Source organism: Anas acuta, chromosome Z (assembly GCF_963932015.1).
Source record: "Anas acuta chromosome Z, bAnaAcu1.1, whole genome shotgun sequence".
Taxonomy (NCBI): domain Eukaryota; kingdom Metazoa; phylum Chordata; class Aves; order Anseriformes; family Anatidae; genus Anas; species Anas acuta.
In genome coordinates this window covers 25,098,952-25,220,372 of record NC_089017.1, presented here as the reverse complement: position 1 = coordinate 25,220,372, position 121,421 = coordinate 25,098,952, and the positions used below count along the sequence as shown (strand labels likewise).

The 121,421-nt window shown below is 38.3% G+C and overlaps 2 protein-coding genes across 6 annotated transcripts; one reads left to right on the top strand and one right to left on the bottom strand.

Annotated features, from left to right (window-relative positions):
• The first annotated feature begins 5,260 nt into the window (after window positions 1-5,260).
• Window positions 5,261-8,013, top strand: LOC137848414 (relaxin-3-like). Its single transcript, XM_068667522.1, has 2 exons — window positions 5,261-5,586; window positions 7,324-8,013. Exons 1-2 carry the CDS (start codon window positions 5,361-5,363, stop codon window positions 7,689-7,691), a joined length of 594 nt encoding a protein of 197 aa, XP_068523623.1. The 5' UTR covers window positions 5,261-5,360; the 3' UTR covers window positions 7,692-8,013.
• A 16,116-nt stretch (window positions 8,014-24,129) lies between these two features.
• On the bottom strand, window positions 24,130-114,307 carry JAK2 (Janus kinase 2). Of its 5 annotated transcripts, none has more exons than XM_068666079.1 (25): window positions 114,166-114,307; window positions 74,349-74,493; window positions 71,089-71,339; window positions 60,969-61,092; window positions 60,071-60,188; window positions 59,422-59,567; window positions 57,839-58,160; window positions 55,654-55,773; window positions 52,834-52,991; window positions 51,285-51,396; window positions 49,505-49,691; window positions 48,661-48,788; window positions 48,043-48,177; window positions 46,462-46,549; window positions 44,304-44,431; window positions 43,333-43,471; window positions 41,991-42,142; window positions 41,233-41,383; window positions 40,425-40,561; window positions 38,449-38,638; window positions 37,562-37,686; window positions 31,816-31,988; window positions 30,738-30,855; window positions 28,842-28,955; window positions 24,130-26,994 (listed from the first exon to the last, which is right to left on the bottom strand). In XM_068666079.1, exons 3-25 carry the CDS (start codon window positions 71,306-71,308, stop codon window positions 26,887-26,889), a joined length of 3,393 nt encoding a protein of 1,130 aa, XP_068522180.1. In that variant the 5' UTR covers window positions 71,309-71,339; window positions 74,349-74,493; window positions 114,166-114,307; the 3' UTR covers window positions 24,130-26,886. The 5 variants fall into 5 exon arrangements, with proteins under 5 accessions (XP_068522180.1, XP_068522183.1, XP_068522182.1 ...); XM_068666082.1 differs by lacking the exon at window positions 114,166-114,307 and adding an exon at window positions 113,831-113,971; XM_068666081.1 differs by lacking the exon at window positions 114,166-114,307 and adding an exon at window positions 113,548-113,704.
• Between the last annotated feature and the right edge of the window lie 7,114 nt (window positions 114,308-121,421).

Genomic DNA, 121,421 nt, shown 5'->3' with positions numbered 1-121,421 from the left:
GTGTTCTGCCAGTCAGTGTATTTCTGTACACTCTGAAAAAGCAGCCCAAGACCACCTCACATTTTCTGCCTATCCTATAATACAATCTCTCACCACAAAAAGATGTCCTAACTTGCTGCTATAATCTGTTCTATTCTTGGTACGTAAGCATCCCTGCTTACTTATTTTTATTTAGGTAGCATATCTTCTGCTACCTTTCCTCCAAGGGTTGAAGTAGGCCTAGCTTTAATTCTGGAGATGTTCAAACAAGCTTTTATGTTTTGATCTCTATCATCTCTTGATGCTCTTTCTTCCAAGAAAGAAAAAACAATTACACAGTTTGCTTTGGTATTTGTATGTCTCCAACAGTGCATTTTACCTTCTAATCCTATGAAAGACATTCTACGGGAGAGCAGTTTTAATAGTCCATATTGTAGTTTTACTTACAAGTGTTAGAAAATTAGGAAATATCCTAATCCTACCCACTGAGAATTATAAATTAGCATCTGTGTGTTTGTGATAGATTGCTGGCTATGGTGTTTGATCAAAAAGCAGTGTTAAATGAAGCAAACAGGGTAAGCAAAATAATGACCAAGACAGCAGTTTTAAGAGGGAGTCAGAAAGCTACTTATTACTCCATCCCAGCTAAATTTGATTTATTTATTTTTTCTCCCCAGGATTAAACTTAAGATCATTGCAAGATCCCCCCCTCTCCACACACGCAAAAGTAAGATAAGGCAAGTTTCATGCAGTGTTATCCAGTCAGTATCAGTGAAAGTTACTAAATTTATAGGGGAAAAGGTTGAACATGCTCTAAGCAGGACAGTCTAATGCCAAACCCAGAAATGCATTTAAATGGGCTACATAGAACATGCCAAAGACTGTCAAGATGTTAATGGTTTAGCCACCTTTCTTTCCTGCTGTTAGCTTTGTTCTGGTTTTGTTTGTTTGTTGTTTTCTAGGTAAATTATGCCTTTGTTTTGAAGATTCTCGTTCTGTGGCACTGAATATTTATTTTACTGCCAGTGCACTAATGGAAATGCTTGTGTATGCCAAACCCAGCTGTATCTGTCACATAGCTATCCAGCTATAGAGTGGCTGAACTGTGTAATTCTCTTCAGAGAATAACGAAGGAAAGTAGAGAAGCTTACCTTTGACAGAACCTACTTCGGGGAAATAGATGTTTACAGCACAAGTTGCCCATAATCATCATATCAGTTGTATTCAGAAGCAAATACATAAAACATAAAATATCCTGATCCATTCTGTCATGGGTGCTCAGCTGGCTTCAGCTCTAAGACTTCCTTTAATATATCACAGCAACTGCCTTTGTTTTCAAGAATCATTGGGGGAAGAGAAGGAGAATAACTGCAGGGAGAACTTGTTCTAACCCGAGAGCTACTCTTATCACCATAATCCTGTTGTCGTTCCGGGCCATAATGTCTGATAGCCATGAAACCTGAATCAATGTCACTCAGAACAGGATTTTTCAGGGAAAGTGAGAGGTAAGTCATGATTAGGTTGTCAAAATTAAACTATTTATGTTCTTGTTATGGATATGTCTCATTTAGAATCCAAGGAAGTGCATGCTACTTGTGAGCCACAACTGCTCGTCCCACACTTCTGTTGTTAACCTGATTTTGATAGGACACATGAGTACTGCTGAGAAAGAAGTAAAGCTAAAGTTGCTGAGAAAGAGGTAAAGGGGGTTCAGTTTGCTTAGATGAATGACTTATCCTTTCCAAACCTTCTGTTACAATAGGGAAAGATGGTTCTTACAAGCCCCTTCCTAAGTGTTTTGAGGTTATTTGGTGACTATGACTGCATCTCTCTGCTCTTAAAAGTAGTGGGGTGGAAAGCACTTATGTGGACAATATATGAGCAAGATAAGTTCTGCATTATTCTGGAGTCATTTAATCAGTCTTGGAATGTATAATCTAAAACTCTTGGGTTTCTTCATTTTTGAGCTATTAGCTTCCTTAAAGGTGAACTGCTGTTTTCTAAAACCCAGTCGTTTTATGATGAAGCCCTACGTAGATACCTGGATAACACTGACACGTAATCACCAGTCGCATGCATGAAGTGGCATTTCTCATTTGTTACAGAATTCTGTCTGGTACTAAGCAATCTTAAGAAATATTTAAAGATCATGTTTGAGCAACTTCCAAAACCTAAGTATTTCTTGCAGCAGTGGACTCCATGAATTTGAAGTGAAGTCTCTGAAAAGATACCAATGAAATCTATACATTTTTGTCCTAAGTCTGACCCTCTGTGTAGGTTGTCTGATATTCATCAGGGGAATAAACGTTTTGTTCAGAGTATTAAAGGTTATCAAGGTACTGTCAAAGGGTATAACTTTTATTTAGTCACCTGTTTTCATCATTCACACTACCCTCTGCACAATTTGATTGCTATTGGCCAACAGATTTAAAATCTAGTACAAGAGAGAGAAATGGTACGATTACCTTATTTTAGGAAATAGAAAATGAAAAAATACATGTACTTGCATCGAGGCAGGACCTATCTTGCAAGACCCTGTAGATCACATGTGGAATTTCATTTCTTTGCTATGCCATTGTCTGTTCTTCATTATAATTCAGACAGTAAGAAGGTGGATAGTTACTTCATATTGGTTGAGTTACTATGTAAATATTCAAATTAGTTTTTCTCTTCTGTGTGTATTAGTTTGAACAGAGGTAGTTTTTCTAGCTATGATAAACAGCTAAACCAGCTTAGCCTCTGACTTGATTTAAATTCATGGCAAATCACTGAAGGATTGCCAGTTAGACTTTTCTGTATAAAATCCTGTATGATTTAAAGTTATATGACTTACCTAGTAAGTTTCTTTATAACCTACTATTCAAATCACAATAGATCTAGTCAAAAGCCCCAGATGCACAGGCAATGTTATTAAAATATGGCTGGAGGAAAAATACTGAGTAGTACACCCTACTGGTGAAACAGCACCAAGCGTAGTGACATTAAGCAATGTCAAACTACTGCCGGCTCATTCAGATATGATTCTTTATCAAACTCATTAAATCACTGACTTGTGTTGCAGTCTTTAATCCTAGTAAAAGAGAATTTGTATCCTGTGCTTTTCAACAAGGAGTGATGAAGAGTGCTGCAGTGTGAGCTCCCCCCGAGGAATTATGGATGTCTCAAAAAGACATACCCTCCGAGGCCTCTTTGACAACTCATGCTCTATCACCTACCAACAAGCACAACAGGAAACATAGACAGTATTCTTTTGCATTTGGTAGCCTTGAAGGAGAAACGTGTGAGGTCAGAAAACTTGTTTTGAACTTTTTGTTTTCCAGTCTTTGGAGTGGTTGCTTTTAGCAGCTGCAGTCAGAGCGTACATGCTTCAGACAGTTGCGAAAATTAGGTTCTTGTGAAAAAAAAAAAAAAAAATGAAGATAGCCATCCTAAACCCTGCCTTTGATAAGGGAGAGTTAGATGTGGTATCACAATAGCAGATGTTCTGGTTAAATTTGAAACTAGAACACGTGGAGACTCAGAGGCTTTACAGCTAGGTTGACCAACCAGTGTGATAGTACCTGCCTCAAAATTCCCCAGGCAAAAACTGAGAAAGACACATCCTAGATTTTACTGCCTTTAAAGACCGAATCCAATGTAGGGTATGGGCATCAGGGTATAAAATAAATTGTATTAGTTTACAGATTAAATAAGTCACCGTGGTCAGTCACTGCCTAACTCAGGAGATACCTTCCTTAATTGCCCTGAAAGTGCGCTTGTAGATGATGACAGCTCTCCAGCCACACTAACTAAATTCAGTTCCCCTGCCTAAAGGCTTCTTGCAGTCCAGAAGTAAGTTCACCTAATGTGATGTATATATTCAGGAAAAGTCTACTACACCAACAAGATCAAGCTGCTGCTTTCTTTAAAAATGCATGCTGTGATTACCCCTCTCCAACTTGTATGTAACAGAATAGCAATTAAGACTTTAACCAAAAGATAAACAGATGGAGGTTTAGCCCTTGGGAAATTTCAGAGTGTCAGCTTCCACTCCTGAGGACTGCATCCTAGTAACAGCCTAGATAACAGTTTGTGTCTGCTGTTGAAGGTACACTGGTCCAAAATGTTTCAGACTTGACCAAAAAGAAAGTCCAAATATACACAACGTTGTAGCTTCCATACTTCAGAAATCCAGCTGGGTGTAAACCACAGAAGTCCTCCTTGAAAATGTAGTTGAGTCTGTGTCTTCTCTTCCAGTGCAAGTGAATCATTCACCTTTATAGGCTAGTCTGTGGACATGTTTTAGAGGTGCTTTCCTTCTAGATTGAGTTTTGAGGCTTTTCTATATACAAACAGTTCTCAAGGAACAAAAAGCATAGCCCTCACACAAAAAGATCCACAGAACACTGCCTTACTCTATTATTTTACAGATGAAGTTTTTCTGTTTTTCCATAGAATTGCTGTTTAGAAAAGTGGATGGCAGCTATTTCTTGTCCAGTTGTGCTGGGAGAAAAACAAACAAACAAACAAACAAACAAAAAAAAAAACAAATAAAAACTTTACTTTCACGGGGAGTGTAGCCTACGAGGTGAGTCCAAGAAACCCTTATCAGCAAGAGGCTGCAGGGGCCTGATGGTGGAACACACGGACCCAGAGCTTCAAAGCCCTGGGAGGCTGCTATCAGAGCTGAGGTGGCCCTGAAGCTGGGCTGCCCACGGCCACGTCTGAGCCTCGCCTTGAGAATGACAAACTCGGGAGGAATTCGGGCTCTCCAATCCCACCTCAAGAGTCCAGTGCTTAAATGGTTCCGAGGAGCTGCCTGTGTTTTACTTTACTTCCTTTAACATCTTTGCAAAGGTGTATCTAGTCAGACATTGGGACGGGTTGCCCAGGGAGGTGGTGGAGTCACCGTCCCTTGGGGTGTCAAGGAGAGGCTGGACGTGGTGCTTGGGGACACGGCTCAGTGGGTGACACTGGTGGTAGGGGGACGGTTGGACCAGATGATCCTGGAGGGCTTTCCCAGCCGCCAGGATCGTGTGGCTCCGCGCTCTGTGCTTCACCCACAGCGTTCAGGACTTTCACCCAGACGGGGCGAGCTCGCCCCCTCCTTCACGCCTCCCCGCCGCTCCCCGAGGGCCCAGAGCACGGAGCGGGGCCGGAGGCCAATTTCAGCCGCGGGGGACTCTCCGTCAGCGGCGGGGGCGACCGGGGCGGGGTAGGAGCTCGCCCCGGCCCGAGCCTGGTCGGCGGGGCCGGTGTCGAGGCGGTGACTCAGCGCCGCCCTCAGCCCATAAAAAGGCGGGAGGCGGCCGAGGAGCGGCGGTGGCGGCGGCGGCGGCGGCGGCGAGGGTCGGGCTCGAGGCCGCGAGGGGCCGGCGGTTGTGCGGCCGTCGGGGGCCGCCATGGGGGCCAAGCTGCGAGTGGTGTGCGCCGCGGCGGCGCTGCTGCTGTGCTGCGCCCCGCCGGGGCAGCCGGCGGCACGGGGCGCGCTGCTGTCGGCGGGCGACGGCGACGGCTACGGGGTGAAGCTGTGCGGCCGCGAGTTCATCCGCGCCGTCATCTTCACCTGCGGCGGGTCCCGCTGGAAGCGCCTCTCCCTGCTGGCCGCGGAGCCGGCGCCCGCCGGCGGTGAGTGCCCGGGGGCGAGGGGAGAGGAGAGGAGAGGAGAGGGCTCGGGGCGCCCCGACGCCGCCGGGGAGCTCCCCGCCGGCTCCCGTCGGGTTTTCCCCTCTGTCAGGGAGCGCAGAGCGGTGCTGCTGAGCTTTCCGGGCTGGGCTGTGGGGTTACGGGATCGGGACTTTTATCTCTCTCTTTTTTTTTTTTTTTTTTTTTCTTTTCTTTCTGCTCGGTTTGCGACGGGCGCGGTGAGGAGCGGGGGGTCCCGCGCTTGGCGCTGCGGGCTGCGGTCTGAATGAACGCAAACCCTGCCGCCTCTAGGGTCGGCGGGGAAGTTTCTGGCGGGTGAAATACCCCTGAGGGTTTCCTGTCACAGGTACTAAGGCAAAAACATTAAGAAAGGGTAAGCAGGTATTTCTTCTGCTTGCAAAATACTAATACGCAATCCGAGGCACTGGGTCTCACTTATACTGATGTTTCAAAAAGTGGAAATAACACTTTTAAGCAGGAAGGAAGATGGAATTACGGCTAGTACTTGCAAAGAAAGAGCTTTCTTTCTTCCTTCGGCATACCATTAATGAAGTAACCTTTTACTTATGCTGTAAATGGAGCCTGTATTTTGGGTTTATTTTACCTTTTTCTGTAACAAATGGAGTAATAATATGTAACTTGTTATAATTCCAAAGGGAAGACCTCATGAGCAGCCACCAAAGTTCACAGGAAACTTTTTCTTTCTATGCTTGAGCAGTAGCTTCTAAGAGCATCTTCTAAGAGTCACTAAGGAGACCCCGCCGTGCTCTGTACTGTCCAACTGGAAGTCTTTCCCTGCCCCAAGTGACTACTGATTCGTAGTAACTGTTTGACTAGAAAAGTAGCTACATCTATTTATTTTATTTTATTTATTTATTTATTTACAAGTCAATTGGCTATACTAAAGTAAATCTAATGTTCACTCGATGTTCTCATGTTCCGAAACAAAAATACAAAACCAAATTAACAGCATGCAGACCACATGGCAAACACCTATTTCAGATTTTTTTTTTTAACTTAAGAGCTAAAAAAGCTGCTTTTCCTCACGTCAGCTGAAGTATGCAGTGCCACTCACCTTGCAGAAGCAAAAACAAGAGAAACTGTGAGGTGAATGGAAGTAGTGCTGGATTTTTGAGAAGTCTGGGGTCAGTGAGACCAAGTGTGTTTCTAAGTAAATTCTGCAAGTCTTGAGAAATCAGTGGCAAATATCAGCTGAAATAGCTGTAGAAAAATGCCATCTACAAGAGTATACACAAAATATTTGCTTGCTGAGTCTAATACTCAGTCCTTCTCCCTCCATTTGTTCTTCTTATGGTACTGGCTTCTGTAACTGTGCATGGGAAAGGAGTGATCTAATCTAATTTGTGAATTGCATGACACAGTTTTATGCAGTCTCTGGATATATCACTTTACAATTTTCTTTACAGAATGACTGACACATCTCCATACGTAACAGTGCAGCTGTAATAGGACGTGGATGCGTCAGTGACAGTTGTCACAGCATAGTTCCCATGTCTAATAGACAGCCTTCAAAACAAGGCTTGCCCTAGAAGTAATCTATAAGTAAATCATGAGCGGAAGCTCTGCAGCTGATTTCTCTCCTAAATAAAAATGCTTTGCTTATTGCCAGCCGAATAGGCTTTTTATTGATGATTTTTAGAACTGTGTGCTCTTTGTGATATTCCTAAAGTCTTAACTTTAAGTCTTTTCTTTAAATAGATTCCTCTCAAGCAGAAAGCAACAAACTTCTGGGAAACTTCAAGTTGCAATCAGTTTTGGGTCCTGAATTGGAACAGATGCAGAGAAGCAGCCCATTTCTTGGATGGGAGATACTGAAGGACTTGTATAGTTTAAATGACTATAATGAGTATGAGCCTGTGGCAGATGACTTCAAAGAACTTCTTCAACAGGTGGAAGAAGCTGCTCAGAAGGACAGGGGAGGAAAAGGAATTGCAAATCCTGTGGGATCAAACAGTTATCCTTGGGCCAGATATCCCAGAAGAAAACGTGAATCTCTGGGTTTGGCAGGAATGTGTTGTAAATGGGGCTGTACGAAAGCTGAAATTAGTACTATATGCAGAGTTTAAAACCCTCTCTGCACTTATGCATGAAATCTATGTTAGTTGCAGTGCTACTTGGTTGAATACTGTATGGAGGAATAAAACTCTTACTGTATTTTATTTTGTCTGTAATTGCCAGTCAATACTGCTGGTTTTCTTTAAAAAAAAATCCTCAAGTGTAACTGTAATGACTTTGTTTTGCTGCAGTAACTTTTAATCTATATTTTTTTAAAAAGTCTTTACAATTCATTTTAATGTCTAGCCTTTACTCTTATATTACAAATGTAATATATCTTTGTAACATGTAAGGAAAAAATTAAGTGTTTAATTAAAATGTAATTATACTAAGTGTTACAGAGTTATTCTTTCTCTGACAGAAGGAACACCCAGTGATATTCTTGAGATGAGATTCATGCTACAGAGCTGTACAAAAAGGACATTTTGCATGAAACTCCACTAAACACCGACTCAGCTTGCTGATTATTTTAAACACACTTTCCCGCTTCCCTTACAATTGTAGAATTGCTTTATGCAATACTTTTCTGCATTCTTACCTCAATAGAATACTTGCAGCCTAAATATTTCTTCATCTTCATAGAAAAACCTAATGAATTAGGAGCTGAAGTATTAACCCTTATGTTAATTCTTATTTACCTTTCTCATTTTTGTCTGCTATTGCTTAGTGAGACTGTTGGATGTGCTTCAAATAACTCATGTTATGTAGACACTTTCCCATGTCTTCCTACACTATGCTGTTCTACACTACTTCAGGCATGTTCCTAAATTGGTAACAGCTACTGCTCCTAAAAACAGCTACTTTAATCTTTGCAGTTTGCAAACTTTTGTCTTTCACTAACTTATCAGCTCTGATAAATAGCATTTCTAGCTATGTTGATGCCATTAGGTTTCTGATTTATTTTTTATTTTTTTTTGTTACCTTAATGATGCTCATGGTAACTTCTCTTTTGTAGCAGTTTACTCAGTATAATTCATAGCTTGGACTACACAATCCTTACCTTCGGCTGATGGTGCTTCATTCTTCAAGTTGTTTTTTAAAAAGTGTTCTTTGAACAAAATACTGCTTAACGAGATTGTAGCCTCACTTCTTTATCCATTTTCCTAAGGTACTGTTATTCCAGCACTTAGGCATCTATTGATCCTTTTTATTATTTTTTTCAAACCATGTCAATCTTAGTAAAGACTGCGCAGAATGTGCATTCACTGCAAATGTTACCCTCCAGCTGGAAAGCATCAGCTCTTTAGTCATAGGGATAATGCTGAGCAAGAACTGAGATATCTTCTCCCACGCCTCTGTTTTAGTGAATGTAAGATGCTTGTCAGTCTGAGGGGGGAAGGTAGCTGTGTAAAGTTCCGCTGTAGTATTTTTTGCAACAGCCTAGATAAGCTTCTGTAGCTTATCTTCCAGCTTCCACAAATAATTTTGGTGCTAGAGATTCCCTAGTTTAGGTAAGGATTTCCTAGAAGAATACAGGAGGAGTTTGAGGGGAAGCATTCCTTATTTTTGAGCAGGATCAAGGGCTTTGGGAGTTGTTTGTTTGTTTACTAAGGTAGAAGCTAAGCAGTACACAGAATCCCTGATAAAAGGGAAAATGTGAGAATGTCATGACTGAACATGAAAATTAGCCTGTATGCTTTTCTCATTTTGCCAGAAAACCTTCTGCCTAACTTTCAAAAAGAAATATGGGGAAAGGGGAATATGCTGCTTGTTCTACTCTACTCTGTTTCCACAGATCAGTCCAGGTACACTGCTTGTAGCCCAGCCATGACAGGTATCAAATAAGTTGAATTAAGTTGAAATTCAGTCCATATTTTTCAGTAAAGTAGTAGCTGTGTATACATGTGAATACTCAAAGGTTTTCTGTTTGTTTTAATGAAAATGTAGTCCTGAAAGACGTCTGTGTGGTAAGTCATATCTCATAGAGGCTTCTTTACAGTCTAGCCGAAGGTGACCATTACGTGTCACTCAATTGCAACAGGAATAGCCATGCAGTAGGATGCCATCTGCTGCTGATTGTACGACTTGGTGTCCAAACAGAAAAACATTAAAGTTTTTTTTAAGAACAGAAGCAAATCTGTCACATAAAATGACATGTCTGACCAGCCACACAGGGGAAATTATCATGTTTTGAAGCAGGCAGCTCATAAAATCATTACATGCTCGTATAAGATCATTATTGAGTTAGCATATTGATCCAAATGGCAAACCTGAAGGACCTTTCCTCTGCTGAAAGCTCCCCTGGGCATACTGCCATACATCTCTAGCAGCATAAATATGAGCACAGCAATTCACAGCAACACATTGTGTTTACCATCTTGGCTGTTCAAAAACACACTTCTTGAAAAGAAATCAGCTTTTTTTTTTTTTTTTCCCTCTTTTTCACATTTCACTCAGTGAGCAATTAGCTATAGAAAACACCATTGTCTTAGCATCTCACTGCTTACAGAAATTGCAGTCCCATTGATGTGGTCTTAGCTCACAGGAAGTGGCCAATTTCTGGGTAAACTATTAACAAGTGTGAGCCAGCTTCTGAAGAGTTATTTTGAGTTTTTGAGTAAAAAATGATACATTACCATGTTGTCATATTAGCACTATCTGTGTCTGCAAGAGTTTATTCTTCTGGGGGAGTTCAGGATTTTATTTTTTTTTCACTGTGGGTAAAGTCTGAATCAGGTCTGATTATGAACTCATTAGAAACCTGTCCACATGAGGATAACCTGTAGCAGTATAAACAACAGGTTTTCCAGCTCTATTCCCTGTTTTCACCTTTTTCAAAATCTGCCAGAATTCTTTGTGTAAATTCTGAAATAATGAGAAGAAATACGGACTGTGATATATCTAGAGTCAAGTACATTAGATAATAAGTCTGATGACACCCTGAAACAGAATTTAGTTATCCACAAATTTTCAGTGTGAAAGTTAGAGTTTGGGTGATGGTTGAATGGGAGTTTTCAGAACTGCAGTTTCTCATACCAAGAAACTCCCAATGTCCTGTTTAGGAGCTTTAATCTCTTTTTAGCTTTGTGATTTGTCCAAAGATTGCATTCCATGTCTGTGACAAAGAGGGGCTTTGTGCCTGTCTCTCAATTCCTAGATGGTACCTGCTCACCAGACAGCCTTGGACATAATTTCATTTTTGATGTCACTGAATTAAAGGGACACAACTAAAGACTTTACTAGCATCAAGATGTGCATCAAGATGTTTCTGAAAAGATGTTTTCTGACACATGCACTGCTTAACTGTGCTGCAGATAACTATCGTAACAAGTCCTAGAGACCTGGAAGACAGCAGTTCCTTCTACATCTAGTCCTACTTGATCTTCTGCTTACTTCACCCAATCTTTAATAAAACATACAGAAAATTCTAGTCTTATGAGTTACTGGAGTATTTCTACAAGCTGAAGAAGTCAGAAACAGCCCTCAGGTTAGCACACAGTTTCTGAAAAACTTTCTGAGACTACAGTCTCTCCTCCTCAGCAAATAGCAAAGACAAAACAAAAAATGCAAACTCCTTTGCTCCTCAGCAGAATGTGGGTAGATTTGTACCCACTCTGCTGCTCTACAGCCACTCACCATTGTCAGCAAATAGCTGTAAGAAGCTCTTTTTCTCATTTGTGCCACAAGTTGCCATCATATGCTGAATGACTTTTCCATCACACAGCTCTTCCATATCCTGGGAACAAACACGGGTGCTGTTGTCTCTTTTCTATGGATTTTCACTCCAACAGAGTTTACTTCACTGTTACACCCACCCACTTTGCAGTCAAGTCTTGGTATCAAATACTGTTCCTCCACAGTGTGCTTGTCCAGGACTATTTTCTGACCAGGACTTCTAAGAAGGAAAGCAAATTTGGTACTCTGCAAATTCTTTGTTTCCTCCACCGAACCTCCTTTGCATCTGTATTTTTCCTGTACTTGATATGCAATACTTAAATCCCTTCAGCTGCAGCCTTCTCTCATGTTTTAACCTTGAAATGCTTAAAGCCAAATCTGTACCCATGAGCTGTCAAGGAGTTCCACTCTTAACACAGCTGCACAAGGTAGCAAATATAACATAGAGAAACTCAGAAGAGATACAAAAAATGGCTTCCAGCCTTTTTACTTCAAAAAATAGTGAGAGCTGTCCTTCCAAATGGGCCAAAAGAACAGCCCCCAGCAGGATGTGTACCTTCTCAGGATTATGCTGCTTGTCCCAAGACTTTCCAGGTACTTGAAGTTTCTGTGAAATCTCAGCTGATCAGTGATGGATCCTTTCTGGCACCAAGGAGTGCCTCTTCAGGAATTGTTTTGTCCTGATGAGCTGAAAGCCAAGTACAGTAAGATGACGGTTTCTGCCTCCGCACCTGAGTTGAATCACACTGGTTTCAGCTCTCCAGTTACTGCTCTTCACTGGATTATTTAATACTAACATGAAGTTGTTCCCTGCGTCAGCAACCTGGTGTAAAGCACTTGCCTATGACTGTGCTTCTGGCACAGCAGAAATCTTTGGGCTCAGTGCCAACCAATCTTGGCATCAGAGGCCATCACTGAAGTGTTTCTTTGTCTCTGTGGTTTTACGTCTTTTGGCCCTGTGACAAGAGATGAAATTGCTTCTAAACCAGGGTGTTTCCCATGCAACAGCACACATGTGTCACCATGTGACAGCACACATTTCACCCCCACCCTTTTTCGTTTGAGATCACAACACTGGGCTGAAAGTTCCAATGCAGTGCCAGGTTGACCCCTGATGTCTCGTGCCCTCTCTGCAGGGCTCCTGAGGGACTGAGACTTCAGTAGTCAGGTCTAACTTTCTGTGCTGCCAAAATGTGATATTTTGGTATATAACTTTTCCAGTAACATAGGAACAGGCTGCTGTGTTCTACCATGTGTGTAGGCCAATTTAGCTGACCGAGTAGACAATCTTCCAGAACTTCTTAAGGTGTGTAGCAGTGTTGATGAACTTAGAAGAAATTTGGATACTTTTCACTGTTTGCCAGTTTTCACAGAATCACAGAATGGTTGAGGTTTACAAGGGACTTCTGGAGATCGTCTAGTCCAACTTCCCTGCTCAAGCAGGGTTCCCTGTAGCACATTATCCAGGATTGTGTCCAGATGACTTTTGAATATCTCCAGAGCAGTGGACTCCACAGCCTCTCTGGACAACCTGTTCCTGTGCTCAGTCACCCTCACAGTAAAGAAGTTTTTCCTCGTGTTCAGACAGAGCATTCTGTATTTCATTTTGTGCCCATTGCCTCTTCTCCTATCACAGGGGACCACTAAGAAGAGTCGGACTCCATGCTCTTGACATCTTCCCTTCAGACACGTATACACATTGACAAGATTTCCCTCTGAGTGTTCTCCAGGCTAAACATGCCCAGCTCCCAAAACCTTCCCTCATATGAGAGACGCTCCAGTCCCTTGGAGCTCCAGTTCCCTCAGGGCCTTCTGCTGCACTCTCCAGTAGCTCTATGACCTTCTTGTACTGGGGGACCCCAAATCAAACACACAGCATTCCTGCTGTGGCCACACTAGAGGTGAGTAGAGGGACAGGATCACCTGCTGGCAACACTCTTCCTAACGCACCCCAGGACAGCATTGGTCTTTTTGGTCACAAGGGCACATTGCTGGCTTATGGTTAACTTGTTGTTCACCAAGACACCCGGGTCCTTCTCCGCAGAGCTACATTTCATCAGGTCAGCCCCTAGCCTGTACTGGTGCATGGAGTCATTCTTCCCCAGGTGAAGGACCCCGCACTTGCCTTTGTTGAATTTCAAGAGGTTCCTCTCTGCCCAGCTCTCCAGCCTGTCGAGATCCTTCTGAATGGCAGCACAGCACTTTGGGTGCTACTCCTTACAGTTTTGTATCATAGGCAAACTTGCCGAGGAGGCACTCTGTCCCTTCATCCAAGTCATAGACGAATTAATTTAAACAATACTAGCTCCAGTGTGGACCCCTGGGGGACACAGACAGCTACAGGCCTCCAACTGGGCTCTGTGACCCTGATCAGAACCCTCTGGGACCTAGCATTCAGCCAGTTCTCAATCCACCTCACTGTCCACTTACCTAGTCCACACATCTTGAACTTGCCTATGAGGATATCATGGGAGACAGCGTCAAAAGTCTTGCTGAAGTCCAGGTAGACAACATCCACTGTTCTCCCCTAATCTATCCAGATGATTGTTCCCATAATAGAAGGCAATCTGCTTAGTTAAGCATGACTTCTCTTTGGTGAATCCATGTGACTACTCCTGACCATCTTTTTGTCTTCCACATGCTTAGAGGTGGCCTCCAGTATAAGCTGTTCCATCACCTTTCCAGGGATGAAGGTGAAGCTGGCTGGCCTGTAGTTCCCTGAGTTCTCCTTGTCCTTTTGAAGACTGGTGAGACATCTGCTTTCTTCCAGTCCTCAGGAACCTCTCCCATTCTCCATGATCTTTAGCAATATGATTAAGAATGGCCTAGCAACGATGTCCACCAGGACCCTCAGCTCTTGTGGGTGCAATCCTATCAGGGCCCATGGACTCGTGGATGTCAAGTTTACCTAAATGATTTCTAACCCGATCCTTCTCAACCAAGGGAAAGTCTTCCTTTCTCCAGGCAGTCTCCCTGGTCTCCAGTGTTAGGGATTCCCAAGAACTAATTGTTGCAGTGAAAACTAAAGCAAAGAAGGCATTCAGGCCTTGTAAAAGTCCTCATGTACTTCTTCCTCCTGTTCAGGTGGCCTGTGGCAACTACAGTGTTACTCTTATTAGTCTGTCCTTTAGTCTTTACCCATAAGCTCTTGATCCATTTGCTATTCACCTCAAGGCAGAGCTCCATATATTCTAGTTGTTCTCTCACAAAAAGGGCAACATCTTGTCTTCCTGACCTGGCTTTCCTAAAAAGCATTACACACATTCATCTTATGTCTCTCAGCATAGACTAATGAGACAAATAAGACTTGGGTCTGTTCCACTCTGATTGAGTGTTGCCTTAGAGAGAGGACTCTCTGTGTATTGTCTAATTAGAAGGCTCAGAAATTTAATATGACATAGGGGAAGCTTATTCTTCTGCTGGACAGCTGAAAGAAGCAAATCAGCTCTTCTTTCCCCAATGTAAGTCTAATTTTGTTTCACTTTTAACCCAGGTTTAACATTCACACATTCATCCACCTGATGTCAGCTAAGTGTTCTCTGCTTTGCTTTTGGAAACTTAAATGACTTCCTGCCCTGCACTGTAGAGTAGGTAGTTACACCTTCCTGTGTATTACCTCAGCTACCCATCTACATTGCCTTTGAGATGTGTGGAGGTATCTTCAAAGAGACACACTCATCTTGCAAAGGACTTTTCATTCATTAGCAAGTCACCCTTCAAGGTCCATACTTTCTCTTGTCAAGGATTTGTAGACTACCCTGCAGTTCCTGGGAATCTTTCCCACACTGGCATGTGGAAGCATACCTTCCATTTTCTTGCTGTCCCCCACCAACTCTCTAGCATACCATCTCTAATTCTATCTTTGTCAATGAACCTTCAAGCATACATGAGAGTTTTCTTATTGTGGCTATAAGCTTCTCAAAACTTTACTAAGGCAATGCCATCCACCTCAAAATTTGTCAGTGAGGTGGGTTTGAGCTTGCATAGGATCTCAGGACACACAGGAAGGATATATTGGAACCCAAAAATCATTATCAAGCAGCCTGCACCCATTTAGTACTCCCTGTCCAGGGTATAATGCGCATGCTACACCAATTAGCTGAGTCATCAAAGACCAAGATGTCTCAGCAAAAATCAAGAAAAAGTCAGCATAGAAATGTTCATACTGTCCATGTGAGCAACAAGGGAATCAGTGGAGATAGATTATGGGCTAAGCCACCCTAAACTGACACGATAAAAAGCAAACACACTGATAAGCATTTGGAAAATTCATAGTACATGTAACCGGACTATTTGTATGTAGCTTCCCTGGCCAGTGGGGTTACAATGCTAGAACAGAGAGGAGCAGAAAATACTTAGAGACCAGTGAGTGACTTGTTATAATTGTAAAATAGCATAGGATAGTGTAAGACGTTTAAGTTTACTAATGTTTACCAACTAAGTACAGAAAAAATAATCAATTTACTTTAAAAGAACTGTGTGGTGATCTGTATACTTCATTTAGTGGAGGCAAAAAATTACAACATAGACACTCCCTAACTGTAGGGAGATCATCAAGGGGCAAGGCTCTTCACAGTGGTCCATGGCAAGTGAGTTTTGTATCCTTATCTCAATTAACAAGTTTTGCATTGTACTTTCTCCCTACATCTTGCTGAGGATGGGGTGTGAGAGAGCAGCTGGGTGGGTTTCTGGTGACCAGCCAAGGTCAACCCATCACAATCCCCCAGGCTAAAGCCTTAAATTCCCAGATACATATCTGTGGGAATTCAAAGTGGACAAGAGAGCTTTCAGATGTTTGGAAAAGACAAATATAAGGTCCGTTTAAAAATTAGACAAAGAACTACGGAACAATCACTCTGACTGCAATATAGGGGGCAAGCAGAAACATAACAAACTGTTATACAAACAATATGCTGATATATAGAAGGTGATGAACAACCGTCATCATGGATTTGTGAGGAAAAAAATAATCTTCCAGCCCTTGTGGTTAGGTAAGTTGTCTCATATGTTAGCAGCAAAAATTTTTACACAGACTTATTTGACAATCATTGCAAGTAATCCAGGGTAACACAAGCTGAACTAAACTTTTAGGAGAAAAACACCGTCAGAGTCCCTCAGTATTGTATTCCAGCCATTTATCAAAGGTGTACTGACAAGGAAGAGAGACTACTGACAAGGAAGATCTTCTTCTAGGTCTGGTACTATTTGACATTTTTGTTAATTGACTGCAAGAAGGGAGACAATAAATATGCAGAAAGAACTAGAGAAATGCTACAGAAGAATTCACAGATGGCATTTAGAAGGAAGGGACTGGAATTATTTTAGAAGATAAAGAGTTGAGACTGGTTTTCAAAAATTAGGGAAACTATTCCCTACATTTAGAAATAATTGAAAACACAAATACAAGCAGTTTCTGGTTATAGAGAAGAATCTTGGGTTATGGATGATCACAGAATGAGATAATGATATCATATTGTTGCAAATAGAGGCAAATGTCATAGAGGGACATATAAATGAGAATTTTATCTTTAAGATATGTTAAATAATTCTTCTATTCTGAACAAGTAAGGCCTGCAGTACTGTGCCCAGTTTTGGACAATACCAACTGGCAAGGAGAAAGTCTGTGAAAGAGTAGCAAGAAATATCAAAGATGTAGGAAATGTGGCTATAATGAAGAAAGAATGTGGAAATGGCTGTTGTTTTATACAGAGAAAAAAAATGACTGAAGCAAGAATACACAGAAGTCTTCAGATATGTAAACAGTAAAGATGAAAGAAAGAAAATTCACATAAGCAGCATAGGACAAAGAGTGATGTGTTTACATTATAGAAAGGTATTTTAGAACCAGGAGCCTTTTGCAGAGTAAGGAAAAGTAATCACAGGAACAGATTTCCTGTAGAGCTTATGGGATCCTCACTGCTGAAATGTTTCTGCAGCATGCTGGAAAAGTACCTGTCAAGGAATAACTTCACTATAGCAAGAGAGGTAGGTCTGCAAAGAAACAATTAAAAAGAAAACAAGAAGAAGAAAGAGAGAAAGAGAGAAAGAGGGAAAGAAAGGAAGAAAGAGGGGAAGAAAGAAGGGAAGGAAGAAAGGAAGAAAGGAAGAAAGCAAGGAAGGAAGGAAGGAAGGAAGGAATAAGACCTCATCTCTTTAATGACAACTTCTTTATAAATACTAGAAAACAATTAGTTCAGGATACAGTCTTCATAAGTGGCTTGTGGTATGAAAAAAGGACATGATTATGATACACTCATTCAATCGCCCCATCCATTTATCTGAAATATACCTTAAAATTGAAGTGCTGCCTATGTTAGTTCATTTAAAATTCACTTAACAGTCCTCCCTTTTAATGAATTTGGTGTTCTCCCACTTTGGGAATTCTCCTTGGATTTCTGAAATTATCCACATTTTTTCCCATCTCACCCTGCTTAAGGATTCAGTTTGTAATGGGATTCCAACCTGTTTGGTTCTGTTTGGTTTTTAGTGGAGAAATTCTTTAAATCTTTGGGAAACTGTTTGTTTGTTTGTTTTGTTTTTAGTGGCTCTGAAAACATCCTGTTAAATAGCCATACCTCTCACTAACGGAATAGAGGAATTCATGTTCCTGTGTCAGATACTCTTCTGCTGAAGGCTGAAGCCAAGTTTAGACTCAGCCTTAAATTTTATTTGAGGTCTTTTGAGAGTTCTATTCAGTTGTAGGTGAAATCCTCTGTGGTTTTTGTTTGTTTGTTTGCTTGTTTTTTGATAAGTCATGTGCTTCAGATATGGAAGCTGCTGTACACAGACTCAGTATTAAGTTTGATTTACCTGTTTAATTGATAGATCAGCAATTCGGAGGAAAAGCCACTTCTAATAGTGAACTGAGAGCTTCTAATGGCATAACCAGAAAAGACCAGAGATTTGACTAGAGCTCATTCAGCTGCAGCTCAGGCAACACATTTACCATCCACATTTCTACTCTCTTCTCTACTTCTCTTGATGTAATTGTCTAACTTTAGTTGCTCTGTTGTTGAAATCAGATGTGCTAATTAACACACAAGATGGTAGTTACTAACTAGAGTTCATGTTGAGGGGAAGTTACTGCAATTTTACATGAATTGCAATATGCTTAGACTATATACTCAGCTATATTTGACTAATTAAAACAACTTATTTACTAATATTTATTTACTTAATGACATTTTACTCTGTAGAATTTGTTATAGAGATATGAAGAATAAAGTTAAAATAAGTTGTCTAAGTTTAATAAAAAAGTAGATGGTTATACTGTCAAAACAAAATCACGACTAGATACTACATTTGTAGGACTATTTTATTATTATTATTATTATTAGGAAATCAGTAATAAGACAACTTACAGAGAGAATGAAATACAGTGTTAATTCTCTCCCACCATGCAGCATTCAAATGTACACCACCAAGTTAAAATTGGTTGTATTTAACTAAAGTATATCCTGATCACACACTTGAAATTGAGCATGACTTTTATCTTTGCTGTCCTCATTTAGGTAGTCTGTAGCCCCATGTCCTCAGGGGCCCAACAGTCCCAGTACAGAAGGTTAAAGCTCCTTTAGGGCAGCTTCTTTTTTTTTTTTTTTTTTTTTTTCTCCACACCATTTTGTTCCCGTAACTGCATATTTGTCTAGACACTTGCATCATTGGATGTCCCAAAAGTCTTGTAAGGATGTCATGGAATTACCATATCAACTTCCACATAGTGTTACTAGCCTTAGCATTGTACAGTTCACAACAAGGTAATAAAACCTTTCTTAATCCCGAGAAATGAAAGCTCATACCTTGCTGACATACGAGTATTATTTATTTTGATCTTCCCCACAGATTTGAAGTTTGTTTTGTCTTGCACAGACCTTTCAATATTGGATGCCATTCTGCTAAGAGAAAAACACTGTTACAAATCAAGAGATCAAGAGTAGAGAAGCAAAAAGAAGGGAAGAGCATTTCCACATGCACATTTATTAACCTGAGCCTTCACATTCTAAATACAAGCTCCTGTTCCCGAACTTCATTCATTCATTGTTCATTCTCCAGTAATCTGCTTTCTTGGGTTAGAAGCTCAGATGTGCTTTCTTTAACTTTTGCTGCTGTTCCCCCACAATTGTCATTTAGCTCAATTAGTATTATTTGTTCATTTATCTATTTAATGATAGCATTACAAAAAAATACGTGATCTATGCCCCCTGCTCCAATAGGCACCATGGCCATGGTACAGAAGGACGCACTCCTGAGGCCTCATGGAAGTCCCCTGCAAGACGTCCCTGCAAACACCTGGCTGTCACATGGCTGCTTGGAGATTCAGGGGTCCCCATCCTGGAACTCATCCCTAGGGACATGTGTGTGCATTGCTCTGGTGGCAACAAACCGTGAATCGTGACTGCTAGGAATGCAATGTTCTCCAAAACCCCCTTGTAGTGTACGGGCCTCGTTTTAGCCAGCTGACAAAACCAGCATGTCTTCCTGAGGCAGCTCCTGGCACAGAGCACCCTGCCAGATGTGGATCCCACGCAGGGGGAGATCCCTGCCCCTCTGGCTGCTCCAGCGGCTCTTGCACAACAAGGCAATGCCAGCAAGCACTGAAGTCCTCCTTGCTCCACTCTGTGTTTCTTAAGTCCTGTAAAGTCTCAGTGTCAGAAGTACTTCAAACCACAGCTCAAACACTTCTTTGAAGAGGTTTAAGTGACACAACAGTTTATCAGCTAGATACTATCCTCTAGAAAGGAAGAATTAAACATAACTTGGTTTATGAATGATTCACGTCTCTGCTCTTACCACTTATTGCAGCATTTTCCAGATTTAATTCTTCAGGTTCTCTTGCTTTTTTACCTGTTTGCAACAGCAGCATCTGGCTTTGTGAATTGTATCCATACAATTATTATACACCAGGATTTTTCCAAGTTTTACTTCTTAGTCCAATTTTCTTGGCTTTAATATGGTAATTGTTACCTTCTAGGCTGCTATTTGCCATCAAATTCCAGTTTTCTAAAGTTAATACCATAGCACTCTATGTGCTTCACAAAAGTGTGATACCCCTCTAGTTTTACTAGAGACATGTAAATCCCCTCCCCCCCCGCGGCAAAAAAAAAAAGGGGGGGGGGGGGGCGGGAGGGGATTTACATGTCTCCAGTAAAACTTACACAGAAAGCAAAGACCAAAAACGGATCTGAACATAATGGCTCCATTACTACACAGACTTCCAGTAGTGATCTCAAGTTGTTGCAGAAATGACTATTTCACTTCTTTTTTTTTAGTCAACTTACATGAATGTGAATGTATTTTTATAAATTCACTAAAGGTTTCACATCTTTATAACACTAGAGGGAAAATTACTACCAGGAAACACAAGTGATATAGAGGTGTTTTTATAGATGCATTCTTATTTTTATTTTTAATAGAAATTGCTCACTGAGTTGAAGTTTTATGGCATGGCACCATACAGAAAATGCAACCAACCACAGATAAAACAAACAAACAAAACCACAGTTCTATGAATTTTATCAGAATTCAGTACGTGCTGTGCTATAGTATTATCTAGCTACAAGTTCTGGAATTCCTTCTATTCCTGATGCTTCCATATTCCTTAAAATAATTAGTTACCTAAAACTTCAAGCATTTTCAATTTTATCATGTTCTACTTCTATGAGCATTTCTTAGCTAATACCTTGAAATTTAATGTTTCTGCACTTCCTCCTACCTTATGTGGTGGTTTCACGCCAATGGGCAGCTCAACACCACCACCACACCATTTCTCACTCCTCCTCCTCAAAGGAAAAGGGGGAAGAATATGAAAATATCTCATGGGTTGAGATACCATCAACTACCATCACAGGCAAAACAGACTCAGCATAGGAAAATTAATACAATGTACTGCCTATTACTAACAGACTAGAACAGTGAGAAAGTACAAGCAAACTAGAAACATCTTCACTTCCACCCTCCCTCTTCTATGTCCTCCTGCCAAGTGGTGCATAGGAGCACGGAATGGACCTGTGGTCAGTCCCTCTCGCTTTGTCTCCACCACTCCTTCACATCCCTCTCTGCCCCTGCTCCACGTGGGGTCCTTCCCGAACTGAGCCTGTGGGGGCTGCCCACAGGCAGCAGCTCTCCAAGCACTGCTCCCACACAGCTCCGTACCACGGGGTCCATCCATCCCCCAGGAGCAAACTGCTCCAGCACAGGTCCCCTACAGGCAGCAGTTCCCCCAGACCTGCCGGGGGCTCCTCCACCCATGGGGGGGCTGCAGCGTGGAGATCTGCTCCATGTGGGACCCATGGGCTGCAGGGGGACAGCCTGCTCCACCAGGGGCCTCTCCACAGGCCGCAGGGGAACTGCTGCTGCCTGCTTGGAGCACCTCCTGCCCTCCTGCTGCACTGAGACCTGGGGGGCTGCAAGGGTTGTGTGCAGGTCTTGTGCTTTCCTGCCACCCTTCCTTCGATTTGCTCTCCCAGAGGTCCACCTTGGCTAGCTCCTTGGCCTGTCTCTGGCCAGCAGCAGGTCCCCTTTGGAGCCATCTAGAGCTGGCTCTGATCTGACATGAGGCAGCTGCTGAGCTCTGCTCTTAGAGGCCACCTCTGCAGCACCTCCCCAACCCCCCACCCCAGTTACCCAAACCTTGTCAAGTAAGCCCCAAAGAAGAATATTATATTTATCTCAAAGTAAAGGCAGAACATCACAGTATTTCAAGAGCATGAAGAGGAACTAAAGGCTATATTGTGCCACACTTACTATCATACAATATACAATAATCACATGAGAGCATCAGTATTTTCTTCTAACTTCTTCATTATCTAAAATTTGTTTCCTATAACAATTAAAGATCCTCAATGATCTTTGGTAGTTGTCAGGAGGAACACTGCCTACAATAACCTTTAAAACTTCATTAGGATGGTATGAGTTGGAAGTGTAACTGAACAATGCTTTACTTCCACCACAGTGTACTAGCTTAAGCATATACTTGTGTATTTATCTGCAGATTCTGTGTATTTGTGTATTTTGTGTTGTCATTGCACTTCTCCAAACGTAATTTAAAAAAAGATCTGCATCAACTCTTTCCAAGAGTAACTGTTGATAATCTTCATGTTTCCCAGGAATTCAAAATTACAGGAAAATCCTACAATAAAGACAATAAATTAATGGAATAATCTCTTGATTTGCATATTTGCATAATAGTTTACTGGTGTTAGAAATTCCGAAGAACCGTACCCTGGTACCAGTCAGTCTGTTCTTCTTGGCTTACAGACTTGCCTCTCACTAAATACTGAAAGTAAAGGGAAGTGCTTCTTCATCCCACAATAACCAGCTTAATAAGGGGTAGATCAGATCAGTCTTGTTTTTAGGGAGCACCCAACAGTCAGCTTTTTGTTTGGTACATAAAGATTCCTTACAAAAAGATAAACACTACATATGGCTAATTCTGGGAAAGTCACAAAGTTGTGTGTGCTGTATTATACCCCTTTAAACAGAGCAGTTCTCTTCAATAGCAACTTGAACACCATAAAATAATTTTAAGTATTATATAAATGAAAATCTTTGCAGGCATGCGCCTTTCATTGTATTTATTTTATTTTTACTAACCATACTCAAAAGAAATGCACAGTTTTCAGTTATTAATACACAGTTTGCTAGAAAATATCCCCTTCACGTTCTCTTCAATAAGCCATGTGCTCAAATGTTTGCAGTCCAACTACAAGTAGCACGTGTTTTTTTCTCCCTTCCCCCAAAGGGACTTTTTCTACTTTAATATAAAGTATTTTAAACCTCTTATTCAGAAAGCAAAATTCAGAAAAAAACCCTTCTTAGTCAAACATCTTTCAAAATTGCTGTCTGGCGTTGCATAACTTTATGCAGTTTCTTTTGGTATAGCAACCCTTGATTTTTTTCCAACAAGTTAGGTCTCTGTGAGTATTTTACATTTAAGGCAGACAATACACAGCTAAGAAATACATCAGCAAATATTTGTCATGATATGGCATTTTCAGTAGACATTATCAGTTTTTCATAAATCATCGTGCATTTCTTATTTCAGAAAGCTTCTTTGTTGTGTAACATCAGCCTTTTTCCAACAGTCTTCTTGTTCTTCTGAACTTCCATTCTTACTCTCAGAAGTCTGTCCTCCAGGTCATACATTCCTGAAAAGCTTGCTTTCTTTACACAAGAGTTACTTTTCTTCATACCTTATGCAGCAACATCTTTTCTCACACATATCAAGACAGTTGGCCATATCTCAACCAAATGTAAAAATCAAAAACTTGGATTTCTAAAAATAATTTTACATCTTTTTTTTTTTACAGTTATTTGTCTGTATATATAATAATAATTATCTCAACTGTGGAAGCTTTTAATCAATATCATGACTCAACAGAATTTGGGTTTCTTTTCTTGAAAATCCATTCCTCATCTGGCTTATTACATGACTGTTGCAAGGTTGTGGAATATGTTTAAAATGGATTTTGAAGCGTAGCATATTTATACCGATAGGCAACAAACCAATATTATATTAGACAATACTTGTTTGCAGAGATTTTTTAAGATACATTGTGCACTTACTGAAAAATTCTTTCACTTCAAATATAAGTGCAAAGCAGTAGTTAGGATTTTAATTCTACATCATAGCAGCAGTCATGTATACGTAAAACAGCACTTTCCTACAACAAATCACAGCATTTTGAGTAGCATATTGATTACACTGAAGTGTGACAAATGCAATGCCAACTGAAGAAAGATTCTAAAACAAAAACTGATCTGTTAATACAAAGACTATATAAAAATATGGCATTATACAACTCTACTGTAGATCTCAGAGCTTTTGAATTGCCATTTTTATGTGTTTTTTTTTTTTTTTTTTTTTTTTTAAAAAAAAGGTTACATTTGGCATTAGCAAATTCAGCAAATCACTGCATTTACATCTTCAACAGCTTTTTGAGAAAACCATGATTCTGTCTGCACCAGGACCTAAACATTGACACTGCAGGTGATCACACATCCCCTGAGACCTAAGCACTACTTGGTCCTATTCACCCAGCTGAGAATACTCATCCTGAATGATCAAGCCCTTTGCACAGACTTGTTACAATGGACTAAATATGTTCCTGACCAACAGCACACAATTATAGTGCAGTGTAAAGATATGGCTTCCTCTAAAATTATAAAGTATTTAAGTAAAAAATCCACAAAAACACTTAAAAATTATCCTTGAGTTCCACACTATATTTAAGCAATCAAATAGACTATGTAATCAGTCATACTGTAGTAGAACAAGCAAAAGACTTTTTATTCACTTGAAAAAAGAGCAGACTGGAAGATCTCTTCATTGCATTACACAAACCTCCCTGAGATTTTTACATAAATTATGTTTAGTCTATTATATATTGGAAACCAATTGGCTACTCAGTGTCATACACTGCAAATTTTACATAGTTCCTGCATATGTTATTCCAGCTAAAATGCTGTTTCAATGCTTTAAAGCTTTACCTTCTCTTGCTACCAAAAAAAAACAAAAAAAAAAACACCACATACACACAACTGAGACTAAACATTCAAAGACATTTCTTGCATGAAATTTTTAAATCATCTTGAAAGCAATGTATAGAAGTAGAGAAAACATGTTAAATTGAACAAAGCACTTTAAAATTATTTGCAGCTTGAAAACTGCTTGTGAAATTAGTTTAAAAATTATCTATGCAAGAGTTTGGTGGCAAGAAAAAAAACAAAAATTTTTATTAAATGCAATGGGCAGAAAGAGGACTGATGGTGCCCCTTCACTACTTACCAATCTCCCATATTATACAATCAGAATTTGGAACGAGTGATTGTGGGAGAGAAACATCATAGTGGTACAAAACTTTGCAATACTGGCACAATGTTAATTGAATAAGGAATTTTTACTTCTTATAAATTGAGGTACTTAAACTTATGATAAGATGGATGTATTTAAATTATAAATCTTAATGAGGCCTCAGAGTGAAGTAACTCCTCTATTTCACATATTCACTGCCATGAATTTCAGAAATGAACACTTCATTTTAAATACAAATGTGCATTTCAAGAGTTTGCCGAGTTACGTAGCTTTGATTGAGCCTCTCTCAGCAAACATCCAAGAAGAACCAGCATTGTACTTTACAACAATATCTAAGTAAAAAAAAAATATATATATTTGAATTTAAAATAAACAAAACCTGAAACCTTTACTGCTTTGAGATATGAAATTATTCCCCAAGTTTTATGCTTGGAGGCAAAAACCAAACAGTTGCCTTGTCTATAAATTTGTTAGACTTATTTCAAAATTGGAATTACACAGAGTAATCTGTTCAAGTAGTTTTGACCTCCTTCCAGTTATCAATAACTGGGATCATGTTCTTGCCCCCAGCCGACTGTGGAGCAACTGCACTTATATTTCCTCCTTCCAAATGGTCTTACATTGGGTTTTACCACAGAAAAAAAAAAATCAGATAACTTTGGGTCAATTCACTGCAAAACTGACCCAAGGTGTTTGCGACTGGCCATATCAGATATAAGGGGACATAAACATTCTTTTAGGGTACTGGAAGGAATGTATACGATGATGATCATGACATCAAAGTGAGCAACTGGGAAATGGAGGGCATTTTCTATATTTTTAATTCTGTTTTAAAAAGTTTCCGATTTATAGATACACTGAGAACTACATGAAAATTACAAAGATGGAAGGAATAAAATAAGTATTTAAAAGCAATATGTTTGGCTTTTTAATACTCAGAAACAAACTGAAGACACTACCTTGTATAAAATGGCTTCAGTTCTACTTGTTATATTACATCTTTAGATATGTTAAGGGTATCCAATATTTAATCAAGACAGGAAGAGTAAGAAAAAACAAGAATGTTTGCCTTTTCATTTTAAATTAAAATTTTCACATGGGTAAGTTTTCTGTCTGTCCAAATGAAAAACAATTTGCTCCCTTCCCCTAAGTATTTTTATACATCACACAGCCTATTCTGTCTCCTTGCATATATTGCTGACCAGCAACTGATTCAGACAGGCACAGTAGAAGTTGCCAGATTACATAACCACTTCCATTTCATTATACAGAGAAGCCATTTCTGCATCAACAATGAAAGTTATAAAAGTGTATTAACAAACACAAGCCCTTGTGCAACACACAAAACAGGGTGCCAAGTCACTACAGACTTGTAGTGAAAGGACTAGGAGTCTTTTCTGTGCATCTCCATTTCAACAAGGAAATACACTGTCTTTTCATTTCTTACTCACACCATATTTTCAGTCACCTCTTTTTTTGCACTGCCAAGTAAGGCAAATAATGGTGTTGTAGACTGACCATATATTAGATTATTTTATTTAGAAAAATAATTTCTCTCCCTATTGTGAATTTCAACATGTTCTCATAGTAACAAATATATCCTGATAAAGAAAACCAGCAGGATTCCTCAGTTTGCAGATTCGGATAGGATATTTTCCACACAGATTTTACTCCCAGGAAAGATAGATGCACAAGTGCACATATGTCAATTATACACAGCAGACCAAGTACATTTTGTTCTGCATCACAATGCATCCTCTTAAGGAGGGACAGTTTTCTTATCCACCCATGTTGTCCCTTATATGATCCACTCGTTGAGCAAGATCCCTAAAGGTGGGGCGCTGGGTAACATTGTTGTTCCAGCATTCTTTCATGATAGCATAAATCTGGAGGAGAAACAAAGAAAATCAGTATTAGGCACAGGCACTATAGTTAAGAGTTACTCTGAACTGCTCCAAGAACTTTAACATACATTTCTCCATATTCTTTTATTAAATTCTTCATTATCCTTGATATCTAATCAGAAAGAAGACAGAACAAACTGAACCTACTTCTAGTAAAAATGAATTTGAGTGAACTTTTTGAAGATATTTCTATTACAATAGGCATTTGACCACACTCTTTTCCTAAACATGTAACTGATACCTGATCCCAGAATAGGATTTCTATGCCAGCCTCTTTATCTATACATTTCTCACTAATTTAACCCAGATCATTACCAACTTCTCATACTACCAACACTTTCTCAAGTATTGCTGAGGAACTCCCTGCAAGGCTCGCAAGACAAATGTAGCTTTCAGTTCTTTTGTTTTCCGCAAATCTGGAATTCCTGCATCGACCTGAAACTAAAGCAGCTTGTATGCTACAGACATCCAGAAAATTTAAGATCTGTTATGACTACCCTCTTAGGATCAAAATGGGAAGAGCAGTTTCTGACAGAAGAGAGGAATTTCCATCTTGCTTTGATACCTTAAGTTTTGCAAAGATTCCAGTGTCTGATATTGACAGTTTCAATATAACACATTCTGTATTATCATATAAATATGACATTCAGGTTATCTGTGAAAAGCTAAGCAATTCAACAGTTGTGATTCAACAATTGTTATACTCATATGTATAATAGAAGAAAGATTACTTCAGAGACTTCTCCTTTAATTTTCTGTATAGTTCTATATACTAGTATATACTATAGTTCTATATACTGTATACTAGTTCTTCTCTGCCCCACTTGTACCGTTGTTTTTCCTCTAGATCACTTGACCCTGATCTCTCTTCTGTCTCCAGGTTTGAATGAATTATTTCAGGACTTATTGCCAAGTGTGTCTGGTTTTAAAGTGATGTAGGATTTGATCTGAGCTACAAGTTACACAAATAAAACATTCTTTCCTTACTGATTCACTTACCCAGCCCTACTAGTTTGACTCAAGCTGAAGTGCCCCCTCCTCTAAAAAGCAGAGAATTAAGACTTAGAAATATTTTTTTAAAAACACCTGGAGTATTAGCAAAATAAAAGAACACTGAATTAATGTGTGCACTGAAGATGACTTTACAGGCATATAAAATTCAGTATCTATGAAGAACCTGCATACATATCTAAAGGCCCTGACCATATAAAATCTGATTCATATAATTCATTGTGGCTACAGACTTCAGGTAGCTCCTGGATGAGAATGCTCGACAATGAATAATATACATGATAAACATGAGTTGTTTTCCTGTACTTGAGGAGGAAAGAGCAAGCGAAACTTTATCAAGATAAAGTTTTTTTTTAAATCTTGGAATTAAATGTGATTCATTAAATCTGAAGAAGCTTTTTTTTTTTTTCTGCTAAACTTTAAATGTCAAAAAATCCACTGTCCACAATTTTGAACAAGAATGTTTATATGGGACTTCTATGGATCAAATTCTATATGCTAACTTCATTGCTTTAATAAATTTACATTTTTGCAGTAGAAGCCTGAGTACTCCACTGCAGCAGTCAGCCACAATAATCCTATTTCGTATATTTAGAAGGACTACATACTAGGCTCCTGAGGGAATACAATCTAAAGAATCATAAAAGAAATGTGATTATACTCATCATGTAACTGATAAAATAACAGCACAACCATTCAGGCTGTATAAATATTTCAGTAATCCGTGCAGAAGGAAACAAGGTTTGCATTTACCATGTGCTCACCCTTACTGAGCACCTTTCAGACTATAGTAATGTATTACTATAATAATACTTCACCTCATCAGGGCATCCATCTGGTCTTGGCAGTCGTCCATTATTCTTCAAAAGCTCTATCAAATGAAATACAATCATCTGCCCTTGTTTATCATTGCCAATCATGCGCATGAATTCCTGAAACAGAAGGCCAACTATTGTAAATAATATTTGAAGGGAAAAAAAGGATGCTGAAAAATCATTACCAAAGCAAAACTCTTTATAAGAAAAACCGTAGAAATTCTATAAATAGCACAGTATATAGCAATGATAAAATTATAAATAAGTCCAGACAAATGTTAATAATCACCTTTTTTGTGTGTGTATGTGTGTAAGACAATAAGATTATATACACAAGATCTAAAGCAATAAATTAAAATCTTTAAAATATTTATCATCTGATGATGATTAAATCCTTTTAAAAGGATAAATCTTACTGCTAATTTTAAAGATCTTCCAGAAACATTAACACAAAATCTTGATGCTTTAAAAATCCTTAACAAACAGAAAACAGGCAATAACTTCCTGATGTATTAAAAAAAAGACAAACAGGATTAATCAGTAACTACAGGCCAGAAAGGATGGCATAATTAAAGCCAGCCGAAATGGACTAGATAAATATTGCTAGCCGAAATGAACATAATACTGAAAGTAGATAAAAATATTTCTCAGAATGTCAGAGATCAAAAGTAAATGAGCAAGTATTTATAATATATATATTATATAATATCTAATTATTCTGAAAATAATTTCTAAGCATAATGTAATTGAACTGTTACTCATCCAATGCTACATATATTTCTTTAATGATGCTTGATATGAAAATGCAAAATAACTGTTGGTAGAACATGAGAACAGACAATGTCAATAATACAACGAATAATTGTAAAGGTGATGAATGACTGCTTTGGCTAATTGGTACAAATGATTTTTTGTTGATGCATAACAGAGTAACCTACCCAAAAAGTTCATTTATTCAAAGCATATTCCACCTGAGCCCATGACTTACTCCATTACTTTCCATCTCACAGTCCCTTTGAAGAACTCCAGATGTCTGCAATGTTTGTTCCTACACAGGGAGTGCTGTCCTTGCTTTGAGAGTTCTTCCTTGATAGTTTAGTAATTGTATTCAATTACTTACAGGTCTGCTGAGGTCAGTGCAGCGGTCTTCCAAGTACATTTTCACCTACAATCGTTGAGCTCTCAAGACTACATTTGCCATGACTGAAACACTAGCCAACAGTGAGGACAGCTCCACTACATATATAATACTCAGCTCTCCCCTGTATTGCCTGCAGAGCATGCTAGGTATAAGTAACATCGTGAATCTCATTTCCAATTGGAGAACTGTTTTGTAGTGCAGAAGTAATATTTTTCTGTTTAGTATAAACTTGTCCTTAAAAGCATCTGTAAAGAGTCTGCAAAAATTATTCCCTTTCTTTCCTGAAATTCAAAAGATTATTAGCTTGGGTTTGAGTAACATAACAAAATAACTTTAAGAGTAACTACATTTAAAACAACTTAACGTTTAAGTAATTGTTTGGCTTAGCCTTTGATTTGGAATGGCATTAAATATACTTGTCATGTTGCAAAGAAACAGTTGCATCTGGGATCGCTCTCCATGAAGGCGAAGAAAGATGAATCTATACTTAGAGACTTTAAAATCTTTCCCAAACAGCTGGTAGTAACAGTGTGGATAAAATTTGCACAGACTATCAGGTGATTTTCCAGATCTCTTTTGCTTCCTATGTCTCGATAGTAATGTTTCTCAGCACGCTACTGCTTCTGATTGGATGTGGTCTCAAATGTGAAGGTGTTATCTGAAAAGGATCAGTAAATCTCAAGCTATTTAAGTACCGTAAAAATCTATCTTTCTGAAAATGTAAATAAACCTCCGAGAACCATTCATTATGTACTTACAGCTGGTGGGCTTTTGCTCTTTTCAATATAAGTGAAGAGTTCATATAAGACTACACCAAAACTCCACACATCTGAGGCCACAGAAAATTTGCTCTCTGTCAGAGATTCTGGAGCATACCTGCAAGACATAGTCAAAAAAAAAATTGTTCTGTGTGATTTGTTGCTTTCTAGTTTTGAATATATTTCTTTTACTAAGACCAGGATTGATTTTTCACAAGTATGTACCCTTAGTATACAGGCATTAGCACATTCCCGTTTCCTACCATTACCTTCACTAATTACTGTTAATAGTAACTAAATGGTACTGAAAAACACAAACTAGCTTACACTAACACAGCTAGTGATTACTATATCCAAGGCTGTTTTTTTTTGTTTGTTGAACAAGATTTTAATGTGAAAAGGACTGGAAAGAAAGACAATTCTAGCCAGTAAGCACCTTCCTTCACTTTCAGTAAGCTTTGACTTGTGTCCCAGGTACTTCTGAACTCTCAAAAACACCAGCTGTGATGCCATTTTATAGTATTTTATTCATCCTTTAAATATTACATTTTAATAGCATCTACAGCAGCTATATAGACAAAAATCAAAGGTATGAGATTGAATTTTCTTTCATTGTCAAGACAGAAAATGGTTTTATCACAATTATCTGTGAGACTATTTTCTAAGTACTCCTGTGTCTTCGTTATGAATACACAGAACAGAAGTATATGTTATTGTATTCTGAATGCAGTTGTATAGGTTGTACAGTTGTATAGGGTTTATATGGCAAGATTTAGTAGCAGGGGGTTGCAATGGTGGCCTCTGTGAGAGTCCAGAAGCTTTCCCATGTTAGATAAGAGCCAATTCCTAAGGCATTTTTTAAATATCGAAGTTTTTTGTTTTTTTTTTTTTCATTAAAATATGTTGAGAATACCTACACTTACACCATGTAAAGTCATATATCATGAGTGTGACCTTCACAGTGCTTTCACAACTGAGTTGGAGTTTGCACTTCATAATTCTACAATATGCAAAACAATTTGCTGAAAATACGAAGCTGAAAATGTGCCATGATTTCATATATCAAAAGGAGACTTACCAAAATATAGGGCTTTCACCAGGTTCTTTCACTTTGTAGTACTCCTTATCTTGTGGCAAGACTTTAGTCAATCCAAAATCTCCAATTTTAACTCTGTTCTCATTCTCCACTAAGATATTTCTTGTTGCTAAATCCCGGTGAATGTATCTTTTTGTACCCAGATACTCCATACCCTAAGCATAAAATTCACAGACACAAAGAAAAGAAAGTTACTTTTAGCATTAAGTGACTGCACTTCCTCTAAAAGGATAAATTAAGGACAAAGTTAAAACCAAAGACTGTTGAATATTTGTCTTCTCTAATGAGTTACTCCTCCAAATGCAGGGTCGTTACTTAACTGATGGCAGCTACATAGAGTACCTCTCAGAGCCAATAGTTTATGATTACACAGCTAGATAGCTGTTACAGCTCCAAATGCAATTTGCCAGTAATAGGTAAAAGGAAACAAAATTTGGGCTAAGCTACATAATACAGCGCATATGAAAAGTCTCCTATTTCATTACCCATTTCTATTTAATCTTCTTCCTTCGTTTTCCACATCCTGATTGCTTTATCAAACTTTATGATTCCTCAGATCTGACACCTGTTCTCTGGCTATATTTGCAGTTGCCTGGAGCCATGTCTTCTTTTACTGCTGTTGTTGATCCCTTCTTACCTATATACATTCTTATTTTTGCTATCAATAAAGTGTAGAAGAAGCCAGTGAGTGAAGTGACAACCAAGCTAAAGTATTAGAGCATTACAAAAAAGAAAATCTTGCTTACACAGCAATAAATGTTGGACAGTGCACAGTGTTAGAAGATGCTTGACTCTCACACGTGAAATAAAACACCAAGGAGGCTGTCAATTTTACAAGAAAACGTCACTCCAACTACCAAAAAGCAATAAATGATGTTGTAGTATTGCTAAACTCAAGTGTTTTGGACATCAATATTATAGATTTATTCTCTCCAAAAGATTTATCTCTCTTTTTGTTTTTTAAGTGAAAAAAATCAGAAAAACTACGAAGTTTTAACTTTTCTCAGATTCTTGTTACTGCCTAGTACCGCTAGATGGCATTGCTGTTTATATAGAACATCTCATTCCAAAATGGGGTTCAGAACTGCCCTGTTCCCCGTTAATCACCTACCTGCTGCCATCCTGAAAAATACCAAATCTAGCTTTTTTCAAAGCCAGACTCCTGAGTTTCATATACACTCAGTCAATGGAAATGCTATACTTTTTTTTTTACTTTTAGATACTGTCCTGAAAACAGTGCTAAAATGTATCTGATACTAATAAGTTTCCTGTTACAACAGGCATTTTCCAGGCTTACAGAGATGGTTACTTGAAATCATGCAAATTTTGAATGGGAATCATAATCCTGTGGCATGACAGGAGCTGAGTTTAACTACACTGTTTCAAATGCTTCCATCTTCACCATTTAAGAGCTCGCTGTGGGGCTCTCTAGTAAGGACACATGAAGTACTTTAAGCATTATGAGATGGAAAAATAAACTTATTCTTAGCTTCTTCCCCTATCAGCAAACATTTAAAAAAATGTGGGGCCAATAGAGCAAAAAAGAACATCCCAAAAATCAGATGTACTGAGGGGAAAAAAAAAAACATATAATTATATGTTGACACCAAACTTGGAGGAGTTGTGGACTCTGTTGAGGGTGGAAAGGCCTTGCAGAGGGATCTGGATAGGTTGGAGAGCTGGGCGATCGCCAACCGCATGAAGTTCAATAAGAGCAAGTGCCGGGTCCTGCACCTGGGACGGGGAAACCCTGGCTGCACGTACAGACTGGGCGATGAGACGCTGGAGAGCAGCCTAGAAGAGAGGGATCTGGGGGTCGTGGTAGACAGCAAGTTGAATATGAGCCAGCAGTGTGCCCTGGCAGCCAGGAGGGCCAACCGTGTCCTGGGGTGCATCAAGCACGGCATCGCTAGTAGGTCAAGGGAGGTGATTGTCCCGCTCTACTCTGCGCTGGTGCGGCCTCACCTCGAGTACTGTGTGCAGTTCTGGGCACCACAGTATAAAAAGGACATGAAACTGTTGGAGAGTGTCCAGAGGAGGGCTACGAAGATGGTGAAAGGCCTGGAGGGGAAGACGTACGAGGAACGGCTGAGGGCACTGGGCCTGTTCAGCCTGGAGAAGAGGAGGCTGAGGGGAGACCTCATCGCAGTCTACAACTTCCTCGTAAGGGGGTGTCGAGAGGCAGGAGACCTTTTCTCCATTAACACCAGCGACAGGACCCGCGGGAACGGGGTTAAGCTGAGGCAGGGGAAGTTTAGGCTTGATATCAGGAGGGGGTTCTTCACAGAGAGAGTGGTTGCACACTGGAACAGGCTCCCCAGGGAAGTGGTCACTGCACCGAGCCTGTCTGAATTTAAGAAGAGATTGGACTGTGCACTTAGTCACATGGTCTGAACTTTTGGGTAGACCTGTGCGGTGTCAAGAGTTGGACTTGATGATCCTTAAGGGTCCCTTCCAACTCAGGATATTCTATGAGTCTATGATTCTATATATATATATTTATATATATCTATATATATTTGTTGTTCTGTTGCCAAAATTCTTTGAAAATTTGACTGTAGAGTCCAATTGCTTGCCACCAGACAAACAGCACTACTGGCACAAGCTGCACCCAATGATAGCTGTACTGATTTACATCTACAGAAATATCACTCCTAGCAAATGCCATCTCTGAAAATCCTGCTTTTCACAGTATGAGATGTGTACAAAAAATGTCATCTGTAAGTCAGGACAATTGTCACAGATTAGTAGTAAAGAACCAGAAAGAAGCAACTACACTCAACTTAACCCTCAGGTATGAGCCATGCCTTCATTCCTCTCACATATTTGAGGCAAGAGCAACAAAGCAGAAGGAAAAAGATTTTTATACAACAAAAAAAAGTAACAAATTCACAGCAGGAAAAATAGATTTGAGATCCTGATAGTACCAAACATTGCAAAAGAAAAAAATATCTAAATAAAGGGGGAAAAGGTGTTAAGCTAAAAGAAGGAAAAGCATTCAGATTCCAGTTTTGTAATATTATGCGCTCACTACAATTTTAATATCTTGTCATAAATCATAACTTGGATATTTTTGTCAGAGTTCATTAACCAGCTTTGAAGATCCTTATTTTTTAATTCAGCATTCCAAATTAAGCACAGAACCACTAGCCCTCTAGATTTTATCAACAATGAAATTCTGCATTAGATCCTATGAAGAAAAAAATAAGCTGTTTTGAATCACAGAATCATAGAATGGCCTGGGTTGGAAGGGACCTTAAAGATCACCTAGTTCCAACCCCCCTGCCATGGGCAGGGACAGCACCCACTAGATCAGGTTGCTCAGGGCCACATTCAACCTGGTCTTGAACATCTCCAGGGATGGGGCATCCACAACCTCTCTGGGCAACCTGTTTTAAGTGCCTCACCAGCCTTTGAGCAAAAAATTTGAGGCAACAGAATACTGCAGAAACATCAGAGCCATCAATATAACCTCTGCTTTACAGATAGAACAGTGAAAAGAGGTCAAAGGAAAGCACATCCACTTTATTCTTGGGCTTTGACTCCCTTAGATGTTAGCTGCAGATGCTTCTTTAAGAGTAAAACCTTCATGTGGACTTCCCACTTTCTGGTACTGCGTGTGCCCATGCTTTGTCACATGAAAGCAGGAAGTTCTCACACTTAAGTATCTGCAGAATGCATATTCTATTTCCCTTACTCCTGGTGTCTGCTACTTAGAAAAAGTCAATCCATCTGGTTTCTGATTTTTCAGCACCATCCTGCAGACCTGCAGTATTTTGATGTTTCTCTTACATATGTATTTATAAATGCATACTTATAAGCACGTGTACACACACACAAACAAACACACCACGTTTTTCTTTATACTTTCTTGACCTTAATTCCTTTTCCAAAGTTTCCTGCCATACTCGCACTGCCTGCAAAAGCCAAAATCTACTTTTCAATCCCCCTGTCTGATGCATCTGTCTCAGAGGCCAGGGTCCCAAAAACTGTTGTCACTGTGACACTTTATTAAAAGCCTGAAGGTTTGCAAATACAAGCTTTCACAGCTTCTTCTGGGAATGAACAGTGCAGATATCTTCTGATCCCTCAGGGTCTGCTGAGATGGCTACAGAATACAACAAGTAAGCGGCTGCTGCTTTTGCCTGTTCAAAAATCCCTGATTATTCTATGAAAAATTCGGTCTCCTTCCTCCTAGGTGGTGCTGAGTTTTAGACTTTTCCAGATCTTTGCTTGAAGGAAGGTTGTTTAAGGTGATTTACCAGCACGGATACCAAGTTATTTTGTGGCAAAAATAGCAAGAGAATTTCTAATGCTTGAGACCTTTTACTAGAGAGAAACTTACTGCTTTGGACCCCTTGATAAGAGGACTTTTTGAACCCTCTTTCTGTGGGTAGTCACATGTTTAATACTTCCTCTTTGTGAGAAGACTGACACTTGCCATAGACCAAACATTTCCTGTTTTCAGCTCTGTTGCAGGCTGCTTGCCCATCTAGGAGGCTTTGCTGGAGACAACTCACCTAGCTTTATTTCAGTGAATACATGAATAAGTAGAATCAGCTGATAAAGAAGCATGCAGCATTCATCTGGACATGCTCCAGGGTCAGCAGCTAAAAGGTTTACCAAGTCAGTCCAGTTACAAGAAGGAAACTATCAAGCTGTGTTAACCAGATGAAAAGTTTGAATGCCTGGAGAAGATCTTGCTTTTTGCAGAGACTCTCCTGCCTCGTTCTTGTTAGGCCTTTTCTAGGGATAGTGCAGACAGAAAATGCCCTGAATGTGGCAGGACACAAGTTTACTATATGTGAAAATAGGTAGGGGCTACGTACCCTGAAGAATACTCACTAAATAACCTACTGTTTCCATGCTTTATGTGGAAAACTGGGAATGGAAGTTTTAAAATACTTGTTACATACCTTGGGGAAGGGGAACAGGGAGAGCAGAGTGTGCGTGGTGTGTGTGTGCATGCATGTCTATCTGCCTGCTTTGCTCTTTTCTTTCTTTATTCAAGCTGCTGAACATGCAGAGAAACCTGTAGTGTCCGTGTTTCTCATATCTCAAGCACAACAACAGAATAAATCTAGGGCAGGTATACACCCTGCTTCTGAGGAAATGAAATAGCTACAAGGGAGATCATATTTTTGCCTCCCTTTTCAGAATTTTATGAAGGATTTTCAGGGCTAATCTGTGAGACTAATTTTTACAGCTTTGGGAACATCCATGGCCTCTATTTCTTCAGACAAAAATCATATCTTTTTGCTCTAGTAGATTAATAAGGTAATAGTATTTGCATTTTAAAGAAAATGTCTTAAGCATATGCATACTGTTAATAGTGGTTTTATAGCTGAATATCTAAGTTTGAAAAATCAGTTACAGTATGTCAAGAAGTGTTTGCTTGGACAAGCATATGAACTCTTCCAAAATTCTATTCCAGCTCTCATTAGGAATAAAAGAGTTTTTAATTCTTCAGAATGAAAATATGAATTAAACAAACAGTAAAATAAATGGTAAATATTCTCCCTCAGTTAGCAGATGGATGAGTCAATACCACTGAGATACTCAGAAATTTGTAATGTTCTTGAATATATGAATATGCATTGCTATTTTGTAAGGTCTATGCTTTGCTAGCAGCCCAACACTATTATAAGGGATACATCAAAACAATTGATTTATGTACAAAATGGAGAGATATTGTTGAAAAATATTAATCATCTGAAAGCCCTCTTACTTTGCATATCTGAGATGCATACAGCAAAAGCTTCTTGTGGTCCAGTCTTTCTTTGTGTTTCTGCAGATAATCTCGTAAACTTCCATACGGTAAATACTCCATAATTAATCTCAGATTCCTACGACCTTTGATGACAACAGCAAAAAAAAACATATAATTTTTCTGTCATTTTCCAATGCAAAGTTTTGAAATAGGTGTTTACAAACAAACAAAAGTAATAGAGAAGTCTTAGTACCAAAACACACAATTTATTATATGTTCATCACTAAGCAATTTTTCATTGGTTAGTTAACTGCATTTGTTAAAGAAATGCCATTTATTTAAACATAGCAATAATGTGGATCCATATCACCTCATCAAGACTTCAGCTTCTATTGCTAAAGCAAAGCAGAAATCCCACCCATATGTGTCCTTGTTTTATATAATTCCTCTTCATCGCTGAGGTAAAACTCAGAATAGTAACTGACATCATCTGTTCTGCAATTTTACCATCTTTAAAACTTAGTCAGATTTTGAACACAAGTTTTTGTTTTTTTTTTTTTTTCTTACAGTAAGACCTTGGGCAAAAAAACATGTTTTCACTCATTTTCAACACCATGAACAATTAACTCAAATAAATCTGTTTCTGAAATTTCTTCCTGTCTCCTGTTATACAGACTGTATGAGAAGTGATATTATCCACTCTGGAACATCACATTAAGTGACAAAAAAACAACAGTTAAAAAATGGTTACATTTTCCTACTTAACCCCAAATTAATTTCTAGGAAGACTTTCATACTTTAAGATAAAGAAAATGGGTAACTTTCATAAACACTTATTTCTCTGAATTTCTCGCAGTATGCATGCTTAGGTGCATTGCTGACGGTGTATTCAGTATAGCACATACCTGCACTGTAGCACACTCCTTTGTATTTAACAATGTTATCATGCTGCAGAGATTTAAGTATTTCAATTTCTCTTTCGAAGTCCCTAAGGTGCTCTTCTGTGCTGTGTTGCAGCTTTTTCACAGCCACCACCTCTCCAGTATTATCCTGTAGGGGGTCATACCGGCACATCTCAACACTGCCAAAATTTCCCTAGATCAGAAGTAGAAGTATTTGAATTACAAATGAGTCCACACCATTCTCTTTCTTAATAAATGTTCATAATAGCCTCAGTGCTCAATGTACTAGCATTAAATAATGCAATTATGTAATAAGTTTTATGTAATACCAGACAATTATTTAAGTGAAATACCACAAACCCTACCTGAAAAAAGGTAGGAGTGCAGGATCACAGGTCACAGCTCCATAACAACTGTCTATAATAAACACGCTCTATGAAAGGAAGCAAACAGCACTGGAGGAAAGGAGGGTGACCTACATTTATTTTCTCCCCCTTCTCCACAAATTTCTATCTACAATTCCATGACACCTTCTGAGATAGCTCTTTTCCTGAACTTGCAAAACCACATCACATTAAGGCTTCTCCTGGCTGTTTTTTTGTGTTTTGTTTGCTTGTTTGTTTTAGTTTTTCCCAACCTGTTTCTCTGTTCTACTTTCTTCCTTCTCTCTGTTCAGATTTTCTTTACCTTCTTTTTTGCAGTCATTACCTACAACTCTGTTCCTCTCCCTCTGCCATTTTGTTGTTTAAAGTCAACAATCATCTGCAAATAAAAGTAGTTCTGCTACTTTGTGTTCAGACTTGTTTTCCCTAGTACTTGGAGTCCAATGAATACATATCTATCATGCCAATAGCAATACAAAAAAGCAAGAGACCATTCTGGAAAAATGATACTTTGGTAACACTGTCAGCTGCACTAAGTCATCTATCTAGGCATGCTTTCCACAGCCAGCCTGCAATGACTTGCAAAACTAGCAGTGAAATGATGACTTCTAAAGTCTAAAATGTTCAAGGTTTACGTATATCTCAAACACACTACTGAGTTCAGAGACTGTATATGTAGATATCCCAGAATATGCACGTACAAAAAAAAAAATCCCACTAGTTCTATGCCAGATTACTCTGGAACAATTTCAAATGAATCACATCTGACAAAAAACGAGTTTCAGATGCAGCTGTCCTGGTTTGGGCTGGGATAGAGTTAATTTTTTTCCTAATAGCTGATCGGGTGCTGTGTTTTGGGTTTAGGACAAGAATATTGCTGATAACATACTTATGTTTTAGTTATTCCAGAACAGTGCTTACACAGAGACAATGACTTTCTGCTTCTCATGCTGCCCTGCCAATGAGGATGCTGGGGGTGCACAAGAATGTGAGAGTGTTCATGACCACAACAGCTGGTCCCAACTGGCCAGAGGGATAGTCCATACCATATGATGTAATACTGAACAAAAACTGCAGTGGTTGGCCAGGGGTAGGGGGCTGCTGCTCAGAGACAGGCTGGACATCAGTCAGTGGGTTGTAAGCAATTGCATTGTGCATTACCTGCTTTGTGTATTATCATCATCGTTATTTTCCTTTTCTGTTCTAATAAACGGTCTTTATCAGTTTTACACACACACACACTCCAGTTGTCTCCCCCATCTCACTGCAGGGGTGTGGAGTACACAAAAAGATGTATAGTGCTTAGCTGCCTGATGAGTTAAACCACAACAACAGCTCAGCATTATTAAGAAATAATTGGAGAAATTAGCCTTTCAGTGTGACTGGATTCATTGTAGAGACCAGCCACCTTTTTCCTATCTAATTACCTTGTGAAACTGAAAAAAGAATTGAAAGGAACTTGAAAATCGTGTTGTGACTCAAATTATTACTTTCTGTAATTGAAGTGTTCAACGTCACACGTATATGGCGTCATCAGAAGATAACTGAAAAAGATGTTTCTTTTCTGGGCATTTAGAGAATTTCCAAACAACCTACCTTGCCAAGTTGCTGTAAAAACTTAAGATGTCTTTCTTCAAATTGTGTTGGGTCCCGATCTTCAAAAGCCCCAGAAAATCCAAGTGCGCCAATTCGCATATTTGGCAACATATCATTTTCTGTCAATAACTCGTAATCTGAGGGGAAGGAGGAATAAATAAAGGGAGAAGAAAGCACAGAGAAGCAGAAAAGGAGAATGAAAAATAATATTACAATGCATGTTCTACCTCTGTTAGGCATACCCTGAGCTTAGTGGAGTATTAACAATCCTCCTAATTTCTACATAGTAATTTCCAGCCATAGAGACAAAGAGCTATTACCAAACAGCCAAATACCTTCTCTTAACTCACAGTGAGTCTTGCTGTAATTTCCAAATACAATTTTTTAAAGGCCTATTGTACTTCAGTTTAACAGCTATTGTGCAGTGACCCCACAGCTGTGGAGGAGAGAAATGAAAACCTCCAAGTGCTTGTGATAACATGCATCTTTCTCTTAATAAAATAAATAATGTCTTTCTATTTTCAGAGACAAAACAGCTTCACAAGTATTTGTGGTTAGGAGATAAAAAATTTAAGATAGATACTAATCAAACCAAAAAACTGCTTTGAATAATAATGCTAACTTTTAATGTATTCTCTCAGAGCAACCTAAACAGTAGTAATATAATATTGCTAACTTATGTGTTTGCTTTCCAAAGAGGTTGTAGATTAACATCCCAAAACTGAACACACTATGTGAAAGTGAAACAACAGAAATCAGGGTTCTTTTTGTCTAGTGTATTCTTGTTGTATCACAGACTTGGACTCACCTGGAGTGAACAAACTATTCAAGTCACGTATAATTGCTCTAAATGAAGGCCTGAAATCTGGCTCATAATCCATACAGTTGTTTATAAGGTTTGCTAGCTCTGTCCAGTTGGGTGCAGGAAGTTGGTGTCTATCCTCATAAAACTGTAGTTTCTGTAATTAGAGATAAAAAACACTTTAATATATTGCCACAAAGAGTTGTGGTAACCATAACATTCTGACCAAAGCAACCAAAAAACACAGCTCTCAGCCTAGGCTTTTTATCTCACCAACGCGCACATCTGACCAATTTACATCAAAAGCCAAGACTGACAATGTAGCAAAACTGGCAGAATTTAGAGTAATGAGTTGAAAAATTCCCAGGCAGTTACTGGTGGAAGGTAAGAGAGAAAGATAATGAGAAAGATGGTGTCTCCTTTGTTGGTAATTTCATGAAACCTAAATTGGATGAATCCAACAGAAAGATTTGTCCACCTTTGGGCTATGTGAGCTTCTTTAGATATAAAAAGCTTCATTGTTATTACAAAAGCATGTGGATTAGTAGCAGACAGGAGGGCAACTTCTGAAATACACATATCTAAAAGCTATGTCTAAAGTAGACCTTGGAGTTTGTTGTAAGAGCTGATTACAACACCTGGGAAACTGGATCAGACTTTGTAAGAAATAGTGGTCCTTTTATACTATAAATCATTTTAGAGAGTAGTACAGCAGCATATGTTTTAAGTATCCAACTTATTACTGAAGATCCAGTAATATTTACCCTTGAAGAATCCAGTGCACTCAGAGGTTTGTCTCCTCCACTGCAGATTTCCCACAAAGTAGTACCAAAACTCCATTTATCTGTAGCCAGGCTTAATTGTTTGGGATTCTCAATACATTCAGGTGGAACCCATGGTATTCTTTCAAGAAGAACTGTGCAGTTGCACAATAGAAACAACATGTTAAGATCAATAATAAAACTAGAAAATTTTATAACATATTTGATTCAGTAAAAATTATTTTAGTATACATAGGTATTTCATTCTGTGAGAGGTTTTTAATGCCTTTCCAAGTTTTTGTTCTTTCCTAGAAAATGCTACAGAATATCTATAAAAATAATACTTATGAAACCGAATAGAGAATCATTGATTTTATTATAAAATTAGACTAATGTTGTCAAAAATTGTAAACCTTATTTTCAAATTATATTTTTGCTCTAATTTAACATTTTCCCCAAGGTTATCAGGGTTTAGTAGTTGCCGTGAAGTAACTAGATTGCAAAGAGCTGGAAGTACTTTACTAGTTGTTGACACATTATGGCGCAGCAATATAAAGGAGCCACAGTGAGAAATTCCCTACTTTTTGATTTTTGAACTTTTGGTACTGATTCTAGTAACAGGCTTAAATATGGTATTGCGCTGATGCAGATTTAAAGCTTCTTAAAGTGAGATCTTGTAAGATTAATGAAGGCTTCTTATTTTAAAAGGGGGAAAATTAATTGGAAACTAATAGCACTGCGCTGCTTATAGTATCTTAGGTGCATTACTTCTTTTGGTATCTATAGAATCAACAAACCTAAAGTATGTTTGTTTTTCCATTAAAAAGACTATATAAAGAATAATATTACTTCAATTTCATTAGCATAATGATCTTGCAAGCATAATGATCTTGCACACACTATATGTTTCTTCTAGACTGAATTAATTTTGCTGTTTATAAAGCAATGAAACAGCCTCAGTGGCAGAGGCTTACTTTTAGCATCGTCAGTGACTTCAGGTATTCAAGAAGAAATGCAGTGGAGATAATTTAACTTAATTTTCAATTGAATCCTGATCAATAATAGGATACTTACTCCAGCAGCAACCTGCACGCTTACTTGTGGTACATTATAGTATACTAATAGCACTACCAGTGAAAAATACTTCTTCAGATTGAGGACAGCAGGAAACACTTCCACAATGGATAACTGTGTGACAGCTGACTAGAACTGCAGGGATTATTTTAAAGGGATAGAAGAATGAAGTAACTTATTATGACAGCAATGGTAACAAGAAAAAAAAAAAAAAAAAAGCTTAATTTTCAAGTCATAAGCAATAAGCAAGGAAGTTGACACAAAGACTTACTGTCTCTTGGCAAAACTGTAATACTGATGCCAGGATCACTTAGTTTTATAAATGGAAGGTTTCCAGACTTCCTGTCTTCCTCTCTGATAAGCAAGATGTTTTTTGCACAGACATTTCCGTGAACAAGGCCTTTATCCTCCTGATGAACAGAAATGCATCTTTTATATATAGATTTTTTTTTTGTCTACCTTTGAAAAGGAAAAATCAGTACTTCCCAGCATGAGGGAAACAAAACAAATAATGATCATAGATAGGCATACCAAATTTCAGAACTTTCACCAGTTCCTCTCAAAGTTAACAGTTTCTAGCCAAATTACTTTCATTTTAATTATCTACATAAACTTTTGAGTTAATAGCTATCATTACATATGATACATATAAAATCATAAGGATTGGAAAAGACCTCCAAGCTCATCTGGTCCAACCATTACCCTACTACCAGTGCCAGCCACTAAACCATGTCCCTAAAAGAACAGTTAGATTCTGTTAAAAGGAAAATTAATCTAATCACATATCCTGTTTCAAATAAAGGTCTTTATGCTCATTTAAACTGATAGAAGATTGGTACCTAATGCGCAAAAAGAATGTACTGGCCCTTTTAACAGGGAAACACTTTTTCCTTCCAGTGGTTAGCTACTAACACTACCAGGAAAGCGTTTATATGTTCAGAACCATTAGCTGAGGTGGAAAATGCAGGAAGAAAATTATTGCTGGAGAAATAACTTTTCCAGAATTATTGCTGGAAAAGTGTTTTTATTTCACAATGAATGAAGAAGTATTTAAAAAATGAGAAAAAAAATACATTTTGCATATTGTACAAAGGTCTGTCCTTGGCTATTCACAAATGTCATCTTATTTTCACAATCCCCATTTAGTTTCAAGAAGTAGGGTAATGGCTTAGACCTTCTATATACATTAACCTGGAACACTTGAATTCAACCACTAACAAAACTGAAGAATAAACTACCCACCAGGAAATGCATAGCTAATGCCAATTGTTTGGCTACTTCCAGCTTCCACACGATATTGATAACATTTTTGTTCTTTTTCAAATACGTGTCCAAGGATCCAAATTTCACATACTCTTGTACAAGGATATCTGATTTAAAATGTTAAAAGAGTAACAGTTAACAGAAAATAAATGAAATTTCAGGCAGACACATTATCCAAGCATTACAGACCACTTTCTTTGATACATATTGGTGAATTCACTATAAATTGAAGCTTATATGACATCTTAATATTGCCATAAATGTTCTATGCTATTTACATTTCTTCAAGGTGCTAAATTTTGACTAATTTCTTCTAAAATGCAAAATTACAAGAGCTAATAAATCATTCTTTTGCAAAATAGGTTTCAGCCTTAACAAATCTGGTGAGCATCCATCCTCACTCCACAGGCACAATAAATAATGTCGCTTCTGACAAGCACAGTACTGCACAGTAACATGAATGTAGTAAGTCAAAATTTCAAGTCACTCATTTCTTAGTTGATTACAGTCTGCAATCTTACTGGAAAATTTGGTGTTGTTTTTTTTTTTTTTTATTCCTGAAACAAGATGGTCTTAAAAACAGACCAATAAAAATTTGCACTAAAAAACAAACGTATATGTATGACACATGTCTCCATGCAGTCATGCAGCAAATAACCCACAAAACAAGATCAATTTCATACTGCTACACAGTCTTCAACACTTCCTATACAAAGCTTCAAATTGCATGACTGAACTCTTGACTTCAGCTGCAAGATTAGAATAGAATCAAATAGAACAGTTAATTTGGAAGGGACCTTCAAAGATCATCTAGTGCCTGACCTCTTCAGGGCTGACCAAATGTCTTTATACTAATAAAGACATCCAAATCTCTCTTGAACATTGACAGGTTTGGGGCATCTCTCTAGGAAGCATGTTCCAGGGTTTGGCCACCCTCACGGAACAGAAATTTTTCCTAATGTCCAGTCTGAATCTCTCCTGGTGCTGCTTTGTGCCATCCCCACACATCTTGTCATCATTGATAGACTGGCAGCTGCCTCTCTGCTTCCTGTCCTCAGGAAACTGTAGAGAGGATGCTCACATTGCCATGCTTTTTAGACTCTGAAGACACCAGAAACTACCAGTATTGTATTTAGTTAATGAAAACAAACTGATTTTCACAATGTTTATTTAGTAGTTGGATTTTTTTTTTTTTTTAAGAACAACAGGATTACATGAAGAAATTATTCTCAAATCTGTACATCAAATGTCTGACACGGAATAAAATATGACAGTTTCTCTTCCCATTTCTGCCTCTGCTAAATTTCTGCCTCTTGCTAAAATGTAGCAAGCCTCTTGTCTCCAGAATTAAAACAGACTATGGATGACAACTGTGCTCTAAAGGAAAAATAAGCAACCGCATCCATTCTTAGGTAACTAGTTTGTTCTTTTTGTTTATTTCAAAACGATACACTCCTTACATTTGATTTTATATATTGTCCTTGTACATGATTCCATGAATAAAGTATGAAAGCAATTTTATTTTTATTTTTTTTTTAAAAGAAAGTGGTATTGTAAGTTCTCATCCACACATTATGCTGCCTTTTCCAACCTGCTAAGAGAAGTGACGTCCACTAGAACACCCCCCGCCTGTTTTGCAAATGCCCTCTCTCTGAATGGAGCCTGCTGTCTACATAATAAACAGTTACTGTAAAAATGCTTCAATTTGTTACAGATTGCTAATCACAGAAAAAAACATGTTTTTACTGCAAACTGGCATCTCTGCCAAAGACTGAATTAAGACAGAAACTGTTAAAGCGAGATCCAGCAATGTGAATTCAAAGGCAGCACACAAAAATTGGACAGATGTCCAAAATTAAGATTTCATTATGAGGATTGTTATTCCATCATCATATAGATGGATGTTCCATATCGGGTGTTTTTAGAAACATACTAATAAATAGTTACAATGCAGTAGGTTAAACTAAACAGACATTCTAATTCTGCAGAAAATAAATTTTTACTATTATTAACGTTTGTAGAGTTTTTGTGGGGAACAGGTTGTTTTAATTTTTTCCCTGTTTTTACAAGGTTCCAACAGCAAACTCTAATGACAGCTGTATAAAATTAGTGAAAAAAGCAAGTTATTTCTACTTACTCTCCTCTCCACACACGCAGACTCCATAATTTAATACCAAATGCTTGTAAGAAAGCTGGCTCATCATACTTGCTGCCTCAAAGAAGGACTTAGAAAGAGAAAGAAGAGAGAATAAATCAGTGAAAGCAAAACTCCAATACATTATTTCTAAAAACTTTGTTAAAACCATGGATATTTTAAAAACCATTTCAACTCCTATCTCAATGCAAAGACCCCGTGTTTTGTTTTTGTTTTCTTTTAAATAACAATCCACACTCCAGAGAGGTTAGTGATCTTTATTTCTGCAGGCAAGTGTATCTCCACATTTTAAAGAGAATCATCTTCTATCTCAACTAAGTAAACAATGCACAAATTCATGATGCACTATTCAGTTTCCAATTTAATCTTTCATAATGCACTATTCAGTTTCCAATTTATTTCTTCACAGAACATTATTAAGTTAAAAGATAAGAACTATTATATCACTTGTCCAATACTGTGAGCCCTTACCTGACCTCCTCAGGAAAGTTTCAGACACTTATTTCTTTAGCCATTTTTTAGTCTTTTCAGTTGTATCTCCAGCTAAGCTTGCTTGTGTACCGATTGTTTCCCCAGGAAGATGAGGTCAAAATTAGCTTGTTTTCCTTCAGGTGATTATATTTTTATATTCTTAAGGTACCTTTAACATCTGATTTTCACTTAACTTGAAAATGTTAACTTCTCTAAATTCAAATACAGGATATTGCTTATTGTTTTCAAATATTAAGTGTACGTCTATACAATGCTTATGAATATTAGCTATTGAAAATGTCTTTTCCTTTTTGTTTAGATTTTAATATAGAATTCGCACTAAGCAGTCGAAAAGTTCACTGAATACCAGATTGGCTCTCTTGGCTTGCTGAAAATACTGTCAGGGTAATTAGGAATTTGAAATGATTACATAACCAAAATATATAATAAACAGTGAAAATTACCGCATTTATTAATTTCTTTAAAATTAAATTTTCCCATACTGAGTCTTGAAATTAATTATATTACCAGAGTACTGTTTTGTACAGAAGAGTGTTTCAGGTTTGCTCACAGCTTCACTCAAAGACTGAGAAGCCTAACTGAATATGGATGAATCTACAAATGGGTGTGTGTCATACATTAATATTTCTGATGTTTTATGACTTGATGTGAAATGTCTATTTTATTGGAGAATTTGTAATATGCCAAAAAAACTGAAGATAGTAAATCAAGAGAAAGTATTTTTTCTAACTGTTGGTACCTTGTCTGTATATAATGAATTTACTGATACAGGTAATTCTGCGGTCAAACTGTTTTTCCTGTACTACCTGCATGGTACAAAAAAACAAAAAAACAAGCAAACTATTCTCTGGCTGGCTGTGGCTAGCTATGACTTCTCTGAAAGTAAGGAGAGAGGAAACAAAGCACGCAGGTGTACTTCTCAGAGCAAGTCTCAATCCCATCGTCTCAAGGCCGAGAATGAGCTTGGTTCAACAAACAACCCTCTGCCACATAACACGTTCAAGTTGTTCTTTGTAATAAAAGTAACACAGGATGGACAAATATTATACAATAGCCAAAAATCACACCAACCTCAGAGTAGTTTCTATGCACTTTATCCAGCACCTTTAAAAGAACTTCAGTTTCATGGAGCTGGCCATAGTCTCCCACTTCTTTCCTTGTACCTTTGAATATCTTAGTAAATGTGCCCTGTCCAAGACTCTCTTCCTGAAAGAAAAAAAAAAAGAAAAAGACAGGGAAAATGAGAAATCTCTACCTGTTCTGTGAAAGGTGTAAAATTTCCACTCTAAGTAACGCATGTATGCAAAACTGTACAGTTAGCACACCTCTAGAGTTAGATTAAGGGGACAAAGAAGCAACCTAGTCTTTGCTCATTTTTTAAAAAATATTGATTGTCAAGGGTCTCAGGAAATAAATTGCTGCAAGAACCAGAGAGGAAGGAGTTGCTATTATGAAGATATATTTAGACATCCCTTGAAGTACAGAAAACAACAACCACTACCGCAGTCAAAAGGACAAAATAATATCAATAATAATAGAAAGATTAAAAAATTACTTTCCTCTTTAAGGAAAAATTAGAGCAAAATCTCTTAGTTCAGATAAGATTCTTTTAAACAGATACTGAGTTCTAAAAATTTAGTATATACTAAACCAACAATCTGCAGTTAAAGAAGCAACTAATGGACTTACAAAGATTAAGTCCTCATTCCGGATTTTGTGAAAGACCATCTGGTTGACGTTATTGTGCCTCTGTAGCGTTGGTGATGAAGGTACATCAGAGACGCTATTACTTCTGAAGACTAGGAGATTTGATTTATCTGGGAGAAGAAAGAGAATAAAGAAAATAAAGTTATACAACACAAAACTATTATATATTAATATATTGTTTCAGAAAGATTATTAATGAGAAGGTGTTATCTAACAAAAATAAGATATTCACTGATACCAATTTATTCAAAAATCCGTATAGTATAAAGGAAAACATTTAATAAAACTAAAGAAAAATCCACTCCTCTGGCAGGGACTATTCAGTGTGTACTTTTCAGTGTTAAGAGAAGATTAAATCACAGTGCAGCCTTGGCGTTATTCAGCTCAGATGTCAACAATCAGTTAAAAAAAATTCTCTGGAAACATGCCATTATTGTTTCTATTGCTTTTGGATCTATCCACAGTGAGAAATGATACTTTTAGTAGTTCTTTCCCTCTCAAGACTTGAAAACACTTGATTGCAGAAGAAATGCTTTTGCACACAATCCACTGCAAATAAGAAACTGGTTTTACTTCTAATAATGAAACTGTGATAGTTACTACAATTTCTTCTGAAAGACCACGTCATAATGAAGTAAAATTTGGCAGACAGTATGACTGGAAACTCTGACCAAGAAGATGAACAAATAGGTAAGTGAAATAAAAAGAACCCACACAAGCCAATACATCTACTTAACTGAGAGTCATTTATCTGTTGCTTTATTTTAAAATCTTTAACCAAAAACTTGAAAACACTCCTGTTTGGAAATAAGGTACCTTCTCTTACCTTTTGGTTTTGGTGGACAGCATTTGATGAACTGGAAAATTATGCTGTCTGAACGGACAGTTTCTGTCTGGTAACAGGTCAACAGATCCTTAAGATTACCAAAACTTCTCTTGGTTCCACTAAGATTATATTCCCCATTCTCATTCTTCGTAATCAAACAGTGTTTATAATCAGTGGCATTCTCACGCTGCAGAGATTTTTTTCCCATTAAAAGAAAATAGATCAATATTTAGTACTTTAGAAAATATTTAAATGCACAGCATTTTTCTAACTGAAGAAAGAATGCTTCAGGAAAATATTACCACAATTTGTTATTTTGTTCTCACAATGTAATAATGATTCTGAGAAAACTAGATTCTACTCTCATCACTAGAGTTAGTATGCTGATGCTAAGCACAAACATTACTGAATCTGCAAAGATGGAGCTGAGAAAACAGATAAAGAATCATAGGAATGGTCCTTCAGACCTAGTAATGAAAATTTCTTCACCCCTTTCAAGGTTGCAAGGGGTAATCTTAAAAAAAAAAAAAAAAAAAAATGTTGGAAGCAATAACTTTTTCTGCTGTCTATCCTGCATTTGTAAGCAATTAGTTCTTAGTACAAATTCTCAGTATGCACTGAAGTGAATCTTGAGAAAATCTCATTCGATATTTTTAAGTGACAGGATTTCTTAATGGCACTTTCATGGTTCTTCATATAAATGCTGTGAAAAAATGTTCCAACAAATTCTGAATCTCAAATGCTTGCCCAGAAATAACAACAAGGAAAAAAACAAACAAAAAAAAACCCACACATGACCAGGTCAATTAATGGCTGGATTGACTCTCAGACTTTGAGCATGCCTTGAGTCAAAGTGATATCTCAGCCTAAAAAAATTCTACCAAACACACTTCACTGACAGGATATATAATTTTACTGAAACTGGTCTCAAAAGGGCTGTTTACTTCTCCATCCATGCATCCACATTATTTTGTCATTTTCAGATATTTACATACTTCTGACAGTATTTAGCAAATTTTAAAGCTTGCTGCAAACAAGTAGGAAAATACATATATTACTACCTTCCCTAGTTGCAAACACAACGTAGCTCTGTTAATTTAATTAAAAGAAGCCCATCTTTGGCACAAAATAAATACTGGAACAAGATCATGTAATTATGTAACAGCAAAATTAAAGTGCTGTATTTATCACTAACTGCAATCTCATAGAGCAGAAGTACATCTGGCTCTTTAGTAGCATGAGAACAGCAGATATTTCAAGCATGGCTTCCACCCTAACTTACACCAGATATCCTACACAGATCTGTCTTAATACAACAGTTGCCAGATAATCTGACTAGCCCAGCACAGTGGATGGGAGACAAGACCTAAACCTAGAAGGACAGACACTCTCAAATCACCATGGGAATCAACAGTGTCTACCTTAGCCTAACTGTGGTGGAAAAAAAAACAAAAACAAAACAAACAACCCACGATCAGAAAACTACACACCACCACCTCAGCAATTACAACAGCACAACAGTCATGTCCCAAACCCAGAACTCCCTCTCTTGATCTTCAGGGTGTATTATTATGTGCCATTAGTGAATTCTTTACCATGAATGCATTTTGGTATGTTTCTCACACAACCCTGAAAGTTGTCCTGATACAAGTAACAGTACAATAAATACACACATCACATGAACATCTTGAACAGGACACACAATCATTTATTGCACATCATACTCCTTGTTGTAATGCAATAGACATTTTGCAAATACCATTTATGACAGAATACAAACCTCTATCGCAAAGGTGAGGAAGTATTTTTTAAAATCTTTAGGACTGCAACGAAGAACGTAGAAGCCAGTCTGATTACCCGCTTTCTTCAGTTTACTGATAGCAAAGTCCATGCTATAGTAGAAAGAAAGTGTTTAATATTGCATAGTTTCCAAAAAAAAAGATTAGATATTGACTGATGAACACTATTATGAGATACCTAATATAAGGCCAATTCAAGTTCTTTGTTTTAGAATCTCCTTTAAGGTAATCTTTTTGTCTATTTATCTTCCAATAATAGGTGGGGGGCTGCTTGTGTATAGAAGAATATACTAAAAATTCTTAATACTGAAAACACCACAGTGATCTACCTGATGTGAAACTTCGCAGACTTAAGTATTCTGCTAGGTTTATGATATGACTTCCAGCCTCCATCATGGAATAAGCTGTGGTAAAACTGCCTAACAACCAACCTAAAATTAGAGAAGTATTTGCACAGAAAATGACTAATTTAATTTGGGAAAAGACTAACAAGAAATAGGATATGAAAAAGAAAACTTCATTTATTATTACAAGAAATAATCTCACTCTAACAAGTCTTTGCTAACTATTTTCATCCATCTCAGGGAATGAGGAACAGAATGGCTTGGAAAGGTCTACGCTCACGGCACATCCTTCTAAACAGCCCTAAATAAAGATCAATATACAGCATTAGTCTAGGTTTGCAAGGTGCAAGAAACAGGATTTGAACTGTAGACATCTCTATTCTTCTCTTCCTTCATATCCTCCGAAAGTTACAGCACTCTTACTGTCACTGGAAGAATTCCAGAAGCATTCTGTACTAGCAGAGTAGGACAGTGATAGTTTTATGGAATATATCTTGCATTTCTCTTTTCAAACTTCCTGTAGCTAAAGCAAATACCCATTTTTTCTTCTATATAACAAAATATTTTTAAGTTCTCATGTGTGCCTCAGAGAAAAAAAAAAAAAAGAACAATATTATATGAACTGTTAAAAAAATATATATAAAGCAGTTAATTTCTTCCCTGAAAGTACAGCAAAACTGAACAAGGAGACAATGAAATAAACCCTCCTACTTATATGGTTAGCAGTAGTAGTTTATTACAGTTTACTGTAATCTTTGCCTTCCTGCAGGAACCCTGAAGAGAATGGTATTGAATTGTCTTTTTCCCCTTTACTCCTCAAATACTGTAATTGCTAGAGGATGCAGTGAAAATATAACATCCTCTATGACATTATACATTGCTGCCCTGATTATAACTGTAATTCAGTAAAAATCAGCACCATGATTTTCCTGTCTGTCTCATTTGAAGAAAAAAATGAATTCTAAGGGGAGAAATTAAAACTACAATCTTTCATTACACTTTTAATAATACATCTAGAAGGTATTGCATTCTGTAAAGTGAAAAATAAAAGCAAGAATGTAAAGCATTTTATGTTACTTGAATGGAATAAATACACATCTCAGGATGTCCTTCATGGTTTGCAATCAGCTAAAGTTAATCTTTCAAAAATAATAGCAACTTGTTATACTGCTGAAAAATTGCTTACAAAATTGGTCCATGGCAGTTGCTTTGGATATTTTCAAGCACTGATGGTGGTGCTACTTCTTTACAGAGATAATGGTGGGCATCTGCAGTTAATCTGTAATATCCATCAATTAACGATACAAAGGAGAGAGCTTCTTTTAAAGACTGAAATTCAGCCTCCTGTTAAATTGCCAAGAGAGGAGAAAAAAAAAAAGAGAGAGAGAAAGAGGGAGAGAGAACGAGAATGAGAATTTAAATTCATAATAGGCAACGCAAAATTCCTGGATATGGCAATAGTATAACAGATACAAATGCGTGTACATTATATACATCCAGAATGTTTTTAACTACTGTTTACATAGTTCTACCTCCTAGGTGCCCAAAACTTGTCAGCTACATTCAACATTCAAAATTCAAACCCAAAACAAATCTGCCAAAACCACACACAAACAAATAAAAAAAAACTTAGTCTAAATACATTAAGTAGGAAGGGATGCTGACAAGAGAGAACATCTGAAATGGAAAAACTGAGGAGATACTGTTCAGCATGGCAAACACCTACCGCACTGGCAGCACAGTAATTTTTTTTTTCCTAAAGGGAAGCCTCTACTCATCAAAGATCTATGGGGCTGCACTCAAGTAGTAAAGAAAAATTTCTAAATTTCTGAAATAAATTTCTGAAAAAAAATTCTAAATTTCTGAAAATTTATCTAGTCATCACCAAAAGCTAGTAACTTAAACTGGACCAAAGAGAGAAGCTGACCTTTGACCACTGTTAAGAGAGGTGCAATGGAGGGAAGCAGAGAGGAGAATAACATGGTCAAAAGAAAATTGGGTATGGTAAAGGTCTATACGCAGTACTTTCATAGGTAAGAGCAGTGCAAGATTAAATCTGTCACTACATATTTATTACTACCAAATACATAAAAAAACTATTTTCTTTTAGTTATCCCTATTAGTTATCCCTATTTCCTTAACCAAGACACTTGGATGAGAGCATTAAAGGCTCTCTTCACTTCAGCTGAGAAGTGTTATTCCATTATCTACAAAGTTGGACTAGATTTCATTCGGCAGCATAGCCAATCAGCATTATTAGTACATGCTGCACAAGCTTCCCCATGACTCTGGGGACAGACGCACATAGTGGCTGTACATGAGTCCTTGGCAACTTCTCTGCCAGCCAGCAACAAAAAAAGATGGTGCTCTTGATTAAGTGCAAAGAACTTGTTTGGAATCTTCAGATTCTATCTTACAGTGGACCTGTAAACAACAGTCTTTCCAGTTGTTTCAACCGGATTGGAAAACCCCACAAACAACACACCTACAACTCCAGCAATTTTAATTGAGCCATGTCTCCTAAAACTGTGTGAAATACATTTTTATAATGAATTTTAGTGATGTAACAGGTAAAACTAAATCACAAAATGTAGTTTAGACATCAGCTAATTCTGATGTGCAAAATGTCCACAGGAAAGTCATAAGCAACACAGAAGCTGCTGTACTTCATTTTCCTACTCTGTCTTACTCTTCAGGAGCTTTTTTCGACAAGCTTTTAGAAAGTTACTTTTATCCTCAGAAACATATGCAGTCAAGAACCTTGCTCTATTGGTATTGAGAATTTAAGAGAACTTTCATGGCTCAAGGTTAAAGAATTCTCCTTCACCTATCCAAAATATTTTTATACTCCTGGCATCATAGATATATATCACAGATATCCTCCCTTTTTCAATTAAAAACATTGAAAAGAATTTAAATTCTTAGTGTTAATTCTAATTAGTCATTAATTCTAACCCATTAACACATGAAATGATTGTGAATCACAATTTGACCATAAGTAAAAGTAAACCATATGTCTTCTTGTCCAAAGAATCATTAGAAGTATTTTTAAAAAATGATCAATGCTCTTATTTTATTATTATTAGTAGTAGTACTTTTACAAAGAAGTGCAAAAAAGCTGTACGCAGCTTTTTTTTTTTTTTACACACCTAGCAGGAAGCCCTCTGGACACACAAAGGTAGAGATCATGGGTCCTGAAGACCCATAAACCAGTCACGGAAGAAACAATTATGTAGCACTTGCTCCTGCTGGAAAGTCTGATTCAAGTGTATTGCTGGAGTTCAAACTGAAACTCAATTTTTTATGCTCATGTATTCTGTTTTACACTCATGTACTCATTCTTTCCCAAGACCTTCATCTAATTTTAAACAGTGAAAGCAACAATGTTAATTTTGTGCCTACACTTTTAGAAAATATACATTTTCTATGTATAATCATTCCCTCAGAGCATCTTGAAGTCTTTTTCAATGTGTTGGTCACTGGCAGCTAGCATACCATGACATCATACAAACAGTACGCTTGATAGCTAAAAACACAGACTCAGGTTTAAGACTCTAAACAAAATAGCCGATCTGCGTATCAGAAATCATCCTTAGTGGTAAGTGTCTACTTCAGTCCATGCACAGGTCCTTCAGTGCTCTAAGTTCTGAACTTCATTATAGTGAAGGTGGCAGAGAACTGAAACAGGTTCTCAGAGAGGTTGTGGAGTCTCCTTCTTTAGAGATATTCAAGACCCCCCCGGGTGCTTTACTGCTCAACCTACTGTAGGGAATTTGCGTTTAGCAGGAGGGATGGACTTGATGATCTCCAGAGGTCCCTGCTAGCCCCTATGATTCTGGGCTTTTAAGCAATTTTGTAATAGGCTGTTTATATTGCCAAAATGCATTTAGTTTTATCTCATGCTTAACATGGTGACTGGCTATATAATACCATAAATACTATAGCAATCAGTCTGCTCAAAGCAACATCTATTTGAGAAAAATAGGCAAGTGAAGTATGTATATACCAGATTTTTGCTGTCTTGTTTGTGAATGGTCACAATTCTTCTCTCACTGGAGCCTTCTTGACTTGCTTGTTTAATGCTGACATCAATGATATCAGGAAAATCACAGTATGTTTGTAAATCCTACAATAAATGGTGGTTATTTAAGGTTAACAACAACATCAACTTCAGCTGAAAAAAAAAACAACACCTATTTGCAGCATTAGAATTCCTATAGCTCTAAACGTGTAAGCTTAATTAATTAATTAAAACTTAAGAAAGGAGTCGTGTGTTTATAGGACCTTCACTAGAAGCACCAATAAAAATGCACAAAGATCTAGTAACTTTGAAGGGAAATATCCATATTTGCTCCATAAAGTGGAATTTTGTGACAATTCACAATTTTTCTCTCACTTTTTTTTTTTTTTTTTTTTAAAGCATCCTGACTGGATAGCCTGTTACATTCCAAAACATCATGGCTTCATTTGCATGGACACAAGCTGCAAAATCTGCTACCTGAGATGGATGTAGAATGGATGGTGAAAGGGTCTAAGAGAAGATTTTCCTCTCAACCACAGTCATCTCTGAGTAGGTAAAAAGGTTCAGGAAGAACCTGTCCTAACCACATGGGAAATCGATGACATTTTCCTTTAATGTCAAGTTCAGGTAGTTTTTGATATGATATTCCATATCACTTGTACTGGTCCTTTTGTAAGTCACATAAGTCATATCTTGTTTTGTTTTCTGTGGAACTTCAGATGCTAAGAAACTGCCTTAAATAAAGATATATGTATCTATCTAAAATTATTTTTCCAAAGCAAACATTTTATTCAAACCAAAATACACCATTTATATGGCTGCAAGCATATCCTGCTACATAAACAGGTATAATATCTCTACTGAGTCTTACAGCCATGATTATCTGCAGGCATAAATCAGCTCAAATGAATTGAAGTTCCTGAAACTGTATTAATTTCTCTGTTGGAAATGTGAACTGTCAAAACAAATTTCCTCATAACCTACCCTATGTATATCATTCAAACCTTCAAAAAAAAATTAAATTCCTGTTTCAATTCAACATCTTAATACATTTTCATCAGTACCATTTGCTGAAAGAAGAGTTATGATCACATTTACAGGCAGACTCACTCCTTTACTAAATTTTCACAACCAATTTTATAAATGGCTTCTGTACTAATGAAAATATAGTCAGCCTACATCTTGTCAATAAGTGAGGATGCTAATACTATCAATTATGAAAAATAATTCTGAAGTGTCTATATGAAAAATGATCAATTTAGACACTGTTCCGTTTAAAGATTTGGTTGCCATGCACAAACGGCATAGTATGCATAAATTCTGTATACACCTACAACCAGAAATTGCAGGAATATGGCATTTATATTAGCTCTTGCCCTCTGAAGCTACATTGCTGGTGCTTACAGGCAATTAGGAAAGACAGAGGGCTGGCACGTGACAACTTTGAAGGAGGTAACCGGACCTAACATCAATCTACAAGTATTTTAAGAAAAAGAAACTTAGCATATCTGTGTATGTAATCTTTTTTTTTTTCTTTTTTTTTTTTTTTATGTTTTAGGAAAAGGTGGCATTTTTACAGATTATTGCACACCATAAAAATGTCACTTATTTTGCAGTTTGGCCTTGAGTGCTACACATTATGCATCAAAACAGCCTATGTAACAGATGCAATTATTTTGAAAAACTGACATCTGCTTCACTTTGCCTTTAATTTTATCTTTAGAAAACTCCCACACTCTCAAGGTATACAGCTGTGAGTTAGTATCAGCTTCTGGTAAATTTGACAAAAGAATAGTCATGCAGAGAAACCATACACAAAAGAAACAATACAGATAAATAAAAATGCAATGGCATAAAGTTACCACAAGTTATTCATCCATTTAGTATATAATTCCTGAACAAAGAGTAAATAGACTCCACAGTCACAGAAATGTCACTTTAAATTTGCTAGCTTAGATACTGGTAGGAGTCAACTGCAGCAATAAAGAGGTACAGGGAAATTTATTTATTTATTTATGTATTTTGTAGCTCTTAAAACCCAGATTTCAAAGAGAATTTGAAGACACCATGCATTTCCATCTAACTAATTCTAGCATAAGCTTATCAGTCTGTCACATTATAAACTGCACAATTATTAAAATAATAAAGTGGATATACCCAAAGCAAGTACCTGCTCTGCCAGGGTCTCACAGTCTTTTAGTTTTCCTCTTGAGCACTGAATTCCACCGTTTCCAGTTATTACAATAGTTGCAAAACTCTCTTCTCCAGAAGGATCTCCACCAGGTTCTTTTACTTCAAAAACCTCTGAATAGAAGGCGGACTGAAGGGTTTCCAGATTTATGAGATACTTGAGTTTCAAGTTTCTGGCAGTAGCTTTGCATTGGCCAAACTGTTGTATAAATTTGCGGAACCTGTACCTTATCCTCTTTCGGGTCAAAATGTGGTAGTCTTGGATTTTTGCTCGCACACATTTAGGCAAAAACATTTTGTAGCTGTGAATACATGATCAGCAAAGAAAACCTACTGATTTTACCCATTAAATCCAGCAAAGATGTTTATTTCTGTGTTAAACAAGACAACATGAAAAGACCTTCTCCACTAAATATTAAGACTTGCTTTTTAAACTCTAGGACAACAAAGATCCTTTCTTCAGTCTGTAGTATGTTCCTTCAAATACAGTCCCATCTCTTCTTCCATTTTCCCTTTTTTCCCTCTCAGCTTAGTTTCAACATATATTAAATAATGCATTATTTTCCATAAATCCAGACATGCCTGCTTTAGTCATTACTGAAATTTGAGGTAAGGTAGCAGGAGAAAAGTCCAACATACAGAGTTTCTTTGTTTAGCGTAGAAATTGTAAAGGGAATACTTCACAGACAGAGGCAAGATTTCCTGGCTGAAACTACATGTGGTAGAATACAACGCTATGGCTGGTTCCTGCTTACGTTTCTTGTTTTACAGTCCATATTCTATTACAGGGCAAAGGAGTAGTTTGATCAAGTCTATCTCATTCTATTTAACTCTTTTTGCTAGTTTTCATGAAAAGACAACCATCGAGCGCTAAGCACAAAGTAGAGATAGAATTAACTGGTGGAAACTGGTTATGTTGATAAATTGAACTGCTAAACTGAAGCAAGTTTAGTAGAGAACTGCTACAGATAGTTAGGAGCCTGATAAAAACAAAAAGACCTAAGAGAGCCTGATTTGTTCAGTGTGGAGAAAAGGCTCGAACAGGGTGTTCTAATAATTGTCTCCATATAAAAAGTTATGGAAAAGACTGAATTAGACCCTTCTCAGACAAGCACAGTAAAAGGACAAGAGGCAATGTGCAAACAATATCACAGAGGGGAGACTGATGAGATAACATTAAAATCCTCTTCAGTGAGGGTGATGTACAGGTCAAAGCTGTACATCAGTACCAGAAATATGGTACAATCTCTATTCCTGGACATTTTTAGAACTTTGCAGGATGATGCCCAGAAAAACTTCATCTAACTTTGAAGTTGACCCTGATCTGAAGCATACAAAATCCATGTATGGAAAAACAAAGAATGGCTACTGTGATACAAGCTTTCTATTGATTTCAGTAGAAATAATAATGATTCCATAATCATCATTATAAAGTAAATTTATGGAATCATTATGCTAAGCTAAATCAATTCTCAATAGTTGAATATCCTCACACAGATGCTAGTATGTAGAATTATTGTCTTCAGATACCAGGTGTGATACAGTTATGAAGTATGGAGTTACCTGACCGAGTTGTAAATAGCCAGTGGTGTTTGGTCCCTTTCTTTGGCCACTCTCATCATATCCAGAACAGCCATTCCAAGGCATTCTTCCTGTGTTTCATGAGTAACAGGCATCTGTATCCATCCATCCAAAAAATCATCTCGCCACTGAAAAATAAAGATGCAAATAAGCACTTTAAAATTGTAGACATGCTGTTTAACAATAAATATATATTTATATTTAAAGACAGCACTCTTCTGAATGAACCTTTTTTCCCCCAGTAAATTGCATACATTCATATTGGATATCAGGTACCATCACACTTAGAAACTGTTCTCAAAATATTTCATTTTCAAATCTTGACAATGTCTATATGTGGAAGATACTGTTACACACTTTATCAGCCCAAAATGAAAAGTCACACTGAAAGAGTTCCACCTAGCAGTGTCAGTTGAATGGAGCTGCACAATCGCACTGCTCTCCCTGCAAGTGCCATTTGACTTCACCTCTCCAAAACCAATGTGACATGTACTTTCATTTCCATCTTTAAAAGTAAACTTCAGGCTGTCAAAAGAGCTTGCATAGCTACTATCAGAAGATGTGAAAGGGAGAAAATACTATGGGCTGTTACTAATCTGCATTTGAAAAAAAAAAATCAAGCAAATCATACCTGTGCAAATAGGTAAGACATGACAAGATCATCAAGAACAGGGCTTTCTGCACCCCGAATAATGCCATACCGATATGCTCTGCTTGTGCCATTGCAATACCAGTGGGGAAAATAAAACCTGTTAAGAAACATTTAAGCAAAGGTCAATAAAAAGATACTTTTTCCCAACACAAAGACATTATTCCATTTATAGATGTGTAATAGTTGGTGCTGACTGTTTTGGAGGACCAACGTGAAGCCCACCAAGCGAACAGAAGGCTTTGGATCCAGTTCTTGATGTGTAGTACAACATTTAAGCAGGGTGAGAAGCTGAAGTGGTAAGAATGAGGAGATCTGCAAATTTATCTTTACTAATAAGAATACAGAGAATCTTGTGTTACTCTTCCAGTTTCCTTTGAGACAGTTCCTAAAGAAACATTCAGGCTACATTATGCAATTTAAAGAAATAAAAGTCTTTTTCCTAAGGAAAACTGTGACTGTAGCTTTAACAGTCAACATCCAAAAATCAGATCAAATGGAAGTGGTTCTGTTGCACACATTCTCCTGCCTACACAATTATTCTGAATTTCAGAACTCTTACTTACTCTAAATGGGCAAGCATGGAAAAGATGAGATATTTTATTATTAAGAGAAATATTATTTTTATTTTTGATACATTTCATACATAATCATTTCTTTCTTCAACCTGAAATGGCATATGTATGATTTGTAGACAACTGACAAAATATGTCATTTATACCTACTCAATCCATTTTTATTCTTTTATCTATCCAAAATCTCACCAACAATCTGTCTGTAACTTCTGAGAGAAATTATGGTTCAAGTAAATACTTTATTGTAAGGTAAAACCATAGTTTTGTATTAGCATGAAAAGTGCATAATGGTTGCTTTAAATTACCTTATCCGGTACAGTAGGATGAGTCTGGTTGCTTCATCTACATGGAAGATGTGATTTGGGGGATACCAAATTCTCTCTGCTTCACTCATGAGTGCAAACATGTTATGATACACTGGCATGATACCTACACACAGAACAGGGAAGCATACATTTATAAGAAATTGCTTTCATAGAGAATCAACTTTATTCTGAAAAAATAATTTGCAGGTTAAAAGTAGCAGGTAGGTACATGTTATCCAACTGTTCATTGCACTGCTCTACCACTGTCAGCAGTGTTGCAATGATGACACCAAAACCTATAGCATTTTTGCTGGTTTATTTTCTCATTCTTCCTTTATGTTCTCTGACTGAAGACTGAATTCACTTGTTGTCCCATATTTGTTTTAATTACAGGGCTTTATCTGTACGGCATTTAATACAATGTGTTCTTAGGCTCAGTTTAATTAAGAAGTAACAGCTAACAGCAGTACATTAACTCCTTCCTTACCTTTTCTAAAAACAGATGTAGGTATCGATTTCATTATTTTAGACTGATGAAAAATTAGAAGCCATCATGACTAAAACAACAACGTGCCTTCTATGTTTTAGAAGCTCAGTTAAGAACAAAACCAAACGTACACAAAACTGGAAAATATCCTTCTCCCTTTGCCAAAACAAAACAAAAGCAACACCACCTCAGAATTATTTTAATAAGAACTGAGGCAGAATCTTACTTGATTACACACTATGTAACTATGTAATTCAGCTGAGCAGCAACCCCTCAGTAGCACAAGAGCTATTATTTGGTTTAGGGGCCGCTAGCTGCAGGTACAGTCTAACATAAAAGACAGATGGTACAGCATTGTAATATACCATAGCATTGTGCATCCATTGTGCATGCCAACGGCATGACTTGGAAAACAGATTAATTGTCTGAGACTTCACACCATTAAGTGAAGAACATCAACAACTGACAACAAAATTTTGAAGACAAGGTGATATAAGTCTACAGGTCACATAGTAAAACGAAAATTTGCAAAGAGAAAGTCACAGTAGGTCATAAGGAAAGAACACTGTCTTTCTGTTAAAACTATATACTTTGGGAGAAGAATTCAAAATATTTAAAAGAAGGAATGGATAATGACAAGAATAAATTAAAATGATGTTAAGAGACAAAAGAATTCTGGTGAAACGCTAACTACTCACAACGCTCTCCTGAAGGCTTAGAATAAAATCACAGAAATTAATACAGAAAAACAAGAGAAAACAAATCCTTTATGTATTTCTATTCATAAAAACATCTAAGTGTGCGTAACTATTACAGGAGGCAGACCTATATTTCTTTCCTCACGTCTAAAGCACCTGTTAAGACAACTAATCCACCCCACATACAAAACAACCCAAACTTGTACAACAAAAAGTAATTCACTCCTAAAGAACAGCAAGTTTAAACTTGTTACAAAATGGGGTATGTCTCTGCAGGGAGCCAGCAACAGGGTTTAGAACAAGACCCCTATTGTGCAGCTGTCAAGAGTAAACTGTTGGAAGTCTACAGGCTAATCATCCAACACTCGTTTAAACTACAGCTCACCAAAACACGCCAGAACTGCAGGTCCTGACACATGACTTTCAGAGAAAAGGAGTCATAGACTTACAGGAAAGTAAAGAAATTGAAAGAATTTTGTAAAGTAATCAAAGAGAAACCAAAACTAAACAAAAACCCCACAGGAATAACCTCGAACAGATTAGTAATTGAAAGGTTGGCTCTAAATCAGGATGCTACAAATTTAGTGCAGTAAGAAATATCAGATCCATCTGAGATTTGAGAAATACCAAACTAACTTCATTTTGTGGAGCTAAGAATACATCTATCCTATGCAACAAAATGTGGTCCTCACTCAACATGTGAAATGGGATTAACCAGATTACATGACAGATCAGTTGCCTCTAAAGCAACAGTAACTGCCTTAGCAGTTCTGAGGCTGTGTGGTGCCTGCACCCCAAATAATCACAGAACAATTACAGTACAATGCATGTGAATCACCAACCTATTTCAGGATTCTAGCCAAATACTAAATACCACTCAAGAAAGCGATGAATATTTACTTAGTCTCAGTAATATATTAAAATGCAAGTGAAATAATAGACTATCAAACTATTAAAATCCCATATAAGCACATTGAACAAGAAAAAAAAAAACACTTTTTAAAATTCAAATGTTAAGGTGCCGTATTTCATCAAATCAACTACAGACAAAAAATAAATAATAACTAAAAAAAAAGCAACAAAACACACACGTGAATGCATCGCCCCCTACTATTTCAATCATGCATTTCAATCCATGATCACATCACTACCATTCTCAAAATAAACTGTTTTCCTAAGCAAAGAACAGGACTTTGGAACTCCTTCTACAAAGCAGAAATGTTGGCATTAACAACATAACAAAAAAAACCCTCTTCAATTCCCTCCTATGTAGGAAAACTAAATTGTGCGCTCAAGCATTCATTATACTTCAGCATCTATAATTCCAGATGGTAACCAGCAGCTTTCACTACCCCTGCCTAATGACACACAGTTCACACGTTTTTCAAGAAAAGGTGTTAATTGTCTTAATCCCCTCCCACCCACCACTTTTGTTTTCCTCCTTAAGAATTATGCGTCAATGCCAAAATATTGCCACGCTTGAAGACATACAATTGTTATACATATAGAGAAAATCCCCTTATTAAGGTCTTGAAAATTGTCCATACGGGGATGATGAAAGCAGAGTGGTCAGAAACTCCGTTTTCATTTAAATTTTACCAGCAGTATTAATTGCAGGGACTTTTCAAGCACCTAATAACTGCAGCATTTCAGTGTTTTCTCCACAAACAATGAAAACCAAAAGGGGTTGGAGGGAGGTGGGGTGTCAACACACTTCTGATGAAGCCTAGACAAGTAAATAATAGTGAACATTTCTGAGAAATATTTTTTCAATACAAGTAAAATCAGAAAAGGTCATTCACCAGAGGTACTAAAAACCTCCCCTGGATTTCTGCACTGCACTAATCATGTTAACAAATCAAACAATTAATAGTTAGGAGATGCAACAATGACTCAGTACACATAATAAAGCCGAATTGTTCCCTGTTTTGCATCTCCAGCAAGGGCTATTAAAACAGATTTTCTGGACTGCTGCAAAGGCAAAAACAGGATTGTCTCTTTGCAAAGCATTTTATTTAGTACATAAGACTAAATAAAAATGCCTCCTCCCTCTATACGGTTTGTCAAGTAGCACCGTGGAAGGCAGTAACGCAGTTTTATTCCTTAAACATCTGCCTCAAGCCAAGCCAAGCCAAAACAAAACAAAAAAAAACCACCACACAATGATTTACACAGAGCTCCTTCATTTCCTCTTTGTGCTTTTAGACCTTCATATCCACTTTGGTCATGCTACTGCATTTACATTGAAACAGCCAAAGGAGTAGTGGAATACATATTAGTTATACATCTCCTTTGTTGGCATAAGGTACTCTTTCACCCACACAGCATGATCTCATTTGGGAATTTCTCCCTGCAATGGTTAGAAAAAAAAAAAAAGCTTTAACTCATAAAAAGCCATGACACCACCATACAATGTGGACAACATACTTAGTCCACAGCCAGAAGTGTCTTCTGACAGTGTCAAGCATATTAATAAAGATTTTGTCTGTATATGTCTCACGACATTAGTTGCATGCAGAGTATCATTAAAAAATAACGCTCTTTTCAAAGCCCAATACAAACATAAGTCTGCTCTCACACACAACGGTCAAATAAACTATCTCAAACTTAGACTTACATATGTCAGAAGGAAAATTCCTTGGCTTTTCTAACAAATATAGAATCTTACTCTAATTTTTCATACAATCTGGACACTTACCAAACTTTGACATACCATTCAGTGTTGTCATCCCATCAACAAAATCTTTTCTGAATGGTTAATCAATCAAACTCCTTTCCTTTCTTGCCAGAAACAGAAGAATGAGGGTGATGAGGCACTGGCACAGGCTGCCCAGAGAAGCTGTGGATGCCCCATCCCTGGAGGTGTTCAAGGCCAGGATGGATGGGGCTTTGGGCAACCTGGTCTGGTGGGAGGTGCCCCTGCCCCTGGCAGGGGGGTGGAATTGGGTGATTCTTAAGGTCCCATCCAACCCAAGCCATTCTGTGATTCTAAGAATCATCTGGAGTTTCAACTACTGAATTTTTGCACTGTATTTATAAAAAAAAAAGTGTCCGGAGAGTCTACCTAAAAACACAACCAATGGGCAGCTATGGTCAATGATAACTTTATTCAAAGTCTTTTGGTAACCGCTAGCTGTCTGTAACACAGCAACCCAGTCATGACTGTCTAATTGGTTCCCTCTTGGAATTTTAGATGCATTAAGAAGTTAAATCTTTGGGGTTTAATGATCCTAGCAGAAGGGAAAAAAATAAATCAGAAAAAAAGCCCTATCAGAAAAATGATGAAGTGAGATAGGCCCTACAGAAACTGAGGGTTCATATACATTGGGGAAACAAGATACAGTAGAAATGCAGTAAGCTGAAAAAAAAAATATGTTTCTTGGCTGATTTTGCCAAAACATTTTTCAGTACACTATATAAAAAGTACAGTTACATTCCAAAGGTCCTAGCTCTGCATACTTCACTATTAATTTATTAAGATTTTAGGAGCAAAGATGTATTTGGCTAATATTAAAGCAATGCTTTGCTTATAGTTTTAACTATATAGCTATTTAAACTGTGATTTACAAACTCACCTGCCTACTGTAACATAAAATATCCTCACTTTTTAACTTTAATTCAGTAACCACACAACTTGGATTATATGCACATGATACACGCATCTTTTTTACTCATACAATTCAGCTGATAGAATGAGTCAACAAAATGTTAGTTTAAAATTTAAAAGAAAACTATTTTCCCATGAAATACTGATCTTGCTCATAAAGTATCATTCTGGTTATTTACAGTGTACAGTCCATAGACTTTTGGAATTATTTTATCTGATGATGAAAACACTAAAATCCATTTACAAGAAACTTGGCAATATCTTATTGAAAATCACAATTAAGTAATTATACCAATATAGTATACAAAGCATCCCTATTTCCATACACAAATAAATACTTCCATGATTCATATTTGAACACTTCAGATGGTCCCAGCAGTCTGTATCTGATCTACCTGTACCACAAAAACATCAGTCCAGTGATAGCTTCAACTACATCTTCTAATCTCTAAAAACAGATTTATAGGTTTCTAGCTTACATTTTGAGTGAAACTAACTATAAATGAAGAATCCAGTTGTTCTTTAAACCATTCTTCTGTATAATGTCACATCGAGCTTGCCTTAATGCTGTCTCACAACATTTCTGGTGCATTACTACTAGTGTTTGTATGGTTTTGATGGTTGACTTTTTTTTTTTTTTTAACAAACTGAATATAAATACACTAAGACAAATTAAAAGTAATTTCATTTTAGATTGATTTGGAGGAAAGGAGAAAGTGGAAGGGTATAAAACATGACTTTTGAAAACAAGTCTCGGATACTGAATCTAGAAAATGAATCTAATACAGCAATGCTATAACCTCTGGAACAATTTCTCTGTCTATCACAGTTGGGGCTGGGACATAGTCGATTTTTTTCATAAAGGCTCACACAAGACTGTGTGTTGGATTTTTAAGAAAGTAGTGGTGATAACACACCAATATTCTAGTTGTCATAGACAACGCTTACACAGAGTCTTTCCTGCTTTTCATGCTGCTGGGCCTGTGAGGAGGCTGGAGGTGCAGCAGGAGCTGGAAGGGACACAGCCAGGACAGCTGGCCCCCGCTGACCACAGGGTTAGTCTATACCGTTGTGCTGAAGCCAGGATAAAGAAAGAAGGGGCGGGTGATGGGAGTGATGGTGTCTGTCTTCCCAAGAGTGTCTGTCTTACACAAGACAGAAGGTGTCTGTTTTACACATGATGAGCCTGACTTTCCTGTCGGTGGTTGGACACCTGCCTGCTGATGGGAAGTACCAAATGAATTCCTTGTTTTGCTTTGCTTGCATGTGCAGCTTTTGTTTTGCCTAGTCAACTGTCTGTATCTCAACCCAGGAGTTCTCACACTTTTACATCTCCAATTCTCTTCCCCATCCCACCTGGGGAGGGTGAGCGAGCAGCTGTGTAGTGTTTAGCAGCCTGCAGGGTTAAACCACAATACCGTCTTATTTTATTTCCACAGTCAGTTACTTCCTCTAATATTTTTTTTTTCTCAGGCTGAGGTCTAAGGCTTGTTTTTGGGGTGACATTTATAGCTCTTCAACATGGCAGACAACAAACATGCTGGTACTGCTGATCCCTGAAAATGACTAATCAATTCAAGCTTAAATTCAAGACACTTAATTATTCTTGCATTTCTGGTTAGAAAACTTAATTCTCAGTTTCATATTCTGACGTTTTTTCATGTAAAAATCTGAACAACCTCTGAGAAGTACCTTATTTATTATATTTTTTCCCCAAATTAGAAGTTCTTTCCAAATACAGTGAGGAAAGACTTAGTTTCTACATGCATGGCTTAAACTGGCAAGCAACTACAGAACAATATTTATGCAGACTAATATTTATATAGCCAATACATGCCACATACAACAGATCTAAAGCCAAGTTCGCATAGATTGGAAAACCTTCAATTGTTTGAACTGTGTAAAAGGTACATAACCAGGCTGTCCCTCTGACTGCTGTGTTTGCCTAGATCCAATCTTGCTTGTCACAAGTAACAGCCATACTTTGATGTAACCAGCTTGGCTATCAAGAAATCAAGCAATTGCTCAAATCATGGAGAAAGTTCATTAACATTTACCAAGTTTATTGTATTTCAAACATTCCTACTACCTACCTAAACCACTCTCTTTTTTATGAAGTATACTGATTCACAGAAAATTCCTGAAAGAAAAGTCTTGCCAACATAAGCACTATTGGAGCACATGTGCTTTGCAGACCAATGTGTTTTGCCTCACAAGCATAAAAGCTCCAAGAAAAAAGAGAAAATAATAAGAAGTGGAAGGTTGTGATTTAAGTACTAATGACTATTATGAAAGAGAACAAAAACCTACAGCCATCCTTTTCCAGCAACTCAGGAGGAAATGAAGTTACAAATTCCTCTGAGAAACAGGTTGTGCAATAATGCCATAGTAGCAGCCAGGCAGAAACCACTCTTCAGAAGACTTTCTGGACCTCAGCTCTACAAGGATAAAGCCTCAACATGATAAAACACTTTCATTTGTAGAAATGAGTACAAAAGCATTATCAATGCAGTTTACAAACTCTGGTGAAGAATGATGGAACAATAGATAAAAAGTTAAGAACTGCTTAGTAAGGATTACTACTCATACAAGATAATTTTTAAGAGTCAACTACAAAAGGATACAAAACAGGAGCAAGTACCCCAAAATGCTAGAAGCTTTTAGACAGATTGATGAGGTCTGAGAAATCTTCCTGAATTAACAGGAATTAGTTTCTATGTCTCTATGTTTGTGATATGAGTGAGAAGAATATTGCACATGGCCTGGTCTGAACATTTTATTGGGAAATTGGAGATGGTGTGAAAGACAGACAAAAATGAAAACAGTTAATACATTCAAGTTAAGGAAATCGATCAAAAAAATTTAGCAAAAAGAAGATCTAAAAGTAATCTGATGGTGGTAATATAAGTATCTCACGCTATAGGTATTGGTGACAGGGAAAGGCTGAGAAAAACACAAATAGAACAAACATCTGAAAATTAAGCAAGGCAAATTCAAACCTGAGAAAAAGGAAGAAAAAAAAGTGGGCAGACGAGCAATAACAGTAGAAACAGCTAGTAAAACTACCAAGGTAATTACTATTCCAGTGAATTCAGACTAGGCTGGGAGCTTTTCTGGAAGGTGAGAGTTTTAATTAACTCATTCATCAGGAAAGATAGAAAGATTTGTGATGTCTTTTTATTCTCCCAAGACAAAAACAAAAAAAAACAAAAAAACACACACACAGAGATAAAAATAAAAAAAATAAAAATAAAAAAATTAATAAAAAAAACACAAAACAAAAAAAAACACACCATCACAGGACAGGAAGCACAGGAAGCAAGGTACCTGATGTCATGGATGTTGATGCAGTATATTCCTTCAAGACCATGGTATTTTGAAGATACTAAGTTTGATAGATATAAGACCCCATTGATTTAATATTCTGGCAAGTTAGCACATGAAGATCAAAGCTAAAGAAGCATTTTTTCTCACAAGTATCTAGTAAAATTGTTCTCCAGTTCACTCCCTCAGCAATGCCTCATCACTACACCAGTATTTATTTTCACAAAAATATTTACCTACCTAATGTAAAATCAATTCCATCCTAACACTCAAAGCAAAGAACCTTCACATGCACACACATGCAGCACCAGCTTTACACACTTTTAGATGTTGTACCTGAGGGTCTGACATACAACAGAGGTAAAACTGAAGCCCAAAAAACATTGTCATCAATGCTAAGCAATGCATTCTTACTGCAGAACTCAACGACAATAGGGAAGTCTCTGAGGGCACGTTTTCCAAAGTGGGGAAGACAATTATTTATTTATTTATTTATTTATTTTGCTTTTAGTGGAGGAAAGATACTATAGCAGTCTGGGGAGACACTGAAAGATACCTGGAAGATATTGATCCAAGATACCATCAAAAAGATGCTTCAATTTCCAGAACACTCTCAGGTCTATCTGTCATTAAAGCAGCAGAATCTCACACTGCAACTAAAACTTTGCAAATCTTTAAATACCATACTACCTCATCATGGTTGTCCCAAAATGAATCCCTGGCAGTGCTTCTGCCAAAATCACTAAAACATGCCTATCTGCATAAATCTCTTAGGCTTATAAAGATATCACAGGAACAACAACACTACAGACTCAGATCCTCAGATCTTAGTCCGACTCCATCATGCCTAAACAATTCTAAGGAGCAGTGGGGCTTAAATCCAGAAGAAGCTTTATGAAAACTACCACATGCAAACAAATCACCCACTCACAGCACACAACTCAGGCAGTACAAGACATTCCACAGCACAGGAAAAACAATTAGACCCCTGCCAAAAAAAACAAAACAAAAAAAAACAAACAGTAAAACCATGCTTAAATACAGTACAGCAATCAAAAGACAAAACCACCAAAATACAAGACACTAAGAGACAACAAAATGTACAGAGAGAGCAGCTTGTGACTCACTGGAAATGAAATATTTGAAATTAAGATCCTTTCTTTTAAATTCACTTACACCTGCAACACAGCACTTGTAAAGCTAAAAGACAAAACCAGCCTCATACCACTGAGAGCCCATAAAAGATGACTCTGTGTACATGTGTATGTGTGCGCACATGTGGATGACAAAGAATTGCTTTAATACCTGGACTTTTTTGAGATTAATTTTCTTCTTCCCAAATTGCCCAAATTCACAGATTTAACCTACTTTTGTAATGGAAGATAAATGCCTGTACCAAATGCATGTTTGAATTATCTTACTACAGGTCTTAGCATCTGTTCGTGGTAAAGGTATTAACTATATATAGAATTTTTATTTATTTTTCGATTTTATTGCTGTTACATTTACTTACTTCATTTCATAAACAATTAGGAAAAAATCACAAGGAGCCGTGTTATACTAATGGAACAGTTTTCATCTAAAAAGTGACTCAAGCATTTATAGCAAATTATACTTAACTGTCAGAACTGACCTCTTTTGCAGGGTTGCATCAGAATGTAATTCAATACATTTCCAGCTCCCACTGTGATTTAACTTTCCAAGCAATATCTCAGCTCAGATAAAACTTTTAGGTAAAGGATAATATACCTTCAAATTATTTGAAAAAAAAAAAAAAAGATGGCAGTGACCTGATGATAACCTCTGCTTCACAACCCTTCTAACAGCAAGACTTTCACAGCCTTGTGCTAATTACTTCTGATAGTGATTGAAATGCGAATCCCTCTGATGTTTGAGAAGTAATCAAAACACCACCATTTTGATGAGCTCTGGATTATTAAAAACACTCTTGCATCAAGTTGAATTTCAGTTTCTCATTAGGAAAATTATTGTGTATATACTTACCACAGGCTTTACAGGCAACAGTGCAAATCTCTTCTGCAATATATTCTCCAGCTGGAAATTGAAGATAATCTCCTCCTGTCTTCCCAGGAGAATGATAAAGGTACACTTGAAGCAATGGTTCTGTCTGCTTGGGTGCACTGGTATTCCCAAGGATGTCACCATTCTGGTGCACGGTAGAAGTTGCTGTGCCTTCCATATTTGTCATTGTAAGACAGGCCATTGTTTGTTCTCGTTCTTCTCAGAGCATTTCCCTAAAAGAAACGTAAGGAGTACTCCTTGACCAACTGTATTTGGTTTTGCTTGCAATATGCCTATCTAATGATGGTACCTTTCTGACACATGGAAAACATTGATTCCTACTGCTGAGGACAAGAGACAAGTTTAGAAGGTTTACTAAGAACTGAGCTTCACTTTGACTTTCTAGATATATATAATTTTTCAGAATTAGGGCTAAGTCAGTTTATAAAGCCTTACTTTTATGATAACTGTGTAACAAGTAGCTACCACCTAAAATTCATAACTTAATATTTTTAAATGTGGAATAGGTATAAATAAGCCACCAGTTACAAAGAGTAGATTTTTAAAATGTTACTGTTAACTTATAAAAGTCTATTGCCAGATGGGTGTTGCATTCCTAAGGTGCAATTTACAATAGCTTTTGTTTATATTGAACTACATTGCTTTATCATAAAAGAACTGTTTGGAGATTTTTTTTTTTTCTCAAAACTACAATTACTGAGGAAAGGATGAGTGTATGATTATACATTTATGTAGGTTAAAGATGACTTGTTCTATGGGAAAGGATCATACCTAAGTAGAAAAAAGGCTTAACATCATAAAGGAAAAAAGGACTAGCTTCATGAACTATGTGCTAGATAAATATATTCAATTACATATACAGGAGAAGAAAATTACACTATCTTAATGGTAATTAAAACAAACACTAATCCAACACCATCATCAACAGAACAATACATCATTTAAATTCCCAGATTGAAGCAACACAAAAATCCAGTATATCACAGAAATATAAATCTGAATTTCTAGGTGCAAGTGTCATTTAATACATTATTTGGGTCCTGATCCACTAAGCCTGAGCCGCAGTCAGGCACCTTAAAATGAAAATACTTCAGTTTTCAAGTAGCAAAGATTGTACAGAACTAAGTGTTCAGTGAAGTTCTAGAAATTCATGTTTCATTGAAGAAAATAACCACGACCTCACCAGAAACTGTCATGCTTATAAGACAGCTCACTACTTCTGTCAGCAATATGGAAGAGAATAATCTTTGTGTTCTAGCATTCGCTTATATAAATCTTTCACACCTTTAATCTCCAGTGCAAGCCTTCTCTAATTACCAAGATTTTTTTTGTGAAATACTCTAATATTAATGATCTGCTGAATTCAAACCTTCACCTAAATTGGCAGATACTTTTATCTTGGTCGTTTGGTATTGCTTTTCTCTGACACTCAATGGAAATATTGCTATCATCTCCCTAATCTTAGCAGGGCTAACTGAAAAGGTGACCAATTTGAAAATACTCAGACATGCTTGTGTCTAGCTCTCCTTCATAAAGGTTGTATCTTTATAAACACATATGCCAATTCAAAAAAACTCACAATTCCTTGTTATTACATATTTATATGTTTAAACACCCTCCCTCCCCCCCCCCACACACAAGGGAACATTCTTGAATCCTATCTAAGAATGGCAAATCAAGTATCAACAACGTGCAGTAAAAAATTCAGAGTAAATACTGGAACAGACTACCCTATTTTCCTCTTTTCTTTTTTGCACTAATGTCAAAGCTTCCAGGAGACAATAGTATTTTGAGATTTTTCACCTGCAATCCATTTCTGTCACCATTTCAATTTAGTCATCTTTAAGTTCAAACTTTGTCTTTTATGTCAAAGCACACATGAAATAGGTGAAAGTAAAATATCCCTGAAACATCATTTTCTTCACTGAAAAATAGAAAACATGTTTTCTTGGCCTTTGTCCTATACGTCTAAGTAAAATGGTTCTAAGAAATTCAAGAGAGCTTCTCATTGAAACAGATGGTCACCACTCACAGGTGGTGTGAAAGAGCTCACCATTAACAAAATTGCTTTCGCTTTTATTTCTTAACAGACAAGACTCCACTTGGACACACTTTACTCCCTTCTTTGTTCCATCCACAGATCACTGCTTTAGTGCAGCAGGAAGACTAAACGTTGCAAAAAAAAAAAAATGCATTAACTTCCACAACTGTAAGAACCAAAGGCCATGTTTTAAATATTTCCACACAGACAGAAATTAGAGAGTAAAAATACTGGGATACATTAATCTACTTGTTTGCACAACATAACCAAGTATCACTTTCTGGAGTAACACAAAACAGATTTGTTATCATACTGTAATTCAAGAAGAACTTCTGTGTTTATGTAAAGAATTTCAACATTCCTGTGGCAGCAAAGAAGATTTAATATACCCAGAGTGGGACATTTGTAGGTACATTATTCATAGTACCCACAGAGGTATTTGTGCAATACACAAAGTCCACACATATTTATCTGAACATTTATGTCCAACATGTAATTAGAACTCAGTGAAAGTAAAAAATGGCCTGTCCATCTATTTATACACATAGCAAAAATGTTTACCAAAATCTTCATGGTATATGAACATCTTAATTGGGAGATCAAAGCTGGTAAGTATAAAACATCTGATTCTGGAACTGAGGAACAATGAAATTGATCCAATATTTATATTTCTAATCTTGATAATATTACAAATCTGAATTTTTAAAGGAGTAGGTTAATTATTCCTTATGTTGCTCAAACAACAATCACCATTATCTACAATACAATGCAATGTGTTTATATGCAATTCTCTATTTCTCTCTGTACCTTCAAATGCACCTAAACATTTAGGTGAACATTTATTTTAGCTGCCACATTGGCCTGTACTAAGTCATATAGTTCTTTTAACTTCAACCAGGAAAAATGTAATTAAAGCAGCATTCACAGCCCAATTCAGAATATCACTGTTTTTCTTCTCACAGACAATTTCATTTATGGGGTCCACTAATTTTTCTAAATTTAAACTCTCCTCTTGAAAATAACGCCCCCCTGCCTTTCAGTTTATGTCTTTTTGGTTTTGTGGGTTTCTAGGGAAACCTCCAGGGCCACTATCTGAAGCCATACCATTTCAAACACACACCTCTGAGGATTCAAAATCAGAGCACTCTCACTACAGATGACTCCCCTGACTGTTAATTACCTTTTATCACTTGAGAAAGCTCCGTATGAAACATAAGAGTGATGAAACTCTTTAAATGAGAACATCACAAGTCACCCACTTGCTGTCGGTATCCACAGGTGGTCAGACAAAGCAGGCACACAAACTGTGGTAGAACATAACGTATCTGCAATAGAAACATACTTAACATTAAAAAAAGGTTAATGGCTGTGAGCAATACATAATACGTCATTACTTCAGAATTCACACCAGTGTTGCGTTTCAGTGATCCACTCCAATCTCGTTTGCCTGAATTCTTACTGTCTTCTTCACCAATATCTTTTCAAAAACAGATTTTTGGTTCTGATAGACCTTGCTCCTCAGTCCTGGCAAGAACTTCCGATACAACATGGACACTTGACTTAAAATACAGTTTTGTTTTTTTTGTTGTTGCAATCATGTTTTTTCCCTTTCTGTAAATACAGCATCAGTTGAAGAAAACTGATAACAACATTACATAAGGAAGAGAAATGAAAAGTAAGAAGAAAACGACACAGCATGTTTACATCAGGTAGTAATACTCCCTTTAGTGAAGACAATTCTAGTTAAAAACTGACAACAGTCTCTCCTTTAAATGCATGTGGAAGCTAACACCAAGTGTCTTGAAGAAGGGAGGACATGGGCACATCTGCTGCTGTTCTCTGCATATTTCCGTGGTCATAAGAAACACCATTTGAAAGCACTTAAGCAAAATGGCAGCACTCTGCATCAGTGAGAAATGGAAATTCCCCGTTGTGATCCTACAAACATAGGAAAGGGCCAGACAGAGAAGCAAGAACAGATTTAAAAACTGAATGGGGGGCAAAGGAGGCGGACGGACGACAACAGAAGTTCAAAGGGGATAGAATTCAGAAATTCAGAATATGAAAACTCTTCCAGTTTTAGATTTGGTGACTTCAGACAGAAGTTTCCTGGACAGGAGCAAAGAGAAGGAAATGAACAACATTTCCTCAACACCATTTGCTATGCCTCCTGAGTATCATCAACACCCTGAGAAACGGAACCATCTCAGCGAGCAGTAAACTCATCTTCTGTCTCCACCGAAGTCAGACTGTTCTGGAAATGGTTAGTGTTTCTCTCCTTGCAGTACAGGCTTTAGACATAAGCAGTTATGCCTTGTCTGGGCAGATGCACATTTTGTATGTACCTCCAGGGATGCTCCTTCAAATGCTGTCTAGTCAGCCAATTAAGATCTGATCCAAAGTCCAGTAGAGTCAATGTGAGTTTTCCAGAGGAAGCTGTCTGGGGACTGGGCACAGTCTTTCACTAACCTTTTGAACATGTTTTTCTTGCATGCTGATCTGACAGCCCCAGCTTCCAATGAAGCACAGGACCACTACCTGCTCAAGCAGGCTTCAGACCTAGGGGTATTCTAAACTGCTTCTGTTTTAAAAGTGCTGCCCCGTGTTCATAACTGCTCTGCGTCCATCTCTCCCAGCCTGGCTTTTGACTCTGAGCGACACCACATCAAGATTTACCTGACTGTAGTTAACTGTGAACTTTTCCCACAAACTTCAGATCAGTTGCACAATGTGATTAACTATGAGAGAGCTGCCAATGAGGTGATGGAACAAACCAGGTCGAGCTGAAAACTCAAGCCACTTCCATTCTCCAGCCAGCATTGCCCAGTAGAACAAGGGTTGCAGCATTTGAGTAAGCTTGGTAACTCTGCCGCTTGCATTTCAAATGCTACAATTGAATAAAGGAACCTAATATCAAGTCTCTCCTACTTCATATGACAAACAGAAAAAACACTGCTTGCTTGTGAAAGAACAACTCACAGCTCTGGACAAAAAGCACTGAAATTTAGGGAGTCAAAGCTGAACAAGCTCACGGTGGCTTATCGTAACATCTCTAACTCTTGCTCAGAAGAATGAGAGCCAATCCCTTCTTCCCCACATGCCTGCAGACATACCTATTTACAAGATCTGCATCAATGCCTCATAAAACTACCCAGTTTACAAACTTTCTGCCTCATTAAGTCTTGTCTGACACAACTTGTTCTTTTAGCAGCAGGATTGCAAAGGATGTTGCCTACATTCCTGGTCGCGCCAACCTGAGAGCGCGCCATCTCGCCAGCAATCTACCTCTCTCATTTCCTCTTTTCTTCCAGTTTGTTTAAGTTTATACCACTCCACATTTATGGCAGCTGCAAGGACTTAAATGCCCTAATGCAGAACAAACTTCAGAATCTAATGAAACTATCAAAACACATTCGTCCATCATCTTCCTGTTGTCAGTACTTGCCAAGAATACAGTACAGAATTTAATATGCAGTAGAAACCTTACAGCCTGAGAGGTCACTTCTCAGCATGCTTTCAGAACTCCCATAAACGCAATTAGTGTTTATTGTACCTGTGCCACTGTGCACCTTGAATACTCAATTTACAAGCAACTGAGGAGACAGACTATAATAGCATTTTCTATTATACTACATTTCTAAGGCCTTCAAGACATAGGTTGCCTCCCAACAACTCAAGATGTTTATTGCTAGTAGAGCAGGACATCCTGTGCAAACTTTAAAATACAAAAACAAAACAAAACAAAAAACAACACACTTTCCACCTGCTTATACACACATCCTTCTTTCAAGAAATTTGAAAGAACTCTATAAACATTAGTCATATATACCAATACGTACTAATACTATTAGTATATACTAATATATATTAATGGGAGAACATCATCAGTAAGTTCTAATCAGTATTGCGGATCTTATTACAAGATATAAAATAAATTCTACCTTTGGAAATAAGATTGGAGTAAGACAAAAAGTCAGTTTCCAAAATCTGATTGCTTTGTTCGGCTTGTTTGGTTTACACATAAAAATTATACTTAATATTTATATTCAGAGTATCTTTACAGTTGCACACAACTAGACCTTCTCATGGCACGTGTCCAGCATGGCCTGTTACACTATGAAAATTTTAACATCTTAAAAACAATAACAGCAGTATTCATCTTGTGCATACAACACACAGTATGCAGCAGTCCTTGCACGTCTGGTGTGATTTGCTTTCTTGAAGGTTTTTTGGGGAGTGGGGTAGGCAGACAGTGGTCAGAAAAGTATACTAAATTCAAGGACTGTTGTTTAACTGGTATTGAAATGCATCTTCAAACTGTCACTATGTGCACAAGTACCATTAGTCCTTAAAGGCCTGACAAAAGATTCTTAAGTTCTTCTTCTGTTAGAACATGGTCATACATCAGCTAGTATTTCACAAAAAATTCACAGCAACAGATTCCTATCTTTCCACTACATGCGTTCATGGAAAAAAAAAATGTTAAAAAAAAATCTTCTCACTAACTTTATCAAACTCACAGTATTCAGCAATACCTTCAAAAATACTTCAGCAACCTAGAAAATCTGAGAGCTTCTACCATTGCTTAGACAACAAATGCTATGTTTCCACAGAAAATTAATTACTGCTTTAATTGTATAATGTTCTAGAGTAAGAAAACTCTGCTTTCCTTTCCCAGGTATGGTGTTGCAACTTTTAAAATAGCTCTTACAAAAATATAAAATGTTACCTTGAAATGTGTTTAACAACATTCTGTAGGGAAAGACCGTCTTCAGTTATCATCGCCTTTTTCTCATATGCTTTACTTATTTGGGGGATCTAAAGCCACTACAAGGTAAAGCCACTACCACAAAGAAAACAACTGCTCATAGAAGAAATCACTGCAAAAAGTTAAGCAATTCCAAAGGATTTTTTCCTGTTTCATCAGCTGTATGTTAATATCACACAAGGATTTTTGATACATCAGAATCTGAATGCATTTGGTAACAAGCAGATACAGAGGGAAGATGACATCTCTAACATACCAAAACATATGCTATAAAACCCTGAGAAGCAAAGATAACATTTGCTTACAGTTTTCACTTGGCAAACCACTGCCTGTATCAGCAATTCAGCAAGAGTCCATGAACTTTTGCACAAGGAAAGAATAATGATCCTGGCCTGATCTGCCTGTACGACACAGGGACTAGCCAGACAGAAGCTGCTAGCATGATGATTTTAATCTTTTTCTTCTGATTATAAATAAAACCTGGGATTTTTAAGTTCTTCACAACATAATGAAGCCCTTGCTCTAGGTTTTCATATAAATAAAACCTACCTACAGGTGCTGTATGAATAGCAGAATGAAAAACACATCCCAGAAGCCTGGGCATCACAGTAACCTGCCAAGGAGGTGGGTTGCCAGAAAAGTGATCAAATCAAAGGCAACAGCTCTGCTTATGTTCCATCAGAACCCTGGCAAAAGTTGGTCTGTATCTGCAAAATATTTCAGTTTCACCATGCTGATAAATTTCAGCAAAAGACTATTTCATCAGAAAATTTCCAAGCAATTCAAATGGTTGCCCAATTGTTTTGGCAAAGATTGTCTCCTGAGACAGTGGCATCTGAGGATCTTTAGTCCATTCAGAGTCACCATTATCTGCACAGCTTTACATGCAAAGCAGATGTGGGAACAGTAACCGCAATAGGTCAGACAGACCTTTCACATGAGGTATGTGAAAAATGTCATCAATTTCACATGATTCCCTCACACATCTCTCTTAAATTCTTATAAAGTGATGCAATAAGAGATGACAACAGCATGAACTAGGACAGAATAGAGCAGGTCAGTCTGTACGTATGTGCTTGCAACTGAAGCGGAGGAAAAAACAGATTTCCAGAATGCCCTCATTGTGTGATGTTTTCTTTTTCTTGCAAACATAGCCTACCAGACCTGGAGACTGAAGTGGTATTTCCACAACTATGCCACATTGTGCAAGACTTTATGTTCCATGAGCTATACTGAAAACTGAACTCTATTTAATAGATCATGAATATAAGGGTTAATTAGGAGAGTACAGAACTTCCTTAATAGATTCTTCAATTTATTTCCAAAAGATATATATAAAAAAGGAATTGCCAATGTTCCTGTGTACCTGGAACAACTTAACTCAAGGTAGAAAGTATTTTTAAAGGTTGCTAGTTGGTAGTCTCATTCTGCCTGGTGGCTTTTGGTTACAAAGTGTTGAACCACTTTCCTACATCAAACAATCAAAGTACCAGCTTCTGCGTAAAAACACGTACTAATGAATTACCAAGAAATTAGGAAGTAATAAAGGTAAAAAAAAAAAAAAAAAGAAAGAAACATTTCAAAGTGGGAAAAAAATACTCTGACTCACCACTGAAACAGAAAGAAGTATTTTTCTATTAAAAGGCGTTATTGTCAAAAACACTGTTTAGGGGGAAAAACCCATCAACCAGCTCTGGAGCACACAGATGACAGTTATAGCTACATTCACAGGTTAAAATAAACACTGAAAGTGCAAACAAAAGCAAAAAGTACAACAACAGCAGCAGCAAAGTCATCTGTCAAACTGCGTGGATTTCTCAAACACTGCAGGGTTCCTGGTATGGCCACACCAGGCAGTGAGGAGGCGATGCTGGAAGACATTTTTGAAGAAGGCAAGTTAACCTTCTCCAAAATGCAACTGCCAGCGTCACAACTGAAGAAGGATTTTGTCAAAACACGAACTAACAGTTGTTGCTACAGCACCACGCTGCCAAAGAATAGCATCAACAGTTACAGAACAGATGCCAGTTCAGCAGATGCTGTCAAGAACCAAGCAAGCAGCACTACGCTATCAGAAGCCATGCACATTTCATGCTGCAGTCAGACAACACTGGCCATACCACGAAGGAAAAGGTCTCAAAACTGTCACTCTTCTCCCAGCCTCCAAACACCTGTCCCTGTCCTGTGGCAGGCAGGGATTTCTCAGGTAAGGAAACATCTGCTCTCAACAGCTTAACCGCGGAAGAAACAAAACAGCCAAGACCCACCACTTGCTGTAGTTTGGTATTTCCGAAGAGCGACAGAAACTAGATGATGTTCTTTAACTCCTCCTGCTATGGGAGTGCTCTGGAGCTCCACGTTTACAAAAAAAGGTATCTTCTAGGCATAGCACAGCACAACAGCTTCATCAATCAGAGTTATATCCTGACAGAAAGCACAATGTCCTCTTCCTTCACTGAAGATAAAGTGTTTCTCATGACAAACATTTCTGTGAGGAAAACTAGTCATTAACTCTTTCCAGATACCATTGATGATGATCAGGATAAATTGCCCAGCTTGCGGATCAGAAAGCTTTTCCCAAGACCTGGATTTTAAAAAGTTGAAGTCTTTGGTCCTTTCCTTCTGAATTCTGTCATCTCCCTTTTCTTGTCTTCTTATCTCACTTCCCCAGTTTGGCAACTTCCCTCCTCAGAGGTTAGTAAAACTACTGCTTCTGAAGTAACTGTCATATGTGTTTACATGGTGTGCAGAAATTCACGAGGGCTGAGGAGCTAGAACTTCTTCCTGTGAAGGAGGAGCATAAGACTATGTGGGGTGGTGGGTAGAAGCACTGCTAGACTCTTACAGGCAAGTAGGAAGCATGCAGAAAAAGGATGAACCAAAAAGTAAAGATGTGAAGTGTCAAAACAAAGCTTAAAGACCTTCCTTTTCTCCCATGAGTTAAGCCACTTAATTTTCTTTATCTGTTTATTCTCTTCCAACAAATCTAGTACTGTTAAAAAAATGGGAAAAAATGAATAAAGTACAGAAAGATCTTGATTCTGGCCAAGCATCAGAATAGTCTAAGAAAAAGTGTTAATCAGACCTCAAAGATGGATTACAGAGGTTTGCAGTCACCTTAAGCGTGGTGAGAAGCTATATCACAGAACTGTATCGCTATGCCTCTGTTATACTGTCTGAGACGAATTGCTGGCTCCAGGTTCAACGACAAGGGTATCATAACTGAGACTACTCCTCTGGCGCACTTCTGAACCTCTACCTCTAGACAATAGGAGTATACTTTTACACTTTACCATATGGGGTAAAATATCATGGAGAATATCAACACAGTCCCAGCCACCTTTTCTGCCTACAAAAAGAGAAAATGAGATCAAACACATTCTTCACAAAATTGTTTACAAAACATTCCCTCCTGCTGCTCCCATGTCTGTGTGTTCTACGGTTTCTTTCTTCTTCCCGTTTTCGTAACTGGACAAAAGCAGAGGGAAAAGTGGTCTTGGACAAGAACATTGCATAATATGCTGCTGCCTGATAAACACGCCTAACCTTGTCTTCTCTAATATTTTTCAGTGAAAAATAGGGGGAAGAAAAGACTAGTAAATCTGAGACGGCATTGTCAAAAATGTGAAAACATCTGGGTGAATGAAGTTACCCCTTACTTTTACAACAGCTGAAGAGAACCTGAAAACATGTGCTTCACCAAATTAGCCCTTTGCAGAAATAACTGTCAGAATGTAAACAGGATAACATTTAAGTCAGAGTGAATCAGCAATCTCCACAGAACAGCCAAGAGCAATAGATTCGCACCTTCATCTTCAGCCTACCCTGCTTTTTCAGCTTCCTTTAATTGCCTCAGTTTAGAAATCATACATGAATAGACCAGACCTGTTGCAAATTTCATGCATGAATTCCCTCCTAAGTGTTTTTTTAAGGACTTTTAAAAAGTCCTTAAAATTTTTAGACAAAATAAAATGACTTACAATGACATACCAGCTAAACTAACTAGAAACACTATTTTTATTTACAAGTGTTTAACTTTGTATTGTATGAATTTAGATTTTCTACAAAGTAAATTCAATCTAGATAAATTGCTGTACATTCGGATTTAAGATTTCTTTGGTATTGCAATGCCAAGTGAAAACCTAGTGAAGATTAACAATTAGCACCAAGCCACCTAATCAGAAACCTGCCCACAAAAACAAACAAACAAACGAAAAACACAGAACACTTTCCTCCTTGTCCCCCAACTTAGACCCTCAACAGGTGCAATACGGCTGAAAATGTGCATTGTGCACAAAGCAGATCACGTATTCAAGTCCTTATGGAATCAGGGCTTGGTTACCTAAAGAGACGCAATTAAAGACAAAGACCCTCTAAGACATCCAGGCTGCAATCCTGTGAGACAATGACAAAGGAACAGCTGAAAAAAAAGTGATCTCTGTAACTGGAAGTTTAATACTAATACTCCAAAACCCAAATCCATGTAAATGCATTCGAAAGCCTAGGAAATAGTGATTTAGAGTTCAATTACCACATCTATAAGAAAATAACAGAAAATGCTATATATAAGCATTATAATATGTTAAAAAAAGAATATGTTCTTTTTAAAAAATATATATATTTTAATGGTTTATGTTGTTGAACAGTTTATGATAGCAATGTTGACATTTTATCTTTATAATTCAGGAAAATGTACTTGCATGATAGTTTACTTAATGCTTCTTTAATCACCAATGGTCTGAGACCTCTCCACTTGTTCCCTATCTGAAATACCAGCCAGCTTCTGCAAAGATACAGCACTACATGCCTTGCCAAGATCACGTTATCTCTACAAACACAGATTGTCAGAAAAAAAATTGAAGCAAAAAAAAAAAAACAGCAGGACTCTGAAAGTAAATAAAGGTTCGTCATAAAATATACCATTAGTGTAGACTGCAAAACTCTGATGAAAATGATCAACTTGTTTAAAATGAAGGGCAAAAATAGAAGTCTAATTAAGGCAACCATATTTTCCCATTGCAACATTTAAAATACCCTGTGTTCTCTTGTAAATTAAAAAAACACCTGACTTTTCCTTTCGCACTGGAGAAGAAACAAATGCTCATCATATGCATCTGGTATTTACAGAGCTGTTTTGAATAAGATTATTCCAATTTGTTTGCTTTACCTTTAAGTAAAAAGAAATTATTTGGAAATAAGATACATTTATAACGAGCTTGCTATATCCACCTTGCATATTTTCCCAAGTTCTAAGGTGATTGATGCTTTTTTCCATGATTCTTGATGTTAAATTCTGATAAAAACATTAAGAAACATTAAGGAAATTGCACAAAGCATGAGCATGAGAACTCTGCCCCAATAATTCAAGCAGCTCCATCAGGCTACCTGAAATAAATTCAAGGAAAAAAAAAAAAAAAAAAACATAATGGAAAAGCAAGTAATGAGTCAAATAGAGAATACAGTGGCTGAAGATTAAAGCCATATGAATGCCTATCTGAAATACAATTTTTTGTTCTCTCAGAAATAAGAATATCAAAATACTGGAACAAACAGTCAAGAAACCAGTAGATTCTGTAGTTCTTGATTTTAAAATATCTCAAATAGATACACTGTTACAAAATAGGCTTCAGATAAACCCAAATTACTGGGCTGCACTCAGAAGGAAATCCAAAATGTAACTGGTCTATGATACACAGAAGATCAGATAAGAAGATACGGTGCTCTTTTCTGGATTTCAAAATGTGTCACTAGAGATTGTGACATTATCAGTTCCTTTACAAGAAGGCATCGTAAAATAAAGATGAAATATTTATAGCATGACTGTATTTTTAAACTGATAAATTGTTTAATTGTTTATAGCAAATTACATTTTAAAATTTCCACTGAACTTCTAAGAATTCAGCTATTCTTAAAAGTTTCTCTGATGACAGAAAATCAGAAAAAAATAATCAAGTCTCTCATTATATAAGCCAAATTCCAGCAAAGGCTTTGCCTCTGAGCCATTAACTTTGCGGCTTCCACCTACCTTTCAATTTCAGACGAGTTCCCACTACTCTAATGAAAATTCTGTGGATGTAACCACTCTGCAATGCCTTCCAAGACACATCAGTTCTTCCTGATAAATTCCACTCCCAGTTAGAAACCATGTTGTTTTATCCTTGCCTGAAGCTGTTATTTTCCCACCAACTGCCACTCTACAGTGGATGGAATATCCAGATCTACCTAATGTGATCTGCTCAAATGTTAGGGTACTATATTCTCTAGATAACAGAATGAGGAGGACTTTTTCCTAGATCAGTCTCAAAATCATGAGCCGCTTCAGTTTTCTATAGAACTTTTCAGCATAATATACAACGCTTTTTGGCAGCTATAACTCAGTTCTGACAAGCTACAATTGCAGATTTTGCTGCAAGGGTTATGAAGGAGATGCTAAAAAGGAGTAGACCTTCATGGACTTCAAGAACCACATCCCAAGGCAAAACAGAAGACTAAGTATTAATACATAGCTATTGAAGAGATTACAACAAGCTATGACCATGATGCAATGATAAACTGAGCTAGCCCTCCCGAAAATGCCTGTCAAAGGCACTGAAGCCTTTTTGATTTATTTCGTTGAGTACACTTACTTTTAGTTAGATTTAATTAAAAACAATTCTAAATCTAAAAACCAAGACATACATTACAGCCAAGGTTTTTTTGTTGTTGTTGTTTTGTTTTTGTTTGTTTGTTTGTTTTAAACTTGGAAACTGAACAGAGTAAGACACGTCCCCAGATGAACTAGTCATTAAGACATTTTTGTGTACACGTTTGCAGATATAAGGCAAATTGCTGACACCCCCTGAAGTCAACTGGGAGTTTTACAAATGACCACAGTATCTAATCTTTATGAATATTTTGGGCTCCTCAAGATCTACCATACATATGCAACAAACCAAAAATAGCTATAAATACTGTTAGAATGTGCATATTTATAATATATTTACATTAGTATAAACACTAATAGAAATTAGATTTTGTCAGCAAGCTCAGTCCATCTGATATCCTAAGCAAGAATTAAAATCGTCTGAATGGACCACTTCTGACAAGGCATTTCAGTCGCTATAAATGGATATCCTGCTACCCCTTCCTACCCTAAGTGTTTGCCGCATCTGGTCACCTACCAGTAAATGATTTTTTAAATAGATTTTTTCATTTCTTAATTGGCACATAGTAAGGACTTTGACCGCCAGTACATGCAAGAAACATTCCACCCACACCTAGTTCCAAACCAAACATCAAGATATCCATCTGCCAATTCATCAAATAATAACTGAATTGAGTTTCATTTTGTTAAAGCAAATAAGAAGGTCACAGAGGAATTACATCCTTCTGCCTGGTACACAGACAAATGAAAAATGTACCAAAAAAAAGCACAAATCAGGAGAAGCCAGACTATGCCTTATTTTTTAAGATCAGTGATAGCATGTATTTGGTATCAAATTTAAAAACAAAACATCATAATACAGCACTATTGTAATGACAGAACACAATTCTGTCACTAACAGCCTCAGCTCCATCAGATTGCCTAGAATACCGTTAAAGATTACCTCCAATTTGCACATGTGTAATGATGTATAGTTATTTTCATACTTCTAGTCTGCATCGCACTCCAGTACCAGTGTACTAAAAGCAGAAATATAAGGAGTCTGAATTATTTACCTAATTTCACACTGTGAGACACTGGTAGTAAATCAGATATAAAGAGAACTCTTTGTCTCACAATATAGACAATAAAATGAATTTCTATTGTAAAGAAAGAACTACCTCATAATTCCATTCAAGGAAGATGAATAGTTGAAAAATTAAGTAACACCACAAAGGAAGTGCTGTTGAAATCTCCAAACTGTTTAAACATTGCTAGAGAAAATCCATTTTAAAATTCAGCTCTTACCATAAGTCTCTCCATACACAAGGTCTCAGTTTCATTTTTCAGTCTTAGTATATAGAAGAAACCTCAAGCAGGGGAAAGAAAAATAATCTTTCCTGAATGCACAAAGTTCAACATAAAGGGCATGTGTAAGAAAAAAAAATGAGATAAACTGTACCAAAGAAAAAGCATTAAGAGGGAAAGACATAGATAGACGTTTAATATCTCAAAGCAAGGAATATAAATCTTGAAAACAGTTTGCAGAATCTTGTTCTCTATTACTCTTCAGAGTTCAGAAAAAAGAGAATTATGTAAGAAAAGCAACACTACTGTGAATATCTCTATCAAGGGGCTGTGGGTGTATTGTTCAGTACGTAACAGATGACCAAAACATTCTTCATGCCTTCAGCAGGAACAGGATTCTTAGTGTTTCTGTGGTACTGATTCAGCCTAAACGCCCTAACTATGTAGGCTTAACTCTGCATTAAATAGCATTAAATTAAACAAGGTCACAGAAATGGGCTCTTGTTATTTTTCCATTCCCATTCAGGACTGATGGGTTCTAAATGAAGTGAAAGTTTATCTCCTTTACCAGATGCTGTATCTGCTTCCCTCAAACTGTTCATAGACAGTATCACCACTTAACACTTGACCTCATCAACCTACTGGCATAAGCAGCATACGTCACCATGACCACATGTAAGGGCAGTACACAGTGGGACAGATCATGACAGTCACTTCAGACAGACAGTCAGAACTCCGTAGGGTGGTATATCAGTTTCTTTTTGAGAAAAGGAGTTAAGGTAGTTTGAAGACTCTCAAATCCATAAGGTTTGCTAGTGACCACTCTAGAAGCAAAGTAACAAAACAAGTGTCAGTGCACAATAGTCCTCTTCCACGCTTTGTTTTATCAGCCACATGCTTTTGTTGACAGCAAGACACCGTAATGTAAGGACTCATCCTCTGGCAGATGATTCCATCTCACCTGATGCAGAATCTTTCTAAAGCCAAATTATCCATCTCTCAGAATATCTCCTGTTAAGCTATGCATGCACAGCAGCTGAGTCACACACAAAGACCTCAGCAGGCATTGTGTCTGCTCACTGCCAGAAAGAAGAAAAAGAATGAGCAACAAGAAAAACAAGCAAATCCCTGGGCAAAAAGGAGAGATGAGAGCAAAGAGGATGGGATGACATGTAACAGAAACCAGCTATTACAGCAAAATGCAAAATCTTCCCCAGATAAAGACAGAGAATGCCTATTTCTAAGCAAAGATCAGCATGCCAAGTCTGAGCCCATGGGTCTCATAAGACAGCGTTTTTTCTGCTCCCCCCATCCTTCCTCCTCTCCCCAAGCTTTCCCAGCAGAGAACGCATTCTCCTTTGCTCTCTTACCTTCCCATCTACAACTGCACAGAACCAGGTTCATACTTCTAACTGAAATCAATTTAAAACTAATTAAGTGACGGTGTATTACTAATTAAGTGACAAGCATAACCTCAATACATGCAAAATGAAACAGATGATAGTGCATACACAGATGCAAAAAGCAGCCTGCTTGACCCCAGAAAGCACAAGAAAATACACAGTAGCTACTTAGCATGACCAGAAGTCTAGACTCAATTCAATTCCTGGAAAATTTCAGAAAAGAGGAAGGAAATGAAGGCATCCTGCCACAGTCAGCTTCTGCGAAAGCATTTGTTTTGTTAATGAAAACTTGGGAAGAAGTTTAAACTACTGCTGAGAAGAAGATAATTTCTCACAGTGATTACTTGCAGTGACAGACGCCAGATGGCTGAGATATTCCATGACGGGAAAGGAAGTAAAGGCAAGAGCCTCAGTTCAGCCTCAGTTCAAGTGGAAGATAGAGACAGCACACTGAATTGGTGGTACAGAAATCAAGAAAGCTTGCAAAAGGCAGTCGTCTGTCCCACTTTATCTCCAGCACCTCTACATTCCTGCCTTACAAGAAAGCTTTAAGGAAGGCTTAAAGGAATCTTCCAGTAGAACACTAGAACAAGACTAAGCTAATGCAGATCTACAAATTAACTTATGGGATCACAGAACAGCTTGGGTTGGAAGGGACCTCAAAGACCACCCAGTTCCAACCGCCCTGACATGGACAGGGGTGCCACCCACTAGATCAGGTTGCTCAGGGCCTCATCTAACCTGTCCTTTAACACCTGCAGGGATGGGACACCCACAGCCTCTCTGGGCAGCCCGTGCCAGTGCCTCACCACCCTCTGAGTGAAAAATTTACTCGTAACTTCTGAACCTTCTCACTGTTTTGTGCTGTGTGTAAAAAATAACAGTGAAGTTGACTGTTGCTCATCAAACAAACTTGAGATAGTGGCACATGGATGTGTATTCCCAATGAGAGAACAAAGAATGTTTAGAATATCAGCTGTTGACAAATGTATGTCTGTCACAGAGCCCACTGGTCTTACGGAAAGAAATCAGCAACACACTCCTCCAGAAGAGCAAATACTAAAGTCTGTGGTTCCAGCAACATCATGATCTACTACTCTCAAGCAGAATGCGCTGATGGGGAGGTAGCAGTATTTTTTTCATTCCACATGGGATGCACAATGAGCCAAACTTGAAATGTTACTATGCATCTGCCTGTCCCTCAAACACCTACAGAGCAGAACAGAACTGAAGAAATGGTGCTGCAGAGACCAGCAGCTCTCATGTGGGAATTTCAGAGGTAGACAGCGAACTGTTCAAATTTTTCCTGGACAGCCTACACAAATATCTGCTCAGAAGGAATAGTTTTGCATCTTCTTGTACAAGGAATAAACTGTCTTTCCCCAGAGCGTTTACAATATGCAGCCTGACACAAATGACTTTCAGCAAGGTGTGCCAACTATGTACATAAATCTTTGAAAAGGGGTGTAAAATGCATCAGTGCTTGCTAGCTGGTTTATTCTCCAGCCAAGCAGACACACAGCCAGCACTAAGAGTTCCAATGGGATACTCACTGGTGGTGTTCTTCATGGCCAGCTTTCAGAGCAGCTCCTCACGCCCTCCTCTCTTGCCCCTGGGCTTCCACTCCCACCCCACCCTTGTTTTTGTAACACGAGTCTGGAGGCTTTGGTACCACAGGGAAGGCTGAGAGGTCGAAGCACAGGCTGAAGACATTTGGATGTTCAGAAGCACTGCAGGCATGGGCAACACAATTAGCTGATCCCCACCTGCTGATGCTAAATTAATATTGGTCTTTCTACAGCCTGAGTCCTCAGCCATGAGGTTCATTTAGGTTTGAGAGAGGCTGCATGATATCCAACACAGCAAACCCTCCCACACTCAGTGGTGTATGTTTCACCTATTCACTGAAGTGGCTGACAGAGTTAATTAAATGCACTTGTGGTACATCTCCTTCCCTGAGCTGCTTTACCTGTCATTATCATAATGTATATGATGGATTTATGAGAAAGTAGAGGCAGGTACCTGCTGTTTAAGTAGCTCATTTTTTGAGCCTTTGGAAAAAAACTCTGAGACCTGCATTTTACCTCAAGCACTTGAGTACATTGTAACACTAGTGGTTTTTTATTTTTAGTAACAGTAAATAGCTTTTACAAACAGTAGATATCACAGCAGGAGACAGTTCATTACAAATTATTTTGTGGTTATTAACCATTTTCCCAGACTACCAACATGATGAGCCTAAAATTCTCTTTAATTTTCTTTCAGTTGACAGTACACGATGCGAATTTCTTACTGCCTAGATTCAGCTATCTAGTGCACAGGAACAGGAATTGGCACAGTGATGCCTGGTAAATTCCTAATTAAGACTTCTTCGGATGTTGCTCACAGCAGTTGGCAGAAGCCCAGTGACCACTGTAATCATACCAAACAAACAAAAAAAAAAGCTGTTATGGTTTAAGAACTGATGGGCAGCTAAGCTCCACCACACTGCTCTCTCACTTCCCCTCCTCAGAAGGACATGGTGAGGAAACATGATGAGAAAAAAACTTGTGGGTTGAGATTAAGGGCAGTTCAATTCGAATTACAGAATCACAGAATGGTTTGTGTTGGGAGGGACCTTAAACATCATCCAATGCCAACCTCCCTGGCATGGGCAGGGACACCTTCCACTAGACCAGCTTGCTCAAAGCTCTGTATTTGGGGCTAATTAAAGGAAGAATAAAAAAAGCCAAGGTCATGCAGGAACAACAGGAAAACAAATATTCTCTACTTTCATCAGCAAGCAATGTTCAGCCACTTCCTGGGAGGTTGGGCTTCAATATACATATCTGTGGCTTGGGAAGACAAATAGTTTCATAATGAATCCCCCCTTTTCCTTTTTCCACTCCAACTTTTATTGCTGAGCACGACATCGTATGGTATGCAATACCCCTTTGGCCAGCTGTCCTGGCTGTGTCCTCTCCCCATCTCTTGCCCACCCCCAGCATAGTGGCCCTTGAGGGGGCTGGAGAGCCAGGGTCAGCGCTGTGCCATCACTGCTCAGCAAGAGCCAAAACACTGGTGTGAGATCAGAGCTGCTCTGGCTACAAGTCCAGAGCACAGCACTGTATGGGCTGCTGTGGGGAAACTTAACTCCACCTCAGTCAAAGCCAGTACAGCAAGCTTTTGAAAAACACTCTAATAGACTGATATTGTGATGGCAAGCAATTCCTTCGCTGAGACTGAAGCTATTCTATACTAGAACAGAGAGCACAAGAGAAATTAACTAGTGTTGTTGCAAGCCATTTTCAAATATGTGAACTTACAACAAAGATAACAAATGCGGGCCATAGTTGTTGAAAAGACACATAAAAAGCTGTTTTGTTTCCCGTGTTCTGCACTACAGCTATTGCCTAACAGCCTTCTTTTCATCCATTTTCAATGAAGTCTCAGGACATGCATATTCCTTGTTCAAAAAGCTAAACTCCTAAATGTCTGCTTCCTCCCACGTAAGCCCCTTCTCTCTTCTTTAATACCTCTTGATCTCTACAGTGCTAGGTGTTGCTTTTAATCTTAAAACAAAGGAGTATGAGCAAATATTTCCAGAAAACCTACACTCCGTGATAACAATAACTAACAATGAAAGAAATGCTCAATTCTTCATGCTCGCTGCTTATGGAACAGTTCTTTAGCCTATTGCTTCCACTAGTTTTATCTATTTGAAGCATTAATTCTTTGTTTTCCTTGTGGACTGCTATATAACAACTGTTCTGACAGCTAGAAAACTAACTACGGTATTGAAATATCTTGAGAAAGTTTAGCTACAGCAATCAAAACTCTTTTGCATCTTGGTGAAAATACATTTATAGCATTTTTGAAACAGTTTAGACTGTTTCCCCTGTTTACATGCAATGCAGTGAGTCATCTTTGGCTTTCCACAGCATTCTGGTCTTCACACACTTTTTGCTTACTGGCAGACATGAAGGCTGAGTGTTTCAGAATCACCTGTAAGACCAGAAGTAGAGAGGTCCTTCCTCACAGCTTCAATGTTTTCCACATTGTGTGATTTCAAACTAGTTTTGCTTTGCAGCTGATCACCAAGCAATTCTGTAACTTGTATTTTTTCTGCACACAAACAATAGGAGAACATGATTTTCAGGGTTAACTCTCTCTCAGTACAATTTTTCCAAACCATTCACTTGCCCGCTTGTTTCAGGAAAGGTAATTATGAATAGACCAAAGGCACAATTGGCTCTTCTTCCAACAGTGGCCAAGAATGAATCCCCACAAACATGCACGTGAACAGGACAAGCCTGCAACAGTCCTTTACCGACATAGTTTCACAGGGATTTGACATTCACCAGCTTCTTAAACCCAGAACAATACAAAATCATCTTTATGATCATTGTAAACAACACCAGAAAAGAGGTAGAACAAATGATTGTTTACGAAGTTATTTATAACTACTGAAGTTCTTGTTAACATCACATTCAAGATTTTCTCACATTCCTGTAGGTTCAGAATTAAGCTGTGATTAAGACAGAAGGGTATTTAATCATTTGCAGGAATTGCCTATATACATCCTACTCCCTTCTTTCTTTCCTGACTTTAGAAGAGTCAGCTTTTCTACAGTGAAGGTGTTTTATCCGAGCATTAAGATCATTATTTCCCCCCTATATTTTACTTCACACTTAAACAATTTTGTACATTAAATTTTCCACCAGTATCATCAGTATCATTCCTATGTCACTGCCAAAAGCCTATAGCAGGGTTCTGGTAAGTTAAAAAAAAAAAAAAAAAAGCCCACATTCCCACATTTCATTTTCTTATGTCAGTTTTGAGAGAAAAGTGACTGATGTGATGAAGATTTCTACTATTATGTTATTATTATATATTTTTTTGGTTAAAACATTTTTTTTTAAGAAGAAAAAGATTAATTTTATTTTTTGAAAAAAAAAAAAAAACTTCTGAAGTGAAATAAGATATATTTTTACACAGATGGATTAAATTAGCCTGAACTGTCTGATCAACCTGTGACTATAGTGAACATTAAAGACTGTTGCCAATTCCAAGCATATTTTATGCAAAATTATTAATACAAAACGTTTCCAACTTAACACAAATAAACCAAATTCATAATCTGTTGGGCTTTCACCTGTATGAAGAAGAGATTCTTATGCTGCTGTACAATGCTCTATGCCCTGCTCTTAGCATCTATAGGATTCATCACTTCCTTTCCAATCCTCAGCTTCCAATCATTTCAATCCCTTATTGTAATATCCACACCCATAAACAAACAGCTATCTACAGTATTTTTCACAGCCTTCTTTCCACTTTCCACTTCTGACCCTTAGTCAGCTTTTTTACCTCATCTTTCCTCTACAATCAGACACACAGTTCTACCCATCAGACATTCCACACTTCACTCCATCAGCTCTTGCCAATTCTCATTAGATCTCCTTTCTTATCTGTTGTTAGTCTAGTCATACACTGGACGCTTGCTATTCTAAGAACACTCCCTGATATAAGATGGACATAAAACTATTATAAAAATATTATATCCAAAGGACACTATAAGTGTGTTCAAAGGAGATCAAGGGCTACAGGGATGGTGAAGGGTCTAGAGGGGAAGATGTATGAGAAGCAGCTGAGGCCCCTTGGTTTGCTCAGCCCTGAGCAGAGCAGGCTGAGGGGAGGCCTCATGGCGGCCTGCAGCTCCCTCACAAGGGGAGCGGAGGAGCAGGCGCTGAGCTCTGCTCTCTGGGGACAGCGACAGGACCCGAGGGGACAGCATGGAGCTGGGACAGGGGAGGGTCAGGCTGGGGGGTTAGGGAAAGGGTCTGCACCCAGAGGGTGGTCGGGCACAGGGACAGGCTCCCCAGGGCAGTGGGCACAGCACCGAGCCTGAGGGAGTTCAAGAAGTGTTTGGACAATGCTCTTAGACACATGGTCTGATTTTTGCTGGTCCTGTGCAGAGCCAGGAGTTGGACTCAATGATCCTTGTGGGTCCCTTCAACTCAGGATATTTTGTGAAAGTTATTGAATTTCTCTGCTTACCCCTTTACTTGTCCCCTTTTCAATACATACAACCATCCCACATTAGCCCTCTCACTCTCACCTCACTTCAGCATCTCAACTAACTTCTGCTTCCACTCAAACTGAGGACCTTAACAGTATTACAGTTTTCTACTAATCTTGATCTTATTTTATTTAGTTTCATATAGTTATAACTTTGTTTCAGTTCTAACTTCTAAGGCAGATGATGATGGCCTTTCTGAGGCCAATAATACAAGTTTGAGCACTACTCAGTTTCAAAAATGTACCCATTTTTCTGCTCACAAAAAACAATGACATGGAAAAATAAGAGCTAACATATTCTTACTGGGATATTTCTAATCTGCAAAGCAGATTCAACTTTTTAATCCATTTCCCTGTTATAAAAGAACTACACATAACACTTCAGTTAAACACATATCTATCTATACAGGTTCAGCAGGCTTTTGCAAGGATTTCTTTAGTTTCCACTACATTCCACTTCAACAAACGTTTTAGAGACTGCTACACATTCTAACTAAAGCCTCAAAGCATCAATTGGTTATTCAAGCAAACATTTTGTGTAAGAAAATACATTGTTTCCATACAAGAGCAAAAACAAAAGTTGCAACTATTATGCATGAAGATGCCAAATGCCAATATCATGTAAATTAATAACAAGAAATCATACTTTGAAAAGGGCCTCTGGTGGTCATTTGGTCCAATACCCCTGCTTAAAGTAGGGTAAAACTGTGCCAGGCTCAAAAACCTGTCTAGTGAAGTTTTTAATATCTTCAAAGATGAATATTTCACAACCACTTTGAACAATTTGTTTCAACATTTGACCACTCTCAAAAAATTTTTTTGAAAAAAAAAAAAAATAATAATAATACCTCACAAAAATATCTTGTGTCTCTCATCTAGTCACCATATATTTCCAAATACAGTCCAGTTGTATCTTTTTTTATACAGTCTCCCATTAGGAAGCTGAAGACAGCAAAGAGATGTCTACTCAGACTTCTCCAAACTGAACACACACAGTTCTCTTGGCCTCATGGGCTCCACTCTGAACATCTCTGGTGGCCCTTTGCTGGACTCATTCCAGCATGTCAATGTCTGCCTAGTACTAAGAAAGTCTGAACTGAAATAGCATAATCAGACAAAACGACTGTCCTTTCAAATTAAAAATAAAAATTCATTTCAAATCCAACCTTAATGATTCTATGATTCTATGAAATGAAATAAAAAAAAAAAGTTCGTTTCAAAAGAAATACATTTTAATGATACAAATGCCAAGTTAGATGTGCAAGAATAATGCAGGTTACAAATAAAAAAACAGTCCAATGTCCTAAAAAGTATTAAAAAGTATTAGTTATGATAACTGAAAAGACATAAAATTTTCCAGTATAATTCAGCAGAAAGCATAAAAACGTGTGTGTGTGTGTGTGTGCATATATATGTATATATAAAGCAAAATAGGCATAAAGAGGCATCAAGGGAGGAGATAATTTCATCTTTACACACCACATGGCTGAAATCAGAAACAAGATTACAGCTCTCTCGTCCCACCAGGAGTGACATTTATTTAACAGTATTCTAGTTTGAAGGGTAAGTAGGCAATAAATCATAAATATTAAAATGACTAGCAATTGCAAAAAATTGTCTGCCAACAAATACAAGCAAGGCCTATAACACTTTTGGTTTCTGCTGTCCACTTAGAATCAAAAAAGAATACTTGAATCATAGGATCACCTAGGTTGTAAAAGATCCTTGAGATCATTAAGTCCAGGTAACATTTACCAAGTCCACCACTAAACTATGTCCAAAGCTCCACATCCACATGCATCTCCAACACTTCTAGGGACTCCATTACTTCCCTGAGCAGCCTGTTCCAATGCCCTACCAGGCTTTCAGTGAAGAAATTCTTCCTGATATCTAGCCTAAACTGCTGCCGGCACAACTTGAGGCCATTGCATCATGTCCTATCACTTATCACCTGAGAAAAGAGGCTAACATCCTCCTCACTGCAATCTCCTTTCAGATAGCTTTACACACCAATGAGGTCTGCCCTCAGACTCCTTCTCTCCAGACTAAACAACCCCAGTTCCCTCAGCCTCTCCTCGTAAGTGTTATTGTCTAGTCGCTTCACCAGACTTTTTGCTCTTCACTGCACATGCTTCAGCAACTCAATATCCTTCCTGTAGAAAGGGGCCCAAATCTAAACAGAGTACTTGAAGAACACAGCACTGGTAAGACCATACAAGGGGACAATCACCTCCCTAGTCCTGCTGGCCACACCATTTCTGATGTAGGCCAGGATGCCACTGGACTTCTTGGCCACCTGGGCACAATGCTGCTGTTCAGCTGGCTGCTGACCAGCATTCCCGGGTCTTCTTCCACTCTTCCCGCAGCCTGTACCATCGCACATGGTTGTTACGACCCACGTGGAGCACCTGACATGTTGCATGCTGTAAAATCAGATATGGCTCATCACTCCAACTTATCCAAGTTCCTCTGCAGTCTTTCTACCCTCAAGCATATCGACAGTAACACCTAACTTGGTGTTGTCTGTAAACTTGCTGAGGGTGCACTCCATCCCCTCAATATCATTAACAAAAATGTTAAGAAAACTGGCCCCAAAACTGAGTCCTGGGAAATACCACGTGACCAACTGGATTTAGCTCCATTCAATCCTTTGGGCCCAACCATCCACTCAGGTTTTGTTTTTTTTCCCCAGCAAACAGTACATCTGTCAAAGCCATGAGCAGCCACTCAGCCAGAGGTGGCTGTGGAAAACAGTATTGAATACTTAGCTAAAGTCCAAGTAAGCAACATTCACAGCCTTTGTCCACTAAGCATCTGATCTTATCATAGAAGGAGATTAGGCTTGTCAGGCAGGACTCGCCTTTCATAAATCAAGGCTGACTGCGTCTGATCACCTTGTTGTCCTGTATGTGGCATGTGATGACAATCAAGACGACCTGCTCCATAACCTTGCCTGGCACCCAGGTCAGACGGACAGGCATGTAATTCCCAGGTCCTCCCTCCTGCCCTTCTTGTAGAACAGAATGACGTTCACCAACCTCCAGCCAACTGGGACTTCCCCTGTTAGCCAGGAATGTTGCTAAACTATTGGAAGAGGCTTGGTGAGCACTTCTGCCAGCTCCTTCAGCACCCTTGGGTGGATCCCACCCAGCTTCATGGATTTGAAGATGTTCAGTTGGCGTAGTAGGCACTAACCACTTCCCTTTGGATTTTAAGGGCTTCATTCTGGTTCCTGTCTCTGCCTCCAGCTCGGTAGGATGTGTACCCACAGAACAACTGATCTTACTAATAAAGACTGAGGCAAAGGCGGCATTAAGTACCTCAGACTTTTCCCCATCTCTTGTCACTATGTTTCCCCCCACATCCAATACATATGGGAGTCCTATATATAATGGTCTCCTTTGTCCTCCTTACTTAAACATTTTTATAGTCTTATAATATCCTAGCTGGGCTTTGGACCTTCCAATTTTTTCACTGCATAACTTCACAACATCTTTGTAGTCCTCCTCAGTTAAGTGCCCCTTCTTCCAAAGGTCATAAACTCTCCTCTTCTTCCTGAGTTCCAGAGGCTCCCTGTTCAGCCAGGCCAATCTTCTTCCCTGCTGGCTTATCTTTTGGCACAAAGGGGCAGAGCTTCCTACATTCCTACCCCTAGCCCTCTGTTATCATTGGAAGATTCAAGTCAAGTGGAACAGTGCATTTTCCCTGATCTCTTCTCAGCATTTCATTTGCATTGTAAAAAAGATTTGGGATAAGGAAGCTGTTAGACTACACCAAGAACCTAAAGGCATTAATAACAAACAGCAGGAATTTGAAGAACAAAGAAATGTTCTTCAAAGTAACAAGATCACAGCCTACTGAATGTTCCCATGCCTCAAAAAAGCTGTCTTTTCTTGCATCTGGTATAAGTTTTTAATTTCCTCAGCAATAACTCAGAAATCAACCTTATTTAAAAAAAAAAATCTCTTGCTACATAAAACCTGCTTAGATTTATTCAGCTGCCAGTTGAGTCACAAATATTACTCAAACATTTTTTTCATCATGTCCGCATAGCTCAAAATGAAAATGGAGAAGCATTCAAATTAATTTTGTTGATTTCATAAGGCTTTGACTGAAAGCCAAAATAGCAAAATAATATTTGAATCCTGATACAAAAAAAAAAAAGTCAAATGAAACAAGCTGTAGTTAGGTCAGATTAGGCAGTCTAACATGATTAATTGCTATTCAAAAAGGAAGTCTATTTAATGCATTTTTCAATTTGAGTCTCTGGAGTTGGGTATTTTAAACTAGGTAAACATCAGAAGTTAGGCTTCTAATGATAATATTGAAACTTTTGAATACATATGATTTTAATACACACAAAAGATACAGTCAGGCTGCAGATCCTCTTTAACAGCACCTAAAATCTATCTGCTTCAAGAGCTTTAACCACATACGCATTTATAATTGTTTTGCACTCAATGTATTATATGCATCTTATTTTATTCTGTATATAATCAAAATAATCAGTACTTTGAAGAAAGCCACCTATATCTATCTCCAGAACAGTATTTCCTTCAATTCCTTCAACAACGGTAACAATATTGTATAATTGGGTGAAAGACTTTTGTCAACTTAATGCCTGCTGCTTATTACTGTGGCAGCTCTTCCAGAAAACAAACAAACAGATGAATACAAAACTACTATCCCCCTCTGTCTATGCAACCCATCCCCCATTAACTCCACTGGTCCATTGACTCAGTCAGTGGAAGATCCTTGCAGTACTGAAAACGCTATCTTGTGGAGCCCTTCAGGAACAGCTGCAGTAGCATGGCCTTGTATGTTTGCCAAACCCCTTACAGCACAGGAAGCATAAGTACTCAAAACTTTTAACGTGTTCTAACTCCCTTTCTCTACTCAGTGTCTTCTTCAGAATCACATTCCTCCTGTTTTATCAGGTTTGTCTGTAGGAAGCACTGGTAACGGTGACACTACATTTCCACATACCTTTCCTTCCCAGCCTTGCCAAAGCTCTTCCCCCCTTACTCTACTGCCTCTACCACCTGATTAGCAATTCTACGCCATAAGCAAACAAAAACAATAAACATGTGTGCTGTTTTTATCCGTTATACTCTGCTTTTGTGTGCTTTGAATAACTGATATGTTGCATAGGACACTTTTGTCACATCTTTAATATGAGAGTTAGAGATAGACAATCAAAGGCTTCAGGTGTCAGTGCCCTGATCCAGGTGAATAGACAACATGCTTAATGAAATAAGTACATTTTCATCTATGGCTGAAACAGCTGAAGTGTCATCGCATCTTTTTCCTTTGAGAAATTCAAGGTTGTCCCATACAAAGTCCAACCATCCTCCTTGGGCTGCAGTTGCTTTCAAATCAGTCCTTTCCACACTCAACTGCTGAGGAACCCCTTTACTTGCAAGTAATTAATTTTCTGAGTTTTCTGGTGCAGTAACATGACTTTGACATGAATCACAGAATGGTTGAGGTTACAAGGGACCTCTGGAAATCATCCATTCCAACCTCACTGCCAAGCAGGGTCACCTGCACCCACATTGCACAGGATGGCATCCAGGCAGGTCTCAAATATCTCCAGAGAAGGAGACTTCAGAACCTTTCTGGGCAACCTGTTACTGTGCTCTGTCACCCTCACAGTAAATATTTTTTTTCCTCATGTTCAGACAGCACATCCCATGTTTCATTTTGTGCCCACTGCCTCTTGTCCTATCACAGGGGACAACTAAGAAGTATCTGGCCCCATCCTCTTGACATCCTCCCTTCAGACATTTATACATGTTGACAAGATTTCCCCAAATGTTCTCTTCTCTTGGCTAAACAGGCCCAGCTGTCTCTGCCTTTCCAGTCCCCTGATCTAGTCCCCGGTCATCTTTGTAGCCCTCTGCAGGACTCTCTCCAGTAGCTCCAAGCCTCTCATGTACTGCGGAGCTGAAAACTGGACAAAGGACTCCAGGTGTGGCCTTGCCAGGGCTGAGTAGAGGAGGAGGATCACCTCCCTTGACCTGCTGGTAATACTCTTCCTAATGCACCCCGAGATCCCATTGGCCTTCTTGGCACAGTGCTGGCTCATGGTCAGCCTGCTGTCCACCAGGACTCCCAGGTCTCTCTCTGCAGAGCTGCTCTCCAGCAGGTCAGCCCCCAGCCTGTACTGGTGCTTGGGCCCTCCAGGCTGTCCAGGCCCTTCTGGTATATCAGCCACTCCTCCCAGTTTTGTGTTAAGTGACTATTTCTCTCTTTACCACCAAAGGAATACATTGCCTGCAGATATATTGCCTATACCTGGCTTGCAAAGCCTCACAATAATTCTCAAGTCGAGACTCCAGTCCAGCAGTACTATAATTACATTGGCAGCTAGATCCCTTTCAACCTTTTCCTCTGATTTTATATTCTTCCCTTCTCTTCTCTACAACACGATTCACTTCCCACCCCAAAAAGCAGAACAGAAAGAGAGCAGACATAGAAAGAAAAGAACATACACCCCCTCTTCTGTCCTTTCCCCTTTCACAGAACCACTGAACTGTAGGGGTTGCAAGGAACCTCAAAAGATCATCAGGTCCAGCCCCCGTGCCAAAGCAGGTTCCTTAGAGCAGGCTGCCCAGGTAGGCGTCCACATGGGCCTTGAATACTGCCAGAGAAGGAGACTCCACAACTTCCCTGGGCAGCCTGTCCCAGTGCTCCATCACCCTCACCGTGAAGAAGTTCTTTCGCATGTTGGTGCGAAACATCCTGTGCTCTGTCTTGTGGCCATTACTCCTTGTCCTGTTCCATCCCTGCTCTATTCTGTAACATTCTCCACTTTAAATGGCCTTTCTGTTTATTTTGGGTAGTCTCCATTTCCCCTCTCCTTTCACTCCCTTTTTAACATCAGGATTCCTCAGAAGAATCCATTCTCATCTTTGAAAGCTTTTTTTTCCTCCTTTCTGTAGAAGACAAAAAAAAAGCCAGTTTTCCCTAGTATTTCATTTTGTTATCACTCAAGAACAAGAAGTTACTTTTGGAGTTGATAACCTGCAATGTCTTCTTGTACAATGGTTGCCAAGTCAGTAATTAGAAATAATCCATTAGAAGCATAAATTATTGATCAGACTACTTATGTGTGATCACAGAACTTCAGAAGATTATCTCCAGACAGTATCCAGTCAGACTGGCTTCTACATAAATTTCTATGTTGTTTCCCCATAAAACCCTAGAAAATTAATATGAAAGGGTTCTAGTAAATTAGTGTTATGTTACCATTAAAGATAGTGTTACCAGATTTTTCTTGCTGCTGTACTGCAAATCATTTCAAATCAAACCATGATCTAGTTTAGATTAGTGTTACTTTTATTCATTACACCAATATAAGTGAGTTATGGAAACACAAAAAAAGTCTTTTTTTTTTTTTAATCTGCTACTTTCCATGTGAAAAGAACAGGTTGCAGATCTCAAATGATGCATTACTGTTACTGAGTCTAGATACCATACATTTGTTCCAAGGAAACAGGCTAATTATTGTAGTAATCTTGACAGCAAATAAGATGACTGGAGTTCTTTACTGAGCCACGATTTCCACATTACAAAGGCAAAAATAAAAAGATAGACAAATGAACAAACTGACACTCCCACACAGACTGTGTAATCCACAGCTGACCTGCCATTTCTTTCAATGCCTGTAGACACCATTTAACACTTTAAATATGGCTGTAATCATATAATGAGATTTGCTAAAGCCAGGCTTTGTGTGAACTAGTCCAACTAGTATCTTAATGATCTACTCGCTAAACACCAAGAATACTTTTCAGATGTTTTGAAACTAGCAAAAGCAGTAACATTAGTAATAACATTTTCAATGCTTTGTTCAGATTTTGACGGCATGTCAAACTCTCTAACATCTAATCTGATTCAGATTACACCCACGTTCCATAAACCAGATATGTCAGTTTTAAATATAACAAAAATATTTATATTCATGCATGCAATGGCACTACACCAGAGATTCCCTCTCATAAATTCCAAACTATATAGTATTTTGCTGTAAACATCGCGTGTGTAATTATGTATTTCTGAGTATAGGACTGCTTAAGTAACTTTAAAAGTTTTACTATTCTGTAGCAATTCATAACCCACCATTCATGCTGTGATATGATATTTATGTCTCCAAAAGGACCTCACCCACTACGAAGATAAAAGCAAAGGAAATATGCAGGAACAAACAGGAAAGGAGAGATAACAAATAATGATTGCAAAAACTCAAGCTGTACAAAGTCTATGACAGTAGAACAGAGATGTGAGAAAACAAAAAGGTTTGTTGAACTACTACTTTATTCCATCCCATGGTCAAAATAAGGAAAGGACTGTAATCTGAAATGTTTCTGCTCATTTCATAGTTACGAAAATAAAAAGCCACTGGTGGAAAATAAGCAAGGGATGCATACATGCATGCCAGAATCTGCATTTGCTCAAAGATTTAATTCTAGCTCTTTTTAGAGATAATTTTAATTTAAACTATGATTTTTTAATGCTCACAAATGGCCAGTGTCTTGCCCTCAACCATCATGAATCAAAAGTACACATGACACTCATAATGAACAGCAGCCCCCAAACACTACCAGTATGTTTTTCCAGATCAACTGTCTCTACTGAAGTTACAAAAGAAAATTTCCAAATTCTTATCAGAATGCAACTCCTATGTTCTCCATTATCAGCCCTGCTGAAATTTGAAATTACACAATATTTTTCCAACAGCTATAACCTCTAGAATAATTAAACTTGTACACAAAAACTCAAGATTAAAACAACATATACAAGGACTTGCCCTGTCTGCATTTCCAATACAAAACCACTCATCCACCCACACTTCCTTGTACCCATTTCTCATGTTTTTCTTATACATAGTATGTTTTGACTTTTCCTTCCATCATCCCCTCCATTTCAAACCAAACATAAATTCTCTTCCAGTCTACTGCCAAGCCACCTGCCAGTCTTGCTTCCTTCCATAAAAATTGATTCTTCTCATCTTCACTTTAAATTCTAATTCTAATTACAATACCACACCTTTCCTTACTGAGACTAACAGTATCAAGTCTTCTCACAAACTATTTTTCACAATTTTTTTCTTCTACTAACAAATCAAAGTTAGCTCCCTCCAAAACCATCAAGAGTTCTCCTCCAATTGAAAATCAACTTTTCAACTACCTAGACAGTTTCAATATAGTTATAAGCTGGGCTAAACAGTATATGGCATGTAGCATCTGATCTTAGCATTTTTTTTTATGCAACTGTTCTTCTGGGTTAATTTTTTTTCTATTTTCCCATTCAAATGGGCTCACAGTTGACTGGTGAGTTGGACCTAGGAGAACTATTCTGTCCCAAATGGTAGATGCTGTAAATCTGAAGATGATGGATCCAAAAGGACAAAAGGCTGTATCACCATGGTAAACTGAAAGTCTAAACACTTGGCCTTGAAGTTTGGTTCCAAGTAGGTCAGACTACTATTGAAATCAGAAAGGTGTCTTAAAAACTACTTGACGCCAGGAACAACTCGGCAGCTAATGGCTCTTTTATTAACAGGAGGAGAAGGAGGAACAAGAACACAACAAAGCAACCCACAGTAGGAAAAGAAGCCAATGAATACAACAAGAAAAAAAAAGTTGTGAAAAAGTAGAGTAGAGATGCAGTAAAAAGGGAAAAGGCAGGAAGGTATCTGGAGGGATAAAAGGATGAAGCTGTTTACATACTTGCTCCCTCTTTGCTTTAAACCATTTTGCTTCCAGAATCCTACTGAGTTCCTGCTTCTGCCTGTAAACTCACCTGCCGCTTCACTACTGCAAGGGAAGACAGCAGCAATATCTTTACTGTTGTGGGAAAGGACAATTCCTTTTTACATAGCACAGGAAACATAGCTACTTAGAATAAGAAAAGAGATGTTATGTCCTCCCCACAGTGTCTTTGACTGAATTTTTTTTTTAAATTTGTCAGTTCAATACAGTTACTGTGTACGGTGCAATACCGTTGATATCAGAATGCCTCTATAATTTTTAAGTGCTTTAAAAAAAAAAAATTGCTATGCAAGCTTACTAAATGAGTATACAAGTCCATTTAACTCTGTTGCTCTATCTATCTTGGTTTTGCCCTGATTTTTTTTGTTTTCTTGTTCCTTTAATCTTTCTTTCTTCTCTTTAATGTGTTATCAGGAAGGATGACTTGCTATCTTATTCTCCTGACAGCAGAAGGTTGTCCATGTGTTGTTTGCCTTGTTTCTTTCTCTAGAGGCAAATTTAGTAACTGGAAATGATGACAGGATTAAAAAGACACTGTACCAAACTACAGGTTTGTTGTTCTAAGTTGTAATGGTTTACAATAAGTTAACAGTTAGATGAGAATCTGTATTTGCTTAAACTGGAAATAAGGAAACACGGTTTCATCTAACAACACCACAGAGGTAATATATGTGTGCTTACTGCTTCCAAATGGATTTATTTATCAAATGAAAAGAATTTAAAAAGGCATTTGGCTTACCAATTAAATTTAGGATTTCTTATATTGTTTCCTCCTTTTTACTAATGTTAAATAGTTAAAAAAACAACTTAGTACTTTATCTTAATTTAACAAAAAAGTAAGTACAGCAACATGGTATTTTAAAAGCAATACAAAATAAAGATATGGAAACAGAAGGCAGGTGTTTCACATACATAACATGTTTCTCAAGTACAACAGTTAAGTCCCTGAGAAACAAAAACTTCAGGAATACATAATATCAATGGTACAACCTCTTACTAAACAAAGATAATAAAGTCATTAAATGACACATAAAAGGGAATATTGGTTTATCAGTACTGTTAAAAAATAGAAATATTAAAACTAACTTGATTTGTGAATTCATAACCAAGAATTCAGAGTGGTGAAAGAACTATCTCCCACTGTAATACCCCTGTAACTAACTCTAGATAACATCCCAGAAAAGAGGGCATATTTGTCTAAAGTGGTTGAAGTCTGATGACTTGACAAAACCACAAGATTGTAATACTCCAAAAGTTCCAGTTGGCCTAACAATCCATGAATCTTAGAGAACCAAAGAGAATTTAAAAAATAAATAAATAAACTATAAATATACACACAACTGTATAAACTCTGTACAATTAAGTATTCAACAGTCTCAGGGCAAGACAGATTGATTTATTCAAATTAATTTAAAATTGCCTAAGTTATGATTAAAATTGGAGGGAACATTTGTTATAAATCATTTTTGGTTTGCATTTGTGATTTTTAAGCTGTTGTTCTGCAGTTAACCACATTTAATCACTGACCCAGTCAAATAATACTTCTTAGCATTAAACTTGATTTATCTTTTTTTTTTTTTTTAGTTAAAGAAGACACGCTGCGTTCAATTGCTTCTCACGCGAAAATGCAATGTACTCTGTTCAATCTAGACTTGGGTGTTTAATTACATTATGCTCACAAGTATGTTGTCTATGATTTTCAAGACAATGTTTTTAAACATGTCTGGCAATCTACATTTGGAAAATTGAAATATAACAAAAATACATAAAAATACATTTTTAAGTTGACTTTAAATACGACACTTAAAGAAATGACACATAACCAAATACAGTTATCAGAACACATTTTACACTTCAAACTGAGCAGTTCATTACAGAGAGGAAACACTACACTTATTTGAACTGAACAGATTGTTTCTGGTGACAATGTCCTTTAAGGGCTTAAAATGAATACATTTCATCATCTTATTTTTTTTGTTGTTGTTGCTTGCTCTTTTTTGTTTGTTTGTTTACACATAAATGGGGCGAGTAAAGTGTTTGCCTTTGGTTGTTGGAGAGTCCTTGACCTCCTACCGTCTTGGCTTTCTCTAAAACTTGAACAATATTCATATCTTATCTGAATTTAAAGCTCATGTGCTTGGTCTCTGTCTCAACCCATTTCCCTAGTACAGAAAAAACACTGGGGACTGGATAGAGTGAGCTCACAGCAGGGACAACTGACATAGTCACATGAGGACAGACAGACATGGGGAGCTGGGCTTGTTCAACCCAGAGAAAAGTTGACTTCAGAGGACCTACCAGCAGCCCCCAGTACCTACAAGGAGGTTAGTGGGAAGATAGAGCCTGGCTCTTCACTGGACAAGAGGCAAGAAGCGTAAGTTGAAACACAGGAGATTCAGACAGGACACAAGGAGAAAGTGTGAGCAGCCCACCAGTGTAGCTGGGACGCAGAGAGGATGTGCTGTCCTTGGCCTTGGGGTTTTCACAACCTGACTGGATGCAGCTCCCCATTACCGATGCCGCTCTGGACAGGAGCTTGGAGCAGAAATCTTGTGAGGTCCACTCCACCGTCCATTATTCCATGATTCTATGAATACAGTACCTTTGTTTAACCAAAAGTTACATTATTTGATTAAAGTTAGGTGTCAGCAGAATCGCTTTAAGGAAAGCCATTCAGAGGCAGTTTCTACAAACAGTAATTTAAGGAAATCCTGTTCATCCATATTAACTGTTTGTCCCCCCCAACAGCAGGAATGGCATGTTCTTGTTTTCCTTCTGTTCGTCTACTTCAGGTGAAATGAGAGGGCCACTTTTCCTGGCTCTGCACGTATTTAACCTACTGTTAAATAGATTAAATCTGTTTGTATGACAAAGGGCAGTGAAGGCCCCTTCCCCTTAGGCGTTCTCAGTCTGAAACACTTCAGCTTCACAACACTTCACTTTTGTGGCATGTCAAAACAATACTGGGTTTCATAGCCAAGACAGATTTCATACAAGGAGGAAGGAGAAAAGTAATTTGACATATTAACACAAAGCACCAATTTAAAAGTAAAGCTTTTCCATATTTCCTGAAAGAGTTTCAAGTAATCTAAATATAGAGCTGCTCAAAGATATTTCACAGAAGTCACACAGAGCAGCCCACACGGCTGCTTTCCAGTAAGAAACTAGACAGACGACACTGAAATGCGGCTATTTGCAGATATCCTTTCAAACAACGTGGAATAAATATTTGAAAATAAGTAGCTGATAACACTTCTGCAGCTGCCACATCCTAGCATATCATGACATGTCACAAACTTGCTGTAACATCAGGTAATGACAAAAAAAAAATCTAAATAATCTGTCAGTAAGAAATGCCATTTCACCAGCAGGCTCAGTCTTCGGATCACAACATAGTATCTTAAGACAAAGCATTCTGCATTAACAACTTATCAAAAAAAAAATCTCACAAGTGCTCCAAAAAAGTGTCAAAACTCACAGAACCACTATAAAACTGACGTATAAACAACTGAGTTTTTACAGAATGAGTAAACAAATAAAATCCCTTATGTTATAATGTTAGGTTAGGACTCGGTCTTTTGAGTCCACAGACAAAAATATTGATAAGCTATCAGTCTAAGCAAATGGTGAGCTCTAGAAAGACAGACTTGGAAAAGTACCAGAACCCGAGAAAATTACGGTATGGTTTAAGTCTGCTGCAGCCTACAGATACCCTTGTAAACACCATTAATGTGCCAGAACCAGCTTGGGTAGCAAAAACAACATGAAATTGGCAGTGTCCTGCACAATCCCTCCAGCTTCCAGCTGCTGAAATATGAGCTTGTTCTACCTTAATCCACATGTGTTACAATCACACATGCAACTACATTGCAGAAATAGTTTCTAATTGATATGGCTCTCACTTAGACTGATGTAATCACATCAACCTCAACCAAGCAGTCCTCCTGGTTTATCTGTTCTATGCTGTGGTCTGAGTCTACTTCATCACACTGCTTTTAGGTCTGCAAATGTGTAACAATGAAAAGTGAAGATCCTCCCTCGTTTTTTACACCCACCTTGCTCCGGCCCATGAGTTCTAGCAACAGTTTCACTTTCTCATCATCACAAACTTCAGTAAAACACGGTTCTACTCAATTTCGGCAAGCATGCTCCCAAAATGTTCATCAGAATTCGGTGCAACTTCACTATTCTTTCAACGTCTGGAACACTTTTAGTGTGCCAGTCTCCAGTTTTAGGGATCAAAGTACTTTTTCAAACAGAACATCCTAATTGTAGCTAGCTACCTTGAAATCACCTTTAATTGAAGCCAAGTTAAGATAAAAGCAACTAGAAATATTTAATCATAAAATCCCTGATAGACAACATAGTTGCAAAGGTTTAATTAAAAGATAACTATGCACCTATTTACACAGTTGTTAGAATAGTTCCAAAGTCTCAACCTTTTGGAAGCCAGCTGTTGGACTGACACATGCTTTATTGCCCACAGCTGAGCATCTGTGTCTTGTGCAATCCCATGTCCTCAGATTCCACTGGGAACCCAAACTTTCTTTTGTAGCTCAGTTCATCTTTGGGGTTATCCAGGATGTGGTTGCACAACGTTTTCTCTGGCACTGTAAACCAGCTTAAGAAGTTACCCTGTCCATTCCCCTTCCCTCTTGCCACTTGTTTCAAAGAGGAAAAAATAAGTTTTAAGCGTAGGTCACAGTTGTGATACAGTTTACAGCACAGCCCTACAAAGAGCTGTTGTGTTTACAAAGCTGATGGAGCAGCAAATTCCAGAGTTTATGAGAGGCTGAGGAAAGAAACGTCTTGTGTGGCATACACTTAAAACATCAAGAAACTCCAACCTCTAGCTTTCTGTTAGATCTCTGGGATTTCTTGGTGTATAATTTCTGACAGAAAGGCCAAAATTCACTTTGTCTGCTCAGATTCCCATCCATTTTTCTCAGCATTAAAAACTCTCCTATCTCTTGGCTAAGCAGGTAGTCTGCTTCCTATCGCTCCAAAGGGCAAAACTTCAAGGTATCATATCATGGAGGAAAAAAAAAAAAAAAAAGCGTCACTGTTTACTTAGTGCAGAAATCAGAAAAACTTGCATAGCAGATTTGTCAATCTAATAAATTAAACCAGTTGCTTAAAAACTGCATAATTAACACTGATCTCAAGTCACAAGAGTAGGTATCCAAATTTCACACCAGCAATCTTAGACTCTGCAAAGTACAGTCCTGTAAAGCTGGATTAAATCTGACTGTACATGACAACAAAAGCTGCACACATTTCTGTGACTATATTATGACATGACTGTAATATGTTCTATAGTAGAATTTCTAATGGTTCAGAAATAATCCAAAGACAGAAGCTGTGCCGACAGTACTACAAAGCATGTCAAAATAGTGTCAGAAATAAGGCCAGAGATGCCAGCTATAATTTCCAAAGTCAGTCTGTAAAAGAAGTACTTCTCTCCATGTGAGGTACATTTCATTGCAAGAGAAAGTATCTTTCTTTAGCAGTTTGATGATAATGTTGAAAAACAGTCAAGCTTTCAAGTGCATGTATCTTCTTGGCAGCCTTCACTCAACAGCCAATAAAATGGAAGTAGTTTGGCTTTGTGTCCAGTTTTGATTCTTTCAGCTACAAGCAGAGGGTTTTTAAAAGCTTTCACTTCATTCAGCTCCTTTTACTACCCCATTTACAGAGGGGAGCAATGTTTTGCCTTCTTTACCTTTGTACAATTGAAATAATACTGTTTTTGATTCTGCTTCTCCATGTGGGAATGTCAGCTCATAGAGACCAATTGCTATTTGGCTTCAACTCCAGGTTTCCCAGCACATGGGAGTACTCCTTCATACAGACGGGATATAACAAACATGTAAGTGGCTTTATTTCCCCTCTGCATTTCAGCAAGCAGAGAAACATGCAGAGAACTGGGTATTACTGTCCCTTGCAACTATATTCTATTCAGTTTATGAACAAACATAAGAAACAAACAGTACTGCTACATTTTGTAGAACCAGACCTAAACGTCACAGCATGTCTGAATTCTTCACAACTGAGAAATGCTGCAAAAGAAAGGATCTTTGCTGGCGTATACTCTCTAATGTCATAAACAGTACACCAACTATACCACACGTAGCAGACTTAATTTTATGTTTTCTGAACATCATTCTCCAACACGAGCCCTCACTTGAAGGCTGTATTGTTAAGAGCCTTTTGTCTTTATAACCTCAACAAAGCTTCCTATGTTATTTGACTATCATTAGAGCTTTCCAAAGCATCTTTAAAAAACAGACCAAAAAAAAAACCTCTTTCATCAGGAATAGTGTTGTTTTGTTTTGTTTTGTTTTGTTTCCCCAATAGCCTTAGTCTTTAAATGTTCTTGTGTTAGGCTTGTAGTCAAGTTTTACCGATATACTCGGAGAAACTCAGACACCACCTGCGACCCTGTTTCTATAACTGAGTCCATGAAAGCAATCCCATAATTTCATATTGAAGTCAACAGGGCTCCCAATCTAAATGCACTTGAACTACTGAGGCCTCCAAGGACTGCTTGAAAACTAAAGGTAAAAAATTTACTGTATATTTTTATGTATCAAGATTAGATATTTAAAAGTAAAAAGATTTTTTCTTGTTTTAAAAATACCTTACAGTTCTGGAAACACAAGGAGCAGCACAACACGCTAAAGAATTACAAACATTTTGCTCGTAACTAAGAAGCTCTTAGCCGTTGACAAAGATTAATGGAGAACAAAGACTGAAGATATTCATTTAAAGCATATTAGGTTTCATTAAAGATCAATTTATTTCATACGTGCAGAATGTCAATGTTAGAACTAAGAAATGTTAACACGATTCTTATAAAATATTAAAAAACAAGAAACGTATTTTTTTCATACTGTTTTTCAAAGACAGGCTGACTGCAAAAATAAAGTCCCACTAATTGACTTAAACTGATTTCCTAATTATTCTTACTAAATACTGTAAAAATAAATCTTTAGGACCAATAAAGTCAAAGAACCATTTTCTGATTTGTATTTTATATATGCAAGTAACTTTAATTGCATCACTTTGAACATATATAATCATTAAGACACTTGTAAAATACATTCGTAAACCCTGAAATCTATTGCAACCCTTTGAGCACATGAGCAAACTGATAAAGATTCAGCTAAGCTAGCTCAACCAGACTGTCAATACAAATTTCACATCAAGAAGAACACATAGCTTACGAACCACAATAAATACCAGAACAAGTTCTACGCGGGTATGCACACAAAGCAAGAAGTGCCATCCTATACACAGGCACGCAAGCATATAAATGCTTTCAGAGTTCCTGCCTAAGTAACCAATTTCTAGTTTCTTAAGGCTGTAAAAACCTCCAGTTTTATTTCCCAAGCCTAGCACTGATTATACTTTTCACCTTTCACATAAGTACTGAACAGCAGCGGTAATAACTGGTCAACTTAGAATATCTTGATCCTGGTCTAGTCTTAACAAAATTGAGAGCTAGCCAAATGAAGAACAGAAGACAGATTAACATTTTATGTAAACAAATACAAACTATTAAACTCCTAAAAGAATAATGTGCAGTTTTTCCAAATGGCATTGAATTTTAAGTAAGTGGTTAAAATAACCATGCAGCAGGATGTGCAGTTCAACACTTTCTGCTAAATACAGGCACATGCAAGGCAAGAAACAAAGTGTTCCAACGAACGAAGAATGGGATCAAATACATTCTAGTTTCATCTGGCATCTTGTCTTTTGTGACATTACAGAAAACAGAAAAACAGACTCAATTCATAGAAAAGCAACACAGATTTATTTAATCTATGGACAAATGCTAATGATTCTAGGAAAAATACAGAAGGAAGTACAGAAGAAGGGACAGAGGTATGGAAAAAATCAAGACACTGAATACTAATGCCTGTCTTCCTAACACAAGAGCACGTTCAACTGTGATTAAAAAGTGATCTATTAAGAACAAAAGAAACTGTGTAATAATACTGTGGAAGTCACTGTCATAAAGACAAAGATGCAGAGACAACTCACTTCATAAAAGGGCAACATCTTTACTGGTTTAAAAGAAAATACCTATAGTTAGGCTGCACCCTTCAGGATTTTTTTTTCCCTACAAGTCCAATTTAAATAGTTACATTTGAACGTTTGATAGAATGACTGCATAACCAAAAATATAGAGACAAATACCTTCCTGGCAGGTCATTCTACTTGCATACTCAAAAACTACCTACACTTTCCACCAAAGAAAATTGCTTTCCAGTACAGGTCAACAAGACAGAAGTTAGAAATTACTTCTAAAGATCAAATCAGCTGTACTCAATATCCATGATAACACAAGGGGATTCTATTTTTTTCGATTTCAATCAGATCTCTCTGTGTTCAGTACTGTATAACGAGAGAGTTGGTTATGGAGTGAGGAATCAGCTTTTTTTCTTCCAGCATCGGACAAATTACAAATGACAGCACCAAGACACCTTACATTCGAGTCCTGTAGCTGTCACTGTATTCCGATGGTCACCCAAGTGACAGACATCATGAACTGTGTAGATCAACTTAGCAACACAGCCAAAAAACACGTCTGTGCACGTACCAAATAACTGACTACAGTTCTTCCAGGGGAACTACTATGAGGAAACTTTGTAGCGCACGTATGTTTTCGCTTTGCTTTTCAAGTCTCCAAAAAGCTCTACCATATGGAATAGTTTGCAAAATCTCACATCCAGAAATTCAAGAAAGCTGATTATTTATCTTCTGATACAGAAGTCACATCTGAAACAAGTTAGAGAAATACAAATACAAGCCTGAGCTCAAATGTTGACTCAGATCTTGCTAGTCTTACTCATATTAGTCATCTCACTGGGCTCATGCTGAGAACCCTGTGGGTGGACGCATGAATTCATACAGAACCCACTGAAATCAGTGCATAGCCAGGGTCAGATGCTTTGAAATAGCAGCTCCATTAAGTTAAATGGAAAAAGTATAACTGTGTATTGCCTAATAACAGTGCTAATGTTTGCATGCAAGCCTTGGTGAAAAGAATGGGGTGACAGAAGGATGCTTATAACAGAAATGCTAACTTGTAATAGCACACTAGCACTAGCACAGGATAATTCAGGTTGAAAGGTACCTCACGAGGTCTCATCTAGTTCAACCTCCCACTCAAAGCTGCAGTTATTTTTATTTTAAAAAGCCATTATGTTTTGATTGCCTTATTCAGTATCAGTTGTTCTTTTTTGAAAGTCTCATTGCTACAAATACATTTTAGTTGATGCATGAGTAGCTATTTTACCCTGCTTTTTAATGTAAGTTTCATAACCTCTGATATTAGTTCCCTTTTAGGTACACGTTACACGATGTAACTCACGCATTTGTTTAATGTTAGCATATATGTGAATCGTGTTTATTTCCCCTCTTGAGGTTCTTTCAGCCAAGATACTCGAACATTTCCTGTTACTGCAAACATTTTCTCCAAGCTTTTTGTTTACTTTAAGTCATACAGGAAAAATGCCCCAGAACTGAGATAAAGAGACCAATGTCAAAAGTTACAGCCCTGTTCAGTAACTGCTGCTCCTACAATTTCAGAAAGAGGAGGCCACTGCTAGTACAAGATGGCAGCGACATTCACTTTTAGTCATACTCCTGGTCACGCACAACACCAGCTCCACACAGTTTGGAAGTGGTTATTCTATTAGGCCAATCGCCACTCCTAACAGTTACACGTGAGAAGCAGCAGTCTCCTTTCATTTTCCATTCTGCAGTTCTAGTCAATCTGATTCCAGTCAACAAGCGTGTTGAGCCATTTTCCACCTTCTGTAAACTTGTTGCTCATTAAAATTTCCCCTCCAGAAGCAAACACTACTTCCCTGTGTTGTTGTCATCGACATTTATGAAAACGAAAGAGCTCCTGTAAATGGTTCAGATTTAAAGCTTCTCTGGAAAGCACGCTTACAACCACTACCACTTCATACCATAATACTACAGTTACTGAGTATCAAATTATTTATTTACACCTCTGAAGTCACTGGGGACTCACTGTCTTCAAAGCAGAAGACAGTAGGAAGAAGGTGGCCATCACTGAGTCTTCAAACTACCATGTCACTGACTCTAGTCAGGGAACAAAACCAGGCACCTTTGAAGAACATCACTACCACGTTAACCCCGTATCAATTACGGGTAAGAGCGAACAGGACAAGGAAATAAAATGAACCCACACAATCAGTCCAAGCTACCGTTCCACAGTGAACATAACCTCTCTACAATCTCTTGTCAATATTGAGTTTATATAAAACACACAATTCAGAAATATTTCTCTCACCTGAACTGCATTAACGTTGACTAACGTCAGAAACAACGGAGAGCTAGACGTTAAACTGGGGAGCTGTACGGGGCTAAGATGCCAGAAACGCTGGCGAGCAACCAGCTAGCCTTACCTGCACAATCGCACTTGAGACTTGAAGTGGCCTTCCCAGCTATGCTTTCCTCTGTCAAACAACCAGGAAGCACAGCCCGCCTCCCTCCGAACGCGGGGGTTTTACGGGAGCCCAAAGCAAGGTGTTATTCTCTCCCCTCTCACAGGAGAGGTGGGGAAAGGAAATTGGAAGACGGAGCCCATTAGGCTGACACCAGACATCATCCCCCACCCCCCTTAAAAAAAAATAAAGAAAATTAAAAAAAAAAAAAAAAAGGGAAGAAAAGGGAAGGGGAAGTTTTAACCTGCAGTCCGTTAACGATCCCCGCTCGCCCGATGCAAGTTACCCAAGTTCACCGACACGCCAGCAGCATTTCCGCGCAGCGCCGCGCACACCCCGGGGCAGCGCTGCCACACGGTGCGGCTGCCGGACCGGCACCGGCACCGGGACCGGCACCGGGACGGGGCCGGCTGCCTCCCTCCCCCCGTCCCTCCGCCGCCGCCCCGCAGGCGAGGCCGTGCCCCCCGCCGTGCCCCCGCCGCAGGTACGGCCTACCCGCCCGGCCACCCGCCGCCTGCCCGCCCGGCCACCCGCCCCCTCCGCCGCGGCCAGCGGGCACCCGCCGCCGGCCGCACTCACCCGGCGGGGGCTCGGCGGGGCGGGGCGGCGCGGCGCAGGCAGGCGGCTTGGCCCCTCAGCGCCCGCTGCTCGCTCTCCATGCACGGCGCCGGGGGAGGAGGAGGAGGAGGGGGGGGAGGAGGAGGAGGAGGAGGAGGAGGAGGAGGCGGCGGCGGCGCGGTGCCGAGCCGAGCCCAGCCGAGCCCAGCCGCGCTCTGCCCGCTGCCTCCGCGCGGCCGCCCCGCCCCGCCCCACCTCTCCTCCCCTCCCCTCCCTTCCCTTCCCGTCCCTTCCCGTCCCTCACCCCCCTCCCAGCAGCGGGCGGGGGCCGGGCCGCGGGGCTCCCGCCGCCTGCGTCATCACGCAGCTGCTGGGCGGCGGGGCGGGGCCGCCGCCGGCCGTTACTCGCCCCGCGGCCGTTGTCAGGCAGCCTCCGCCTGAGGGGCGGGGGGGGCGGCTGAGGGGACGGGGTGCCCCCCGCTCCTCTTCTCTCTCCTCTCCTCCTGTGCCTCCCCTGCGAGGGGTGGCAGGCGCCCGGTGCCGTCAGGTTTCCGCGCTCCGTCCCCAAAAGGGAGCCGCTGTGAGGTGAAAAGGGAAAGAAGGCGAGGTGGCGAGCCGCAGAGCCCGCCGGACCGCGCCTCGGCCAGGCGGAGTAAACAGCAGCGCCCTTGGCAGCCGTGCGTGTGTCTGTGTGTGTGTGTGTTAGCCGGGAACACTGCACCTCTTTTTTCTCTCTCTTTTTTTTTTTTTTTAATCTGCTATTTCTGTCCCAGGTCTGGGTTCATTGCACAACCCTTAACTTTGATAACGGACTGTGACTTGTGTGCTGGCTGTTGCGTGCGCCAAGTGAACCTGCCGCATTCAAAGCGCTGAGAGGGGTGAGCCAGGCTGGCTGTTGGAGCAAGCAGGAAGAGAAGGAGCTTCACTGCTGACCTGAAGAGATGGTGAGATAAGGAAAAATGATGGTATCAATGGACTTGATCTACAAGAAAGCACCATGAAGTCTTTTCCCAGGAGACAACCGAGAGAAGGACCGGGAAGAACTGACAAGACAATTTAATCTGACATAGATGATGACTGAAAACCACCAGCAGATGCACACAAAACTCTGACCAATTCCAGAGCAGACTGGTACCTGTCTGCTAACAGCATGTGGTACTGCTAAAGAAAAAATGTTCTTTAAGGCAAGCTTATCACTGCCATCTCCACAGTGGCATGTTTGTTTTTTTTTTTTTTGAACTCTTTAAGCAGAAGAAAAAGAGTTGCCTGTGTCATATGACATCATCTTATGGAAATTTAAGGCAATTCAGAACTAGAAGTTAACTCAGTATGTACATTGCTTTGCATATTTCGTTCCCTTAAATATGCAGTTTAAAGGACACTCAGTGATTTTGAAATAAAATCTATTATTTCTTATAGTACATCTATCTAGTCCCCTATCTCACTGGAAGTCTCTTTGGTACTACATCCTTTAATAATTTGCTTTTCATTTTTAATGCCTTCTATCTTTCCAGACTGTCATGTTGAAAGCTCACACAAGCACCTACTCCCATGACACTGAAAACTTCTGGCAAATTGCAAAATAAAATAGTTCTGGTGCCACCAGAGTATAATCACCACTGGTATCCAGACCACTTAAAAGATCAGGAGAGTAGTGTCGTATGTTGGTTGTGCGTCAGTGCATATCCAAGACTCTGCTCATCGAGATCTCTGTGGACGAAACACTGCAAATTCAAAGAATTTTTAAAAAGTGGATGGGACTTCCTTATATTATGGTTTGTAAAGCTTCCACATTTTAACAGTGTCAGGTTTGGTTGGACCTTCAGGATCTTACAAACTCTTGACTGATAAGAGAACACTGTTAGCTGATAGGGATTACAGAAGTCCTGTCTACATTATGACTCCCATCACTAGTTTACCTAGCAATACTGGACACATTTGTTAGTGTGTGTTCCATTATATTTAATTGCAATTTAGAACATTCTGCTATGAAATGTCTTGTTGCTTTGTTGTTTTTTGTTTGTTTCTTTTCTTTTCTTTTCACTAGGCTGCTCAGGGTTGTTTGGTATTTTCAACTGTGTTCCTGCTACTATGTTCATTTTAGCAAGTCCTGTCAAAGGCACCTGCACCGAAAACAGCACTTTGGATTTGCATCTGACTCCCATTAAAGCATTCCCCTTTCCTTTTGTCTTTGCTAAATGACCATATACACTTCCCACACATTTGCATATTAACACACTTAAGTACAATGGTGTCAGCCTGTAACAGGTGGCAACTTTTTAAGAGTGAACTGTGATACAGCTTCATCCTGTTTACACCTGTCATTCTACATTTCCATGCTAAATCAAAATACGTGCAAGCTGTACTAACAGGCATAACTACAACGTTCTAAATTAAACACGTATGTAAAACACTCACAGACAGAAACTTACAAAACATCCCCAAATAATGGACAAAAATAACACTAATTATATATGAACCATTACTTTACAACTGTTTTAACAATTTCCCTTCAGAGTTAGTCTGTTGGTTAAACCAAGTTACAATTCTTGCCACTTTTGCAAAAGATTTGGTGTTACTTCCTTGATACTTCTGTGTTCCAAATTCTAATTCTAAAGTTCAAATGCAGACAAGGAAATAGATATTGTTTTATTTTCATGTTCAAACAGCTAGAAACGATAGAAGCCGTTTCATTGTAATTATTGCAAACATTCTGCTAGTTGTGGTTAGCTTTGTCATTTTCAGCCAAAATTAAATTCAAAGTCTGTTCTTTATTCAGGAGGTTTGGGGGAATTATTTGCAAAACTTTCATGAGTTAGAACAAGACTAGAGAAGTTAATTGCTTAAGTAATTTCTGTGAAGTCTGTGTTTCACTTTTTCTTCTACTTTTGGAATCTTTCAGGATGTGAAGTGCTTAAAGTTTAAAGATAAGTACATACGTTTGTAATGGTTTTCCTTCCCCTATTTTGGTAGGCCCAGCATTTGAGAGAAACACATTCTGTTTAGAAACGTGCTCTTTCTTTAAATATCAGTTAAAAAGAACAAAGAAGTTTTTTCAATATTTATAGTCATTCTCAGAAAGCTATTTTTTTGAGCAATATGAGCGAATACCCCATTACTGAAGGAAAAATAAAATAAAAAAGAGGAAGAAGCACATGTAAATACAGGTTTGCATGTAAGTCAGCTCCTGAAAATAAATAAATAAATAAATAAGAAAACACAACTCTTAATTCATCCACTTTGAAAATAAAGACTAAGAGAAAAGCCACCTCTTGTTTTTGGGACTCTCAGTGTAAGCCTGATTTTGTCCCATTTCAGACGTGGTTGGCCCTCCTGGCTGCCAGGGCACGCTGCTGACTCACATTCAAGTTGCCAGTGACCAGAACCCCCAGGTCCCTTTCTGTGGGGCTGCTCTCTGGCCTCTTTTTCACCAGTCTGTGACTGCTGGGGTTACCCCGTCCCAGGTGCAGAATCCAGCACTTGCTCTTGTTGAACTTCATACTGCTGGTAACTGTCCAGCCCTCTGATTTGCCAAGATCTCTCTGCAAGGCCTCTCTACCCATGACAGAGTCAACAGCTCCTCCTGATCTAGTGTCATCCACAAACTTACTCGAATCATCCTCAAGTCCTCTTTCCAAGTCATTTATGAAAACATGGAAGAGAACTGACCCTAAAATGAAGAAGCCCACTAGTTGATTTTAATAGTTTCTGACAGGTTTTATGCAAATAGAGAAAGACTCAATATTTTTTTATTAATTCTTTAACAAAGCTGACTCTCTTGTGAAGAGCAATGCCCACACCTCTCAGTGACTCATTAAGTGTCCCAAGACTTTGAAGCCTGGCAGTCGTGTTGCTCAGCACATGTTGGTGTGGTTCTGATCTGGTGACAGAGTAAACTCATTTCTTGCCATGTAAGTTGAGTCACAATTCAGTAGCAGCTTAGGGATTCCTTATAAGGAGCATGCGCCTTTCTCCCATTGTAGGATAAAACTCAGCATGCTGCCAAGAGTTGTGTGGATGGAAAAAGACAGCAGGCAAATGCAAGCAATTGTGTTAACTACAGTGCTTTTTGAATTTTGAAATACAATTCATTGATGGGAAATGGCTTGGTATAATTGGCATTACAGGGAACCATAAAATGCTGTCACTCTGACTTTCAGAACTTTTTGCTGAGTGTCGGAATGAACAGATAATGTATGCTAGCACCATACGGTGAGGGAAAGTGTCAGAAAAATCTGAGGTTCTTCTTCCTTAACAAAATCTACACACAGAACAAAAGAAGACAAAAATAATAAAACTGCAACCTGAGTTGTAAGAGAAGACACAGACAATGTGAATCTCAGCTTGTGGTGCTTTTTAGTGGATCTGCAATTAAAACTCCTGGTGTCTGCAATACAGATTCTTCTGGAGTCCACCAGAGTAGAACTCCATTAAGTTATTCTGGAGTCTGCCAGAATAGGTCTCCATTGAGTTAAACACACACTTCGTTTTGTATGTAATCAAGTTCTGCTTTTATACAAATAGAATATATTTATAATAATGAGGAGCTAAAATTGTACTTTATTGGATCTATTATCACCAGGGAAATAGAATACAATGCCAATAAAATGTCTTATTTGAATATACTTTGGAACTAGGGAAGTCTACTTCAAAATGTTCAAACCAGTCTACTGGTTTGAACATTTCTTGTAGCAGATTTGTGGGCAGACAAGTTTTTTGTTGATGATGATGATGTTTTTTATGTTTGTTTTGTTTTTTTTTAAAGCTAGGCAGAATCAACTTAAATCTTCTTAAAATAGTCAAACATGGAAAACTTCCTTCATATGAACAAACTACACTTTCTGTGTTCAGCCCTGGAGTTTCCAAACATTTATAGGGATTCAGAAATTGACAAGAAGTACTGTAATGCAAAATTAATTTTCTAGCCCAAGTTTATGTAAATACATTCTCATTCTGGACAGTATTCAGGACTGTACAATTACTTGAATGCACCTGGGATCGGTTTGTGGAAAGGAAGCTTCTTATTTGAAAATAGATATTTTCACACAGGCACATATATTCTTTTTTTTTTTTTTTTTTTCTTACATTTCAAGATATTTATGGACAGTTAGATGGAAAACTCTCTTAAGTACTTTTCAAATTAATGTTTCTAGAAGTTAAATACGTACTGAGTAACAATATTGCATTTCAAAATGCAGTAAACTACATCTCTGTCCAGGTTCTTTTGAATGAGTGGTGTTCTTCAGGGGTCAATACTGGGACTGGCACTATTTAACATCTTTGTTGGTGACATGGACAGTGGGATTGAGTGTACCATCAGCAGGTTTGCTGATGACACCAAGTTGTGTGGTGCAGTCAACACACTGGAGGGAAGGGATGCCATCCAGAGGGACCTGGACAGGCCTGAGAGGTGGGCCTGTGCAAACCTCATGAGGTTCAGCAAGGCCAAGTGCAAGGTCCCGCATCTGGGCCAGGGCAATCCAAAGCACAGATACAGGCAGAAAATGGATAGAGAGCAGCACTGAAGAGAAGGACCTGGAGGTGTTGGTTGATGAGAAATTCAACATGAGCTGTGTGCACTTGCAGCCCAGAAAGCCAACTGTATGCTGGGCTGCATCAAAAGCAGCGTGGCCAGCAGGGCCAGGGAGGTGATTCTTCCCCTCTGCTCTGCTCTCCTGAGACCCCACCTGGAGTGCTGCATTCAGCTCTGGGGGCCTCAGCACAAGAAGGACAAGGACCAATACAAACGAGTCAAGAGGAGGGCCATGAAGATGATCAAGGGTCTGGAGTACTTCTCATGTGAAGACAGGCTGAGGGAGTTGGGTTTGTTCAGCCTGGAGAAGAGAAGGCTCCAGGGAGACCATATAGTGGCTTTCCAATACCTAAAGGGGGCCTACAGGAAAGCTGGGGAGGGACTCTTTGGCAGGGAGTGTAAGTGATAGGACAAGGGGGAATGGCTTTTAACTAAAAGAGGGGAGGTTTATATTAGATGATAGGAGGAAATTCTTCCCTCAGAGGGTGGTGAGGCACTGGAACAGGTTGCCCGGAGAAGATGTATATGTCCTATCCCTGGAAGTGTTCAAGGCCATGTTGGATGGGGCTTTGAGCAACCTTGTCTAGTAGATGTTCCTGCTCAGGGCAGAGGGTTAGAACTGGGTGATCTTTAAGGTCCCTTCCAACCCAAACTATTATATGATTCTCTAATTCCATGATTTTATGATTCTATGCTTTCTGAACTTCTTTGGCAGCACTTACCTATCTGTACAAGTCACGAAATTTCAAAAGTCAATGTTTATATAACTTAATTTCAGCCATACAGTATTTTCTCATCTTTTTTTTTTTTTTTTTTCTTTTCATAATTATATAACCTGTTCTTGTAATTCAATTTGCCATAGCTGGTGAGACAGGATGTGAGTATCATACAGCTAGAAATAAAAGGGACAAAAGACAATAGAACAAACTTCTGTTAATGGTGAGGGTAACTAAATCCTTTTATAGCCTACCATTGAAATTGTGGAATTTTCTCACTGGAGAGATCAACTTTCATGATATTTTTAACCACTTTTTTGCACTTTTGTGTACAAGTAAAGTAGAATTACCAGGTTGCCTGAACGCAATATGAAAGTTAATGTCATAAAATTGCATCAGGTTTATCTTGTGCTTTTCCATACTGCCTACAGCACCCACATCAATCACCAGAGACCTTGTAGAATGAGTCCTTAACACACACACACACACACACACACACACACACACAAATATGTGAACAAGAATCATTCAGGAACTGTTTCTAAAACTCTTTAAATAGCTCACAGCAAAACCAAAGTAGAATATGTCATTTGTTTACTTATAATTTTTCCATTCACTCTTCTTATCTTAGTATTAGACAGTGAAGCTAATCAATTTCACTCTTGTTTCTACTCATTTTCACTTCTAGTCCTCAGTCCAAATAGCAAGTTGTGTTTGGGCTCACAGTCCTGCAAAAACAATGCACAGACTTTAATTTAAAATCAGAAACATATTTCAGTTTGAAATAAAGTTATAACAATATGCATTGTTCTGATTTTTCACAAGTGTTACTTAATGACTGGTCACATGACAGTATGTATTAGACACTTTGTTTTATAGAATCATAGAAACATAGAACCATTTGGGTTGGAAGGGACCTTAAAGATCATCTAACTCAACCACCCACCCCCACCCACCATGAACAGGAACACATTATTTCTGAAGAATTAAGTTCATTTTGGGGGCATCTAATATCAGTGTTGGTATCA

What these genes read in the sequence shown, in the direction of transcription:
- LOC137848414 (XM_068667522.1), top strand. Translation starts at nt 5,361, where the DNA reads ATGGGGGCCAAGCTGCGAGTGGTGTGCGCCGCGGCGGCGCTGCTGCTG. An exon ending in GGAGCCGGCGCCCGCCGGCG is followed by an intron (nt 5,587 to 7,323) that starts GTGAGTGCCCGG and finishes TTCTTTAAATAG; the next exon opens with ATTCCTCTCAAGCAGAAAGC.
- JAK2 (XM_068666079.1), bottom strand. Translation starts at nt 71,308, where the DNA reads ATGGCCTGTCTTACAATGACAAATATGGAAGGCACAGCAACTTCTACC. An exon ending in ATCCTACTGTACCGGATAAG is followed by an intron (nt 60,189 to 60,968) that starts GTAATTTAAAGC and finishes GTTTCTTAACAG; the next exon opens with GTTTTATTTTCCCCACTGGT. An exon ending in GCTATTTACAACTCGGTCAG is followed by an intron (nt 58,161 to 59,421) that starts GTAACTCCATAC and finishes ATGTATTCACAG; the next exon opens with CTACAAAATGTTTTTGCCTA.